Source organism: Python bivittatus, unplaced genomic scaffold (genome assembly GCF_059951505.1).
Source record: "Python bivittatus isolate LINGU-HERP-01145 unplaced genomic scaffold, Pbiv_v1 ctg000310_np1212, whole genome shotgun sequence".
In the NCBI taxonomy this organism is placed as follows: Eukaryota; Metazoa; Chordata; class Lepidosauria; order Squamata; family Pythonidae; genus Python; species Python bivittatus.
In genome coordinates, this window is record NW_028277054.1 from 1,650,224 (window position 1) to 1,773,796 (window position 123,573).

Below are 123,573 nucleotides of genomic sequence, written 5' to 3' on the forward strand. Positions count from 1 at the left end.
TGGAAATACATCTGAGATGCCGCCGCAGCCATCAACAGCTTTGGTATTCCAGGTTGGACCTTGTTCAGCAGCTGCTGTTCTCTGCCAGCAGGAACACGGCATCGCAGAGGACAGGAAACGAAATAATAGAGGTGGTCTAGGAAGAGCAACATTTATTGCACTCAATCCTTATCTCACCTGTTGCAACCTCTTGCACTGAGTAAACCTCTGGCTGCAAGTGAGGAAGCAAGCGCAGTTTTCTCCCACCTTGACCCCTTAGCCCGTTTCCAGCTCCTCCGTCAAGAATGTACCTGGGTTGCAAAACCCCCCAATGGCAGCAAAGGTGCAGGGAAAGAGTTGGGAATCTCAAAAGCTTACACCTTTCAATAAAATGTGTTAGTCAGAGAAGGTGCTACCAGACTCCTCCTGATTCTTTGAGGCCAGGAGTTTGATTTTCATTAGCCTCTGTGTTTAAAGGCAGCCAACAGCTGGAATAAATCTCTGCCTCTTAAGATTGTTGATGGGGCAGGAACCCTTCTTTCAAAACATTAGCAATTCCATGAGAAAGTCACAGTGGCAAGATAAGATAATCAGATGAAATGGCCTTGCTGGATGTTTTCTGCTTTTGCAATTCTGCCTGTGACGTGGGTGGAAGAAGATTGCTAAAAATGGATGCTTAAGTTAAAAACCCTCCTCCCGCTCATGTTTGCTGTTCACCAGCAATTCAAAGACGCTTCTAAGGATTACAGTATAAATGACTATGCTCTGAGAAAAGGTTCTCAGCCTTGGCTACACAGGAGGTGATAATCCAACGCATCTCAAGAGCAACAGGTTGGAGAGGGTTACAGCAAGATAACCTCTGGCCAAGTGTTTTTCAAATTTGGTAACTTTAAGATGTGTGTACTTTAACTCCCAGAATTCCCCAGCCAGCCCAGAATTCTGGGAGTTAGTGTACACATCTTAAAAGTTGCCAAGTTTGAAAAACACTGCTCTAGCCCATGGCTTAGGAGGAAAGGGGTCCATTTATCTTAACAAAAGAAACAGAAGAGATGCACACTACAAACAACTATTTCTGTTTTAATTGAATTGCTACAGCTCCTTACCTAAGACATCAGGGAAATTCTAAGGTGTTGCATTTCAAATGAATTCTCATCTCACAGGGAGCATGGTCTGATTAACCAGGATGAGTGTTATTCATATAACATGCTAAACCAAAACCTGGCAAACTGCACACATCATAGCTCAAGATGACGTGTGCAGCCAGTGGCAGAGAAGTGTGCTATTCCTCTTTGATTTCCCTGTATCCCTGGGAAAGAAGATACAGATGCTTTTTAAAACAGCGTATTTGCAAACTGCATTAAAGGTGAATTCAAAAAGTAAAAACCCTGTTTCTTCAGAGTTTTAACAGATTCTGCTTCCAAGAAAGTAGAGGTCATCCAGCTGGCCATTTGAATTGCCGTAAGGTTTTCACCTCTGCTCTCCTGTGCCTGAGAATCTGAGAATGAGTACTTGTGGAAACTTGTACAGCTATTCCTATGGGAGGCATAAACGGCCATGAGGAAAGATCCTGTATGGAAGAGAAGCCACACCACGGTTTTTGCAGATTAGCACAGAGAGGGAAACAGGCAAAACCATTTCATAGAGGTACCAAGTACTTTTGCTCCGGCATGAAACAAAAATCCTGCCATGAGCTGAATCCACAAAGGCCCCAACTGGAAAACGAAACCCAAATGAACTGAAATCACTTCTGTGCGTGGTTTGCTGACCCCATTCAAACCCCAAACTCATCCAACATTTTAACACATCCCTGCAGGAATTTGGACTGAAATCAAACTGTATTTTAGCAACTTGTTTTAGTTATTCCTCCTTTTTTAAAGAAGCCCATTCACATTTGTAATATTTTTTTTGGCAAGTGTCTAATCCAGCATCTTCTGAGTGTGCTCATTTTTGACCCTGATTTTACAAAGCTGTTCTCTGGCCCTTTTCCAAAAGAAAAAAAAATTCACAGCATTAAATAAGAACCTTGCCAAGTTACAGGATAGTGGCACATTGTTTTTATTTTTATTGTTTTAAAACCAAGCAATTTCAGGATATGACTCATCCAATGGAAACTCCATGCCAAGCCTGACACCTAGCACTTATCAATTGCTGGTTGCTAGCAAGATAAAGTGAGGGAACAGCCCCAAACGGGTGTGGAATAAGCCCAAATGTGATAAAAGCCAATGGAGTTCAGGGGCTTTGGAGAAGGGAGGAGAACAGAATGAGGAACTCTGTTCTTTCATTCTTCAAAAAAGCGCATGTTCACAGTAGAGGCATAACCAGAGGCCCATGCTCCCATTCATTCAAGCTGTCCTTGCACCTATATTCCACATGCCCCCTTTCTCCCAACATGTGGAGGACACCCAGCCACCGGAGGCTGTGTTCCTCAGGACACCTGTCTGAGAAGACATCTCAGGGGACAGAGGAAAACTTCCTGCCCAGTTAATCATGAACCTAACTTCAAAGAATGTAGTTCAAAGGATCACAGAAGCAGGGTTATTCTCAAAAAGAGAGGGCTTTTCTTTCATTTTTTCCTGAGCCTTAGCCACAGCTTCTGCCTGCCTTATTGCCACTGACCAGGGAAAACAGTGCAGGTCCCTTCTTACACATTTCTAGGACAATCTTCCTGCACCTGGCATCGAGATTTACAGGCCATGCTGGCATGGAATTCCTGGAAGCGGTCCAACACCGTTGTAGGCTAACTGGTTGGGCAGGGCCGTCTTAGGAACAACCTGTCCAACTTTTTTCAGTGCCTAGCTTTCTCTTGTAAAACTTACTGCTGGTTCTTGTCTGAGCACCATGCCAATCTTCTTAAGTAATTTTGAAGAAAGGGAGAACTGAATTGGGGGGGGGGGTGTCACATTTTTCAGTCCTAGGACAATGACAGGACCTTCACTTTTGATCCTTCCTACTTTCTCCCTTATTCTAGGCCACTTTGTGAAAGTCAGCATGTCTGTTTGCCCTGTCAGGTGCCCGTTGCCAAAATGAACAGCAGTCTTTTTTTCTCTTCAGGTGATCCAGCACACACTTGTATTTTAAAAGACAATTGTCCTCTCTAGCGTTCGTCTTTTTCAAATGTAACAATCATAGCTGAGTGCAGAGGCAGTCTACCTTTGAATACCAGCTGCTGACGATAAAGAATACTGAGTTATGGTTATCACGGCCTAGGAATGAGTGTCATGGAAGCATCGGGCTGATTGCTCCTAGAAAGGAAATGCAGAACGGCCCTCTGGGCCGTACTCTGAATCCACTGATTGTTGCAAACATCTCCCCGAGTTCTGAAGAGATGCTGAGGGACCAGCAATAGATGGGTAACCCCCCAAGTGCAGCAAAGATTCATTCTCAATTCATATCAAAGGGAAGATTTTAGCTTTCAGAGACCTAAAGATCTCCCCCTTAGCAGCTGGGCCCATGGCAAAGGTTCCCTTATCTTCCCGTATTCATGCTCTTCAGTGCTGGGTTTGGGTATTCTGGATTTTCAATCACCCCTTCCCCAAACTTCAGCTCCAGGAAGCTCCGGTAATTGTTGGGCGCCAAAGCAATGAAGCCAGCAAACTCGATGGGGACCAAGGGCTTCAAGAAATGCTCGGGAAACTCAATGTCTTGCCGATGGTCCATCCATGTGTCCTTGGTCATCAAGCCATTCTTAGAGTAGAAGGGCCACAAGTCAACGTGCAAATGATTGTGTTCACTGTACTGTACCCGATAGAAGTCGCCCTCAATGGCCTTTTCCCAAACAAAGCCTTTCTCATCCACGATGGAACCAGACTCTGCGTTCCTGAGTAATTCACAATTGGGAATATCTTCCAGATAAATACCTAGGTCAACGTCATAATCCCATGGGATGATGTCCTGGTAACGGGCTGCCCCAAGAAGTGTCCCTCCTTCCAGCCAGTACCGTACCCCAGAAATTTCCAAGATGTTAATGACATATTTGGCTGTCTCCCTCAGTGCTTTAAGACAGCAAGGTGGAGTCCAGCGGTTCTGGTAGAGGTATTCAGGTGTGTCATCATGAATGGTGCCAAAACACCGCGGTGTCTCCTTGCTGCATCCAAACCACTGCTCCTTTCCTTCCTCCAGAATCACCTGCTTGATGCCAAAATCCCGGAAGAGCTGTAGTTGATTGGACTTGACAAGGTTATCAGCCTTCCACTGGTTATGGGAGGAGGTGAACAAAGGCTGGTGAAGCACTGAGAAGGAAATATCAAGGATGCGGACAGCCCATCCTCGCAGAGAAGTCTGGATGAAGAGGGAGGTCAGCAAGGGTTTGGCCAAGGGCATGGAAAGGTTGAACAGATTCTTGGTGCGGAGAAGGACAACGGCTTTCCCCTTCAAGGCAGTGCACAGCTTGGAGGAAGGAGGCGCCTCACTATACTCCGCTGTCCATTCCTTAAGGTTAACCTTGAGGTTAAGGCACCGGAAGGGCATCAGTGAATGCACTGGAGCGGCGACCATCTCAGCTTTCCCTTGGCTACGCTTGTACTCCTCCAGCATGTCCTCCAGTTGTGATATGGAATCCACTCTCACCCCGTCAGGTACCAGGGCCACATACTCCGTCCTCACGTAAGCCTCAGGCCTGAATACGTAGGCAGGCTGAGCTGGGGAAGGCTTGAGAATGACAACCTGAACATTGGGAGCCTTGGGGAGAATCAAGGGAGGGTATGGCAAGCTGTCTGCCACAACCAGTACAGGCAGCTCTGGTTTCTGTTTCAGGAAAGACTGAACCACGCTGGGGACGTAGTTCTCAAAATCTTCGAACTCTCGGATGAGGATCGTCACACCAGGGCGGAGGGGGCCGAGGTGCTGAGGGGAACTGGGTTGCGCATGGTCCCTGTGCCGCTGTAAGACATGCTGCTGCAGCCTTGAGATGTAATAGAGGATCAGCAGGTTAATGGCGATGGCGGCTGCTAACACGCCCTGACAGAAGGTGATGCGCATCTTGCAAGTTTAGGGTGGGTGTCGAGGGGCCCCAGCCTCTGGCCCACAAAGGGTCCTGCAGCTCCAGACTTGTCCATCCAACATTAGTTCCTCTGGTAGCCACGGAGAAGAAAAAGGCAAAAAAAAAAAGATAGAAAAGACCACGGTACTTAGATCTGTAGTCTACCTGGACCCTTTAAAGTCTTGTCCAAGTTAGACAAGAGGAAAGCACTCAGTCTGTTTTCATCAGAGAGCCAGCTTGGGGTAGCGGTGAAGGTGCTGGCCTAGGAACTGGGAGGTGGTGAGTTCTAGTCCCGCCTGAGGCACGAAAGCCGGCTGGGTGACTTTGGGCCAGTCGCTCTCTCAGCCCAAGCAACCTCACAGGGTTGTTGTTCTGGGGAAAATAGGAGGAAGGAGCATTAGGGATGTTTGCTCCTATCTAGCTACCTATCGTGGGATAAAAATCTAATCATCATCATCTCCCTCGTTGTGGAAAATACCCACAGATCGCCTTAAGCCCCTTTTGACCTGCTCCCAGGGAGGCCGCCCTCTGCGTGAGTCTCTGCCCTGCCCTGCCTGCAGCGACTCCTCCAGAGACACGGAGAGCCTCTGCCTTGACAGAAACGGCGCTCCTGATTTAAGGCCCCTCTGGAAACTCAGCTCCATTCTTGGGGAGACGTTCTTGAGGCTATATAAGTTTGATGAATAAATAAAAGGATGGAAGGGCCCTCTGCGTATGCTCAGAGACACACTTTCCGCTTCCTCGGCCTTCTGCAGGGCAAACCCGCACCCAGCAAAGCGCTGCTGGATCGGGGCAAACCCTTTGGCCCCGCCGGGCGAGGCAGCTGCTAACATCTGGGCCGGCGAGGCCTTTTCGTTGCTATGGTAACGCCTGCTCCTCCCAAGCCCCGCCCCTTCCGAGGCCGGCCAAGCGGCCTCCTATTTTATCGGGGGTCTCGGGGAGTCTCCCGGGGGCCACGTTCGCGTCCACGAGCGGCACTTACGAGACACCCAGAACCATAACGCCTCCAAAAGGTGGAGAAAGCCCGGCTTCTGGGGACGCGGGACCGCGCGCCGAGAGGCCCGGTGCGCGCCCCGCGTCGGCTTGGGCCGCCTTCCCATGACCCTCCGCGCGGCCCTACAGGTTCCGCCGGAGCGCCTCCTGGCGGCGCGACGGCGGCAGGGCGGCCTCGTTGCCCCGGAGACGGCGCTCGCTCCCGTCGCCATAGCAGCCGCTCGTCCCGCCCCTCCCTCCCTCCCTCCCTCCCGCCCGCCTGGGGCCGATTTCCGGCGCGGCTCCCTTTTGGGCAGGAAGTGCGCCCCGCCGGCGCGCGCCCGCCCGCCCGCCCGTCCTCCCGCCCCCAGCCGCGCGCCCGGGATCCTGCGCTCCCGCCTCCCGCGCCGGCCGGCCGGGCTCCCTCCGTCCCTCCGCCCGCCCCTCCGCGGCGGGCCCGCGATGTGGCAGCAGCCGCCCCCGCCGCCGCCCCCGCCGCCGCTGCTGTCGCCCATGGAGGCCGAGCGGGCGCCGGCGGCGCGGGCCCCGCCGCCGCCCCAGGCGCTGGCCGCGGGGGGAGACCAGCCGCCGCCGAGCGGGGCCGCGACGACGCCGGGCGGCGGCGGCGAGCTGAGCCTGCCGGGCATCCTGCACTTCATCCAGCACGAGTGGGCGCGCTTCGAGGCCGAGAAGAGCCGCTGGGAGGCCGAGCGGGCCGAGCTGCAGGTGCGGAGCGCTTACCGGGGCGGGGGGCGAGCGGGCCGCGGCGCTCCTTCCTGCCGCCATCTTGCGGGAAATGGTGGCCGACGGGACTGGCGGGGGGGCGCCGGTAGGAGGGCGCCCCATCCCGTAATCAGGCGCGGCGGGCTTCCAGCCGCCCCCTCCCCCGCCGCCCTCGGGGAGCCCCCGTCCCCAGCCTGGGCGGCGCGTCCCGAGGGCGCCCCTCTGCCGCGGTCGTGCTCGGGGCTGCTGGGAGTTGTAGTTCCCCCCAGCGGGGGGCCGCGCTTGGACGCCTCCCCTTCGAAGCTGGAGGGCTGCCGCCCCCCAGACGGCCGCGCGGGGGCGTCCAAGAGCCGTCGGTTCCGCCTCCCTGGGCTTCCAGGGGCCCTCAAGCCCAGCCGCCCTCAGCCTGCTCTGGCTCCCCAGCTGTGCTGGGGTGGCCATTCCTGAACCCCCCTCCTGGGCCTGGAAACCCGGTGCACGTCGACTCGACTGGGGGGCCTGTGAGTCCGGGATGCGGAGAGGCAGCCGCTGGGCAGCGGTGATACAGTTAACCCACCAGCGAAGAAGTTTAAGATTGCGGCTTGGATCCCGCTTATCCCCGCGAACAAGAAGCGGCTAAGGGTTTTTCAAATTAAGTTTGTTTAGGACTAGTGCAGTGTTTCTCAGCCTTGGAAACTTTAAGATGTGTGGACTTCAACGCCCAGAGTTCCCCAGCCAGCACAGCTGGCTGGGGGATTCTGGGAGTTGAAGTCCACACATCTTAAAGTTCCCAAGCTTGAGAAACACTGGGCTGGAGTAATAATGATCTCAAACCAATAGATGCCGCGCAGGTCCGCATCTGGCTCAGCTTCCTTGATCTCAAAAGATCTAAGCAAGATCAGGTTTGGTGAATGTTGGTGTACAGGAAAGGCCAGAACAGACTAGGAAGTCAAACAACATCCCAGAAAAAGGCAGTTTGCAAATAGCTTCTGTGCTGTTGCCAAAAAAAAAAATACACACACACACACACACACACACACAGACATGCTGATGTAGGACTTGGACACGGGTCGACCCCTGGTTGTCTGATTTCTAGCACATAAAGAGAGGAAGGGGCGGGGAATGTTCATATCTGTGAAGGGTAACTTTATTTGAAGCTGCATGGGGCAGATGAGTGGTGTGCTCGGTCCCGCTTTTGGAGGCTGTCGTTCGCCCGCTCTCAAAGAATTGGTCTATCATGTCTGTCAAAGAGTAAGAAATTAATTGTGATTTGAGTCCTGTGGTCTGGTACTGGAGGTACAATGAAATATCCCATCTTTAGGCCCCCAGCCGGTGACAGAGTGGGGTATGTAGGTAAACCTCATGGCCACCTACTCAGTAGCAAATCAAGGTGGTATTAAAAGAAAGGAGCATCTGTGAGAGATGGGGAGAAAGCTTACACCTGTCACTCCAAGGCGGTTGGGAAGCAACTATCTCCTGCTGCCATAGTGATGGTGGAGAATATAGAAGGCGTGCAGTGCTTCTATATCTCAGAGCATGTACAAATATAGGAGTAGATGTGATTGAAGTCTTGAGATCCGTGCGCACTTGAGAGCAAGGAAGGATCGCTCTTGAGAAATTGTTCTCCCCAGTCGGACCCCTGGGGTCAAGGACTCAGTCATCCTAGGTCCTTTCAAGGGGCTGACTATGTCTCAGTTGGCAGTGTGAACCCAGCCATTGGGGTTTGTGAAGATGGGATCTACAGTGTTTTTTTCCTGGCGCCCTTCCTTGCCCAGCAAGTTTTACAAGTCTTTGAAACAATAAAAAACCTTGCGCGCTCTGTATATCAGAGCTGGAAGTAGGGTGTGTCCATGCACGGTCAACAGTGATTGAAGCCACTCTGAGGACCAAATAGTATCATTGAAATGAAACCATAATCGCCTTTTCAAACCATCCTAGTTCTAGGAAATAACTTATTTATTTATTTATTTATTTATTTATTTATATTTCAAATTTAGATACCGCCCATCTCACAAAAAAGTGACTCTGGGCAGTTCACAATAAAACAGCAATAAATATTAAAATGCAATAAAACAATATAAAATACAGTAAAAATAGAATAAAACCAAACACATACACAAGTAATAGCTTGTATGTGTACTATGGTAGTGAACTACCTGTCCTCCATTTCTGATGCTCTTCGTCCTGTAGAGAACTTTATTCTCTAGTTCTGGGAAGCTTGATGACACTTTTAATTACATCCTCAGTGCAGTCTGTAAACATTAACTCACTAAGCCTGTTCGCATTGTCAGTGTGAGGTTGAGCCTGGATACTCTTGTTGTGTTAAGTGTAGATTTGCCCCGAGGTGCCAAGGTTACTCTAGGAAGCAAGCCTCTGGCCTGGTATCAATGAAATGCCATAGCTCGACTCCTCAAAAGCCCCCTCCCCTTTGCACGATGCTCTTCCTGTTCCTTGGGATGTTTTCAGATATAGAACCTGCTTGTTTGTTTGTTTGTTTGTTTGTTTGTTCATTCGTTCATTCATTCATTCATTCATTCATTCATTCATTCATTCATATGGGCACTACCTTGCCATGCGACTCTGGGTGGCTAACAACCAGCTAACACTTCAACAATATACCAAAAACAGTTAGAATATATTGCAGCAAAGGCGGGTCATATATTCATAACTAATAAACCACGTAGTCAACTCATCACATAAACTACTTAAAAGAGGCTCACCTAACCTGCTGGCCAAGTGTCTGGGGGAAGAGACAGGTGTTCAGTGCTTTATAAAATCAAGGTCAGGGCCATCCAGATCTCTGGGTGGGTGGGGGAATGCTGTTCCACAGGACAAGCACAGTGACAGAAGGTGTGCCTCCTAGATCCCACCAGATGACATTCTAATAGAAGGAAGCCAGAGCATGTCAGCCCAGTCAGATCCTGTGGGATGAACAAAAACAATTGGAGATGGGCAGTCTTGCAAATAGCCTTGCCCTATGCCATGAAGGGCTTTATAGGTGAATTGCACATGGAAACCACTGGAAGCCACTACAGCTCACAAAGACTGGTGTTACAAGGGCATATTGAGGTGCACCCATCATTACCTGTGCTGCAGCTATAATTTCCAGATGGTCTTCAAGGGCAGTCCCATGGAGAGCGCAGTGCAGTTATCCAAATGAGAGGTGACCCGTGTGTGAGTGACTGTGATCAGGGCCTCTTGATCTAAGAATGGGCACAGTGGACAAAATGGATTTGTGCAAAGGTCACAGTTACCACCTGCTCTCTGAGCAGTGGTGAGAGTCTAGGAGGACCCCTCAAGTTATGTGCTGCTTTTGTCTGAAGAAGTGCCACCCCATCCAGAACTAATGTTGAAAGTTCCCCAGATTTGGGTGGCCTTAAAACCCCTTAATCTTGTTAGGGTTCTACCCTAAACCTGTTCCTCCCCCCCCCCCCGCCAGACTACCACAATCTCCAGACCCTGAGAAAAAACTTTGACTGCATCCCTTGGTCAGCCCAGGGTAGAAAGATATAACAGGGTGTCATCGGTATACTGGTCATACTGAAAACTGCAGGCAGATGACCTTCCCCAGGAGCTTCATATAGATGTCACATAGGAGTGGGAAGAGTTGAGCCCTGTGGAATCCCCCAGAACAGGAGCTTGGGCTGGACCTCCTCCCTCCAACACTGGAAGAAGAACTGCCACAATGCTGGCCCCTCACTTCCAACCCCCTCAGCTGGGCCACAGGGATACCATGATCAGTGGTATTCAAAGCTGCTGAGAGATTAAGGAGGGCCGGGATGAATTGTACCGCCTCCATCCTGAGCCCCCCAGAGATTGTCCCCAGGTGCGGTCGATGCTGTCTCAATGCTATAGTCCAGCCTGAAACCCAACTGGAAGGGGTCTAAATAGTCTGCTTCTTCAAGGGCCTCTGAAGCTGCAGCCTGACCATTTTCTGAACAACCTTCCCCAAAAAGGAAAGATCTGAGGCAGGTTGGAAGCTATCCAATGCTTCCCGTTACTCGTATTTGCAAACACAGCTTTCCCTATCAAACTTTAAAGGGGGAACTGGCAGCAGGGGCAAGACCTCAAATGGTTTGCAATTGGTTGTTCTCAGTCTTACCCATCTGGTTACTCAAGGGAGGAAGGTATGGATTTTTACCATCGCTTACTAACTGCTATTGAAAATGTAGACCAGCTTGTGCCTCGGTGGGTCTCTCATCAACACACAGCTTTGCTCTCTGAATGCCACTGAGGTTTTTCTTTGCACTTTCCTGCCTCTTGGTCTTATTTTCCAATCCCCGCTGCAGCTCTCAAGGCCTGATGTAGGTTTTTCTTCTCATCCAGGTCACCATTCTTTCTGTTTCAAGTCATATTGATGTTCAGGGTCTTGTAACATCTGGACAGTTAAGCTAATGAGAGGAAGGAACGCATAAGCGGGAGAGGCGGGCTAATTCCATGATCGGAAGTGTTTCTCTTGTACTTCATTGACATGGGTTCATGCTCATAACGCCCACTTCTGGCACGATGTGGGATGTTTGTCCAGGTGGTCAGAATTGCACATCCTTAACGTTTGGTTCCTCCCCTTTTAGGCACAAGTGGCCTTTCTGCAGGGGGAAAGGAAGGGTCAGGAGAACCTGAAGGCAGACCTTGTGCGGAGAATAAAGATGCTCGAGTATGCTTTGAAGCAAGAAAGGTGAGCCACCTTGTGGTCATCATGTCCCCTCCACAGCGTCCAAGTGGAGATTCAGAGGCGGGACATAGATACACCTTAGTTTATTAAGTCGGAAGTCAAAGCCCAGATTTTGGAAGGGGAGAGAATGCTGTGGGGAGTTCTCTCTTTTCTGAACGCTGTCAGAGTACGACATCCGCCGTTTGGTTTGAAGGCACTCCTTACTTTAAAGGGCCTGGCAAGAATTTACTGCTGAACTTACGTCCCACAACCTTTCCTAAGGTTTCCTTGTTAATTCCAGGTCAAAGTACCACAAGTTGAAATTTGGCACTGAACTGAACCAGGGAGAAAAGAAACCGGAGTCATCTGAACCAGGTAGAGGGGTAGGGCTCACTGCTGCACCTCTGCCAGGAAGATTCTGGTTCCAGGGCTGCTGTTGGAACGGCCCCAGGAGTCAAGGGACTCGCTGACGGGAATCTTCTTTCTTTTACATTTAGTATCTAACGGGCCAGCAGAACCCATTTCGCTGGAAAGCAGTCCATTTATGTGGAAAGAAGGGCGCCAACTCCTCCGCCAGTGAGTAGAGGTGCTTTCAAGGGTGAGGCTCTCCAAGGGAGGGGAAGTGCTTCTTGAGCTGTCGGCCCCTTTGATTCTTGAGCTGTCGGCCCCTTTGGCAAGCTGCTTTCTGGACGGTTTTGACTAGAGGTGTCCCAGATGCTTCCAAGATGGAATGTGCCAAGTTGAAACCGTCTGGTCCAAGTTTGACACAGCTGTTCCATCCTTGCTGGAAGCGCCCCAGTCCTGTCCTGGATGTCTTCTGAGTTTGCAAGAGCCCCCGCCAAGCAAAACTGGGCTGTTTCAAGCTTGGAACACCTCCGGCCTAGTTGGAAGAGCATAAGAATGCTTCCAGTCAAAGCAGAAGAGCGCTTTTCAGACTTGAAACAGGACGCTGGGGAAGGTTTTGCCCAGCATGAGTTTTGACCTTGGGGCTGCCTGTTGCCAACCTGCACGTTAGGCTAAAGGAGGCCTTTCCCTTGGAACTGGTGGTCTCTCCAGGTATTTGGAAGAGGTGGGCTACACGGACACCATCCTCGACATGCGTTCCAAGCGAGTCCGCTCTCTGCTGGGCCGCTGCTCCGTGGAGCTGAATGGTGCTGCTGAAGCCGGTGGCTTGGGGCCTGGGCCTGCTGTGGGGGCCACCGGTCTGAACGGAGGGGAATCCCTTCTCGTCAAGCAGATAGAGGAGCAGATCAAAAGGTGAGCGGCTGTGAGGATGGGCTTGGTGCGTAGGTCTGTGTTCCAGAGGAAGACCTCGCCGTGACGTTCGGTTTATGTCTGCCCATCTATTGTTTCTGTTGTTAGATTCCCTGGAACAATGAAATTGGGTGCCTCCCTAGTGCCGTCTCTCCTGGTACTTCTTGTTTGATGTTCAATAGGTTGCCCCAGTAAATGCCCACGTGAGACATAAGGTTTCACTTCAGAGTGGCAACAATAGAGTCTGGAAAGATGCAGCTTGCTGGGGATGGTCTTGAGCGCCTGGGTGTCTGCGGCACACCCCAAAAATGACATCATGGTGTAAATGCTATGAGGTATTTGCATCCTGATCTCTAATGCCATTGTATAAGGTGAGGCATTTCCAAAACAATGTCATAATGCATGGTTGTTATTCCTGCCCGCCCCCCACCCCAGCAGTCGATGCCCAGACCTGAGCTTGGTAAATATGGAGTCGAGCCAAGCTTTCTGATTGCTTTGATTTTTTATGTAGAAAAAGGGAAAAGAGAAAAAAGGAAAGCCAGTCCCCGCTTGTGTGAGATACTGTGGAGGTCCAGAACATCATGACCCATCCGCTAAAGGACAGTTGTAGACCAAGTTGGGTCAGGTTTGCACAGAAGATGTCAGACAAGGGAGCCCAGGATGGGGAGAAGGATGTATTTCTGGCCTCTTGGCTGTTCAGGCTCCCATCCACAAATGACACCTCGCCTGCTGCTTCTGTTCATTTGTGTTTTCCTCTCTCCTTTCTGCTTGGCCTGGGGCCTTCTTAGTGTCCTCTCTTCTTTCTGACAGGAACGCGGGGAAGGAAGCGAAGGACCGGATCAGTAGCACCGTAATGGAGAAGATCCCCTTTCTGAGGGGTTGCGAGGAAGACGATAGTGACGAGGAGGAGGATCTGCAAAGTCTGCCCCTGGAAACGCAGCGGCAGCACAAGAAGCAGCGAGTAAAGGTACCCCTTCCCTCCTCGAGGCGTTGATGTTGCTTGGAGCAGAGAGGGGCTCGAAGGAAGGCAGGAGGCTGCGCTCTTGAGGGGGGCCTGGTCTCCGGTGAGGATCAGAGCCTAATGATTTAGCACGGAAATTGGATTTCAGCTACTATCGCGATAGGATCTCAAAAGCCAAACACCACACCTTGAGCATGGAATATGCTACTCTGAACGGGTGTTTTGAGCGCAAAGCGAGCTCTCAGGCATTTTGGAAGCATTCCGAGAACGTGACCGTTTTGCCCATCCCTAGTCTGGGTTATAAATCAGGGTTTTCCGCTGAAATCATTGGATATCATTCACGGTGGATGGTATTGTTTGTGTCCTTTGCCATGTTTTTTGATCCTTTAATTTACTCCCTTTTGTTTTTAAGTCAAGAAATCAAAATGCGAGCCCGCTGCAGTTGTCCGGTAGCCCTCATTCACCGAAGAAGCGTAGCTTCCCAACAGAATTGTCTATCCTGAGCATTAGAGGTCTCGTTGGGGGTATTTTTCCCTTGTGTTCAATTCTGGGGACAAAGAGACCTGAATATTTTACAGCCTCTTTGTCTCAGTCATGCTCCAATACTGCAGGACAGGAAAACTGTTTTTCTGTTGCCAAGTTAGTGGAATCCTCTAAAAATTAGGCCTAACCAAGCTCTGCTGGCCATGACCTTCTTGGCAGCTCACCAACAAGCCTCTGATGCCTGAAGTGGAGGATGAAGATGACGATGAAGACTCTGAGGATGCGCTGAGCGAGTTTGACTTCTTGGGCTCTGGGGAGAATGGGGATGGTGCTGGAGACACCCGGCATGCCGGAGACGGTAATGAACTCGGTACGTTCTCTGGGGAGTTGACGGATTTCTCCTCCCTCCTTATCAGTGAAGGGTATCAGGAAGTGGAAATGTCAGAAGACAGTTACATCAGTGGGGAGGCTGCATCAGATACCTCTTGAACTCCAGCAGCAGCTTTGTCCTCTTAGCTGCTGTGGGTCAGAAGACTGCTCCTTGCTTAGGAACAGGAGAAGCCTCCTGTCATTGTCAGCCCAAAATCCAGTGAAGGAGCCAACCAGTGCTCTCTGGGAAGGGCAGAAGCAAGACACAGATGCAGTTGTACCCTTCAAACATGTCCTGGGCAACTGGCATCAAGAGGCCTCCTGCCTCCGCTGTTGTCCATGGTGACCAGTGACCTCTGACAACTTTGTGCTCCATGAATTTCAAAACAGTGCCTGTAACAACCGATTAGCAACTGCTGAGGCTGACTCAGTCTTCCCTTTTCTTTCTTTCAGGGACCCGCAGGGTGAAGCTGCAAGGTATGCTGGCTGATCTCCGAGACGTTGACGGGCTTCCTCCCAAGCCGTCCATACCATCAGCCATGTCTACCCAGCCCAGATCCCATGAAGGTGATGACTTGGTTAGACCTCTAAACTTTATGACCTCCAATTTACCTTTCTTGTGGTTCTGTCCAAAGCATCCTTCTTTCTTCACTCGGCCACGTTCCAACTGTTTCATCTTCTTTCCCCAAATCAGGGTCCCTGGGCTTCTCCTCGGATGTGTTTATAATGGACACCATCGGAGGGGGAGAGGTCAGCTTGGGTGATCTCGCAGACCTGACTGTCACCAATGACAATGAGCTAAGCTGCGATGTGAGTAGCCTTGGAGATGCCACCTGTGGGTCTTGCCAGTCTGTGGTCTCTTCTCCTGCCTTCTCAAGTCCCTCTGGCTCATCTAACTGCAGCCATACTATGCTGCTATGTAAAGGGAAGTGTCTGCAGAGCAGGAGGCAGATTCCACAGCCATCCCTGGATGATTGGTCCTTCTCTCCTCCTCCTCTCCCCACCCTCTTTTTCCAGCTCTCAGACAGCAAAGACGCTTTTAAAAAGACATGGAACCCGAAGTTCACCCTGCGGAGTCACTATGATGGTATCCGAGCCCTGGTGTTCCACCACAGGGAGTCAGCTCTGGTCACTGCCTCGGAGGACGGCACCCTGAAGCTGTGGAACCTTCAGAAGACGGTTGCTGCCAAAAAGTGAGCCCCAAGGGAACCTTCCCTCTTCACCGGGAGCAGGGCCAGGGGCCCATCCATGGAGGCAGCATGACTTCTGCTCAAGAATTTCTATGGTTGAAATGCAGTGATGGCCCAGCACCAGCTGATTAGACCACTCTCGGCCTTTCTACAGGACCGGAGCAAGTCCTGTCGGTCATCATCTCTTGAGGGCACCAGGTTGGGGAAGGAAGGGTTAACGGAGCCCTTAATCCACCTGTGATCTGCTGTGACCAGCAGTTGCTCTCCTGGGTACCCAAGCTAGAGTCTTTCTGCAACCCTGCTTGGCGAGACAAGCAGTGGGCACTGTTTGATTCAACTCTCTGTTGAAGTTAAGCTGCTGCAGACTAGATGATGATCTAGGATTAGGATACGCCTGGGGAAACTCAGCAGGATGATCAAGGAAAAAGAGCCAAAGTCGAGGTGACCCCTCTGATTTTTTTGCTCTTCCCTCTTCTTTCCTGGTTACAGGAATGCCGCACTGGATGTGGAGCCCGTCTATGCGTTCAGAGGACACAGGTGCGCAGATGCGCTTGCTGCAAGCGGTTTCCCTGGCTGACCACTGGCCTGAACGAACTGACCCGAGATATTTTTCTGCCTGAGGCAAAGCCACGAAGGCACCCATCTCCTGCCTCCAGGAATGTGGTTTAGTTGCTTGGTGCCCATGGCAGAAAACGCCGTCGGCTCCTCACCCTTCCCCTTGCAGGAAAGTACAATGATAAAACATAATGTGGCAATTTACTTCTGACCCCCGCCCCCCCAGCAGCTGCCCCCCTCTGCTGCTGTGCCCTGCCTAACAATGGACAGCCCTGAGAACCTCAGAAGCAATCCACAAGGTGGGAAAGCATTTTCCCCAAACGGTCAAAATCCAAGTCCTCGATCTCGAGCAGCTGCTAAACTTCCTTTAGCCCCATTGGGCCAGAACACCCGGGCGATCAGAGCCCTAAGTGCAGTATTCCCCCTCTCTGGGGAGGGAGCCCGGCTGGGGGGAAGGCTGTTTCTTCAGAAGCCTCCCCTGGCCTGGTGTCCTCCAGATGTGCCACAACTCCCAGAATGCCCACCTCTGGCAAAGGCGGACTGACAGCCTGGTTCACCACCTGGAACTTTTTCTGTGCTGCTGCTTTGCTGAAGAAGCTCAGCAGGGGATTTGGAGGCATGTTCCAAAGAACTTTGTCAGATGAAGAGGGCCAGCCGGCTCTTGGGCATCCTTGTTGACCCGCTTAAGCTGAGACCCAATCTTGGATGCCCCACCCAGCACTCAACATACAGAGGCAGTCTGATAGACTGACGAAACCATCTTTCCAAGGATTCCCAAGATTCCTCATATCGGTTTGGAAAGGCCCTGCTATTTTAACGTACAGCTCCTCCTCGCTTCTTCTAGTCCTTCTCACGCCCTTGTCATGTTCCCTGCTAGGGGCCCGGTGCTCTCTGTGGCCATGGGTTGCAACAGCGAATACTGCTACAGCGGTGGATCAGACATGAGAATCCGCTGTTGGAAGATCCCTGATCTCAGCATGGATCCTTATGACGGCTATGGTAGGAAACACCCCTAATTCAGCAGCATCCTCTCTCCCTGCTTGCAAAATTTAATTCAGAAATGAAGGCTGGATGGAGAGTCAGGTTTACTGTTTGGAGTCAGAAACCGACTTGCCTTGTAAGCTTAGAACTGGAGACAAAGTTGTATGGAGAAAGGGAGATGCAGGGTTTGCTGTATCGTTCCCTCCACAAACTTGTTGAGCGGGAGGAATGATTTATCACCAACAGCATGGATTAAAAGTTACGGTGGTACCATGGTTGCGTACTCAAACTGTCCCTCATCCTGATCCAGAAGCTCACTTCCAGGGAGAAGGCTTTTCATCTTCCCCAGCTGGCTTTTTTACCATTCGGATAAGTGGCGCTTTTCCGTTTTCTTGAATGGCTGGTTCAGCAGTTTTCTTAGTCTAACCTGGGAATATATGTATTTGGGCGGGAATCTGTAAATATGATTCATTTATTACCAAGACTTTGGTGCTAGTTCACCCTAACCCAATCTAAGCAGCTTGCAGGCACAGACTTCTTTCCCTGAGTTCTAAATTCGGTGTTCCAGACCACAGCGCCTCTTGCTCTGAGCTGTCCCCCCGCTTGCTGTGTGCAGTCTGACCCAAGCAAAGGGTGCAGATGTTGTCTGTCTTTGTGGTGCAGATCCAAGTGTGCTCAACAGCGTCCTGGATGGCCACATGGATGCTGTCTGGAGCCTCGCGTTCAGTTTCTCAAGAAATCGCTTGGCTTCCTGCTCAGCGGATGGCACTGTGAGGATATGGGATCCAAGCAGCAGTTCCTGCCTTAGCACCTACAACACAGACAGCGGTGAGCTGGGGGCGGGTTCCTGCAGAAGGGGGCACGGGACTGCTCAGGCACGACAAGGGTGGGACGCAAACTCCACCCTTTACTTCCTTGTATACGAGGCGCGTCCCGAGGGCAGAGCTTGCATCATGACCTCGTAACACCCGTTTCAGCTTCATGGGGGTTAAGAGCACCTACGGAGCTGGGCCTTGGTTTGGTCCGCTGCTCTTGGGAAGAAAGCCAGGCCCTGTCTGCTCGTGTCCTGTGCGAATTTGAGGTTTCCCTACAGCACAGACTCTGGCTCCCTGAGTTCCTAAATAGGAATGGCAGGTGACAGAGCATTTTAAGAGAAGTTGTATAAGATGCCGCTGAGACTTGTAGGGAACAGATGTAGAAGGTGGCCTCCAGGAACACAAGGGGGCCTCCTCTTCGTCTGAATGTGACTTTCAGCTGCTCCACACTGTTTGTGGCGTGTCTGGGGTTGACCTCCACCCTTGTCCCTGTCGTCCTCCTCTGCAGAAAATGGAGTCCCTACCTCCGTCGCCTTCTCCAGTACCGATCCCACATGTGTTGTGGCAGCCTTCCAGACAGGCAGGGCGGTTCTCTACGACATGGAGGCTGCCTGCCCCATCCTGACCCTCGAGTCTAGACCTGCCAGTGGTGAGCTGGGGGGCCGGGGCTGTCGGCTGCTTCCTTGAATGGAAAGGGAGAGAATTGCTTCCCAAGGGAACGGCTCTTTGGAGTTTTTGTGGGTTTCCGCCTGTGAATGTTAGTTTGGCAGATCGCATTTTAAAATTGCATGAGTGCAATGAATAGTTCTAAAACTCATTTGTTTGCGGTTTAGCTTGGGGGAAGGGTTGTCCTGATAGGTGGCTAGGTGAAACAGGAGAATGCCTTTGGAAGATGGTGCTTGCCACCTTGAGTTCCTGCAAATGCTTTCTTTACACAGTTGCCAAGCTCTGTGCAGTTAAGGGGTCACCTTTGTGGTCAAGCTGAAGTTCAGTATGATAATTCCAGTGAACACTTTACATAAATTTAGGGCAGTGATGGTGAACCTTTTGGGCTCGGCATGTCAAAAATTTGGAAAATGCCTAACTTGATTCTGCTGGCGTGTCACGCCCCCTCCCCCCAAACAAAAGAGAGACAATTTTTTACATATTGATTTATTTTTAAAAAATGCAGCCCAATCATGTGGAGTTATGTATTATATAAAGAAATGTCAAATAATATCAAAAATGAAATATGAGTAAAACAAACTCAGTTTCTTTGGTAACTCAAACAGGGAGAAGAGTTGTGGTCGGGGGTTGGTGAATGCTGGCGTGTCACCCGAAGTGTCGTGGCGTGTCACCTTTGACATGCGTGTCAGGGTCGCCATCACTGATCTAGGGAAATGCGTGGGCACCTTTTCTCCTTCCAGCCCACTGAATACAGATTCTAGCCGGTTTGTGACGGCAGGGTTGATGTCCTCGCCCGCCCTTATCCATCGAGTTGGCAGGCTTCTGGCTCAGGCAAACCCCTCTCGGCCTGGACTTAACCCCTCACTTCCCTCTGGACAGGAGCCAGTCAGATCAACCAAGTTGTGAGCCATCCGACCCAGTCTATCACGATCACAGCACACGATGACCGAGGGATCCGCTTCCTAGACAATAGGACAGGTAGGGCGGCCCGGTGGCCTCGGCTTCCTTCGTTACAACGGGGACAGCCCCTTGTTCTGGGGGTGGAAAGAAGCTGGCAGGATCTGGTCTAGCTCTGAACTCATTTCCTCTCCCTCCCTCGCCGTCTCTGCCCAGGAAAAGCTGTGCACTCCATGGTGGCCCATCTGGATGCGGTTACCTGCCTCGCTGTGGATCCCAATGGAGTCTTCCTTATGTCGGGAAGTAGGTACCTTGTCCTTTGTCTCCTGGGCGTAACCTTGAGCAAAGCTTCCCACGTGCCGTTCAGCGCAAGGAAACAGGAAGGGTGAAGCTGTAGTGCGCGAGGCTCCTCAGAAACTCAGCTTCTGTTTGAGGTCTTCCCTAGCCTTGGATTCAGGCGCTGACAGCCCCTGGCTAAGTTCCGCCCTTGGGAAGATGCCATTTGGCCCTAAAAAAGCCCAGCCTGGCCTCTACTTTTTGCCAGAGCAGCTGTGCCAGGAGAGCGGGAAGTCCCTGGCAGCCCAGGAGGGTCGCGCGCGTGTGTGCGCGTGTGTGTGGTCGTGGGTGCCTCCCAGCTCTGCTTCTCCCACAGGCCACGACTGTTCTCTGCGGCTGTGGAACCTGGGTAACAAGACGTGCACACAGGAGATCACAGCCCACCGCAAAAAGCATGAGGAAGCCATCCACGACGTGGCCTTCCACCCCAGCAAGGCCCTGATCGCAAGTGCGGGGGCCGATGCCCTTGCCAAGGTCTTCATATGAAGGGAAGGCGGAACCTGCAGGTAAGCGGTGCTTGTGGGGTGGGGGGACAGGAACGGCTGGGCGGCCTCCCCAGTCTCCTGGCGGCCTCACGGGCCTCTCTTCTTCTCCCAGGCTCCTTGTTCTTCCGCTTCGTTCTTTCTCTGGCCCCGCCAGTGGTGCTAACAGCGCGTCCCTTGCCCGCCAGGCCCCCCCCCACCATCTCACCTGAGCTCAGGAGTGATGCCTGCTGGACTGCAGGGCAATGAGGGCCTGGCAGCTCCTTCCTTCAGCTTGGAGCTCACCTTCACCAGCACCAAACTATTTTCCACTCATTTCAAGGCCGTGTGGTTTTTATTTCCCATCTCAGGGAGCGGAAAATGCCCCCGTTGCGTTGGAGGGGGAGGGAATCACGGACTGAGCTGTGGCTCTAGCTTTAGACCCCCGAGCATCTGCCTCTTGCCATCTTGGGAAAGGGGCTTGGAAGTCTCTCCGCTCCCCGCCCCCCGGCACTGTTGACCAAGGACGTTTTTTTCAAACATTTTGGGCCAGAGGGGCCGGTTTTAAGCCACGCCGACTCTTCTTGCTGCGTTCAAAGGAAGATGGACAAGATGCAGCAGGGTGCCCCTTCGTTGTCTTCAGCTTCAGGCCGTTCTCTTGTCCTGCCACTGGCACCCACGGCGTGGGCTAAGGGGCTCGTGGTTGAAGATCTGGGGGAAATCGAGTGCCAACGTTTGCTCCTTCTGAGCCACCAAGTTGTCCCTGCTCTGCCTCTGCTCCAGCTTTCCACCTCTTCAGCCCTTCTGATTTGCACCAGGGATACTCTGGGCATTCCTCGCTCAGCAGCAACACTATTTGGAAGAGGAGATGGATGTCATTCTCCTCCACCCCCCACCTCCTTTCACTGCCAGGTATCCTGGAAGAGGCAGGATATCCAAATAGGCCTCTCCTCCGCTTTTGCCCTCATTCTGAAGGGGCCAAGGTAAGGGAGGGGCAGGGGAGGCCAAGGGGTAAAGAAGTGCCCATAAGGAAACAAAGAAGAGGGGCAGGGTTGACCAGCAAGCCAGCCGTGCTTGTCTGCAGGCTAGATATGGGATGTCCCGGCCCCTCCTTGCTGGTGGTGATGGTTTTGTGGCAGGAGAAATGGGTTTGCGAATGTGGACAGGGGTTGAGGGGATGGTGAAAAGTCTGGGGGAGGAATGTTGTGAAGCCCACCCTGCAGGGTTCCTCCTTGGTGACCTTGAGAGGTAGGACAGTGAATGGAAGTCATCCCCGTTGTGAAAACAGCTGGATCTCCTTGTCCTGAGCCAATAGGAATTTGTTCCTGCTTCCGGGTGGGTGGGTGGACTGTGTTTGCAGCAGCATCCAGATGTGACCTCTGTGGACAGCTCGAAGCAAGCAGTCAGCTCTTGGAGAATCGGCTGTATTTTTTCCTTTGCCTCTTTTTTAAAGCCACCAACCTGCAGCAGCCGGTCCAGTTGCTCAGCCTGTGTGGGAGGAGTCCTTTTCAGCAATAAAGCCCCCCTCCCTCTTCGATTCTTGCTTCCCCTGTCCTCTGGCCAGAACCAAACTGCATTTGTCACGTGGGGCTAGTTTTGGGGTTTGTTTTTGAGTGCCAAGGAAACTGGCAGGCCTGGTGACTGTTAAAAGCAAAAGATGCGCCGGCCCCCCATGGGCCGCATTATTGGAGAGGGGGCATTGTTTGGGGTGCTGGTACATATGGCATGAGGCGACCTTCCCCAACCTGGTGCTGTCAGGAGGGGCCACAGGTTGGAGATGGCCCCCCCCGGCTCTGAATACGTCATTTTGGCAGCCAATTTTAATCAAAGGTTGGGAAAGAAAAGAGGGCACGTTCTGGGACCAAGAATGGGGAAGGGGATCAAGTGTTTAAAGTCAGGATCTGTTTGGTAGGGGGAGCCATTTCTTTCGACCCTCATGTCTTATTGGAGGGCCTGCAGCTGTGTATATGTGTATATATATATATTTTTTAAAGCCCTGTTGTAACTCACCCTGCAGCTGGCAAGCCTGATCAAAAACACTATAAAAAAAAACTGGCTGGGTTTGGCCTCGTGTTGCACACGTTAGAGAAACGTGCCCTAGTCAAGTGAGCTGGAGATTAACCCCCCTGCCCTCCGAACGGATCTGGCCTGCTGCTCCCTCTTAAGCAGGACGTGGAGCCACCTCTGCCCAATTTGGGGGCACCGACAGAGTTGCGAGAAGTCATGCTCGCTGCTCTGGGGGTCCCCACCGAGTCCCCTCTGGGCCAGGCCATCCACCACCTGGGGGGCTGTTGTAAATTCTTAGCAAAGCGGTGGCAGGGATGGGAAGCCTCAGCGGCAGGCTGTCCCCCCCCCCCCCCCGGTGCCTCCCATCTTCCGCAGTGCTCCTGGGCTTCTCCATTGCCCTGAATTGGCCAAGCTGAAGTTGGGATGGGCAGGTACCAGCCTCTGCCAGCCGCTCTGTTCCTGGCCAGGGAAGCCTTTGGAACGAGATGCAGGCAGCTCTGCGAAGGGCTGGCACGTGTCTATGCGAGGTGAGCAGCGGAGCGGGTGGCTGTTTCAGGAGTATTTGCAGGGAGGGTCCAAAACATCAAGATGGCGGGCACAGCTATGAGATCGAAGTCCTGCCCCTTTTTTATGCACATCCCGGAGCTTCGATTTTGTGGCTCTGACCTCCCTCTTGACTTTATAGACCACCCCTCCCTACAGACACCCCTGGGCTGTTTGCAACCCCCCCCCCCCCGGATAGGGGTAATTTTTAAAAAACGGATTGGATTTCACTTTTTAAACCTTTGCTTATCTCCTTCTGTTGGTGGGGGGAGCCCTGGGGTACAATCCTTCTCCCTTCCCTTTTTTTGTATATTCTGTACAGTCAAAGAAAATCAGATTTGAAAAACGAAACCCAAGAAACACTCCGAAGGGCTGATCCTGAAATAACCACGATCTCGTTATCACTGTGTGATAGTTTCTACGCACCACGGTCTTTTTTAAAAGAAAACCAGCCAAGTTGAACTAAAGCCTGGGGGTGGGACGGGGAGGATGGCTGATTTTAAAGGGAAGAAGCAGCAACCCTGATTCTTAAAGATGCGCTCTCTGAGTTTCATGTGCACCCCAAATAGGGCTCTCCTGTCCCCCAAGACCAACCACTAGCTACTCTCCCCCCCCCCACTTTCTCCGATTAATCTCTTTTCCTTCTCCGTGTGGTTCATTTATCCAGACAGAGCGCGCCTGCCTTTTTAAAATGCCAGTTAGCTTTCTCCTGTATTTATTTGAATTCTTGTCTTTTTAATTTGGGGGCTTGTTTAATCATAAGACTGAACTGTATGCGGGACAAAAAAAAAAACACCTGCCTCGGTAATAATAATATTAATAATAAAAGTAATAAATTAAAAAAAACTCCTTTGGAATAAGAGTGGGAGTGAACTCCTTTTTCTTGTCTTCTGCTCCTGGCCAGACTGGCCCATTCAGAGGAAAGCAAAGCTCTCATGGTAGAAACATTTGGGGCCCCTTGAGCGCAGGCTCACCCGTGTGCAAGTGCTGTTTCAAGTGCTTTTCTTTTGTCATTTTGAAAAGCCTCCCCAAGCGAAGCCCACCTCCGGCCACCGAGGGTGGTCCTTTGGAGCTGCGCTGGGGCCAGGCTGCCTTTCCCTCCCGGGGGTGGAGGCAGGCACTCAGCCCTGGCGCTACTCTTTCCATTCACTTCTCTTCCTTTAAAAGGAAGGTGCTGATGGGGGGGGGGGCCTTTCAGGATACAGGGTGCGGGGAAAGTCCCTGGGTGGGTGCTGCAATCAGCGTTCTCATTCCTGTGACGTTTGGGCCGGTTTTAGGCTGAGAGTTTCATGCATTTCATGCTTTAAAATAGTGCAGAAGTGGGGGGAGGTATGTGGGGGGGTTGCATTGAGGAACTACTGAGGCACAGCCCTCGTTTGATCTTCCCTTCCAGCCCTGACTGCATTTGTAAGGAGCATCTGGTCTCCCTACTTTGTCCTACGCCGAGCTGGCCGGGAACGGCTTGGTCTCGTGGAATGAAATTGTCCTCTGAGGCCAGGCAGGGCAAACAGGTAAAAAGGGGGCTCTGCCAGGATCAGCCCAAGTGAAGAAGGCTGCCCTTCGCGCCTTCAGTCCCTTTGGTGGTGCCGTGGCACGGCCAGCAGTCTTAAACTAGGAGGAAGGCACCCAGGGACGATCTTTTTAAGAAGCTCCCGTGCTTTTCTTTGTTCTGTATCAGCCCTGAAAGCTTGGAATTCAAAAGCCCTCTGACCATCCAGTTCCCTAAATTAAGGTGCTGGCCCTTCTGGTCAAGGCAACCGTGTCTTGGGCAAGGCAGAGCTAGAAGAAGTAGAATGACCCAGTGGCCTGCCTGCACACGCCTGGCCATAAATATTGCAGCCACCGCATATCTTGTGGCTTCCCACTAGATAACAGGAACCAAAGTGTCTGAATTGCCTGCCAAAGTGTCCTTATCACCCTGTGGCCTGTTTCCTCTCGTGCTGGAGATAGCAGCCCTCTTTTTTAAAAAAAGAAAGAAAACCTGCCCTCCTTGGGGCAAGGACTTCCCGCGGGAGTCTCTTTTTGGTTCTCAGCTCCTCCCCTTGAAGTTCAGGCCCTGGAAGGCAGGAGTGGGGCCCACAGGGCATTCCCACAAGCCAGCTTGGGTTGCTGTTGTGACTCTGGCATGCCACCACCACCACCTGCTGCCCCACCTGCCCTGGGCACGGTTCTCTGGGGCTTTGGCTTTATTAAATGAAGTGTCCGCTGCCTCCGAGACACAGCGCCTGGTTCAGGAAGGCTTCCCGGCTGGTGCATCCAGAGTGGTACCCGCAGGGTGGCATCTCAAGGGCAGCGCAAGGTGAAAGCTTGCCAGACCTGCTCCAGTGCCTGAGGGAGCCAGGCAGGTGGCTGCACAGGAAAGAGCCCTTCAGATGTCTTTGGGCAGGTGGAACCGGCAAGCCCACTTTCCTTCTCTTGCTTTACGCTCTGCTTCCCACCCTGGTTAAAGCAGCAGAAGTATCAGCGCCCTGCTTGCCAGTCCAAGGAGGCCTTACAACCAGCCAAGGTGCCAGGAATTGTGGCAGAAATATCTTGGGTGGGGGGGTTGGGATGTGGCCTGTAGAGCTGCTGGTTGGAGGGGAGCATGGCCGAGTGTGCTTAACCACAGTTGCCTTGCGAGGGAGGTGATGAAGCGGTCTGTAGCTTTGCACACTACAGTCATGTCGTTTGGTCAGAGCCCAAGAAGCTCCAAATGCTTCAGCGTTTCTTTTTCAAACAATGCGTCAAACTAACAGTCAGCTTGGCGATCCCTGGCTGTTCCTTCCAAAATTCTCCGCTGCCCCTTCTGCCAGCCCAGCATCTATGGCTGCTTGACAAGCGAGAGCAAGGAGGGAGCACAGACCAGCTCAGGCCGATGAGATGAGGTCAGGGCTAGTCATTCTGTCGCTGTCAGGAAAAGACAGATTTCTGAGAATGCACAGAGCGTAGTTCAGACACGGGTAGAAATCTAGTTAGTCAATGCAGCTTTGTTTCATTTTATCAATGGCTTTTTCTCTTTGTTTCAAAAAGCCATTGGTGAAGGAGATGCCAAGAAACTTCACGCCCAGGGCTGGCATGCAGGCAAGGCCCCATTCCAGTCTCTGGGAACCGTGAATCGGCAGCCTCTCCAACAGGATGTTTCTGCAAAGCAGACAGGAAGACGCGGCCAAGGTGCCCCTCCTTAGCTTCCAGCAACAGCCCTTGGATATCTGACGGCTCCTGCCCCTGGGACGTTTTCGCGTGGAGTGACGGCACGCAAAGAGGTCATACCCAAAGCTAAGGAACAGGAGGGAGCTTTGCATACAGACGCGGTCCTAATGCTCCCATTTGCATCTCTAAAAATGAGAGGGGGGAAATTCTATCTGGAAGCATCACGTGTTGCATAGACTGGCAATTCAGAGCTGCTTTTCCTGGTATTAAAAAGGTCCCGGCCCTCGCTTGGGAGGACCAGCCCACCTGAGAAGACCCCTTTGCTGTCCTTTGCAGACCTCTTCCTATCCTCAATCTGCCCACCGTCTGCCCAAAAACGTCAAGGTGGCGGTTACGACGGGGCAATTGAAGCTTGGTTTACGTGCATTGCAGCTTTGATCATGCCAGCGTGACCACCATCTTGACTTTTTTTTTCCTTTTTTTTTTGCCCAGACCCTTATTAGACATACACCGCAGGATTTGAACAACACAAATCCGTAAAGGCCGTAGCCTAGGCTACGTTCTCACAACCTGCTGATTGATTTTTTTTGGGAAGTCCCCCTTATTTGTTAAGTGTGTTGTGTAAACACAGCAGTGTGGGTGTAGAACAGCTGGAAGACGCATCTTAGTAAATGGACCGGAAAATTACAAGCTGGGTACCAGGAGGAATCCAGGAAAAAAAAAAAGTTTGAACTTCACAACAGATTTCGCCAATATAACATGTCTTCAACAGCAATATGTCTAGACCAGTGTTTCTCCCCAGGCTGGCTGGGGAATTCTGGGAGTTGAAGTCCACACAGCTTAAAGTTGCCAAGTTTGAGAAACACTGGTCTACAATATCACTGCATTTGTGACGTTTGTAGGCTTAGCTGACGAGTTGAAGGAGCGGTCAAAAGTTCAGTGTTCGTAATGACTATGCAGTATGAGAAAGAAAGTGTCTTCTGCCTTGAATCTGCTCACAGTAAAAGCATCCCCGAGTTTTGGCCAAAAAACGGGATTCTTTCTCAACACCAGCAAGCCTTTTTTAGCAGGAGGTGCAACAAACCGGAAATTAAAAAAAAAAAAGGAATATTCAGCTTTGGGAATGGCTTCCAAGCCCTCTAAAACATTTAGGCATTCTTCTGGCTGCATGCGAAAGAGCCTTCTGCAACATGGTACCCTCCAGATGTGCATAAACAACATTTAGGATACAATTACTGCCCCCACCATAGATCTTGCAGGAGGAGAGCCGTGTCAGCCTACGGTAGCCGAAATTGAGAAGGGGTCGGGTAGCCCCTTGTCCGACTCACACATTTTATTAAAAGGCTGCAGCTCCTGAATGCCACCAGACTCCAACATTTGGTTTGCAGCCTCAGCAACTAGATACCCACTGGGGTTGTAAGCCTTGGTCCCATGTCAGGCCCAGATGGGACTTTTCCAAGGGAGAGAGCAGATATGGATCAGGCTGCTCGATAAAGCAGAAAAAGTGCTGGGGAAAAAATGGTTTGGATCTCTCCCACCATGAAAAAGCTGATCAGCTCACTTCTTCCTGTCCTCGGGGGAAACTCTACCGCAACAGTAAGGCAAGCTAGAGGGGAACTTGATCTCAGCTTATGAAAGGCGGTGGGAGAACAGGCATTCTTCTGGGTAGCTAGAAAGCTGCCAGGCTGTGAGGACAGAGAGGCACTGAAGCGTGCCAACTGTCTTCAAAAGGGCCTATCCTGCAGCCGTGAGCTCAACACACGGATTCTTACTCATTTATTAGTCGGTTGGATTTTGATCTTGCCTCTTGTACAGGATTCTCTCCCCCGTTTTTCCCCACAGCCACCCTCTGAAGTAGACTGGGCTGGGTGCAGGAGAGTGAGCATCCCCCGGGGGCTTCGGAGAGTGAGGCAGGACTGGAACTCGGGTCTCCCTGTTCCTAGCAGGCCAACACCTGAATTCCCACGCCTCTTCCCTTTCAGCCCGATGACTCGAGGGCTCCATTCCAGTAAGAGAGGAAGAGCAACTTCCTATTACACCCTCCTTTTGCTCCTCACTTGCAGGATCTTCTAGTCAGAAAAGCTCCAAGCCCTTGGGGGAGTTCTTGGCAAGACATTCCAAGCCTCTAAACCAGTGTTTCTCAACCTTGGCAATTTTCAGACCTGTGGACGTCAACTCCCAGAATTCCCCAGCCAGCCTGAGGAATGGCTGGGGAATTCTGGCTGGGGAATTCTGGGAGTTGAAGTCCACAGGTCTGAAAGTTGCCAAGGTTGAGAAACACTGCTCTGAACAAAAGCCAGGATCTTCCTTCCTGCATTGGTACAGATGTGTGGGGACTACAAATCCTATAGTCCTTTGCTAACAGGGCCAGGCTGAGAGTGGCCAGGGGAAATGTGGTCCAATACATCCGGATGGGACCACAGGGGAAGAAGGGAAGGGAAGGGAAGGGAAAGGTTTTCTCCCAATGGGCCACTCTCTGCCTTTCTCGGTCGCTCCCCTGCCAAGTGGGGTGTTAGGGCACCGTTTGACCAGCTTGCAGGGAACGGGTGGGCGCTGCTCTCTCGGGACGGGGTCCCTTCCCGTGGGTGGCCCAGAGCACCCCCCACTTTAAAAAGGGGGGAAACACAAGCCCAAGGGCTGTCCGGCTATTTGGACCTTTTCGACCACCCGCATCCCTCGCCACCCCTGGCGGAGAAATACCCCAAGCAGGAACGTGTCAAGCCGCTCCCGAGGCGGTGCATTCTGGGCCCTGAACCCGGCGATCCGATTTGTGGGTGCAGCGCGCTCGGAGGCGCGGGGCCGGCGCCTGACGTGGGCAGCGAAAAGAGGAAACGGCGAGGGTGCCCAGGGGGGCGAAAGACCTGGGCAGGCGGCTGCAAGTCCCCAGCACGCGCCTTCCCCGACGGCGCCGGCCTCCCCCCGGGAAGCGGGCGGCGCAGCTCCACTCTGCACGCGCTCGCAGGCGCCAGCTCGGCGCCCGTGGCCCCGGCGAGGGCCGGCGCGGGGCCCCGCCTCGCCTTCCAGCCCCGGCCGGTGGAGGCGCCGGGAGACTCGCTCCGCCGCCGCCGGCGAACCCCGCTTCCTCCCTGGCGGCGCGCGGCTCGTTCCGGCTCCACTCCGGAGTAGCGGGGCGGGTCGTCGTGACTTCATCCCCGCCGCTCGCCATTGGCTCCGCGGCTTGTCACTCCGCGCACTTCCTCCTCGGGGAAGGAGGCGGGGGCGGGGGGAGAAAAGTTTGTCCGGCGGGGCGAGCGCCGCTGCGCTCTCGGAGACGCGTCCCGGGCGCTCGCGGCGGCGCCGGTGGCATTCGCGCAGCTCCGGCCGCCTCTGGGCGAGGTCCTGCCGGCGAGGACGGCGGCGCGGGCGCTCAGCCCCCGGCCCGCGATGGCCTCCCCGCCCGCCGCCGCCGCCGCGCCGGCCTCCCCCGCGGGGGCGCCCGAGCCGGGGTCGCCGGGCGCTCCGCCCGCAGCGCCGGCCGCCTGCGCCGGCGTCTCCTTCCACATCCAGATCGGGCTGACCCGCGAGTTCGTCCTGCTGCCCGCCTCCTGCGACCTCGCCCACGTCAAGCAACTGGCCTGCTCCATCGTGGATCAGAAGGTGGGCGCCGCGCGGGGCACAGGCGGGCAGGGCAGGGCAGGGCAGGGCAGGGCAGGGCGGCGCCGCGCTCCGGCCGAGCCCTGACCGGCGGGCGCGCCTCCCGCCCCGCGAGGGGCTCCGGGGGAGCGGGCACGCTGCGCTCCGAGGCCGCTCCGCGCCCGAGCGCGGCAGCTCCGCGCCCTTGGCCGGCCGGAGCGCCAGCGGGAAAGGTGGCCGCGGGGCGGCGCGGGGGGCGGCAGGCAGTGTCCCGGACCCCGCGGCCACTCGGGTCTCTCCGGCGCGTGGCGAGGAGGGGGAGTCGGCGGAGCTGCGCGGCCGGGAGAAAGCGCCGCGCTGCCGCCACGCGCCCCCGCTTCGGCTCTGCTGCCGGGGAAGCCGGAGCGGCGGGCGGCTCTTCGGGGCAGCGGCCTCGGGGCCCCTCGGCGCTGCGCTTCCTCGGCCGCGGGCCGGGCTCTTGGCGTGGCATCACAGCCGCGGCTTCCTGCAGCTGGCAGTTCCTGGGCAAGGTGGGCAGGGCGCTGCAGGCTGGGGATCCGTCCGGGCAGCCCCGGGATCGGCGGTTTCCAGGCTCGGCCTCCTGCCCTTTGCCCCCTAGGCGGCTGGGTGTGCCCGGAGCCCGGTGTGTGCGCGCGTGAGGCGTCGCTGCAGCGACCTGGCAGGCAAGGCGGCCTCGTGGACTTGCACACGCAGCCTGGGGCGCTTCCTGGGGTGGTGATCGGAAGGCAAACCGGTTCTGAATCCCTGCCAGCTGAGCCCACCTCCCGGAGGGGCTAGGCAGGGCGGGGGGGGGGAGCGCCGTCGGGGCGCCCTGGGCCAGTGGTTTGGCCGGAGGGCAGGATGGAAAGGCACAGGTCGCCAGAAGGAGGGGGGAAATTAGGAGAGAGAGCAGCGGTGTGGGGAAAAGAAGCTGGGTTGCAGCTGTGCAAGTGGAAGGTTCCTGATTCCCAACTTCCCCAACACCAGCCCTCTGCAACTACCCTCAGAAACGGTGGAGCTTCAGGTCCGTCTGTCTGCAAAAGGAAAGGGGCCGGGGCTTCGGGTTGCCATGCTGGATATCTGGGTGAAGGTCCCCCGTTGACAAGAGAGCAGGGTTGATTTCACAGAGAGGAGCCCAAGCAACGTCCGGACCCCAATTCAGCTGCAGTTTGGAACCATAGTTTATATCAGTGTTTTTCGATCTTGGCAACTTTAAGGTGTGTGGATTTCGGCTCAAGTTGCCAAGTTTGAAACACACTAGTTTATAGGATGGAAGCGTATAAACAGTTGGCACCTTCTGGGTGGCGCTGAGGAAATAGTAACAGACTTCAGGAAACCTCAGAAGGTCTTTAGAAAAAAAAATCTGGGGCAGGGAAACCCCCTAAATGGAAACAGAGGGAAAGAATGAAGAGGTGAGACGCTGGCTGAGAAAGACAGACACATTCATGCTGCCACATTGTGTTGCAGAGCCTGCTGGTAGAGCTCGCGGTGCGCTCTGAATGATGCATTTTGCAGAAGCTATTTTCGATCCAGTCCATGTTGTTATTCCATAGGGCAGGTAGAAGGCAGGGCAGAAGCTCCCCTAATTTGTACCGACACCGCAGCAGGGTGATGGGGCCAAGAGATGTGCCTGGAGTCGCTGGCTGCAAAGCTCCCTAACCTTGTCTCCTCCCCTCCTCTCCCCGCACAACTGATCTTGGGCCTCGGTAGTGCCTGTCGACACACATCAGGCCTTTTATGTGACGGCAAAGGAGCGGAAACGGCAGCTGGGCCCTGACCGCCTCGCTGCTCGGCAGGAAAGGGAAACGGTCCCCTGTTTTGAAGGGTGATAATCTTTGGGACTTCTCCAGGATGGAAGCCGCCCTCCTCCGCATCCGCTGCTGTGGTCAGAAGAAAACTTGGATGCCTCCCGTTCGAGGAGAGGGGTGTTAAGTCTCGGGGGGGCACAGGGGGACTATTAAGAGCAACACCCTGGGCCCTTGATCAACCTTGCGCCTTGGCTCCCCCCCCCAGCAGTCACTTCTCTCCTCTCTGTCTGAAACGAGTCATTTGCGCTTTGACGTGGTCTGAACGAACAGCGCTGAGTGGGGATCCTGTGTTAGACAGACCACCTTTCGAGGGGAATGCTCTTCCTCCCCTTGGCTACGCTAACACAGCTGGCTTCTTTCTTGTTTGACTCCAAAGTCATTTTCCCATAAAAGAGTGAGCAATTTACCGTTGGAGAGTAAGGGACGGTTAAAAGTCTTTTAGAATAAAACCCTGTAAGCTTTCCTGTGTCTTGAAGCCCATAAAACAGGTGAGAAGCCATAGGCAAGCCATAAGCGTGGGGAAAAAGCCACAGGAACATCACGTGTCCCCTTGCGGTCAACTCAAATGCAGGACATAACAGCCCAAACCTTAGCATGCCATAGAAGGCACCATGGACCGATTTAGCCAAGAAGTGGCCGGGCGAGCATCTGTTTTCAATCGGGGCTGAAAGCTTATGAACCTCAGTGCCTAGTGTGGCTGAACAGGAGACAGGAAATCCGCCAAGATAGAAAGGCCTTCTCCTGACTTAGTGGGCGAGCAGATTCCTTGGAAAGGGGGTGCCTTCTCTGGTACCGCTCACTAAATGTGTAGGTAAGGTGTGATTAAATCTGGCATGGCATGAGTAAAATGTAGGTTTTATCTTTTGGAATTTCCTCCTTTGGAAGATGGATCCAGCCTCCTCCTTTGGGATAGTCTGTTGAGCGGGCGAATCTGCTTTATTTCACTGTGCTTTGACCCCTCTTTAATTTGAGACGAGCCTGCAATTTGGGGCTGAGTTGATTCATTCGATAAAAGGCCCTTTTCTCTGCTCGCTTGCTTGCCTTTGGATCGAGGTGGGTTACCAAGGTGCAAATCGCTGCCTGTCAGAAAGAGCGAGGGGAACCCCGGGAGGTTCAGTGCTTGGGCCCCGTGCTTTACTTGGAAGAAGCTCTTTGGAATTAAATAAGACTTACTCTCCTGTAAGCTCATATGGGGCAACCACCTTCCTTGCACCGTGTGGTTCTCAAGGGACTGCTTCTTCTAAGATCAAAAGCAGCCATTTGCAACGGTTGGCTCCCCTCTTAATAGGTGCCTCCCTGCTTAAAAATGGATTGCTTATCAGGTCAGGGCCTGGGGCTTCTCCCCCCACACTTCCCCAAGAGCCCGGTGGTAGCTTGAGGGGATATTCCGCCCCAAAGAGCTTGCAGTTGGCACGTCTTATGGCGACGAACTGTGCAAGGCTTCTGTGTTGTGCGGTGATGAAGGCAGCGCGGCTAGAAGGATGTGGTGCAGTTTTTACTGGAGGGGGGAGGAGATCGAAAGAGGTGGGAATGGGCTTCTTTTTCGGCCGGTCCGTCCTGTCCAGCAAAGGAAGGGAGAGGTTGGAAATCGGCTGGAACGAGCCAGCCGGCAGCGGGGTCTCTTTGCAGTTAAAAATAACAGCTTAAATTTGCATAGCGGTTGGTTGTAACCGGGCCCTCGAATGGCTGACTCTCCTCCCTTGCCCCTACCTGGGTGCAACACGTCTGCTTCCTGTGAAGCACGCTACATCAGCGTGCCTTGCAAAGCGGGCGCCTTCCCTTCCCCGAACCGCCCAGAGTCTGCGTCCCTGCCTGGGCTGAGCCAAACGGCTCCCCCACAAGGTTGCCTGCCTGCATTTCTGAAAAGCCTGGTGTGCAAATGGGCCCCCGGACAGTGGGGAGAAGGGCTCCTCCAGCTGCCTTTTGGTTTCTGAGAACTTCATCGCCCGTTGCCTGGAGCGAAGGGCTCCCTGCCCCTGGAGTTTGGAGCCTGACATTGTATTCTTTCTTTCCGAGGCTGCTCTGGCCCCGGGTGACTTTGGGAAAGGAGGGAAGCCGCGTTTCAAATAACACCCCACCCAAACGGCCGATACTGCTTTTTCTGCTTGCATTTTCCCAAGAGCAAGCCTGCTCTTAAAATAAAATAAAGCAGCCTCTTAAATGTCAGTAGCTTTCAGGATGCATTAAAGTTAATTGGACCTCACCAAAGTGCATCAAACAGCATGGGATGGAATAATGTTTTATCCAGCTGCCGGCAGAGCTTTCTAATCCAAATATTTTTGTGACCACGTGAAATAAAACACAAGTGGCCCCAGTGGGACTTCCAGAAGTGTCAGAGGAACAGGCTGAGCTGGAGTGTTATAAATACAGGAAGGTATCCTTATTATCAAGGCAGACCACTGGTCCTTCCTGCTAAGTATTGATTACTTTGATGGACATCAACTTCTAGGATTTCAGAAGGTCCCCAGAACCATTACAACTGTGTTCTTCAATTCAGGGTTCTCCAGGTGTCCCCCAAATTCTAGGTTGGGGCTCCCAGCAGGAATCTACAAGTTGTCCTTGTTTAGCGACTGCCTTGTTTAGCGACTGTTCACAGCTATGACAGTGATGAAAAAGTAACTTTGTGACCAGTCCTCGCATTTATGACCTTTGCAGGTCTGTAAAGCAAAGGAAAGCTGAAGTGAGATCATAAGCACAGTCACGATTTTGCTTAGCGACCACTTTGCTTAACAACAGAGTTGCCGGTCCCAATTATGGTTGCTAAACGAGGACAACCTGTGCAGCCAGAGGGCATGGGTTCGGTCCCCACAAATCTTGAGCCATTCTCCCTGCAATGCACCTCTCTTTGCCCGGTACCCAGATTTTAGTTTTTGCAGGGTTTTTCTCAACATTGCTTTTCCGATCCATGCTGGTCTCTTTCTTTTGCAGTTTCCCGAGTGCGGATTTTACGGCCTCTACGACAAGATCCTCCTCTTCAAACATGACCCCTCCTCAGCCAACATCCTGCAACTGGTCCGAGCCGCCTGCGACATTCAGGAGGGCGACCTGGTGGAGGTGGTACTCTCGGGTAAAGTGCCTCAGTTAGGGAAGGCCGTGCGGAAAATCCAGCCGACCCCAACAGTTGAGTTCGCGCAGAGTGAAAAAAAAAAAACCCTTCCCGAGATTAAAACTAACTTAAGTTTAGCAATTGGGTAAAGGTGGCTGCAGCTAAACCTGGTTAGTTTTAATTAGGGGTAGGGTTTTTTTTAACGTCTTAGCAGGCTGTGTGGATCCAGCCCCTGCTGTTAGTTTGTGGATCGGAGCATTTGCACCAGAGTAGCTTAATTCAAGCACCGGGTTAAATATATAGCGTGCGTCTAGCTGGAGCATCTCCTTTAGATTGATTGAATCCTGTTTCCATGGCCTCAGCAGAAAAGGATCTTGCCCTTCCCAGCTTTCTGATTCTGTTGACATCAGTTACCGGGGATGAGCCTGATGTTTTTTGCTTGCAAAAGGTGCCGCTTCTGCTGTTTAATCCAAGAGGAAGATTGGTTGGGGTTGTGGGGTGGCCAGAAGAGGCTGCCTTTCTGTCAGTCCAGTCCCTCCTTTGATTATCCAGCTCTCTGGTCATCTTGGTGTGATCATAGAACTGGAGAGGCCCTCAGCGGTCATCCAGCCTAACCCCCAGCTCACTAAAGCGTTTTGGACAGATGTCTCTCCAGCCTCCGTTGGAAGAGCTCCAGCGAAGGGAGCTCTCCATTTCACGAGGCAGCCAGTTCCTCTGGCTTACGGCTCTTAGTCTCGGGAAATTCCTCCTAAAATCTACCCTGAGCCTCCTTCCCTGCGGTTTCATTCTCTTTGTCCTGGTCCTGCCCTCTGGAGCAACAGAAGACAAGTCCACTCTCTCTTCTGGGCCGCGGACCTTCAGCTATCTGAAGGGAACTGCTTTATCTCTTCTCCTGCAGGCTAAACACACTCAAGGGGCTTAGCCTGAGAGTCAGAGATCAGCGAATTAAGTCGCTTGCAAACATCGCCAAAAGATTTTGCCTCTTACCGAAATGAAAACAGGAATAAAGGGGCTGGATGTGAAGGGCAGAAAAGAACCAGGTAGCTGGTTTGCAGGAGCGAGTGGAAGAGGGGAGGACCCTGGTTACGATACCAGCCTTCGGTGGTCGCCCAGTAAAAAGTTCAACCTGCAGAACTCACAGCTGCAAATGGGGCTTTGTCCTGCCAGAGATCAAGGCTCTAGTCCCCTGGATCTAGCCCAGGGAATTTTAAATTAAAATTACTGTATATGCTCGCGGATAACCCCATCTGTGGATAAGCTGACCCTTGAATTTTTAACCAAAATACCATGAAAAATGTACCACCCGTGGATGAGCCAACCTGCATTTTTCATGTTATTTTGGTTAAAAATTTGAGAGTCAGCTTATCTGCAGATGGGCTTATCTGCGAGTATATACGGGAAATACAAGTATGACTCATGGATAAGCCCATCCAAGGATAAGCCAAACCCAATTCTTGGCTTATCCACAAGTATATGCAGTACACAATTTTTGCTCAGAAGCAGAGGTTTCTTCAGAAAGTCCAACGTGAGCTGTACATGAGAAGGAGAACATGCAGACCTTATAGATCAGCCCCAGGTATCCAGGTGGCTGGTCAAATTGATCCAGGAAGACCTCTTGGATTGGGGGGGGGGGTCATTCCCAGCATAGTACCCTGAAGGGATTGTGGGCAGAGACGAGAACATGGCAGAAGGCCATGTCAGCGTATCAGGAGCCCCCAGGATGGGCAGGATGTAATGTATGAATTCTCAAACTGGCATCGCTAGATTCTTTGGACCTCCCCCCCGCCCCAGTTTCTCAGTCTCTCTCTTTTTGCAGCCTCAGCTACTTTTGAGGACTTCCAGATCCGCCCTCACGCTCTCAACGTGCATTCATACCGCGCGCCGGCTTTCTGCGACCACTGCGGGGAGATGCTCTTTGGTCTGGTCCGCCAAGGGCTCAAATGTGACGGTAAGAACCCCACCACTAACCCCCCCCCCCAGATGCTTGTGAACCTGCCATTGCAGTTTCCAGTGCTTGGCTTATAAGAAGCCCTAGATTTGCACTCAGGGACCAGGTTGTAGAACGGGGTTTATTTGGGGAAGGTGTGAAGCCAAAGCCGCTGTAGAGTAGAGGGCCTGCTAGAGAATTTTTTTTCCCTTCTACGCTGTCTCCTGGGTCCTCGCCAGAAACAAAACATAGCAGTAAGAACAAGCATTGTGACTGTTCCTCATGCAGGTCTTCCCTTTTATTTTCCCTTTTATTTTCCGTGTGAAAAAATGTGTCTTTTCATGGTCTTAGACATCTGAACGTGCCCAGAGTCTGGGCATCAGTAAGGGAGGCCCAAGAGATTTTCCTGAAATGGAGCATTGAACTACCCGGCAGAGCTGTTGTCAAAGCCCTCTCAGCCCGCAGAGTGAACAGTTTGGGAATATAATTTAACTGGCGGGGCATTCAAAATGATGATTAGAAGGATACTTTAATTACTCTTGCCTTTTCTAATCTCCTGGCCCCATGGCATCTTCTGCCCCCCCCCAGGGTGTGGCCTGAACTATCACAAGCGCTGCGCCTTCAGCATTCCCAATAATTGCAGCAGCGCTCGGAAACGTCGCCTCTCGTCCACCTCGCTGGCCAACTCCCAGCCGCTGCGCCTGTCGACCACGGACTCCTTGCCCTGCGTCCCGGATGAACTCGTGAGTGAGCCCTCTCTCTGCCCGCTGGGCAGGGGACAGCTTTGGTTGGACTCTGCTGGTTAGTCCTGACCCTGAGGACTAGAAACCTGATGCACCTGGGTTGGAGCATGAATTGTCCTTCACCATCCGAAAACAGTGTGTTACTATTACGATTCAGAAATCTTTAAAAAAACTCAGTGGCACTCCGAGCCACAGGCCAATGCTAAGTCCCCCCCCCCCCCCCAAAGCTAGGCTCCTGACCCATTTGCGAGACTAGAAAATGTATTTTGCTTAGTAGAGGTTTCCCTTAACATATCTTGTTACGATGTCAGCCCAACATGGTGGATCAGACTGAGACAGCAATGTCAGATAGGTCAGGATGACTTCTATTGTAGCATCTAGAGCAGGGATCCCCAAACTCTTCAGCCCATCAACCCCTTCATGAAATTTTGGATTGTTCATCGACCTCTAAACATTTATTATATGAAAATAATTTAATAAATACCACTTTAATAGTGCTATGGATCATCATCAGTATCATCATCATCGAGACAACTCAAGGCTGACCATCCAATCTTGGGTCACACTGTCTCACCTCTAGCCACCTTCAGGACTAGAGACTGGCATGGAGCTCTACAGAGTCCCCAAAAGTTTAATTGATCCCAGTCGGCCTTCCGTTGTTTATCAACCACCTATTGATAGACATTTATCGACTCCTTGGATAGTCCCATCGGCCCTTGGGGGTCAATACTGACCACTTTAGGGAACCCTGATTTAGAGTAACAGAATCTTGCCAGTCTGAATGTGCTTCCCCCTCCCTCCCTTTATCTTTGTGTGAATGAAGGAGGGACTTGTCTGAGACGTTTTCTCATGTTATTTTCTTGGCTGGGCTCAAGCCCCGCTTATCTACTGCTGGCTTGGTAGTGGCCCTTCCTCCTTCCTTCCTTCCTTCAAGGCCATTCTCTATGTCTTCTACCTGTACTGATCGCATTCTCCTCTCTTACGCCTTGTCCCCTGCCCAGAGCCGGAGTTCCACAGAGATCTTTCCACGCCGCCTGACTTCCTCCACATACATCGGCCGCCCCATTGAGCTGGACAAGCTCTTCCTCTCCAAGGTGAAAGTGCCCCACACTTTCCTCATCCACTCTTATACCCGCCCCACCGTCTGCCAGTACTGCAAGAAACTCCTGAAAGGGCTCTTCCGCCAGGGCCTTCAGTGCAAAGGTGAGTGGGGCAGCGGGCTCACAGCTCGATTCTGTAATGTGGGGTGAACGGGGAACTCCCTGCTACCAGATGTTTGCAGCCTTACAGCTGCAGGGCGATGCTGACCATTGCACAGGTGGAACCTGTTCTGTTCCTCGTCTCCCCCTGCTGGCGGCTGATGGCATTGCAGCCTTCGGGTCATTCCTTTTCACGGACGGGATGGGGACAGACGGCAGATGAGCGGCCTTACTGTGGTCACTGAAAAATTGCTTCCTCTCTCTCCTCCTCCCCAAACTCCTTCCAGATTGCAAATTCAACTGCCACAAGCGTTGTGCAACTCGCGTGCCCAATGACTGTCTCGGAGAGACGTCGTTTAATGGTGGCGGTGAGTGCAAAAGCCGTCTCTTGTTGCAGGCGGGGGAAGAGGGAAGAGACTCTTGCTGTGAGGGGAATGTTGTTCTGGGCAGGGCGGGGGCCCTGGATGCTGGACCGGTGTCAAGGAAGGCCGAGCTGATCTTGAGAGAGGGAAGGGGCCAGTCAGCCACCCCCCCCGCCCAAGGTCAACTCTTCAGCACCAATGAAACTCAAGGTACTCAAATTCTCTCTTTGGCATTTTATTTCCAAACCCTGACTCCAGCCCCAGAACTTACTTCCTTCTGCACCTTCTCCTGCCGGATCCTAGATATTTCTAAAGGCCACGTGAAGATCAGCGGAGGCTTTGGACAGACAGAACAGGGCAAGGTTTAGACCGGCGGTGCCCAAACCGTTTTAGTCCAAGGGCCGTGCTCAGCTTTTAAAGACCACGTTGGAGGCTGCCCCACAACCACTGAGGAAGGGCAAGGCAAAGCCAAAGAAATTGAACTACGTTTAGTGTGATCACCCCCTGCCCATTTCATGCCTTTTGCCTATTAAACGTTCCATGCAATTTCTAGAAGGACCTTAACAGACTGAATCAGGGTTTGGGGGAGCCACGGATTGTTCACCTGAGTTCAAGGGGCTGTCAGGGTAATGATGGATCCTGGCTTGCTTCCAATGGAAAGGCAAGTTGCCCCCACTGACACTGGCAGGGCATGCCACTGTATATAAGCAGAGAGCAAACCCCACTCCATTCTAGCACTGAAGATGTGACCTAGCTGGGTAACGAAACGTTTGCGAGAAAACAACCGAGCTCAGAGAACCCCAAGGACTCCACAGTTGCCCCGTTTCTTCTTCTGCATGATCATTTAAAAAGTGGCAGGAATGCAGTGCCTCTACCCAGCAGGTCCGATCAAGATTTGAGGAGCCCTCAAATTTTATTGCAATCCCAGGCGTCCACAGGTGGAGGCGCAAAAAGATCAAGATGTCCAGGACTGTGTGGTTGGGCCCCCCTTGCCTTTTTGACCCTACCCATTGGGGAGGGACCCCGGATTGCAGTGCATGGACTAGGTCTCCCATGGAGACATGGAGGCATGGTTTGGGCCCTTTGATTCCTCTCCTCTTCCTCCCCCAGATACGCCATCGGAAGAATCCAGTGATCTCAGCGAAGCTGATAAGAACTCGCTCATGGATGAGTCCGACGATTCTGGGATCATCCCGGGGTCCCATTCGGAGAGCGAGCTGTGCATGGGCGAGGATGCGGACAGCATCCACAAGTCTCAAGGGTGAGGAGGAAACAGGGTTGTTGAGAGGAAAGTGGTAATTCATGGAGGCCACCCAGAGTTCCTCAGAAGAGAAGCAGGAGGGAGATAGTAGATAGACAGAGATTGATCAATCTATATTGGGCCTATCAAAAGTCAGGCATCATAGGCCGATCAAATTACTTTTTTCAGAGAAAACGATACTGTACTTAAGAATGTTCAAAAGTCACGTATCAAATGAGTAAGGAAGTGTTTAGAAGGAAATGGCAGCCAACTGAGTATTTAATGTAATTTGTATAATAAGTTGTCTCTGGGGCCTGACTTTTGGTACACGGTACGTGTGTGTGCATATGTATTTGCAGAAGAGGAGTAAATATCGCCAATCCTCCTCTTCTCCCAGTTTCATCGCTGCTGATAATGCTGATTTTCGAGGGCTTCCGGTGGACCCCTCCCTTTCTTTTGACTCTTCTCTCCCCCCCCCCGCCTGTTTTCTCACAGGGCGGGTTTTCACTATTCCACCTTTTTGCCCTGAGCCAACTCAGTTGAGCTGTGCCCCCTCTTCCTCTATCTCCCCAGTTCCATGGGGTACATCCCCCTGATGCGGGTGGTGCAGTCGGTCCGGCAGACGACCCGCAAGTCGAGCACGGCCCTGAAGGAAGGCTGGGTGGTGCATTTCAGCAGCAAGGACACCTTGGTGAGCGAGAGGAGGGGGCCGTGAGGCTCAGAACGAGGCCAGAAGAGCGTGGCACAGAGGGAGCCCCTGGATTTTTCTTAGTGCTTCTTCCAAAATCCTCCTGCGGACAGCCCCCCTCTTTGCTCCTTCCGCACACTACTTCGGCAAGGGGTTCGGAGCAGGATGTCACCAGCAGTCGGTCTCTTTGCTGGGCAGACCGCCCCGATGCCTAGAGCCATCTGCAGTCCATAGATAGCGTGCCTGTGTTAGCGTGCCTGTGTGGCTGGATGTGTTGAGAACTCTGCGGGTGAAAGCTGGTTAAGAAGAAGCGGAGGAGGTGGGGTGAGGGTTAGGGTAATCTGTCTGGCCCCGATGCCATCCCTCGGAACAGGCAGCGTCGAGCGTCCAGACGTGCAAAGGTGCAGACTGGCGTTTGATTGTCCTTTGGGTGTCTGTAAGGGAGAAACAAGCACCGGTTGCAAGTTCTCCTTTTGAGGAAGTGCACGTTCCAGCGGTTAAACTCAAAACCATCTCCACGCCCTGCAAGATAGTCTTGGCGTCCTACATTAACAGATTGGGGTGCAGTTGAAGCTGACGGTTGGGGGTGGCCAGGAAATGGGGGGCTTGCATTGCAGAGAAACTTCTCCCTCCCTCCCCCCACACGGTGATCCTCCAACCCTTTGCTTTTTCCCCCTTCTGCAGCGGAAACGTCATTACTGGAGGCTGGACAGCAAATGCCTCACCCTCTTCCAGAACAACAGTAGTAACCGCTACTACAAGGTGAGCCTGTGTTTTGGGGGTCTCCAGGACAGGGGAGCTGGACCACCTGGGCCTGGCAGCCTTCTGGAAGCTGATTTTTTTTCTTTTTACTCGCCCCCCCCCTCCAACTCTGATAGGAGATCCCATTGTCGGAGATCTTAGCAGTGGAGCCAGCTCAGGACTTTTCCCTCGTGCCATCCGGCGCGAACCCTCACTGCTTTGAAATTATTACGGCCAACACCACCTACTACGTGGGCGAGAACGGCGCCCTCAGCAACCCCCAGCACGGCGGAGACAGCCTGGAGCACGCCAAGGCTTGGGAGACGGCCCTCCGCCAAGCCCTCATGCCGGTCGTCCTCCAAGGGGCTCCAGCTGCCCAGGGACAGGCCTCCCACAGTAAGTGTGGCATGCACAGACATGTGCACGGATAAGGTTCGTACAGGTAGTCCTCACGACCGCAATTGGGACTGGCAATTCTGTCGCTGAGCAATGTGGTCATAAAGTGAAACATCATGTGGCTGCACCGACTTATGATGTTGGTTCTGGCTGCAGTCGTTAAGTGCGATGTCACATGACTGCAATTTGCGACCTTCCCTGCCGGCTTCCCCATTGACTTCGCTTGTGGGAAGTCAGCAGGGAAGGTCGAAAATGATGATCACGTGACCGTGGGACACTGCAACTGTCGTAAATGTGTGCCGGTTGCCAAGCACCCAAATCGTGATCACGTGACCGTGGGGATGCTGTGACGGCCACAACTTCAAGGATCGGTCGCAAGTCTCCTTTTTCAGCACTGTCGTAACTTCAGTTGCTGAACAAGTGGTTGGTAAGCAAGGACTTAGTTTTCTTGCCGAGAAATCAGTCCCATTGAATCAAGGTTTCCCTTCTGAGCATGCTCCTTGCGCAACATTGAAAGGGCATTACGTTGCCTTCTCTCATTGGTTTGGGGGTCTTTTGAGCTATATCATAGCCCCCTCGGTCCGTTCTGGGTAAAGTTGCTTCCAGGGGCCCAGTTCCTGCTGAGCTACTGGGAAGAGGGAGTCAAGAGATGGAGGAGGGTTAAACCCTGTTGTCTTGTCTGCCTTACCTAGGGCAAGCGTCTTTGCGGATCTCCGTGTCCAACAGCCAAATTCAGGAGAACGTGGTGAGTGTCCCCCACGCTGGCGTTCCTCTTCCTCTGAATCTCATTCCTCAATCTGGGGCATCTCGTCACCCAGCGAAGGTGCCCTCCCTCAATATGTGACTTCTTTGTCCGATTGCAGGATATCGCCACAGTCTACCAGATATTCCCAGACGAGGTCCTGGGCTCAGGGCAGTTTGGTGTGGTCTACGGAGGTAATCAAAGTGCCAGCCTTATTCCCTTTTCCAGGTTTTGCCATGCAACAGTTGGTGTCAAAAAGTCAAGATGGCAGCTGCCGTGCATGTCAAAAAGAGAAGGGCTTTGTTCTTGCAGTCAAGGCCATCTTGACTTTTTTGACCCCACCCCCACTCCCCCAGAAGCCCCTGGTGTAAAGACTGCCTCTATTTGTGATGATATAATGACCTTTCTGGTTGCTAACATCGTGGAGAACAGACTGGGCGAATTTCGGTTACATTTGCCGTAGGTTGACCCCCCATCACTCAACTCTTGCAAGTCAAAAAAGAATGAAACGCTGCCATAAGCTATCAGGGTTCCTCATCTGTAAAACTGGGCTGCTTTCCAGTTATCCTTGGAGTAGCTGTCCTGACCAGGGTTAGAAAGTTGTATGGAAAAGAAAAATTGGTTGTTAATGACTCTTGAGCGAGGTTTCTCAACCTCAAGATGTGTGGACTTCAGCTCAACCTGATTGATGCAGGTCATTCCAGGGCAGGAAGGAGATTGGCTCAGTTTCCCCGAAGCAGCCTTCCGAGCACTCCCATCACCAGATCTTATCTCTTTGGCACCAGATTCCACTTGTGGCCCTTAAAATATAATCCGAGAACAGGGTGCAAACCTTTCATCTGCTGATCTCCCAGGTGGTTAACTCAAGAGGATGGCGGGTGGACTTCTCTTCATTACACAACCCTATGCCATGCCGTTCTTGATATTTTCTGATGCACCCCAAAGCTTGCAGGAACAACCCTGGAGTTGGTCTCTGGATCTCAGAAAGGGCAGATCATGGTCCTCAGCTCTTGCTGCGATCCATGTTTGGTTGTCTCTGGTCATTGACTGTGCCGAGAGTTGTAGCTCAACAACTGAAGGAGGGCCACAAACAGGGCTCCCCCCTTTCCCTGTATAGAGGAAATATTCTCCCTTTCCAGAAAACTGATTTTCCCTTTGCCTCAGTCAAAAGCTTAGCTACCCTTAGAAACAGGATTTGATGTGCCTGTTCAGCGCAACTGTGGGAAATAGATGTCTTGAAGGCATCTGCCTTCTCTTTTTGCCCCAGGGAGTCACGCCCTGTAAGAGGAAGGGTCCTCTTGGGGGAGACTCAGGGCTGGCCTGGAGGTGGGTTGGAACCAAGCTTACTCCATAGCTTCTTGCTAAGAGCTGGCTCTCCCTTGTCCTGGCAGGGAAACACCGCAAGACGGGCCGGGATGTGGCGGTGAAAGTCATTGACAAGCTCCGCTTCCCCACGAAGCAGGAGAGCCAGTTGCGCAACGAGGTCGCCATCTTGCAGGTGAGTGGACTCCATCTATCTCGGGGCACCACTGTCAATGGATTCCTACTTCCGTCGTATTTTCATTAAGCATTGCCAGAGTCATTGAACAATATAGATAAATACATTATAATTAGACTAATGTTTAGTTTTTCAACCAGAATCTGTGATGGAATGGACTTATGAAGCCCATGCTCAGGGAGATAAGCGTGTTCTTAGCCCCCAGCAAGAGCGTGGGAAGTTCAAGAAGATGAGGCACCTCCCTAAGGAATTCATGGTGTTGTGTCTGGCTGGCTTCGGAACTTGGGTTCAGTCTGGTGAGATTGATGTCAGGTTCGGCCCAACTCCACGAGTTGTCGAACTCCACGAGACAATGCAAATACAGTTCTGTTGCATTTATTAGCTTCCACCTCAAGACAGGATCTCACCAGACTGAACCTAAGTTCCCAAGCCAGCCAGCCACAACACCGTGAATTCCTTAGGGAGGTGCCAGCCTCATCTTCTTGAACTTCCCACGCTCCTGTTGGGGGCTAAGAACATGCTTATCTCCCTGAGCATGGCCTTCATAAGTCCATTCCATCACAGAATCACAACTTATGTATTCTTCTTTATAGACGACATCATGGTGTTTTCTCTAGATATAATGTTAATAGTAATTGCAGTGTTTCCCATGGATGTTAGCGTCATAATGGTTCTGTACTTCAGGCTGGCAATTTTATTCTTCTTCTAAATAATCACGTAATGGCCTTATTCAAATTGCATGAATGTCTTTCTATATTAATGTCTATGCCCCAAATTCTTAAACTTATAATTTCAATTGTATTGCTATAGGACAGTGTTTCTCAACCTCAAGATGTGTGGACTTCAACTCCCAGAATTCCCCCAGCCAGCATGCTGGCTGGGGGAATTCTGGTTGTTGAAGTCCACACACCTTAACATGGTTGAGGTTGAGAAACACTGCTGGTCAGTGGCCAAAATAAAATGACCGGCTGGCTCTCTTGCACCACCCAGCCTGCCAAAATTCTCTGGGCAGGGGTGGGGTGGGGTGGGGAGCCCACCTTCCTCAAATTAAGCCTCCCCTCTTTCGTTTGGGCCCCGTCCTAGAGTTTGAGGCACCCTGGGATCGTGAATCTGGAGTGCATGTTTGAGACCCCGGAGAAAGTCTTTGTCGTCATGGAGAAGCTTCATGGGGATATGTTGGAGATGATCCTGTCTTCGGAGAAGGGGAGGCTCCCGGAGAGACTGACCAAGTTCCTGATCACCCAGGTAGACACGCTTCTCCAACCTGCCTTCTCTTCCTGCCCCCCAAACTCTGAAGGGTGCAGTGCAGGGATCCGTCACTAGGGGGCTCCAGAGCCCTAATTAAAAATATCCCTTCTCTCGATCTGGGGAAAGGCTGCTTAAAACAGAGCAGAAATCCTCTTTGGGGCTCTCTGGAAGGAAGATGTGATCAGCTGGGGACCTGTCGAGTCGGTTCCAGGGTCAGAATGACTCTAGCAGCCTCAGAGGATAGACCCTGGAGGGACAGCCCTTTCTCAGTCCCTTTTCTACATTATCAACCCATAAAAATGGATTCCGGTCCTTTGCGTCTGATCATATTATCCCCTTCCGTGCAATTGTGGTATGCCAGGATCCCCCTCCTCCCCCCTCCTTTTATCTTCCCAGCAGCCCTGTAAGGTAGGCTGCATGGTAGCGACTGGCCTTAAGTAAATCCAGAGCAAGGATTTGAACTGTAGTTTCTTGGACCCCATTCCCATTTCACTGAAGTACTGGAAAATGCACCCTTTCCTAAGAAGTAAAGCTGGCTCCAAGGCGTTTTCCCACCCCGGTAGTTTCATGAAATTGTTTTGTTCCTTTAATCTCCTTTTGCTCCTGTGTCAATGTTCTGGCCACGGGGTTCCTCTGCAAAAACTAGAGGTTTCTCTCCCCTCAGGTCCTGGTCGCCCTCCGACATCTGCATTTCAAGAACATTGTCCACTGCGACCTGAAGCCCGAAAACGTTCTCCTGGCTTCAGCTGAGCCATTTCCACAGGTAAGAGTTTCTTGACTGGAACCCCTCCCGCACCCCCCTGCACACATGTTGGAGGAGGGAGCGTCCCCAGTTACAGGCTAGCTTCGCTTTCAGACAAAAATGCGAAGGGCGCTGGTGGGGCAGGAAACATCAACATGCATTGTCTCCCTCCTACGAATTAATTTAAGGGCCAGCAATTATGCCAGGGAGTGCAGGAATGAATGAAATTCACCCGTACAGCCAAAGAGCGCGGTCTTCTTGAGAGATACAGTCATGTGGCAGGTGAACGTCGTGCTGAGATCCTGCCCTTGATTCTTTTTTAAATAACCGTGTTTTTCTTTCACACGTGTTCTTGGGCTGGCCCTTGGCTGAGGAGAAAAAGGTGGGTTTGTCTTGGGAACGGAAAGGAGTCTAGGAGAGAAAGGAAGGGGTGGGGAAGCGGTCTTTGGTGTCATATTCTGAATTTCGGTGTGGCAAGATGCTAAGGCTCCCCCCGTCTCCACTTCACAGGTGAAGCTGTGTGACTTTGGTTTTGCCCGCATCATTGGTGAGAAATCCTTCCGACGTTCCGTGGTGGGCACCCCGGCCTACCTAGCCCCTGAAGTGCTGCTCAACCAGGGTTACAACCGCTCTCTTGACATGTGGTCAGTGGGCGTCATTATGTACGTCAGCCTGAGTGGCACTTTTCCTTTCAACGAGGATGAGGACATCAGCGATCAGATCCAGAATGCCGACTTCATGTACCCGCATAATCCTTGGCGTCAGATTTCGGTCGGAGGTAACTGTCACTGGAAATGTGTGATGGCTTGAAAGGATCAGAGCAGTGTTTTTCAACCTTGGCAAGTTTAAGACGTGTGGACTTCAACTCCCAGAATTCCCCAGCCAGCCATGCTGGCTGGGGAATTCTGGGAGTTGAAGTCCACACGTCTTAAACTTGCCAAGGTTGAAAACATTGAATCAAAGAATGGAACCCCTCCCCACCAGTGATCTTTGGATTTCTCGTTTTTGGAGGGGGGCAGATTTTGACTCACAGGCTGAACTTCTAGCATGAATTGAGCAAAGGAGCCTTGTTTGTCCATATTCTATTTACATCTAATGACTTGGGTCTGGTTTTTTGGATTATTTGAGGATGCGTTCAGCTGAAAAGCAGTTGGAGTCGTCTTTCATCCCAAAGGCACAGCCCTGGTTTTAAGGCTTTGTTCTCCTTCCTCCTCCTAGCCATCGATCTGATCAACAACCTGCTCCAGGTGAAGATGAGGAAACGTTACAGTGTGGATAAATCACTCAGCCACAGTTGGCTACAGGTATGTTGAAGAGGTTGCCAGGTGGGGACAGTGCTGTGTTGAATCCCTCCTGGCACAAACGGGTCGCCCTAGGTCCGTCTTCCCCAACCCCTTGTCCTCTGTACATGTTGGACTGTAAAGTTCCTTAGTCCCCAGCCAGCATGGGGGCTATTTTGCAAGCCCACATAATAGAATTTCTGTAAAAAAACCATTATCACCCAGAGACAAAATTGTGCAGTTCCTTGGATGTAAGCCCGCCTCTTCCTTCGAGGGCACAACACAAGGAGAAACACAGTGACTGAAAACTGAAAAACCTTAACGTTGCACAACCAAAAATGTCTGATACACTGGACCCCCAAAGAACAATGTGCAGAGTATTCCACCAAGAATGTCTTATTTTTGGTGGAAGACTTTGCACATTGTCCTTTGGGGGTCCAGCGTAGAATGACCGTTGTGTGCTTCAGGTATTGAAATGGTAGCTTTCAGTGAAATCAGGTCGGCCTAGATGAGGTGGGAACAGGGCTGCAAAGGAGAAGGGGAGTCATGAGTCTTGTGACTCATATTCGCTATCCTTTCGTAACCTTACCAGCGCGCTCAGCATCAGTTCTACACTCAGAAGAGACTTGGAATTGCGGAATCTCTTGACTCAGCAAATACAGCCAAGCTAGAACTTTGGGAAATGTACATTGGAAGGGAATTGCAATGAGTATAAAGACGTGGACTCCTGCCGTCCCTGGTCACTGACTGTGTTGGTCGAGGGCGGGGGATACAGGCTGCCTCCTAGCCTGTCGTCAGGCTAGTCGGGGGAATGGTGGGTTAGGGTTTGAGGCGCTTAGAAGGCCGCTGGAGCTCGTGCTGGCCCCTGAGGCGGGCGGTAAAGGCGGCAAACCTGCTTTCTGGCTTCCCTCTCACTTTGGCCACCTGTTTAGGATTACCAGATGTGGCTGGACCTACGGGAGCTGGAGAGCAGGATGGGCGAGCGCTACATAACCCATGAGAGCGACGATGCCCGGTGGGAGCGTTTTGCTGCCGAGCACGGCCTGCAGTATCCGGAGCATCTGCGAGTTCGCCGGCTGCAGGAGGAGGACGAGGAGGCCGGAGAGCAAGAACAGGAAATGGAGATGCAGGGCTTGGCCGAGAGGGTCAGCGTACTCTGAAGGCCTGCTGTGGGGTGTGCAGAACGAGGGACGGAGAAGCTGGAAGACTCTTCCGAAGCGGACCTTGGCTGGCGCAAGCCCCGGCCTCCACCGGAGCTTGCGCCGGTCACCTCCCCAATAAGCTTCGCGTTTCCGGGGGTTGGAAAACAAGAGCCGTGGAGTCCAGAAGCCGGACCTGCCAAACATGGCGGGACGACCTTTGCTGGCCAGAGGGCACGTTTAGTAAGAGCCACAGTGGGCAGGGTAATAACGCAGAGTGGATGGAGCCAGGGCTGCCTTTGTTGCCCCCAGGTTTTTTTGGTTTTTTTGCAGGGGGAGGGACTTTCTTTGCATTTTAGGTTCCATGAGCCCGTCCTGAGCCTTATGCTGCGTTATTCCTGGGTTTCCAGCCACAAAGTCACAACTACCAATTTCCCAATGCGCCCACGGGCTTGGGGGCTACAGATTGTCCCCCACCCTCCCCAGGGATGCAGAAGCAGCTTTGGGGAGATGTGGAGATCGAGGGAGGGCGATGAATCAGGGCTGCTCCACGGTGGAAGCTGAACCCAGAAGATGGAGGGTGCTTCTTGTCCTCTTAAGCGAAGGCTCTTAGCTGGGGCAGTTTGTCCCTTCTGCCACCTTTGGGGCAGGGGGCTAGTAGATCAGGGTGGGAGTGGATCTGTTTGGTCTCCAAACGGTCGGTGGACAGGGAGGGGTGCTGGTTAAGCAGCAAAGAACTCGCCCAGGCAGTCTTCAAGTAGGACACGAACTTTGGGGGCAGAAACCGAATTGACACCCTTCCAAAAGTCTTTGCTTCTTTCCCTACCCTCTTTTGCCTTCCAACAGCCCATTGACTCCACGTCGGTTTCAAAAGTTTACCGTTTGAAACAGGCCAGAGCCACACAAGACTGGCTCCTTGTGAGAGAAACAAAGGCGCCTTCTCTTCCAGCGCGGAGTGGGCCAGCGTCTTAGCATCCAAACCGCGTGTGCTGGCCAAAATCCATTCCCTAGAAGGGAGATGGGAAAAACCAGCGGGAGAAGGTGGGTGGTTCTCCCCCCAACTTAAAAAACAAAACAAAACTTCTCCTGGAAAGATTCAAACACCATGTTACGCTTCAGGTGAAGGTTTGATGGGAGGGGAAGAAATTCCCCATCTGATGCCTTCCGAATTGTTGGGCGAGAAGTCTGTGTGCCTCTAGCCAGCCTGATGGGAGTGGTAGTCTCGCACAGCTGGAAGAGCTGTAGACGTTGGCCTGTGAAGGAGGAATCTACGTGTTTGATGCCGTTTGCAGTCTCAGCCCCGAGGACTGAGATGGGAACTTCATCATTTCCAGGAAGATCTCAGCCTCCCCAGTACTGGCATCATTAAACTAACTGGCTGTCTTTCCTCCTCGCTATTAAACCGGGCCAAAGTCTCACTGCTGAATCTTGCTGATTCCCCCTGGCACTTAACTGGGTTCAACACACCACACTACGTCTCTCTTTTGTTCATTATAGTTTGTGGAATAAACCCCAATCGGTTGGTCTCCCACAAGGCGAAATACTCCATTCTGGCTCTGCGCCGTCTCTGAACGTGGCCGGTGTCTGCCGTCTCCGTGCGGCCACTGACCGGGCGGGGAGGGGCCTCGGCAGCGGTTGGGCTTCAGAGGCAGCTTCACCACTGACCATTGTTTATATCCTGAAATGTCTGTTTTTTGTTTTTTAAATAAGCAGACCTCAACTTTATGCTGTATATAAAAATACATCTAAATCCTAGCTTGAAAAAGGCGTCTTTGGATCGTGTGTCGATTTGGCTGAAGTAGTCGGGAGGTGCTTCAAAACCTGTATTTCTCTCTCTCTCGGGCAGCTCTCTCTGGCCTGGGGAGAATGCCCTGGTAAATGCCCACCTGGTTCTTGCTCACCAGCGGGCTGTCATCCTGCTTTCCAGTCTCTGCTCCCAGGCACCTTCTGCCACCTTTTTAATGTCACCTTTATTATTTTTATAAGTAACTCAAGGCAGCGAACGTACCTCATACTCCTTCCTCCTCCTATTTTCCCCAACACAGCAACCCTGTGAGGTGGGTTGGGCTGAGAGAGAGCGACTGGCCCAAACTCACCCAGCAGGCTTCCGTGCCCGAGGCGGAACTAGAACTCACCGCCTCCTGCTTTCCAGCCTGGAGCTTTAACCACTAGGCCAACCTGGCTCAGAGGCTTCTCAGCAGCGGTGGTCTCTGCTGCTTGGCCGGGTCATTTGGCCTGTGTGTCATTTGTGGAACACGGGCGTCTTAATGCCGTGTCGCGTGGGGGGAGCCGTGCAAAGAAGCAGGAGGATTTAGGATGAGCTGAGGATGGTTGACTTGAAAGGGAGAGATGAATGCCAAGATGGGCAGGTTTATGGAGACCAGAAGGAAGCGGTGGACGTGGTGGTGGCAGAAGATGAGCTGTCCCCGTGGGGCAATGGAGTGTTTTGAGGAAGTGCGCCGTACCGAAAAGTTGTTTAACAATTTGGGCAGCTAATATGCTGGATCCAAGCAAGCAGTGGTGGGACTAGAAGAGTTAGGAGAAAATTGTAGGAATAGAGGCAGGAGACGTCTCTTAGCTCAGTGTTTCTCAAGCTGGGCAACTTGAAGATGTGGGGACTTCAGCTCCCAGAATTCCCCAGCCAGCATGGCTGGCTGGGGAATTCTGAGAGCTGAAGTCCCCACATCTTCAAGTTGCCCAGCTTGAGAAACACTGCCTTAAGTGACTAAGATAAAAGAATTAGGTTGGCCTCCAGAAACTTAAATCATACACTAGATTAAAATAACCACAACTCTAGACATCCCCCTCCCGCCCCCCAAAAAGCCCTTGTTTTCAGAGACTGGCAGAACTGAGGTAGTTCATAGATTTTCCAGCTGTGCGGGGGCCAGAGCCTCCATCCCAGACCCCGGTCCTCCTGCTTAGGAACCAGACAGCACATGAAACGATCTGGCCCTGGAGATTTTCTGTGGTTGCTCTTCCGCAAAGGCCTGCTGGAATGCCTCCATACTTGGTGATGAGGTTACTTTGAAGGAGAGAACGGCAGGAGGACTTTCCACCCTGGCTGTGGCTATAGCAACAATGGAATACAGACAATAACATTTGCATGGATTTCCCCCCCCCCCAAATCACTTTTTCCAGAACATCCTCTGCCGCACGTGCCTGAACGTGCTTGAAAAACCTGGACGCCTGCAACGGAGTCAGCAGCGTTGGGCTTTAAGAAGGCAGGACAGCGCATTCCTTACGCTCGGAGAGGGATGCTCGGATCTGCGAAGGACCCAACCGCCAGCAGGCTCCATGCGTCACCGCCACTTCCCACTGATGTGGGTTCCAGATGTGGAGACCGAAACGCACTTTGCGCTGGCTCGGGCACTGCCGAGAGCTAGAGAGGTGACGGCAGCCGCTTAAAAACTGGATGTTGGACCTGCTAGCCTGGTATCTGTCTTGGGGGAAAGGCGTTGCTGGGGTTTTATTCTGGATTTGCTGCCGGGGAGGTGGGTGCCCCTGGGTTGGGTAGCCAAGCTGCCTGAGGTCAACTTTTGGGGGAGGCTCTCGGAAGGGCGTCTGGCACTGGGTCGGATGGACCCACCGTGCGAGGCTCCTTGGCACGTGAGTGGCCCAAGATGGTGATGCGAAGAGAGCATGATTCTTTTCACTACAGCTCGCCAGAAGCCTCAGAGGGACTTGTTCCTCCTATATCCTTCTTTTCCTCCCCACCAAGGCCAACGTTGCTATTTCTCACTGTCCTTAGCCAAGACTGCCAGCATCCTCCCCCCCCTGCCATTGCCATGGCTACCCGCTTCTCCATCACCATGGCTACCTCCTCACACTATTATTATCACAACCATTTATAAACCACTGTTGCTACCCATCCTTGTCACTGTCACTGCTGCCAGCCCCTTTCTCCTGGCGGTGAGAACATCGCTGTTCCCTGGTAGCCGTGCCAGCCTCCCCTCCTCAGGCAGCTCGTGTTACTTTCTCTCGCATAAGAATAACCCAAACGCCAGTCCCGCTCGCCCCGTGGCTCCTCTCTAGTGGACGAGGTCTCCTTGATCTGGCAGAACGGAGTCCCTTCGCCAGCCACGGGTTCCCAAGGTGCGGCAGACACCGCCTTCCATCCCCACAGCAAACGCCAATGCTGTCTGGGATGATGGGAGTTGTAATCCAAAACGCCAGAAGGCATTGGGAGGGGAGGCAACTCTAGCCAGTTCAGTGTCTTCTGCCGCCCCCCCCCCCCCAAATGCCCAGAACTGTTCAAAGGGCTGCTGACCAAGACGCTCCCCAAAGTTTCCCAGAAAGCACCAGTCTGGGGGCTTCAGCCAGGGTGACATGCCACCTGCAGGGGGCGAGCCTTTCCTTCTGGAGAAGTGAGCCCGGGGTCTGCCTGCCCATCCTCCAAACAGCCTTGAGGGGGGACCCCAGAGCTGTAGGGTTGCCAAACCATCATTTTTAGCCTGAGAGGACGCATTTGAGGTTCAAATGCTTGGGCCTGGCCCCCCTGCTTTTTGGAGCTGAGGCTCCGGGGTGCTGCGTCACCGAGTCAGCCAGCCTTCCCCAACCTGGTGCCCTCCGGGGGTCTCTCCACTGATAACTAGCACAGAGAAGGGGGTGAACTTGCTCCGGCCTACCCAGCGGTGGTCGTCTGAACCTGCAGAGGAACATTTTCCAGGACTGCTGGCGCCTAACAGGAGCCTCGCCTAGGGATCAGGTCAGCTCTGCAATCCATTATTTCAGGATCCCTTTCCAGCAGGGCCGCAGCTGAGCTGATCCCTTGTACCGAGGCGGTTGTGGCCCCTTCAAGACCAGCGGGTGCGTTCCCCGAAAGCTTTTGTGGATCGCAGGAACAATTTCCCGCCCAGACCTTCCAGCCCCCCACGTTTAGGGAAAAGCGAGAGGATCCCCTGGAAGCTGCCTTTGGCGGGTGGGGGGGCGGTCCGCTTGAAAAAAGTCACTCTCGGCACGCTTTTGGACAAAAGAAATTAGAGGAGCACGTTGGGAGGGAAGGCGGGGCGCCGTCTTGGGGCGGGGGGTCCTCGAGGCTTCATTCATTCAGAAAACAAAAAGTCGGCCCCAGACGGGCGGCCAGAGACGGCTTCACTTCGGTGGGCGGGGCTAGATTTTTATCAATGAGAAAGCGGAGGGGTTGGGCTGGCAGGGGGCGGAGACATGCAAATGAGCTGGCAAATGATATTCCTGGGGTCCGGGCGCTTGAAATCCGGGGGGGCCTCAGGAACGGGGAGGGCGGAGGGCTCCCGGCCACGGATGACCCCAAGGAGCGAGCGAAGCCGTTTTTCCAACGCAGCTGCCTTATAAGTGATTCAACGTCCAGGATGTCGGTGACTCCAATCCAGGGCGCGGCCAGCCAGGTAAATCGAGCCCAGCGGACCAATAGAGGAATCGCAGGGCGTGGCTTCCAGATGAGGTAGTGAGGGGAACCAATGGCTTGAATCAACGGCTCGGTTATGCAAATCAAGGACTTGCATTCGGAGAGGGGCGTTTTATGCAGATGAGGCCCAGCAGGTGAGTCAGTAGCTCGGCTCCGCGGTGGGAGTATGTAGATCCATTCCCCGCTGCCCAATAGCTTGCGGCGAGGGCGGGTCCAAGCGGGTGAAGTTATCGCGGGAGAGCCAATGGCTGGATTTCAGGGCGAAGCCATGCAAATTTAGACCCCAGGTAAGCCAATGCAAGATCCCCACCGCGAAGGGGCTTTGTAAATAAAGGGGAGCCGGGCGAACCAATGGCTTCGTTCGATTATGCGAAAGAGACGTGCGGCGAGGGCCCAATTGTTTGAATGGGAGGAGTGGCCCGGAGCCGCGGAGGGCCAATGAGCGGCCGAGTACCCAAATCAGTTTCGGGCGGGCGAGCCAATGAGCGGGGCCATGCAAATGAGGCGGTGACAGCGCCGGAGCTGCAGCAGCCGGAGCGCAGCGGCGCTCGAGGTCTTGCGCCGCTGCGCTTCCTCGGCGCCGGAGTTGCAGCAGGCGCCGCCCGCGGAGGGCTGGCTGGCGGCCGGGCGGCAGGATGATCCGCGCGTTCTCCTTCCCCGCCAGCCCGGAGCGGGGCCGCCTGCGCGCCTGGCTGGAGGGCACCCTGGCCGGCTTGTGCGAGCTGCACTTGCTGCGGGAGCGCCAGGAGCGCCGCGTCCGGCAGGCGTTGCGCATCGCCGCGGAGTCGTCCGGCAAGCAGGGGACCGGCGAGGCTGGCGGCGGCGGCGGGGAGCCTGCCCCGGAGGAGCAGCTGGTAAGCCACGAGCGGAGCAAGCCGCCTTAGAGGCTCCGCTGCCGGCTTGGTCGCCCCGCGCTCCCTCGGCACGGAGCGCAGGCGACCGAGTCGGCGGAGGGGCGCGCCGGATTGGGACCGCCGGGGGGAGGCGGGGGCGGCCGGGAAGGCGAGGCGAGCGGGCAGCCGCAGCCCGCCCCCTCCGGGGACAGGACTTTGGGATGCCGCGGGGGTCCTCGGCGCGCGCCGCCCCGGGAGGCGGCTCTCCCGCGGGGAAGGGGCGTCGGAAGAGCCCGCGCTCCCGGCAGGCCCGCTCCGTCCCCCCGTCGGCGGCGGCGGGTGCCTGAACCGGCCGAGGGGGGGGGCGAAGGATCCCGGGTCGCCTGCGCCCCAAGCCTTCCCTGGGGCCGCCGCGCGGGGTCCTTTCTCTGCAATCGGATTAATGGGTCTGGGGGATGGCAAGGATGGAGCAGGAGCATGCGCGCGTCCGCGGGATGGGGATGGAGAGCGGCGCCTCCCCCGCCCCGCCCCTGAGGGTTTTGCCGAAGAGGGCAGCCGCGCTCCGTCGCCTTCCTTCTGGGTGGGTCTGGGCTCCGCTGGAACACATCGGAGAAGCCCGGCTCGCCCCCCGGCTCGCCCCCCGGCTCGCCCGCCCGGCTGGGTCTTCTGTCTGCACCGCGGGCGAGCCAGCCGGGGCCGCCGATCCATCCGCCGCCGGCTGCATTTCATCCAACTCCGGGAGCGCGACGCTGCTTTGCTCCGAGGGGGCGTTTCTCGGCGGGCCCGGCCGGCGGGGCGCGACTGGAGCGCCTGTGGAACCCGAGCCCGGGGGGCCTTGGGTCCCCCTCCTACCCCAGGCAGGCTCCTCCCAGATCTCTAGGACTACACCTCCCATCCTTCCCAGTCGAGCTTACCTGGGGTGAAGGGGCCGACCGCGCTCTGACGCCGAGAGGAGTCCCCACGGGACGGGGAAGACGGAAGCAGCCCGTGGCTGGAGAAGCGTTTGCGGCCCCGAGCTCCCCTTTTCGTGCCCAATGAAGGTTCCTAAAGAGGGAAGCGATCCCCCGCCCCCCGCCCCCCCCCCGTCACATGCGAACGGAGGAGGAATCGAGGCGCCTCCGAATTAAAACGGCAGCCAGCGAGGCTCGACCGCTGCGCTAGGAGACGAAGGAGTTTGCATTCGGTGGCCCGTTTGGCATTTTTTGGTTTGTTTGTTTGTTGCTCTTCAGAAAGGGAAAACGTCCCAAGCAGATCCGTTTCCTGAAATATGGGGCGGCAGGGATCCCTGGAAGTTCTCTCTCTGGTTCAGAGGAGGATCCTGTAGATCAGTGTTTCTCAACCTTGGCAACTTTAAGCTATGTGGACTTCAACTCCCAGAATTCCCCAGCCAGCCAAGCTGGCTGGGGAATTCTGGGAGTTGAAGTCCACATAGCTAAGGTTGAGAAACACTGCTGTAGATTCTTTTCTTTCCCTCTGCATCATCTCAGAGCAGATTCCTCCCTCTTCAGCCCCCTTTCATGGTTTCCTGTTGGGGGAGTCCGGATGGTCTTGTGTGGTTACCGGAGAGCAGGCACCGTGGACAGCCCGCTTTAGGGGACCCTCCAGCCCCCAGACTGGCCTTGCTCCCCTGCCCGTGTAAAGAAGACGGCCATGCAGGATTGAGAGACTGGCAACCTGGTGGCTCTGAGGTTGAACACAAATGACCGATTTATCTGTTGGGTTGGAACAGAGTCAGGCATTTACTGGTTTTAAATCAAAGGGTTTAGCTCTTTTTGCCTCTCTCCCTTCATTTTTCTTTTTCTTTTTTAAAAGGAGTCAGAAAATGAACGTCTGATTTAATTAAAATTGTTGGGGCTTAAACAAAATTGCTGTTAAATGCTCAACATGTGCTCTGGTAGGGAAAAATTGATACAGTAATCTTGTTTACATTTTGGGGGGATGGATTTGGTATATATGCATGCCACAAAATAATAGCTTTTCCTGGTGGTCTCCTATCCAAGCAAGGATCTCCGCAGGATATGGTCAAGAGAGTCAGGATGGTGCAACTGTAGCTTCACTTGGTTTTTGTGTGCCTCTTAAAAATGGGCAGAATTTTGATCACACAATCATGGCTGCCATCGTGATGTTTTTGAGCATATCCTGCGGACCCCCCGCATCCGTGTACTAACCAGACCTGATCCTGCTCACTGTCCAAGCCCAAAAATACATTTATCCCGACTTACGATGCACAGAGATCAGTTGTATCAGTAGTTAAGTACATGGGCATTGCCTAAACACACTCGTAAATACTTCGGCATTCCTCTCCTGACTATATTTAAATCAGTGTTTCTCAACCTCAGCAACTTTAAGATGAGTGGACTTCAATTCCCAGAATTCTGGGAGTTGAAGTCCATTCATTTTAAGGTTGCTGAGGTTGAGAAACACTGATTTAAAGGAAGAGAGTCTGAGTTGCTTTCTCCGCCCCGCCCCCCCATATAAGGCCCTGCTAGACTACAGCAGATGTGGATGACTGTGGATAAAGAAGAGATGTTTCTAGAACGGTCCTTTTTCATTTGGGGCAGAAATAAGGCAACAATTTAGAACGATGACAGCTCGCCTGAGTAGATGTTCGTGTCTCAACGCCGGTGACCCTGACCGGCCAGGTAAAGAAAGCGCCTCGCCTCTAACTGCTCTAGGACTAAACTGATCCCATATCCTGAAATGCACTGCCGGATTCCTTTAGCTTCTGCAAAGTAGAGACAATACTTTAAAACAGAGTGTTGACCCCACTTTCTTTTGAGGCATTGCAACAACAGTAGCACCTCCAGGCCAGGTTTTCCATCCATCTCGCCTAGGGGCCCTCTTTTCATCCCATATCTTGGGTGCTCCCCGTGACACTAATTATGATCCTGTGTAGCCTTTGGCGGTGTGTGTCGTGCTGGCTGGGGAATTCTGGGAGTTGAAGTCCACCCATCTTCAAGTTGCTGAAGTTGAGAAACACTGTCCTAGAGGAACCCTGAAAAGACCTAGGAACGTTTAGACCTAGGACATGATAGCTGCCTTCATATACCTGAAGGGCCGTCACATTGTAGAGGGTTTGGACTTCTTCTCGCTTGCTCCAGAGGGCAAGACTAGAACGAAGGGGATGAAACTTAAGGATGTGGGTGCAGCTGAGATATTAGGAAGAACAGATTTTCAAGGGGAGGCTGGATAGTCATCTAGAGGGGCGGTGTAGGGAATCCTGCAGGGTGCAGGGGTTGGGCTGGATGACCCCTTAGATCCTTCCCAACTCTTCCTCTACAAACGACTCTTCTGTGAGTCGTTTGTCAACGTACCGTGGCCAGCCAGGCTCCCTTTGTGCGGCTGGCACGCAGCGGCAGTCGCGGCCAGATGGAAACTCGGCCACTGTTGGGTTAACAGGTGACACGGCCTGTAACACACAGATGGTGGCTTGTGGAGAGAGATTGCAGTATTTCGCTAGAAGTTCTATGTCCGTGCACAATGAGAGCCTATATTCTCTGCCTGCTGAATAGTGTTAAGCACAAGGACCGTTTGCTGTTGTTCCTGGTAGATAATTCCTTCTTTGAGAGAGCCGAAAAACCATGCTGCTCCTCCTTTGACTAGCTCCTGGGCTGAACTGGCTCCCTCCCGTCCTTGCTACCCATGTGCCCCTGGTTGGGGTCTGAAGAGCCGTGCTGGAGGTAGACAGGGAGATGTCTGGAATTGGCGCGGTTCTGGAATAAACCAGAGCCAAGCACCCCTGAGTGGGCTGAATGCATGAGATGTCTCTTGATTTTCCAGCAAAACGCCTGGTGCTTTGAGATCTGTTGGATTACAATCCCTGTCACGCCACAGCTGAAGGGGATAGGAATTGTAGTCTACTATACCTGCAGGGCATCCTCCTGGGAATAGGTGGCCTAAGGGCATCACGCCAAGCGCCTTGTGAATAGCAGATTAACTAGAGTCACCTCCACAGATCTCTGAGCTTGGCTGTTCAATACGGTCTGCTAAACCTCTTTGCCCAACCGATGAAACTCAAGTGTTTCAGGGAGGGGAAGGGTCTCCTCCCACCTCTTGGACTATTCTGTTTGCCTGAGTTGAAAGGGATCGAAGTAGCCAGCCGCAGCCCATGTGGAATCGTCTCATGTCCTGTCCCTGGAGAATGACTCGGTTGAAACCAGCCCGCCCAGAGAGACAGCAGGCACACTCCTGATGGAGTGTTTGATTAAACTGCCAGGTCTTTGCCTACCAAGAATATCCTCTAGAACAGGGTTGCTCAACCTTGGCAACTTTAAGACGGGTGGACTTCAACTCGCAGAATTCCCCAGCCAGCCTTGCTGGCTGGGGAATTCTGGGAGTTGAAGTCCACCCGTCTTAAAGTTGCCAAGGTTGAGCAACCCTGTTCTGGCTGGGGAATTCTGGGAGTTGAAGTCCACCCGTCTTAAAGTTGCCAAGGTTGAGCAACCCTGTTCTGGCTGGGGAATTCTGGGAGTTGAAGTCCACCCGTCTTAAAGTTGCCAAGGTTGAGCAACCCTGTTCTGGCTGGGGAATTCTGGGAGCTGAAGTCCACCCATCTTAAAGTTGCCAAGGTTGAGCAACCCTGTTCTAGAACTACCTAAAATTGCTAGAGTTGGGGGAGAGGGGTGGTCAGAGATGGGTTAAGGAATTGCTCTCTCCCCTCCCCTCCATCAGGCCTCCCCCCTTCCCAAGCATTTTAGCTTTAATGCCAAGGGCTGCCTTGCTGAGTCAAGACCACAGGACAGGGACAGGCATCTTGGTCTGGCTGGTCCTGCTTTGAAAATTAGCAGCTGCGGGGGGGGGGGGGGGCAGAGATCTGTGTTTACCTTCCCGAATCTGAAGCCCTTCCCCAGCCCCCCATGACGCAATGGCTGTTGCCAGGTTTTGCTAAAGCAAAGCTGGTCTTAATTCATCACACCGTGGTTTTATTTTTATTTTTTTGCCCGGCTGCTTGGGAGAGGCAGACTGGCACGTCCACCCCGGTAGCCAACTTCTGAGACCTTGGACTACAACTCCTATCTTCCCCAGCCAACACAGCAACAGTGATGGGTCTTAGAGGGCAACCTTTTAAAGCCCTTTATAGCCAGAGGAGGAGCCCAGGACCGAGAGCTGAAGCTTGCTGAATAAATTCGGCCGTTATCTGCGCGGCTTTCCTTCGTTTCTTTCAACACGCTTGGTTTAGAAGTCTGTGAGAATGGCCCCCGCTCACGGGGGGGGGGCAGGCCAGCCAGGCACCAGGAAGGCCGTGTCAACACCATAAAGCAGGAGGCGCTTTGCTCGGATGATGAGGGGGAAGCGGGATAAGATGGGAAGCTCTGGAGAAGGTTGGGGTAAGGTCAACACCGAAAGTATGGCAGGTATGTTGCACGGGGGGCCGAAAGAGCAGTTGGTGGGGAGGGGGACCGGGGACAGGCAAACAGGCACGAAGGGACCGGGAGGGAAGGGCCGTTGGGCAATCGAGGGCAGGGCGTGTAGTGGGAGCGAAGGTCGAAGTACCACCTAGAAACCTTGGATTAGATGTGCTCCGTTTAGGGTCCCCAGAAAAGCTGCAGCTGGAAGGAGACCAGAGCTTTGGCCCCGGGGTGTGGAGGTTGCTGAAGCTTGCGTCAGTGTTGCGGGGGGTCAAAAACATCAAGATGGTGACCATAATGCATCTGAAAAAAAGGCAGGGCTTCAATCGTGTGGCCCTAGCTGCCATCTTGACGTTTTTGACCCTCCATCCCGCAGACACCCCGGCCTCCCTTCCCTTTACGTCGGGGCACTGGTTGCACTCGAAGAACAACTGAGCACGGGGCTGCATTAAACCATGGTTTGCATAAGCATGGCTTCCTAAATGAACCACAGCTCACACCAAACACAAAGCTACATGCCCTAGCTGGCAAACCTCAGGTCTGGTTCATGCCACAACCTCAAACTATAATGTTATCTGGTCAGCTGTGGCTTAGCCTGTTGTGTGAACATCGCCTCTGTTTAAGTGGATTAAATACCTCCTTTTTCTTCCCCTGTTGGATCTCTTGCCTGTTTCTCAACTGTAGGCCCTTTGGGGAAAGGGTTTTATTCTGTTTAAAGAATCCCATTCATGGGAGGCGAGGTGCACATCGAACCCTAACAAAGGAAGGCCGTGGTATTAAACTAGTATCGGTTCTGTTTAATGGCAGGAGCCCTGAAGTTGGACCATTCAGAAGATCACTCAGGGTAACTGAATTTCCCCTCGTCACCCGTTCAACGCTTTGCTAGATTCACTGGCCAAACGCTCAAGAAAAGGTTTTACGCGTCAGGGGTCCAAGAGTTGTGGTCCAAGGCTCTGGTGGGAGACGATAGGAGAGGAGTGGGAGTAAGAATTCTTGGGGAAGGGGGTGGGAATCGGCTCCCCCAAGCCTCTTTTCCAAACCACCGTGTAGCCTGTTTGCTCAGCTTGGATGATTTGATTGCAGAGGGATAGTTGCTCTCTCACCGTGTCCCCTCCTGTCTGGAGCCTTATCTTGGAATTTATGATGGTTGGGGAGGAAGAGGGATGGGCCGCTCTTCCCAAACGTCTGACTCACGGAGCTTTATCCCCACACCAGCCCATCGGAACCGGGAGGCTTGCACTCCCTTGCATTTTGCCCCCCGGCCCCACCTTCCAGCCTGAAATAGGAAGGGGGTTCTTGGAAAAGGCTGCAGAGGTGCTCGCTCCAGTTTGGGGTGTGGCTGCAAAGGGGACGTGGTGGGATCCGTTCAGCCTGCTTGCAAAGCAAAACTACTCAGGGAGGTTCCCAGAACGGGAGACCGAATTACGTCACTGCAAGCGGTGGATATGAGATCTCTCTCTTTCTCTGTCTCTCTCTCTCTTTTAAAATGGTCTCTCATGCTGAGCAAAATAAAACAAAATCCCTGCAGCCGGAGCGACTGAAGATCCAGGGAAAGGATTTCAAGCAGTCTTCCTGCGGCACTAGCTTTCTACCTGCGGGGAGTTACGTGGGGCATTACAAAGAAAGGTGGTTATCTTTTACTGAAACTGTGATATAAAGGATTTCATACAACTATATTTGCATGAAAAACCCATGTGTGCGTGCGCACATTACAGGTGTGTGTGTGTGCATTACTATAACTATGTAGCAATTGCATTATTTTTTTTCTCTTTCTTGTTTGCTTGGGCTGGTTTGGCATTTTTTTTCTCTTATTTTTTTCTCTCTGTTCCGTTTTATTAACTAAATAAGGCAGAAAAACTCCACCGCCCGCTTTCTACTTGCAGGCAGTTGTGTTGTGTTTTGCTTAACACAGCGAAGCCTTCAGCGATGACATCCCAGCTATGAAGCGCGGCAGTTGGCCCCACGCGCCAGGGCCCGGCGGGTCCTCCTGCCGCCCAGCTAGAGAGGCCGAGTGAGCCTCGGGCACGCTCTCCTCCCTTCTCCACTTCGAGGAGAATCTGTCGCGGCTCTGCATTGTCTCTTTCCGCCCGTATTTACAGATGGTGCGGTGATTCAAATCTTCTGGGATGGCATTATGAAAGTTCAGACCTCTCTCTCTCGTTCTCGCAGCCACCCACCCTCCCTCCTGTCTCTCTCTCGCAGCATAAACTTATGCGGGTGGAAACGTTTTGAAGTTCAGCTGTGAATGCGTACACATAAATTGTTTGAATTTGGACGCTAGAGATGGGAATTCCAGCCAGAAGATATTTGCAGTTCAAACTTCCACTCTTAAAAGTTCTCCGTGGATCACTTTTCATTTCTAGGAAACGGGCAACGAAAAAGGGATGCTGTACCTGACTGGAAGGGAGAAACGGTTATTTCAGGTTCCTAAATTATAGCTTGGAAGACTAGCCGGTGATCCCAACTTGGAAGTTTCGCGAGAATGGCCACCCAAACTTACGTATTTTTACCCAGAAACAAATTCCAATGGGTTTGGTGCCCCACTGAGATAACTGAACACAGGATAACCATTTGCAACCCTTCCTCTAAGTGTGCAAAGCTCCTCTGTGTCTATACCCCAGGAAGCCACGTTTGCCTGATATTTAATATTTTTTCCTGCCTTGTCCTGAAGGCCTGTTTTAGCTATGAAACTCAGAAGCCTGTAGGGCAGGGATACATTCTCCCAAAGATAAAGGTCTGAAGCTTTTAGCAATTTGTATCATGCGCTCCACTCAGCCCAGTTGGACACTGAAGATATTGTGACTGGTCCAAAGTCAGCCAGTGACCTCCATGGTGGAGTGGGGACTTGGACCTGGAGCAGGAAGATCCTAGTTCAACACCTTAATCCAGTGTTTCTCAGCCTTGGCAGCTTCAAGATGTGTGGACTTCAACTCCCAGAATTCCCCAGCCAGCCCTGCTGGCTGAGGAATTCTGGGAGTTGAAGTCCACACATCTTGAAGCTGCCAAGGCTGAGAAACACTGCCTTAACCACTACATTACACCCATCCTCTCTTGTACTTTCTTCTTTGTTTCCATCATATTTTGAGATGTTTTAAAAATATGTTTTCAGGTCTGCTTTTTACCAATTGTTGGGTGACTCTCCTACGTTTGGCCGGGATTTTCGCTGGCTTCTATCGCAAGTTGTCCTGTAGTCACTAAAAGCGAGGGGGAGCACATACTGAAAAGTGTCTTGGATTCGTCCTTGGCACTGTCAGCTGGATCTCCGGAACTGGGAGAGAATTTTGCCAGTAATAACAGAACACTGTTGCTGGTCAGGGCAGCTGGCCTAGGATCAAGCCTTATCCTTGGAGATCTTTCTAAGGGAGGAGGTCCTAATGGTCATTCCTGGTATGTTTCATAATCCCCAGCCAATTGCTAGTTGGCTGATGGGAACTGTAGTCCCCAGGAGGGCCCCCAGACAGGGAATGTTGTGTGGTCGGCTTGCAGAAGTGACGTTTCTAAGATCCGTTCCTTTAGCCGACAGGCGTGTTGTTAGTGCAAGAAGGCAAAGGGAACAACATTATTCCCAAAGATGGTTTTCATGGTATTAGCTGTCTTCCTGAATCTGATCTTTGACGCTTCCAGGAGGGAGACAGATGACAAGGAACAAAAGAAGAAAATGCAAATTTCCTCCATAATTAAGAACAAAATCCAAAAGAGGAGGTGGGAAGCTTTGTAGAAACCGCTTCAGTGTTTAAGCCAGGGGTGGGGTGGGTTTTCTAAATATAATCAGGGCAAAGAAGATAACACCAGGTTGACATGGATCATCAGCGAACAATGGAGACTCTTCCATGGGTGTTTCAAGGGAATTTATGGCATGGTAAAATGAGATTGGCCCAGGCCAGCCTTCCCCAACCTGATGCCCCTCAGATGTGCTGGACTTCAATTCCCATCCCTCCCAGGAAGCCTAATCAAAGGGTGATGGGAGTGGGAGTCCAGCCCATTAGGAGTGGGCCTGGTTCAGAAGGAGGTGCCTGGTGCTTCCAGGATACGGTTAGATGTTTAGAAATCCTCACCGGTGAGGACCATCTATGGTTTGGATTCCAAAACATTTGACAGGGATCAAGGAAATGGTTCGGCCCCAGGGAATCTTGTGGGGCCGTAATAAGGAGTAGGATAGCGTTTTTTCCATGCCGAGAAAACAGAAAGGTTCTAAGGTGCAGGAGAAAAGGGGATTTTGCCTGTAGAAGAGTCCTGCCCTATCTCCAATCTGGGAGGAACGCTGGGGTTGAACCAGCCTACTTTGCAGGCAGCTGATTGGGGAATAGAGTATTATCTATTTGACTTTCTCCAGAAGCTTAAGGGTGCTTTGATCTCCACAATGATCTTGTGAGATAGGTTAGGCGGGGGGGGGGGGGGGGGGGGAATTGCCCTAAATCACCCAATCAGCATCCATCTTTGAGAGTAAATTGCACCCAAGATCTCCCAGGTGCTTGCTCAACACCCTAACCTCAGCTGACTTGCCCTTTTTCCAGCTGCTGGCACTATCATGCAATCTTGCATGAGAGCTTGGGAGGATATTCCCCTTTTGTAGAAAAGGCAGACTCTCCCAAGGTTTGAGTGGGCAAGTAAGGACATGGAAACTTCATGAGATTTGATAGCATGGCTGGCTGGGGAATTCTGGGAGTTGAAGTCCATGTGTCTTAAAGTTGCCAAGATTGAGAAACACTGCTGCATAGGAGCTTAAAGGCCAAAATGATTGTTAAGGAAGAAAGCTTTTGTGGATCCAGTTTGCTTCCTTGGATATAAGGTGCAGTTTTCCAACAGCCTTAGGGCTGGTGATTAAACTTGGCGTCTTTTGCATGCAAAGCTGGGGCGCTCTGTTGCAAAAGGCAGAGCTGACCTACTCAGAAATGACAAGCAGGACGCGGTGAAGAGATAGGTGTGTAAACGGGCTGATGGTAAAGCCAGCCAGCTTGCCAGTCATAGCTATATTTATTTATTTACAGAGCTTATGAGCTACTCCAGTCCAACCAGTGTCTAACTGGCGTCCGGTTTCTCTACTCTGTAATCTGTTATATGGCAGAAACAGTGTTTTCAGTTTTCTTAGTTGGGTTTTTTTCACCTTGGGGATGCTGGCATTGAATTCTTTTGGACTTATTTGCTCCCTAGTAGTATATCTAACCACTGAATATTTTGAGTGGGGACTGACTGATGCGTCGCAACTCAAGGCCTTCTGAAGCATTCACAGTGTCCAAAAGTCAAGGGGGTGCGATGCAATCAAACACCCACCCCTTGTTTACACCCGTCACATGCATGATGTACATAAAAAGGGTCTGGGTGTTGAATCCACTGTCACAGTTGCCATCTTGACTTTTTTGACCCCCCCAGGCATCCATCTGAATGCATTAAGCACCTTATCTCCATGCTTGCAACAGGCTGATATTTTTAATTAGTGGTCATTAAACCTACTCTCTAATAAAATAAAACCACAGAAGCAGCTTGGCTTTGAAATCGGAGCAGCTGTTGCCAAACAGAGCCTGTGTCCTCACTTGAGGTCCTGCAGGTGTGTTGGATTACAGCTTCGCTGTGGCTGTGCTGGCTGATAATGATGGGAGTTGTAGTGAAGCACAGCTGGAAGGCACGAACACAGCTTAGCAAGCATTCTTTGTTCAGGGCTTGCTTTGATATTTCTCAGCGGAATATTTTAAGTTGTGTGTTTCCAGGCTCGGCTTCTGCAGTCTGCTGGCCATCAGAGACATGCCTTCCGATGAAAGAAAAAGCTGTAAAACCTTGTTTTTGGGTTTTTTTTTAAAGGTGGCCATCTTTCAGCTCAGGCAACCAGAACTGTTTGAGCAAGACAGCTGAGAAGGCCTTGTAGACTCCCTCCGTGACTCCTTGCCACCGAGAGAGATGAGAGAAATGGTCGTTCTGCTGACCAGGATACCAATAGCCTCTTTTGTTAGGAAGAGCACAGAGGCAAAAACTACCATTGTGGTGGGAACTGTGCAGACAGCCAAATCCATAAGCCTCCTGCCTTTGCTCCTTCCACTACAGAGCCTCAGGGCAAAACTTAAGGATCCTCCCAACAAGGAAAAATAACCCATTTAATTTAAAGAAATCACACTTAATCATGCCCCCACCGCCCACCACATGTAACCTCTGTTCCTGCAGAGGGCAAGCGACTGTGACAGCCTTGGATTTCAAAAAATAGTGATTCAAACTAGGATAAAATCTGTGAAGATAAGCAAGTGAGAAGAAAAAAGGTTTGTCTTTGGGGCAGAGCTTGGTGGTGGGATGGTGAAGGATTAGTTGGTTCCCTGGTCAAGCACATCCTTTTTATTCTGCAGGATTTTGCAGGGAGAAGGAAGGGGAGTTTCTGTGAATTTGCAGATCTGGGCTGCCTTCAGAACATCTTACATCCCGTTCTCAAATTTTGCTCTGCCACAACCCCTTAAAATGATAAATGCCTTGGTGTGACCTGCTCACAAACAAAACGAAGGACTTCATTGGGTTGTGGGTTGAATAAGAACAAAATATACCACTTATTTTTAATCACCCACATTTCATCTACATATCAAATAAACGGTGGCAGAACATTGCAACTTCTCATCCATTCAGCTGGAAATAAACAGTAGAGCAATCAGATTTAAAGCCGTATTTTTAATGGGAACCGTGAGCTTGCTTTCTTTTGCGTCATTCCTGAAATCTGGGTTTTAGTTCTGGGACACTCATTCCCATGCCTTGTTCCTTTCTTGTTCACTGACTTTGGATCTGTATTTCCTCTTTCTAGCAGTAACTGTGAGAGAGGCTGACTTTGCTGTCAGCTTGTCCAGGCAAAGTGGGGACAGACCCTGGTTACAATCTTGTTTGTTGTGTGCAAGCCCCCTCAGTGATGATCTTCCCCAAATCTCCCCAGGAGTTCATGATCCACAATTTGAGATAGTTTGCCTTAAACCGCTCAGCATAGCTTTAAAATAAATGTATAGCTTTTTCCTTGGGATTTTTATTTTTCCCCCTAAAAACAAACACATATGGAGCACCCACGAGGTAAAAGAAATGAACGTTGTAAGATGCTACTCAGCCAGCAGCAAAATGTTCCCATTCTACTTATAGGAACATCTGCCGTCTGTAAAGAGGAGGCGGCGGCTCTGGGCCTTAGGGAGAAAATACTGTAAAGTTGGGTTTCTATTTCCACCTTTACTTTCTATTTTCTTGCAAGGAAACAGTACCGCATTCTTGCAATAATTGTTGAAAGTCTCTCTTGTAATAGCTTCCTGATGTTATTCTACCTTTCCCCTTTAAAAAACAAACAAAAAAATCTGGTTATTCTTACTTCATTGGTTTTATGAAAGGGCTTTTCTAAGTAATTATGCCTTAGCTGCCGTTCCAAGTACTATGGTTTCATCACAGTTTTACTGTGGGAGATGCCCAGGGAAAGATGGGCATTAGAAGAAAAGCCAGCCACGCTCTTGTGAAAGGCTTGCAAAGATGATGAAACTGACAAGCTGGGGTTGTGAAATTGACTAGCAGGAGGTGGAAGCACCCAGAATAGGCTGGACAGAAAAGGAGCTTTTTCCTTGAAAAGGACACATCTACTGTGGAGTCCTTGGGCTTCTCTGAGCCTGGTTCTTTTCTTGCAAACGTTTCATTACCCAGCCAGGTAACATCTTCAATGGGATGAAGTACTGAAGTACAGTGGTACCTCTACTTACGAACGCCCCTACTTACGAAATTTTTGAGATACAACCAGCTCCGGCCCCAAAAATTTACCTCGATGTGCGAACTCCGCCTCGAGGTACGGCCATTTTTCCACCCTGATGCGCGGTGCGCGGGCGTTTTTCTGCCCTGATGCGCGGTGCGCGGGCGTTTTTCTGCCCTGACACGCGGTGCGCGGGCGTTTTGCCGCCCTGGCGCGCGGGCGCTTTCCGCCCCTGATGTGCAGCGCACGGGCGTTTTGCTGCCCCACCACGCGGCGCGTGGATGCTTTTCCACCCCTGACGCACGGTGCGCGGGCGTTTTGGCGCCCCGCTGCGCAGCGCGCAGGCGCTTTTCCACCCCGACGTGTGGTCCGCGGACGCCAGAACGGATTAACGGTAATTACATTGAACCTTATGGGAAAATTTGCTTCGGGGTGTGACCAGATTCGGAGGGCGGAACGGATTAACCGTATTTACATTGAACCTTATGGGAAAATTTACCTCGACTTGCGACCAACTCGACTTGCGATCAGAGTCACGGAACGGATTAAGTTCGTAAGTAGAGGTACCACTGTACTTCAATGGGATGGGAAGTACTGAAGATGTTACCTAGCTGGGTAATGAAACGTTTGCAAGAAAAGAACCAAGCTCAGAGAAACCCAAGGACTCCACAGTTCAACCCTGAGCTACGCATATTCACCTCAATTAGAAACATCTACTGTATAGCAAATAAGCAGGAACAAAGGGCTGCAAACCTATTTATGTTTGCAGACAGAAAACTGGGTTATAAACAAGCCGGAGAGCCACGGCACAGCAGTATTTCTCCGGCAGTTGCAAAACGCTTTTGTGCTTCCACGATAAGCATGGAGGATAATGCAGTGTTCTATCTAAGCCACAGTTGTGTCCGGAGATATCCCTGGCTCCACAGGACCGCACACGTGGAGGAGGCTCCAGGACAGATCCTGCTTGTACGGTAGTGAGAAAAGTGGATCCATCAGGTCCGTTAAAAAACTCAGCCAAACCTGAAGTGCCTGTCGCTCAGAGGAAATGTAGAGAAATACAGAAGTGAGACACAGAGTCTGTAATGCAGTGTTTCTCAACCTAGGCGGCTTTAAGCTGTGTGGACTTCAACTCCCAGAATTCCCCAGCCAGCAAGGCTGGCTGGGGAATTCTGGGAGTTGAAGTCCACACAGCTTAAAGCCGCCAAGGTTGAGAAACATTGCTGTCATGAGTCAATTGAATGCAATCTATCCATGTCATAGTTGACTTGAGACCCCTCTTTTGTGCACACCCTTGCCAACACCATCATGACTTTGTATGCAATTTGGGCCCCCAAGCTTACAGCAGCGGGGTGGATCTTAGCATGAACAGCTGTATCTTCATGCCATAAAGAGATCTGAGTCTAGCCTCAGCTGCTGCCTAAGAAGAGCTCTCAGAGCGCAGTGAAACTGTCCTAGGAGGGGGAGAAGAGAGAGACAGAGAGGGTGGGAGACAGGGACACATCTCCGAATCTGACTTGCAGAAGGAACAAAGTCACTCCAGTTTGTTAAAAGTTTTGAAGGTATCCAGCCTCTCCCTTTCAGGGACGTCTGCCAGGTCCAGAGAAATGCATCTAGGATAAACTCAACTGCACCAGGTGAAAAGTAAGCTAGATGTAAATGTTGACAGGTGAGGCTGTTCCTTCTTGGGCAGGGGGAAGCCCTTTTACAAGCAGGAAATGCAAAACCTGTAATCCCCATGCACGTGGCAACTTTACAGGGCCGTACTCCTTTATCTATCCTGACATGCACATCTCAATGTCCTCCCATTCAGACCAGGGAGCCGGACGTTGCAACTGGCCCCCCACGTTTTCATCATGGGTGGGGCAAGGCGGTCCTGAGCCCGCATGCATCCTTAAGTGTTTGGTATGAAATGAGCAATAAATATTGCCTCTATAAAGATACAGGGACAGACAAATCCTACGGATTACAATGAATAGATAGTCAAAAGGGGGCCCTCTAGAGCAGTGTTGTCCAAACTTGGCCACTTTAAGATGAGTGGACTTCAACTCCCCATGGCTGGCTGGGGAATTCTGGGAGTTGAAGTCCACTCATCTTAAAGTGGCCAAGTTTGGACAACACTGCTCTAGAGCATGCAGTGTGAGTTATTATATGACACGCACCCACATAAACATTTCCCTTACAAAATCTGGCCCAGCATTGGCTTCTCTGGGCCTCATCTGCATGGATTTGATGTTTGTGAATACCGGCATATCTTAGCCAAGAGCTTGGGTGGAGTGTCAGGAGGTTCTGTGCCCGATTAGGAATGGATGGCCAAGATCTGCACGGTAGCAAGGCAAGAAATGTCAGAAGAAAGTACAATTCACATGACTAGAAGTCCATTTGCTAGGTGGGACAAAAGCAAGCAGCTACTGATAAGACGGGCCCTTGAGATGTTTTCTTCTCTTTTACCTCATTTGGGCAAATTGGAAGCAAAACTCCTGCTGTGAGCAACAGCTGATAGGGAGGAGACCGCAGAGCAGAGCAGAGCAGACGTGGATGCACAAGCAGGGCTTCAGGAATCTGCCCAACCCGTCACCACAGACTGGATTAAGGATGCTCCAAATTCTTCCCCAGCCTGTCTCCTTCTTTATGTACCTTCTGTGAATCTCCCTGATTCCCCCTCCGATCAGACCACAGGCAGAAAGGTCTTTTCTAAGCCTGGCGATGCAGGTCTCAGCTCCAAAACAGCTGGACTTGGGGTAACCTGTAACTCTGTGAAAAGGAGCCCCAGAAAACATGCAGCTGTTCGTGTAGTCGGGGTGAGAAAAGGCCACACAGGTTGCGTTCTCCACCTGGCCAATGATCTCCTCAAGGTTATTCCTCCCTCGCTGGGGGCAACAAGTGTGGACTTGCATTTGCCTATCTTTGGCCGGGATCACTTTAGATCCCGGCCAAACCAACCCGCTCCCTCTCCAAAAGAGCACCGCAGATACACGCCATAAACACGTGGGATGTGTACAAGGGGAGCAATCTTAAATATATCTGGCCAGTATAATATAATGTAGATGTGTTATCTCTCCTCCTTTCTCCCTCGGCCTGTGTCTGGTGGACTGTTCCTTCCACCGACTCCCACAAAGGTTGGTGTCACTTCCCTCAAATCTTTGCAGTCTCCCATTAGATTGGCTTGATGGGAGGCCTGGAAGTCTGTGGTCTCTAACAGACACTACTTTGTTACTGCATGCACATTGACGCACCTCTACAGGCATGCACACACACACACACTTTATTTTGGTAGAGTGAGAATTTCGAGTTTTCCAGACTGGACTTTGAGTGATGTTTCCAAATGAGTTTCTTTTGTCCCTGGCGCAACCCTCTGTCTGAAGGTCAAAGGCTGCACCATGGCTTGCTCTGTTTCCTTCCTTTCCCGGTCACTCTCTCTCTCTTTCACACACACACACACACGCACACACACGCTCTTCTGGAGCCTGGAATTCCAAGTTCCATCTGGCTGCAATACTAATCTGTGTGTGGACCTCTGACCTCGTCTACGCCCAGGGGTCCTGCCCATTGACTCGACCTCTGGTTGTCAGGGAAAGATGTCGCATCAAGGAGAAGGCACACTGCTCTCCAGAAGGTCTAGTTGCTTCTAGAGGTGCGATCTCCCCACTTGGGCCTACCAAGAGATTTGTGTATGTCTGAGTAGAGAGCAAGAGTAATGGAAAAGTGAGTGCTTAGGGGTCCACCTGCCTTCCAGATCACAGGGCTAAGCGACTGTGCTGTTTTCCCTGTCCTTTGGGGGCTGCAGCAAGGGGAACCCCACTGAGTATCTGCTGGGGTTTGCCCTGCCCCCTTGTGCCCATCCTGTGCTCAACCCCGTTCCCTACATACAAGCGGGCTGCACCCAGGAACCGGGTGCTCAGCCATAGGAGGTTGGAAGGGAAACCACCTTCAGGAGACCGACGGGGCAGGAATACCCGGTTCTCCGAGAGGCCAACCGATGTTCCTTCTGCTTTGTAGGATGCTCTTCCTGGCTTGATGTGGGAAATGGAGCAGCAGCTGGGCTTACTGCGACTGTACCCCGAGAAGACGTGTGGGGAGGCAGTCGAGACCGACAGCTGGCCTAGTTCAGGTATGGGGAGGAGAAAGCGCGGCCCTCTGCTGTCACAAGCAGAGGCCTGATCCAACGGTCAAGGTTTCTTTCCCTCCTGCTTCTTCCCTCCCCGCGTGGCAGGTGGGATCAGGGGGCATCTGGCCTTCTTTGCTTGGCGGGAAAGGGGGCCGCGGGAGGCCAGTAATCCTCGGTGCCAATTCCTCGCCAGGTTTCCACGAGGGTCCGCAGTCGGCAGTGGCCTCTGATTCACCCGCTTCTGGATTTGAAGATTCCTCTTCCAGCTTCCCGTCCGCATCCGGGTCCTACTCCCGGATCAGCCATCCGGAATCCCGCCCTGGCTATTCCAACGAGCGCCCCAAATCCGTAGGTAGGTAAGAGGAAGAGGGGGTGTGGATCGGCACCTGGCTGGTCCTGGGGGCGGGAAGGTAGGCCGATGCCCCGAGAGAGCCCCAGCGTTCACGTCTTGGGGGCCCGGCTCCCCACCTGCCCAGCTGTGTCCCTCTCTTTCGCCTCCCGCAGGTGACGTGGCCAACAGCAGCAAGGAGAGGGCCCACCGGAGCACGATGCCTCGCTCCTTCTCGGCCCCCTACGCCACTTCCCAAGACCGCCCCGCTGAGCCACTGCCCGCCTGCTTCCCCCCAGACCCCTTCCTCTACCCTAGCCCCCTGCACGCGGTGGCCCTACAGAGCCCCTTCTTCCAGAGCCCCCTGTACGAGGACCCTGCCTTCTCCTCGGCCGCTTCCCAGGCCTTGTCCTACCCAGCAGACCCCGACGGCAGCCTGGAGGCCTACGGCAACGAGTTCCAGCTCTACTCGGAGGCGGCCTCGCAGGGCCAGCGGGTGGAGAGCTACATTTCTCGCCTCCTCCGCCGCCGCAGCCAGCTGGTGAGGGGCAGCAAGCCCCGGACCAGCCTCAGCTCAGAGCCGCCCACCAAGGGCGGCGTGGTCCGGCAGAGCAGCCTCTGCAAGAGACCCACCGAGCTGCTCACCCTGCAAGCGGACCGCAGACCCCCCCCGGCCATGGAGAGGGGCAGCAGCGCCCCTTCGCCCTGCAGCCACGAGGCGGGCGCCGCCGCCGCCGCCCCCACCCGCGTCTGGTCCTCCTGGGATGCTGCGGCCGAGAGGACTTTGACCACCAAGGCGGCGGCGGCTGAGGACTTCCACCCGCCTCCTTCCAGTCTCCGGAAGCCCCCCAAGCTGCAGGCCTTGGCCCAGGCGAGGCCCCCCTCCGTAGACCCCTACGACACGGCCTACCCCTCGTCCCCTCTGCTGGACAGGGAGGAGGGCGCCTCCCGGGGAAACGGCCAGGGGCCGCTCCCCTACGAATCGGAGGAGGGGGGCTGCCTGATGGTCAAAGCACAGTACATCCCCGCTCAGCAGCCCCCCTGGGCCCAGCAGGCGCACCGGGCGGGCAGGAAGAAGCCCCCGCCCCTGACCAAAGGCCGCTCGGTGGAACTGTCGCCCGAGCGGGTCCCTCTGCTGGTGCGGGAACGGCCGCGGGTTTCGGCCCCCGCCAAGAAGTGCCGCTTTACGGACGAGGGGGGCGAGGGGGCCGGCAGGAAGGGGGCCGGGAGGAAGAGCTCCCCCAAATCCAAGAAGGCCGCCAGGTCTCAGTCGGAAAACAGCCTCCTGAACAAGTCCAGGGTGAAATACGGGACCACCGAGCGAGAGGAGCCGGCGCAGAAGCCGTCCCGGCAGCGTCGGTCCCACGGGAACCCGGCCGGCGGCTACCGCAAGTGGCGCTCGACGGCGGAGATCTCGCAGGAGGAGCTGGCCCCCGGGAGCGCCCTGGAGCCGCCGCGGGGCCAGCAGGGGCTAGGCCCTGCGGGGTGCGGCTACCCGGGCAGCGATTCCGAGTGCTCGGGCGAGCCGGCCCGGCGGGCCCCCGTCTGTCACCTGGAGGAGGGCCTGGTCGGCGGAGACAGCGAGTCCAGCCTGAGCGACGGAGACTCGCCGCCGCCATACAGCAGCGGTGCCTCCAGCGACACGGACGAGAGCGGCGGCCTCGTGTGGCCCCAGCAGCTCTCCCCGCAGCTGGTGTCGGCCTCCGGGCCCGGGAAGGCTACCGGCGGGCAGCCCAAAGTCTTCGTCAAAATCAAGGCCTCTCACGCCCTGAAGAAGAAAATCATGCGCTTCCGCTCCGGCTCCCTCAAGGTCATGACGACGGTGTGAGGGAGCGCCGTGGCCCCCGCCACATCCCGCTGGCTCCCCACCCTTTCTGGGGGCCCGAAGGTTCCCCTCAAACGTGTCTCATCTTCCCTTTCGGCTGCTGGCCTCCGGTTAGGTTCCCATCCAGGCTCAACTTCACTTCTGGGCTGGAAGTAAAAACACTGTGGAAAAAACGACGCTGCCCGGGATGAAATTGAGATTTGGTACCGTCCTCCTCTTCCCCAGCTGCACGGAAACTGCTGAGACTGCGTCTTTCTGGCTCCCTTCTTGCTAACTCCATCCATTCTAAAAGGAGAGGTATTTATTATGGGTTCCTTTTCTTTTCTTTCTTTTTCTTTCTCTGTTTTTCTTTCTCTTTTTCTTTTCTTTTCTTTTCTTTTCTTTTCTTTCTTTCTTTCTTTCTTTCTTTCTTTCTTTCCTTCTTTCTTTCTTTCTTTTTTTTCTTTCTCTCCCCTCCCTCCCTCCCTCCCTCCCTCCCTCCCTCCCTCCTTCCTTCCTTCCTTCCTTCCTTCCTTCCTTCCTTCCTTCCTTCCTTCCTTTCTCTCTCTCTCTCTCTCTCTCTCTCTCCTTTTTTTTTTTTTTTAAACAGACTTCTCAGAGTCCAAGTTTTGTTTTAAAACTCTGGAAATTGAATCCACCCTGCCGGTCTTGTATACCGATATTTCTTCTCAGTGCGTAAATAAAAACCCATGGTTTTGTTTGTGTGTGTTTTAGTTGAAAAATTACTTGACTAAGCCTTTGGACCAGCAACGTGGGTCCCAAAAGGATCACTTCAAAAACCAGGATTCAGAGGCCACAACTTTAAGGAAAACCTGCAGCCAGAATATCCTTCCTACCAATGCGCCCTCCCTGAAAGTGCACCATGCTTCCTCTCTGGGTTGACCTGGCAACTGTTTGGACTAGAAGGGGGCATGCTGGACCCCTAAGGCTTCTAGGGATTGATCCCCACTTCAAGCTGGAGAGACATGAACTTCCTGTTTTAGCACATAAACCACAGCAGTCCAAATCTTAGTGCTGCCCATTACTTAGTGCAGCCCATTGCTAAAGTTTACGCGCTCTAGCAAAGAGCCGAGAACTAAAGTTGAGAACTTCGCAAGGCTTAAACTCGTAGCTTGTTGATCTACCTAGGATCTTAGCAGGATCGCCAGTGTTCTCTAGATTTTATCCGTTCAGCCAGAGGATTTTCTAGCTGGGGACTTTGAAGGAGTCTGAAAGAGAGAGCGAAGCTTACGATGGTCACGCTTAACCCCGTTGCATCTTCGGTCAAAACCATTTTGCAGGGTTTTTTATGTCTCCCCAGCTGGTGAGATGCGTTTAAGGGAAAGCAACAGTCAGCCTGGCAGTTTGAACTTTTCTAAACACGGGTTGCTTCGTCTGTCTCTGAACTGCACCGCTTTTGACGTAGCCACAGCTTTTGTGACTTTGCACCAACGTGCAGCAGAGGGAGACGCAACTGTCCTTCAAGCAAATACCGATGAAGGCCTGGGTCTGTTTACCCAACGGCCACTCGAGGAGGATGAAAGGCGAACGCTACCTTAGTAAAAGGGGTGGGGTGGCTTCCAACGGGTTGCTTCTCACGTCATGCCTCAACGGAGTGTGGTCACTCAGTGGTGAAGGACAGAGACCCCTCTGACCTTGGGCTCCTGGGCTAGGCTCCATTTCCCCAGGTCCTTCTCTTCCCACTCCCCCGGTTTGCACCGATGCTCAGCTGCAAGCCCTGGAACGTGGCACAAACCGATCGCTCACCAGCAAGCCGCTCCAGGGCTCGGCTCAGCTTTCCATCCGGCTATCTGGGGTCCATCTCTCTCCCCCACAACCCCCATTCCCCACGCTCAGACTCCCTTCTGCTCTCGGCTCCAGCAGCCTGCCCGGCACAGAGGCCCTTATGAGAACCAGATGCTTGCCACACAGCCAGGAAAGACAGCAGCGCTTTCCAAATTCCTTCCCCAGGAACGCGGGGCACTTCCCCCATCCCCCTCCTCCCTTCCCAGTTCAGGGGAAGCCGGGATGGGAGGCCTCTTTCCTCTCCTCCTGCAAGCAATCCCAGTTCAGCTGCAGTGATTATGAGGGTGGACTTGGGTGGGTTGTCTCCACCTCCACCTCCTCCTCCTCCTCCCTTTCCTGCTCTTCTCCTTCTCCTTCCCTTCTCTTCCTCCTCTTCCTCTTCCTCCTTCTCCTTCTCTTTCTCCTTCTCCCTTTGCTGCTCTTCTTTTCCTTCTTCTCCTTCTCCTTCTCCTCCTCCTCCTCCTCCTTCTCCCTTTGCTGCTGTTCTCCTTCTCCCTTTGCTTCCCTCCTTCTCCTCCTTCTCCTTCTCCCTCTCCTCCTTCTCCTTCTCCCTTTGCTTCCCTCCTCCTCCTCTTCTCCTCCTTCTCCTTTCCTTCTCTTCCTCTTCCTCCTTCTCCTTCTCCTTCTCCCTTTGCTGCTCTTCTTTTCCTTCTTCTCCTTCTCCTTCCCCTTCTCCTCCTCCTCCTCCCTTTGTTTCTCTCCTCCTCCTTCTCCTTCTCCTTCTCCCTCTCCTCCTTCTCCTTCTCCCTTTGCTTCCCTCCTCCTCCTCTTCTCCTCCTTCTCCTTTCCTTCTCTTCCTCCTCTTCCTCTTCCTCCTTCTCCTTCTCCTTCTTCTCCCTTTGCTGCTCTTCTTCTCCTTCTCCTTCTCCTTCTCCTTCTCCTTCTCCTCCTCCTCCTCCCTTTGTTTCTCTCCTCCTCCTCTCCTCCTTCTCTTTCTCCCTTTGCTCCTCCTCCTCCTCCTCCTCCTCCTCCTCCTCCTCCTCCTCCTCCTCCTCCTCCTCCGCCAGACTTCCCTTTCCCAATCAGGACTGGAGAAAGCAAGTGTCTGGCAAAGGTTGCTAGTTTTGGACCCTGCATTCCAAAGGTGATCTGGCTCCAAAAGAGACCTTCTTGTATGCTGTATATTTAAGGGTATTGCTTTTGAAATACTGCCTCTTCTGGTCAAAGTCCAAAGCTGTTGAACTGGTGAAGTCTGCATAAGGGCTACCAGTTCTGGGGTTCAAGAATCCAGATGACCATCTGACGGCAGGAAAGAGATACGGAAAACTCTTTCATTCTTTAATTAATTAAATCAAATTACTTTAATTCTCTTTAATTTCCTTCAAACCATGGTCTGACAGCTATAAACACACTAGGATCAGCAGCCTTTCCCCAACCTGGTGTCTTCCAGCTTGACTGGACTTCAGTTCCCAGAATCCCCCAGCCAATCTAGCTGGGAGAATTCTGGGAATTGAAGTCTAATATTCTGGACAGCATCAGGTTGGGGAAAGGCTGCCTTAGATTCCAACGTTCTCTACCAGACCCCTTCTGATAGGATGGGGAAAGTGGTTTGATGATTTTTTTTTAATCTTTGCCAGATGTGAGATCTACCATTGTGGCCTAGGTGGACATCTTTCTGAATGTGATGATTCCTCCACCCCATATATAGGAAGCTCTGGGAAGGGCCGTGTTAGACCACATCAGTGTTTCTCAACCTTGGCCACTTTAAGATGGGTGGACTTCAATTCCCAGAATTCCCTGGCCAGCATGGAATTCTGGGAGTTGAAGTCCACCCATCTTAAAGTGGCCAAGGTTGAGAAACACTGCACTACATGCGCAAATCCACAGCATTTCAAATCGAAAAGATGCAGGGAACCATTGATGGGAATCGTTTTCTTCATCTGAACTGCCCAAGAGCATATAACGTAGCATCCTGAATCCCTGTTCGACTCCGATCAACGTTCACCCGTGCCCAGACCCAGCGACCCATCTGCTCCGTTGTGTCTCTGCGTGGACCTGAGGACGGGGCGCCTCAGCATCACATTACCCCAGGGGAAGCCAAGGAGAAGACACGAAAGCCTTATCAGTATAACTCAGGCAGGGATGCAACAGTGAACCTCTTCTCGGGAGCTGCAGTCTGCCTTCTGGAGTTAGCCAGGATTCAACTGACCCGTCTGGCTTGACCCGTGGGTCTGAGGTGGCCCAAGCCGAGGTGGGGGAGGGCTTCTTTTATGAAGCGAGCGCGCATCGGACACAGACCATCGGAAACATAGACCATCAGGTTGTGGCAACAGAAACCTGAGCTTCAGGGAACAAGAGGGGAGGAAAGCTTTTATGCAGTTGTTTTTCCTCTACATTGTGGCTGACTTGAACATGGCATGTGGACAGGGCCTCTCCTAATGTTTTCCAGATGGGAGGGAATGGACCCCCCCCTTCCTCTTTTCTTTCTCTATGGCTTGAGGCTGCTTCTCCCAAACCAGCAATTGCTTAATATTAGGAGCCTTTGGAAAGGCGGGCGGGGTGGGGCGCATGCGTGAGGCCACTCGCATATAACATGCCCCCCCCAAACCTAAGTCATAAAAGGCTCTCTCCTTCACAAAAGCAGAGCTGTTAAAGTTTTACAAGGGTTCTGCATGTCTCCATCTACAGGACTCGGCAGTATCAACTTCCTTTCACCCTCCTGAACACGGGTTTTGGAAAGGTTTGCGACTCGCGCTGCCTGTTGTGGGTAGAAGAAAGCAGCCGAGTGGATGTGTCCTATTTAGCTCGACAGAGCAGGAAGGGTTTTTTCTTTAAGGGTTTGCATATATTGTTGCTAATTGCAGGTATTTTTCATGCCTTGCTCACGTAGCGTGCCCCCAATTCCCAAAGGGCCTCGAGAGCTGGCATCAGTCGATCCTTCCGGCCGAGAGGGTGGGCTCCTCTAAAAGCAACCTTTTTGCCACCCGATGCCCACCAGGCGCTAGCTGGGAATCCTATGCTGTGCAGGATTTCCACACGTCGGGTAGTCCCTGTGCTTAGGCCACAAGGGAGAACCCCGTGAGATCAGCCTTTCACCTTCTGATTCTTCGGGGCGCAAACCTCCTGCTGCAAACTCTTTGGAGACACCCAGAGGAAGAGCGGTTTGATGCTGGAACCGGCATCCCAGGGAGGGGAAGAACAGCCCCCTTTCAGAGGGAGACCCGACATCCCCCCAGCTTGGGAACCCTGGAAGTTGGAGTCCTGTCCTGAGCAGAGGGTTGGGTGTGACCCCCTCCACGGCACCTTCCCGTTCGCAGACTCCAGCTTTCCCAAGGGAAGGCAGGGCCGGGCTGAAACCAAGCTAAGTTAGCCCTCCTCACAGGATAAGCGGGCTAATAAATTCCAGCATTAACTGCCCTTCCAGGAACCTGGAGAAAAGTCGATGCCACTTTGGGTCTCTCAGGTCCAGAGAAGCCCTTCCGTAGCCGCATCTGTGGCCTATCAGGAACCCCTGCGCAAGCTGAGCATCATAAGGCTGGAAGGGATCTGGAAGGTCACCCAGTCTAACCCCTGCCCAGGGCGGGAAACTTCCTACTGCCCCAACAAAGGGCTCTCCAAATTTTTCTTGAAAGCATCCAACGATGGAGTGCCCACAACTACAGGGCCAAATAACCTCATGGACCAGCACCCACGGGTCCCATTTGCATTGGCCCCATGCGGGGGCACCGCCAGAAGTCGAAAAAATCAAGATGGCCACAACTGTGCAGTTAAAGCCTCGCCGCCTTTTTTACGTGTGTCACGTGCATAATGCATATAAAAACGGGGTGGGGCTTTGGTCCTCCAGGCACGGCCACTATCCTGACTTTTTTGGCGCTCTCTGCAGACCCTCCCGGCCGTGCAGGAAAAGCGCAGATCTGTTGCAGTTGCAGAATTCCAAGAGAGCGGCGGGTAGGATTCGCCTGGCGTGCATGCGCCCAGGCGGCAGTCCTACAAAGCAGTGAACTTGGTTACTGTGCTGACCCATTTCTGGATTTGCAGAATGACTCTGAAGCACAAGCGCACCGCTTGCGCAGCCCACGAAGCCGCCAGCCCCTCTAATCCCACTCAAACTCGCCAGGCTTCGCGTGTCATGCAAATCACAGCCTCAAGGTCAAAGCAACCTGAGTAAACGCCCTGGGCGAACAGAGCCATGGGGCAGGAGATGACTGGTCCCCCGCCCGCCTGAAGATGCTTGTCTTCCTCACCCACCGCTCAGAAGGATGCAGGTGCTTGTGGCAGTGTTGCTATGGCAACGGCACCAACCAGCTCCATCCTGGAAGCAGGAGGGAAGAGATGGGGGTCTTGAGATGCTGAAGAGTCAGCTCACGAGGAGCGGAAGAGCAAAGGCTGTGGAAGGGGATGGGGAGAGATGGTGGGGGGTTCAGTTCTCTCCCCTGCCTAGACTCCCCCGGCAAGCCTGCGGTCTTCCTGCGACCTTGACTTTTTAGGGGCTGAAGAAGCCAATCCCCCCCCCATAAGAGCAGTTGTGAGAAAAGCTGAGATAATCACGCACGTGATGTGTGGGGCTGGCCGAAGGATGCCCCCCCCCAGAGGGATCGGGACCCTTTCTCTAGCAGGGAGGACTTCTCCAGACTGGCGCTCTGGAGGGCGAGGCGTTCTGGGCACTGCCAGCATGCTCAGACCGAAGTGGCTGGTGAAGATGCGACCGATGGGTGGCTTTGGACGGCCCACCCTGGGGAGAAGCAACGTCTGGAAGGCAAGCGGGGAGGAGAAGGGGAACCCTCTGAACCTCTGCAGAGGGCCTTTCTCCTGGGTGAAACCAAGATTGTTTTCTATGGCTCTGAGGGCAAAATCACTCTCTCTCTCTAATCCGTCTCTCTAATCCATCTAACATCTATCATCTATCATCCTCTCTCTCTCCTCTCTCTCTGTCTATGGTGTGGCTTTTCTTCATAGGAATAGAAATACACACACACATACATACATACATAATGTACTGGAAAGCTACCAGCATCTCTTTTGAAAAAAGTCATTGGGCTTGCTCAGTGTGAGGACCTCAGAAGCCAGCACCACCGGCTGTGGATAAATCTTGACTAACTCTGCATTCCTCTTTTTCTGAAAAAGAAGGTGAACATTTGCCCGCTTGCCAGCTCTAAAACCACGGGATACCCAGGCTGAGAAGGATTTAGGTCTCTCTTCCCTTTTTAGGGCTCCCTCAGCGGCCCGCTCTCCAGGTAGACTGCCCTCAACCATTGGTTCTCTTCTTCTCCCGCTTTAAAGGGCCGGCGTTCCCCTCTCCTTTGTGCCTGCCGACCCCGATGCCCTCCTTCCCCCGTCCCAACGGCACTCAGCGCTCGGCTCGCGTTCCAGCCCATCGCTCCTGCTGTCTGGAAAAACTCTGATCTCTTCCAGACATTGCCCCAGGAATTTCCTCCCCGCCCCACCCCACCCCACCCCACCCCACCCCCCCGGGTTAATTTTAGCCCCCTGCAGCACCCTTATCGCAGCTGGCGAAATTAGAGTCAGGAGGTGACCTCCTCGTGAGTGTGCACGCGTGTGCGCGCATGCCTGAACAGAATGCAGACGCATGACATCAGGTCAAAAAAACTACGATCCCATCTGGCTTCAATCAGATGCCCCGATGCAGAGCAGGGTCCCTCCGAGTGCAGGAGCGAGGCAGCACCCTGCTTGCACAAAGGTTGTGCACCGTCCCAAAACGACACCCCACCCCCAGCCCCCTGGTGCGAGGCGGGGAGACCACGGAGCATCGGTCAAGATACAGGAAGCCTCTGGAAGAGACAGCAATAGGTCTAGCACAGGGATAAAGGTCTCGTATCTATTCGGGGAGTCTGCAGAATGGATTTGGGAATTTGCAGGAGGGCCCAGTCCAAGGTAACCTGGGATAATCCCAGGAATCCAGTAAGGAGGCTCGTACCCTGGGGGAGACGTTGCGCATTTCCCTTGCAGTCAAATCTAGCACTCCCCAAGATGCTATAAAGCAGTATTTTTCAACCTCGACAACTTTAAGATGGGTGGATTTCAACTCAGTTGAAGTCCACGCATCTTCAAGTTCAACAGCATGCTGGCTGGGGAATTCTGGGAGTTGAAGTCCACACATCTTAAAGTTGCTGAGGTTGAGAAACACTGCAGTAAAGCTCCTTTCCTAAACCTGTTCAAGGGAAGTCTTATTGACTCTGGGGTTCCAGATCCTCCTAACCTCCCATCATAAATTCATGTCAGCCATGACAAGCAAGCCACCCTCACCCCATAGGAGGCCTTCTGTAAGATGCCAGTGACACGGCCTAAAAATTCTGCCTGTGCAGCTTTGTCTCCAGATGTCAGCAATGTGTGCTCTGCACCATAAGTGTCCTACTTTGAGGACCGCACCCATCCTTTGCATTATTTCTATGTACAGACTGGGAGGACTGCAGGCGCCATGACTAGATCGTTGGTCCAGGGTGGGGAAGGGTGCCAAGTGATGTCATGGGCCTTGTGACATCATTATGCAAATCACTTCCATCATTTGGGCAATGATGTCATGATGCACGGGACATCGTCTTCACACTAAGCACCCCGGAGTGTAAGGCGCGTCCAGCGTGCCAGATATTGAATTTGGGGCCTGAGCTATACCAACGCTCCACATTTTGCGCCGAGCAGTTAAAATCTTGCATGGATACAGATGGTTTGGCAGCTGGCACAGGATATTGTTTGAGAAAGTCAGACGGTGTGAAAAGATGAGTCACATTTGTGTCCTTACAAGGAGTTTAAGGCAGCACGCATAGGGTTTTGTGGGGGGTTGTGAAGCTGCACAACAACCTTGTGAGGTAGGATAGGTTATACCAGGAAAAGCCTCAAAGACAGAAAATGTCACAATGCAGCAAAACATCTGAGTTAAGCCCAGCAAATACCGGTGAGGGCGCACAAGCTCTCCCAGCAGGACCTGTGGGCTTAAGTGCATTCCGATATATTATTTATTTATTAAAAAGCTCTAGCATCAATAAGCTCTAACGTATTCTTAGATCTGGAGTTCTCCAGCGGATACTCTGTCCAAATTCACACCAGCCTTGGTTGAGACAGGATTAAATCGTTATGATTCAGTGGGCCACGGAGGCCCAGTCCTTCACCAGGAGACGTGAATCAGACAGGCCACAACTTTTTTGCTTAGCCATAACATATTATGCGAAGCCAGACATTCCATTTTGCTCACTCGGGTCTAGCAAATTGCCTGACCCCCAGGTTTGGGAGCAGAAAGCAATTGAAGAGGCTGGAAGGAATTTCCAAGAACATTTTGACTGTCCAGACAGGCCTTCCAGGGAGCCATTTCCGTGCCTGCTCTGCCCCCGTGTGGCTGCGGCCAGCACTGCGCCCAAGGATGCCCCCAAATGAACCTGAAGTCCAACATCGCTCAGAGTTTTGCCAAATTCTCCAGAATTTCAGCCTGAACAACCTTGTCTTCCTGCGATAGCTCAAGCTACCTTTCACACGCTGCTTTTTGTCCGGTGAAATAAATGCATTACGTAGAGAAAGACCATCTCTTGTGGCTGGTTACACTAAGGCAGTGTTGTCCAAACTTGGCCACTTTAAGATGAGTGGACTTCAACTCCCAGAATTCCCCAGCCAGCCATGCTGGCTGGGGAATTCTGGGAGTTGAAGTCCACTCATCTTAAAGTGGCCAAGTTTGGACAACACTGCACTAAGGCGACCTTCGTTCTAACTTGGGCAGGATCCCCTGGCAATTTGGCTAGTTTAGGCTTCCCGGCATCAGTCAAATCCAGAAAGTGAGCCGGGGCCATCGACAGGTATGTCACGTGCAAAAAACTAGCAGGGTTTGAATCATGGGGTGGTACTTGCCATATTGACCTTTCTGACCTTTCTCGTAGACACCCCTGAAATGAGTGGCTAGTAGTCAGAATGAATGTATAATGTGAATCTACCCAAACAGTTTTCTGCGGGTGGAAGTCCCTTCCCTTCCTGTTCTTTTCTCGCTTGCCGTTCCACCTCGTCCTTCAGGGTTACCTTCCCTTTTTCTGATCACACATCCCCGCGAACCAAGTAGGAAGAGGCTGGACAGCTGTCCTGATTAACTGCCTGGCGGAACCACCCTTTGGCCATAACTTCCATGCCCTTAACAGCGTTTCTGAGAAAGCCTTCACCCTCCAATAACCTTTTCCCGGTCTTCACGCTTTCCCTTTATGACAGTCCTGCAAGCCAAGCCGTAAAATAGTCCTCTTTTATTGGGCTCGATCAGAATGAGGCCTAAAGGGATGGCAGTGTCACCCGAGTTGCAGAATTCCTGGATGCTTTCTCCTGGAACAGAAATAACGCCAGCTGAGGGTTGGCTAAATTGTTTGGAAATTACAGGCAAGGGGGTGCAATGTATCCGAAGCCTGGGCAGATCAAACTAGGCTGATCCATCTTGATGTCTCTCTAGGTAGGACCCCAGATGCTCCCTCAAACCAGACATTCAACCTTAGATCCTCTCTGGCCCATCCTCCCCTCTGCTTATGAAGCTGCTTCTCCCGGGGGGCGGGGGGGCATGAGAAGCAGGTCCCTTTCTTCCCCTCCTTGTCTGCAAAGCCCCAGCGGGAAGCTTCCTCCAGCTGCTCCTTCCATCCAGAGACCGGGGACAGCCATTCCCTGAAGCTGCAACAGGTAGGCACCGTGCTTTATTGTCGCGTTCTCTTTGTCCTTCTTTGAACCCAGAGCCGTTTGATTTGGAGAGGGGGAGATGGGGGGAGGACAGTTTCTCACTTGGGCAGGGTGGGTTGGGCAGGGAGCTGACGTTGGCTAACTCAGATTCTTGGAGAAGCGACGAAGGGAGCAGGCAGAGGCACCAACGCTGGATCCTTCTAGGCCAGCATTTTGGTTGGGCGGGGAGGGGATGTGGGCAACCCGCATGCAAAGCGCAGAGCTCCGGGTTTTCATCGCTTCTTTGGACCCGGGTAGCTGGTTCTGAGAGAGACGTGGCGGGGGTCAAAAAGCCAGAGGTGTCTGCTAGCGCCTTTTCTGACTAACAGATTTTATTAAAAGGCACCACAGCTGGTGCCTTTGAATGAAATGGGTTTGTCATAAACATTGCCACCAGAGTCCTCCTGATTTTGGGCCGCCGTAGACCAACCGGGCTCTCCTGCCTCGTTGTAAGATTTCCCCTGGAACGTTTCACTTGATCTGGGTCCTCATCAGTGAAAGGCTTCGAAGATCAGCAATTCCCCTTTCCCCCGCCTTACCTTATAGGAGAAAGTTGCACAGAGCTAGCACAGAGAGCCGTGAAGGAGCACCCAGAGGATCTGCAGCTTAGGAGGCAGCAAGATTTCATGTACTGCACAAAATACTACATTGGCAGTACTTCAGCATCCCACAGGATATGTGGACTTCATAGCTGTAAAGTACCAGATCCTTTCCCACTGTAATTACACATGAATTTAACCTAAACTTTTGAAACAGGCAGGTTTTGTTTATCTTTTGGGGAAAGCAAAGTTGAACCTTTAACTCCTCCAGAGGTTTTGACCTTGGAGAAAAACGGTTCTGGGCTTCCATTATATTTTTGTTTCCCCATGTACCCAGGAGAAAAAAAGTTAGGATAAATGCACCGATTTGGATCACTGCCGTTTTTTTTTTTAGCCCTTTGAGTCGTAATAGTCAAATGGCTCCTGTTTGTTGCAACCACCCTAGCCACCCTAATGCTCGTTTCTCCGATCTTGAGGTCTGCCTCTGATTCCTTTCTTTGTGCAATTCATACAATGTGGACCTCCAGGGACAACCTGCGTCTCTCTTCCTCCTTCTGATATTTACCTGTTCAGAGCAGAGATGAGGGAGCATCTTCTCCCTTGGCATCAGCTGGATCGGGCCCCAGCTGGCTGGGCAGGGCAGCAGAAAATCTGGCTTTTCTACAAGGAGGGTGAGAAAAAGCAGCAAGGGCCCTCTGCGTATGCTCAGAGACTTCAGCTCTTCCTTTCTTGGCTGCTGGCATGGGAAACCTGGCATTGCAACCTGGCTTTGCTCCCCTCCCCGCCACCCTCCAATGCAGGCCTGTAAACTCCAAATTCATTTATTTCCAGAGTCTCAGCAAGGGAGTGAAACAACGGAACAAATTGCTGGACGTATTCTTGAATCCAAATTTGGTGTTTCCTTCTGGAAACCAGGAATGGGGGAAACCAGAATGGCTTGAGCCGCTCTGCAAGTTTCAAAATGACTCTACATATTCTCAGAGGCACTGCTGCCCCCTGGGGCAAAAATTGACTTTTATATTAAAGGTAGCCTCTAGGAGGGGGCGGGGGCTGCTTCCAAAGCCCCTTGCCACCCGGGCACATTTTGTGCAACATCCCCCTCCCCGCCAGATCCCCGGCTGGGTCATAAGCTTTTATCCCCTGCGCACGTGATCGCCTTTTCCCATCGCCCTCCCGGGAGGGCTGTGCAATTAGCCGGTGGCTTTGAACCTCGAGGACCAGAGCCAGGAGCAGAAGGGGGTGGAAGGAGGGACCTAATTAGCGGCATTTGCCCCCTGCCAATTGTTGCTTCTCCTGGCGGGTGGCCGGTGGCCTTTTCTGTCGGAAAGGAGGGCAGGCTTTGGTCCCCCACCGTCCCCCAGCCGCTCCATCTCTGCCGCCCCACCCTTTGGCCCCAGCGCGTTCCTGGGGGACGCCTCATTTTCCCTTTCGCTCCGGGAGGGGGAAAGAGAAGTCGCTCGACACGCGAAGCGAGCGTGGGCTAATCGCCCCCCCGCGCGGAAAAAAGGCCCCAGCCGTTCATCCGCTGCACATCTGGCAGAGAGCGAGCTTCTGCGCTCTGTTGCCAGGGCTGGCTGAGGAGGATGGGGGGGCGGACCGGTGCATCTGGGGAGCCCCAGGTTGGAAACCTGGTGCAGAAGTGGGTCTCGGGGGAAGGGCTGGGCTCGCTCGCCCCCATCCTCCCGGACGGCCCACTCATTTCAGCGAGCAGAACTCATCAGCTCCCTTATGTAACTTGGCGGGTTTCTCTGTCTTCGTAGCTAACGTTTATTTGTCCCTCAAAGCCACTGCCTTGAAACTTTTCAGCAGAACTGCCCTGTTCAGGGCTCCTCTATCTGCCTCGAAGTTGCCAAGGGAGGGGGACAAGAAGGGGATCCTGTCGTCACGTATGGGTGGTGGGCTTCTGGAAGGCTTTGTGGCAACTGCTCCCAACCTGGCTGTCTCCAAAAATGTTGCATTGTACTCCCCACACCCCGCCTTTGTGGCTGGGGATTATGGGGTTTGTGTTCATCCCATCTGGGGTATGCCAAGTTGGGGAAGGCTGGTCATAGAGCGGGACAGTTAGAAACCGTATGGACCGTGCAATTTTTCTGTGCCAGGCAGTGTGTGTTTGTGGGCAAGTGCATTTTGAAAGGCGAGGGCTGCTTTTATGCAAAATGCAAAAATGCATCTTCTCATCTGGCAGAGGACGCTGCGCTTCCCAGCTAGTGCTGCTGCTGAACACACAACCTGCCCGCCTCCGTGCCAGCCTGCTGGGCGAAGGTCTGCCTCTCCGGGTAAAGCAACATGTCTAATAACATGGCCAAGATCGCAGAGGCTCGCAAGACGGTGGAGCAGCTGAAATTGGAAGTCAACATCGATCGTATGAAGGTAAGGTCACTTGCAGAAGGCATGGAGTGGGCCCCAAACGTCTTACGCCCACCAAACAGATGCCCAGGGCCGCTCCTTAAGTACTGGGGTGCAGTAGTCTAGCTTCGGTGTGCCACAGGCGCACGGTCCTGACTGCCAGGGGCTTTCACGCTCTCTCCCTCGCTCTCTGTGGCAGGTGTCCAAGGCGGCAGCCGATCTCCTGGCGTACTGCGAAGCACATGCCAAGGAGGATCCTCTGGTCACTCCGGTGACCTCTTCCGAGAACCCTTTCCGGGAGAAACGGCTGTTCTGTATCGTGCTGTGAGCCAAGGCGGTGGACGGAGGACCCAGCCAGGTGGCCCCCCCACTTCTCTTGACGCTTTCTTTGATAAGACTCCCCCTCCCCAACCTGGTTCGGCCGAGAAAAAATATTGGGATTTAATAGGGAGCGACGGGGATGTGCATATACCATATTCTTCTTCCACTATCTTTGATATGATACTTATATATCAATGCCGGAAGCTTCAGCTCCCGAGTTAGGTCTTATTCCTCTTCTAACCTCCCCGTTTCTAATGTTCAGTCCTTTCTGATTTCAGGACTGCCTCTTTCGTGCTGAACATGCAGCGCTGTATAACAAGGGGAACAGCCTGGCTTTAACTGACACAATGCAAGCCACCAGTCCTCATCGTTACTGAGATCCAGTTGCTCGGAAGAGAAACCGCAAATAATTCCACGCGAATTCTCCTTGAGCTGGTTTATTCTAATAAATGTTTAGTCATTTCTTCCCCCCTTCCCTCTTCTGTTTTTCATCCAAACATCTACGCGTCTACGCAGTAACCCATTAAACATCCACAAGAAACAAATGGCTTCCGAATCACTTATTCAACTTTTCTTTGGGAATTGACTGAAAAGCCTTCTATTATCATAAAGCCATTACTATCAACTCCAGAGATCTGGACACGAAAGTTACCGGAAAGATGGCTTTCAGAGCCAAACCCCATTTGCAAATAACAACATTGGAAAAATACTGCAATCCAGCCGCCATCTGGAGAGGCCGCCGGTCGCTGTTGGCATACGAGGCACCCTTGTGCAGAATTCCACGTGGTGCCTCCCCAAACGCTCTTTTTAGCATTAATATATATATATATATATATATATATATATATATATATATATATAAAATATACAATAATTGCAATTATGCTGAGTCACTGGCATAGTGACCCCCCCACTGGTCTCGACAGTCAAGTGTGCATACACAAAGTGGCAATCTTGTGTTGCTGATATTACATTCCCTTCCCTCTCTCTTTTTTTACTTGCAACTCACAACCCCATCTTCCACGACCCTATTAGCTTACGATCCCTGCCACCAAATGCAATCAAGATCTATTAATCTGCCATTTTTCTAGATCAGTATTTCTCAACCTTGGCCACTTTAAGATATGTGGACTTCAACTCCCAGAATTCCCCAGCCAGCCATAGCTGGCTGGGGAATTCTGGGAGTTGAAGTCCACATATCTTAAAGTGGCCAAGGTTGAGAAATACTGTTCTAGATCAATCGGCCTGTAACTACCTAGTTAGTTCCAACCAAGCTCTGAACTTTTAAAGACCTTTGACCATATAATTTTCTTTCTCCAGACTGGCCTCCTATCCACCTCCCCCAGCAAGGGATGCATAAGATCTTTGGCTCCCCCCATTTCACCGGCAGCTTCGCGATTCTTCATTTTTAAAGTCAGAAGCAAGCATGGGAGATCAACCCTAATGCCAACCGCTTGCCTCCCCCCCCCGAACAGAAACCTTGCAAGTGTCCAGAAACGTCGCTTTTTCATTCCTGAAGGTCAAACCGCCCAGGAGCAGGTCAAGCCTTATTTGGGGCATCGGGTGCCAACTCTTCAAACGTTACTGGATGTCTTTCATTCCTTGGGAGGGGGTTTCCACTCTGCTTCTTGCGGGGGGGGGGGTGTTCCTCTGCTATTCCAGAAACAGAAAATAGACCAAGGTCTGTCTCACTCGTTTCTCTTGTCATATTCCTCGCAAATGCTCCAATTTTTCCAAGAGCGAAAGACCTCCCATGGCAATTTACCGGATGGCCCCCTTAGCCTGCATGGGAAGATGTCCAGGTTCCAATGGGGAAAATGAGATTACGCTGCCCCAGTTCAGCCAACAAAGGGCTTGGGGGCTCCCGGAGGACAGCGCTGGCAGGATTTCATCATGCAAGGAAAGTTGGTTTGTGTGCTTTCCAAATTTATACGGCCGCCCATCTTAGTCACCTAACCCTGGAGCGTTAGCAAAGCTCTTAGGTGAGATGGGCGGCTGTACAAATTGAATAAATAAAATACAATAATAAATCAAATCAAATCAATAGAAGCATGTGGGACAATGCCAGGAGCATTCCTCAGGCAGGGATGCGCCATGCGCTGGGGCCTCCTTCTCCGGAGTCCAGGCTGGCTGGCAATTCTGCGAGGGGAGGCCGATACCGGAGACCTGCTTAGATGGCTCCATGGCCGAGGGGGCCATTTTTATTCTCCCTCCACCTATGGTTCGCTTTTCTGATTTTTTTGGCATTTATTAATGTTCTTTTTTAATATAGATTTCTTCTGTTGCTTTTATCCGTCTTTTTATCTGATGGCTGTACGCCGCCCAGAGCTGCTCTGGCTACATAACTTTGCTTACTAAGTAGATAAATAAATACGCTCGGACCCCTTCCACTCGCAGCTCTGACCGCCCCCCTGTATTCCTCCCTCCCTCAGCGCCACGTTGATTTTCTCTTGCCCCAGCTGCCCTGATGCCCAGTGACTCAGCGCCCCCGGGGCTTGCGGCTCACGGGACTCGGGGGAAGTGGTTTCCCGCTGGCGAGAATCCCTCCTTACGCTGGGCTCCTGCCCATCCCTTGGCCGGGATGCCCTCCCTCCCCACCGCCCCCGCCCCAGAGGACTTGGGCATTTTGCATCAAGGCAGCCCCCTTTTTCCCCAGTGCTGCCCAGAGGCTATTGCACCACTGACGCTTTATTGGCGGGACCCAGCATGTCACATCAATCCCGGAACTGTGTTTTGTCAATCCTGGCTTATGGGATGGCATTGTGTGCAAACCCGAATGGGAAAGGCAGAGAGTCCCCCGGGCAGCACAACCCCCCCCCAAGTCAGAAAGCCTCTTCCCCTGGAGCTGCCAGCCACGCTGCTTCGGGCAACGGCTCCCGCGCGGGGCGCTCAGAGGCAGGCCGAGGACGCACCCATTGCGCAGCGTTATCTCTGAACTGGAAAACAGTCTCCTCTGCCCCCCCCGCCCCCCCCACCAAACCCCCACCTTCCTCGCAAGGCGGGGAATAGCCCTCCCCAGTCTCTCCCACGCTCTTCCGTCTGATTCACCTCGCCTCGCCTCGCATAATTTCTTGGCAAAGGGGGCCCCAGAAAACGTCTGAAACTCTCCATATGGCCCAAAATCTAGGGGGAAAGTTATTTTTACTGATTTTTCCACCAAGCACAGCGCAGGCTGAGTTGGGCAGCTGCAGCGGGGCTGGGGGGGCGGTCGGTGGCAAGACGAGCTGGGAGCAGCCATCGCGGAACGCGCCGATGTTCTGGGTTGTTGTTCTTTAGCCAGAAAAGGATTTCATAACCCAGCTGGCTCCTGGTCCTTAAGACGGCAAGTGAGCAAATTGACTTAAGAGACCGAGAGCCTTTCAACTCAGGCAGGTCAGTTCGGGGCAGAGGAAGAGGGTCCTGAGCACATGGGAAGGAGAAGAGACAGGAAGCATTGTGTGAATCATGTGCTGGTGGATGGGAGCGATCCACAGGGCGGGCGGAAGAGGGGCCTGCTCACGCTGCATTTACTCCCGGGGGGAGGACGAGACCCACACCCTGGGGCTCCGCACAATTCTGGCACAAGCAGCTGGAATGTGGCCAGCTCGCTTGGAAGGGTTGGAAATGTGGGTTTCAGTCACCTGCCGCCTCCAAGCATCTGGTGAAACCTCTTCCTGTCAGTTCAGTCCAAGCCCTTGAAACTGACCGGTTCAGTGCCTCTGGAATCGTTCCTCTTTGAGGTTATGGAAATAACTGAGGTCCTGCACTCGCCTTGGGATTTCCTTGAGAGCTGGAAAGCCATCCCGTTTGGTCCCTTTCATCTTTCTCTTTTGCTCTGCACGCGAGAAAGGACGACCCCGCAAACCCATGGCTGACTGGAGAGCAGAAACGAGTCACCCGGCCAAGGAAGGATTCTTGCAGGAGGCGACCTGCAGGAATGGAAGAGGCCCCCTTCTTCTTTGCAGTTTCTCACTGCAAAATTGCAAGGCAGAGAACCCTGGAACGGGCCAGGGGTGTCTGCAGGGGAGGGGTCAAGATAGCGGCCCCGACTGCGCACTCCTTTTCTATGAGTGCTGGGACTTCACTCAGGGCTTCAACTGCATGGCTGTGGCCCCCATCTTGACTTTTTTGACCCCTCCCCTGTGGACACCCCAGCCCCAGGCAACGGCACCAAATCAAGAGACCGACTCTGTTTTGCCTCAAAAGTGTAAAATGGCCTCTTGAAAAATCAGTTGTGCCCCTCCCCAGCCACACACCTGCCTGCCTCTGCAATAAGGACACCCCCAGGGCTGGGTTTCAGGTCTGGCATGGCTCCCCCATCCCTCTCTGAGCCAGAGACAAGCTGGCTCCTCCCTGCCAACTCCCAAAGCCTGCTGGGGTTTGTGGCCAACTTGGACGATTTGGCCTGATCCCAAAGATGTCTTAAAACAGGGACCCAGTGATACCTTTTCAGACTAACACTTTTATTAAAAGGCAAACGTTTTCCTCTAGTACTGTAATGGTATGTGGGAAAGACCCTGAGAAATAGGGTGAAGAGATGCTGCCGAGGGAACGGTTGGATAAGAGGGGGCACAGCCCGCAGCTGCATAATGGCTGGAGAAAGAGGTTCAGAAGGGATCCCCCTAGTTTCTCAGGCTGTAAAGGAGACGGCAGGAGAACTGTACTTTCAGACTTGCAAAATGCTGTTAACGCGGCTTTACAATAAAATAGAATTAGCTCATCTGGTTGTGTTTCCTGTCTGGTCCACCAGGGAAGGCTGACAAGTACATTTTGTGGGTTGGAAAAAGCGCTCCTGATTTTTGGCTACCCGAGACTATCACAGGTCTCCTCCTCCGCCCACCTCCTTTTGCGCTGCCTTTCTGACGGCAGACTTCAAACCTTGTTCTCTGCCCAGGCTGTCCCTGCCACTGCCTGCACTCCATCTTCGGGCCCTCCCCGCTGTCCCCCTCGCTGCCTCCAGCATCTCCCATCCGCACAATGTGTTGCACAGCCCCTGCCTTGCAACGCCTTCCGTGTAATGCCTGCCTCTGTGCGTTCAGAGCTCCTTTGCAATGAACCCACGCCCATGTGGACAATCACACCGTCGCAGGGCTACTCCTGAGGTTTTCCAAGTCTCCGGGGTGTCCACAGGGCGAGGATCAAAAAAGTCAAGATGGGGGCCATGATTATGCAGTCAAAGCCCCATCCTGTTTTACGTGCATCACGTACACCCCTGCAATCTCCTGAACACCTTCCTCTTCTTGCAAGATTAATGTATTTCATAGTTGCTGGTTAATATGGGCTGGGGAATCAGTAATTCAGTCAAGCCCTTGAGTTTCCCAAAGAGGCCCTCACCCAGTGGCAACGCAGCCCTCTTCCAGCATTTTTAAAGAGAGGAAAAATAACGAGAAGTAATCAATAGCTGATCTCTCCCGCCTACATTCTGGGGAAGGAAAAAGGGACAGTTTGTCATTCCAAGAGGTTATTCATGACTAAACTCTCATTCAAGATAAACAGGAATAAGTAGAAAAGAATTAGAAATTTCTTCTTTCTTTCCTAGAAGGGGCTGTTTAAGATACGAGAGAACTTAGAGCGTTCTGCTCGGTGCTCAGCACGGCTTGCGCAGCTGAATTTATTTGCGAGTTACAGACAGTGCTTGGTGGAGACAAGGACATTTCAGGATAACATGATCTCCTGTGAAAAGCCATTTCCAGCTAATTGTTTTAAAAAATATAAGCACCCTGATTTGGGAAAAGAGCGCTTCTATCAAAGTTCCTCTTGATCATCTCGAGATGACTGCACTATTAGCATAAGTGAATTATCGTCTGATTATCCGAGAAGACATTTGAATGCAGTTTTGAAAAGATAAGCTATCTAGCCCCAGCGATAGAGTTTATTTGGTTGGGTTGATCATTTGGGCATCACGGTTCTCTGTTTTGCAGTGACTTTGGGTTTTAAGCAAAAATGATGATACAGCCCTGGTGTCCTACAGTGAATTAGGCACCCGCCGGGCACCACGGCATTAGCCTCTAGACCAGAAACCTCACTGAACTGCTGTTTCAGCTGGACATAAAACAGGTTATCAAACTGGATTTCGAGTCCACAGCGGGAGATGGCCCGCATCTTAAGCACCGCGAGGAAGACAGAATGCAGGCCCCGTAATTCTTACACAATAAATGGTCGGCCTCCCCATATAAACCTGCTCTCGGGTTTCTAAATATATAAATGGAAAGTGCCATGCCAGCCCTGATGGGCACCCAGAGTGAACAAACATCCCCGTTTAAGAGTAGGCAAGGTCTGCCAAGACGTCTTCGCCGAGAGAGGACTCATTTATCACAAAGCAGCTGTAAGCTCTGCGAAGGAGCGGCGGATTGCAGGGGGCACGAGGACCGCATCTGGCCTCTCCTTACAGCCAAATAGGGCAGGGTTGCCACGTCTGGATCACAGAACTCCTGGCAACCAGAAGGGTTCACCTGGAGTTTTGCAGCCCAGCTATAGCAACCCAAAATCGGGGCCCTTTTAATTATTCCAGGGCACGAACTTCCTCGCCCCCAATGCACTGTTCCTCTGCTTTCCACTTCGGCTAAAGAAAGAGCCCACATTCTGCGCAGGTCTTGAGGCTTCATCCAGATTAAATCAATGTGCCTCTCCTGGCACACTTAGAGGGCACCGTTCTGCTCTCGTTAACCACGGGGGAAGCTCCAAAGCCGGATAAAAGGGCGCTCACGTTTTCACAAGGCTCTGCTTATGTGACTGCAAAGGCATTTTGTTACAGAAATACTACAGAAAGTGTAAATATATTCCTCATCTCTGTACCATCACATGCTTTGTTTCTTCACAAGGGGAAGAGGAGATGAAACGGAAACTGCCTTAAATAGCAGCCGTTGCCCCCTTATTCACACCACTCCTTCTGCGAAAATTTCCTTTCAGCCTCGCCAGATTTACTTCTTACATTCCCTGAGATTGACGCTTGGGCCTCTTCCTGGTCCAAGAAGGCTTAAGTGAGGCCTTGGAGAACCATCTTCCTACCTCGCAGGGCTGTTGAGAACGAACAATGAGTCGGTTTATTACTATTGAAGAGAAGGTTGGAAGTGGCTTATTTTTTCTTGTTCCTTTAACTCTTTTTCTTTCTCTGCTGTTTGCCCTTCCTTTTTATTTCTTTCTCTCTTTTCCTCCTACAGTATTTTTCTTTACATTTGTTTTTTACTTATGTAAAAACGCTTAATAAAAATCATACAAAAAGAGAAAGAGAACGGCCTGAGGAGAGGGCGTTGCCTTGCGAAGCTGGGGAAGTGAAACCAGCTGCTCGTGAATACTAAATGCTCCTTCGCAGCAGCGTTAAAACGTTTCCATCAGGTCTCCGTGCCTAGAAAGAGCCAGCCAATTCTGGGCAGGAAGGACAGAATTGGCACCCCCTCTCCTGCAACGCCAGGCACGGGGGCGGCTGGACCCGATCAGACCCAGCCGGGTCCAACTTCTTGAACTGGGATCGGAAAGAGGTCCCCAGAAGCCCATGCACAGAACAACATGCAACGGGCCTCCCCTAACTGTGGATACACTACTACTGTAGATGGAGGTTCCATGCAGCTTTCCCAAATAACAGTGACGGAGGTCCGTGAGAGGAGCCGTCCCTTTCTATCCCTCTTCCCCAACGTGGTGCCCTCCCAGGGGGTGGGACTCCAACTCCCAGCACGCTAAAAAGAAAATGGTGGGGCTTCCATTGCACAGCCATGGCACCCTCAGGACTTCTTGTGAGGGGAGGGAAGCGGGAGGGCCGAGATTATGGGCTGGCACACGTGGAGCTGCTTCCTCCGGTTGCCTTTGGGTGGCCAGAGCCCCGTCGCCCGCGATCCCTTGTTAGGAAAACCGTGAGGAGGGGGCGCTTAAAAGTCGGAGAAAGGCGAGCGCGAGACAAGCCAGCCACGAACGGAGGAGAATCGGCCACGACTTGAGTTCACCCTGGTTTGCGCAGGGTGGGAAGCTGTGGCCTGCGGATAAACCACGATGGCCAGACCCCGAGGCTGGAATGCCCAATACCCCGTGCCCCCAAACCCCCCAGCCCTGAGATGTGGAACCTCTGGCACCTTTCCTTGGAGAGCCTGGCGCTGCTGCTGCAACGTTTCAGAACGGCACCTCCAGGCTGTTCAACCGGTAGAGTTCTAAATCAAGGCCAGGTTTGCAAATTGCTAATAAAGCACCATCCGAAAGAAAGCGAAGTTGGGTTAGTGCTGGAGGCTCCGGATTGGGCCCCTGCGACCTCCTGCCCTCCCTCCTCTCCTCCAAGAGCCTTCCCGGGAGGATTGTTTTTTTCGGGGGGGAGTCCAATCCAACGCACGCGTCGGGCGCAGGTTGGGGAAGGCTGCGGGGGGCGTTTCCCTCCGCTTTCCCCGCGGGTCTTCCACGCCGCCGGCTTCGTTCCCCACGTTGCCCGGCAGGGGGCGCCAAGGGCTTCTCCCCCGCGTTGCACGGAGCCCGGTTCGGTTGCGCAAGCGCTCCTTACCAAGCCTTGGGCTGCGCTTTCCACTCACTGGGACAGGCAGACGTTCCACCAGTGCAGCTTCCTCCTTCCTTCCTTCCTTCCTTCCTTCCTTCCTTCCTTCCTTCCATTCCCACCCTCGCCGCTCGCCCCGTCCCCGCACAGGTCCATCCCTCTGCTCGGATGGCGGCTCTCCCCAAACCGTGCCCTCCGCTCCGCCCGGCAACCGGAGGCCCCCGCCTCACCTGACGGCCTTCAAGTCCTCCTCCCGAGCCTGCCCTCGCCGTTTCGCGGGTCCCCCGGCCAGCCCTGCGCGGCGACCCCTAAACCGGGAACTCGGGGGGCCAGGAGCGAGGGCGGCCGTGGGGCGCCTGGGGAGTTCCTCCTCCTCGGGGGCGCGGGGTGGGGGCCAGATTCGTGGAGGCGGCTCGAGTCCCTCCTCGGGGTAGCCTTCAGCGGCAGAAGAGCCAGAGTTGGGGCGGGGCGGGGCGAGGCGAGGCGGGGGGGGCTCGTCCGGGTGCCAGAGACAGCGGGCATGGTCCCCGCGCGAGCTGGGGCGGCGGGGTCGCCCCGCAACGCCGCGGGTCCGACGACCCTGCTGGAGCTCCTCGAAGAGCCCACGCGCCGCCTAGGCAGCCCCCACGCCGGCTCCGGGCGCGGGGCTCTCTCCTGCAGCCAAGCAGCCCCGCAACTCTCCGGCCGCCGCGCTCCTCGGCGCGCCCCGGGCTTCGCGGGGGCTGCGGGTCCACGCGGGCGCCCGCCGTCGCCTGCCTCGCTTCTGGCTCGGGGCCCGGGGCAGCTGGCGAAGAAGGGCGAGGCGGCCGGGCTGGGCGGTCGCGCCGGGCCGGGGCGAGGGGCTTCCCCTTCCTCCGGAGAGGGCGCGCGCGCGAGGGCCGGGCAGGGCAGGGAGCAGCCCGCACGCCCATTGGCGTGGCCCGCGGGGGGGCGGCCGCGGCTCCCCCCAGTCCCCGCCCGCTCGCTCCAGCTCAGCCCCGTCGGCTTCCCGCGGCAGCGCCGGACGGCTCAGATGCTGCGCGCAGCCCGGCCGGCGCGCCTCGCCTCGCCTCGCCTCGCCTCGCCCGCCCGCCCGCGTCCCGCTCCGCGCCAGGCAGGGAGAGCCCACCGGCAGCCCGGCAGCGCAGGAGGCGGCGGCGGCGGCGAGCCCCCCTCAAGGCCTGCCGCCCCCCGCCCGCCCCGGCTGCTGGAGGCGCAAGTGGGAACCTCCCAGAGGAACGGCAGCCGGATCCAACTTCTGCTTTCTCGCTCGGAGGGTTCAGGTATTCAGCGAGCCTCCATCCTTCTACTCCCCAGTGGGTGCTCCAAGCTGCTAGATCTCAGTGAGATTCTCTCCCTCCCCCGCTAGGATTCCGGCTGGGTGCTCTTGGCAGGCACCCTACTGGTTTCTTTCCCCGCGGTGAGAGCGGCCACTTTCTTTACCTTTACCCTGGGCAAAAGATCCCGAGGAGGCTCTCCTCTCCTCCAGCAGCAGCTGCTGAGTGCTAGACCTCCCTCCCCTCCCCAACCCTGAAGGGGGGCCCTCGGTGCCAATGTGCCCCAATCTGACCCCCGGCTCCCCAAAAAGTCTGCCCCGGGACTGCAGCAACATCACTTCCCTGCTGACAGACAGCAACCCGACCTTGAGTTCCTTCATGTTCGCCGCCGGGGTGGTGGGCAACGTGGCAGCCCTGGCCATCTTGGGGGTCCACCGGAAAGAGCAGCGCGCCAAGACCTCCTCCTTCTGCATCCTGGTGACCGGCCTGGCGGTCACCGACCTGGCGGGGACCTGCGTGGTGTCTCCCGTGGTCTTCGTGGCCTACTCCTGCAACTCCACCCTGGTGGGCATGGTGGGGGGCCAGGACTGGCTCTGCAACCTCTTTGCCTTCTCCATGATGTTCTTCAGCCTGGCTGCCATGTTTGTCCTCTGCGCCATGGCCGTGGAGCGGTGCCTGGCCATCAGCTACCCCTACTTCTACTCTCAGCATCACATCCGCAGGTGGGTCAAGCTCTCCCTGCCCGCCATCTACGTCTTCAGCGCCCTGTTCTGCGCCTTGCCCTTCCTGAAGGTGGGCAAATACAAGCAGTACTGCCCAGGGACCTGGTGTTTCGTCCAGATGGACAAGGAAATGGTCCTGGGCTATGGCGTCGCCTTCTCCTTGTCCTACGCCACCGTCATGGCCCTCCTGATCGCTGCCATCTTCCTCTGCAACGGCTTGGTCATCCTCAGCCTGTGCCAGATGTACCAGAAGCAGAAGCAGCGCCGGAGGGGCTCCATCAACGTGGGCCAGCGCCGCCGGAAGAGCTGGTTCAGCCGAGGGGAGGAAGAGGTGGACTACCTGATCTTGCTCGCCCTCATGACGGTCATCTTCGTCATCTGCTCATTGCCCCTCACGGTAAGTGGTGCACCCGGCGCGGTGGGCAGCCCTGGGAAGGCAGAGGGCCGGGGCCATGTGGAGGGCGGGCTGGGGGGCTGCATTCACGCCACTGCCTGTCGTTGAAGAGAGGTAAAATTCCTGAAGAGGTGAAGGTGGGGGGGTTCTTAAAAAACCCACACCTCCATGAATGAAAGAACCCGGGGGGTATTGGGAAAAGGGAAAGGGAATATTTCTGGCCCACATATTCAGAGGAGGAAGGGCAGCGAATGGTTCGGGCAACGGTGCCCGCTGTTTCCCCTTGCCGCAGGCAGCCATGCACAGCCACTCCGGGGCTGGTCCCACCCGACCGTCTCTCCTCGGCTGGATGCTGTTTTCCTCCCACACCTCCAGAAACCCTAAATGGTGACCGAAACTATGAGCGCCACCCCAACCAGAGCCACTTCAAAGGGGCTGGACGTCCACTCCCATCATTCCCAGCAGGGCAGGCTGGGAATCATAGGAATTGCAGAACGCAGCTGGAGGCACCAGGATGGAAGAGGTGTCATGAGATTGTGAGAAAGCTAGAAAGCAGCCTCTTTCTGTCCCCTCAACAACACATGCACAATTCCCAGAATTTTAAAATGGGACATGGAAGGACGACAGGCCGGTCGTAGACACGAAGGCAGCTGCTGGATTTCTAACTGATTTGCCTTCGTCCTGGTCCTTGGAGAACCCGACCCGCATTTTCTGACCTCTTCATCCGATGCGCAGCAGATGGTCCCCTGCAGGGGGGTCTAAAAAGTCAAGATGGCAGGCAGAATGGTAGGATCAGAGCTCTGTCTTTTTTAACGTGCGCTGCCTGTGAGAGGGCAGTCGCCATCCTGACTTTTTTTCCCCTACCCTGTGGGGACCATGGTCCTTAGAAAGAAGTTGGGTGGGTCCCGTTGAGGGTCAAGGGCTTTGTGTGAAGGCAGCCTCTCTGTGGCCCCTGAACGAGAACCCAATGGATGAAACTTTGATGGACTACAGCCCACTGTCTCAGACATATGTATGGTTTACGCGGGATGAGGGTTTAGTGCCCTGTTTCTCAGCCTTGGCAATTTGAAGATGGGAGGACTTCAACTCCCAGAATTCCCCAGCCAGCCAGCCACTGACCAAACAGTAAAACAAACCAAGTTAAGACAATTCAAATGACATTAACCCCTAAGAAATAGCTTGGAACTAACTAAAAATGGACTAAATTGTATTTCTCAACCGTGGCAACTTGAAGATGGGTGGACTTCAACTCCCAGAATTCCCCAGCCAGTATGCATGGACTTCAACTCCCAGAATGCTGGCTGGGGAATTCTGGGAGTTGAAGTCCACCCATCTTCAAGTTGCCAAGGTTGAGAAACACTAGTTTAGTGGGTGGCAGAACTCTTTTTTTAGGGAGGAAGAAGAGAAAGAGAAGGGGAGAAGGGTAAGCAGGGAGGTGAGAGAACACCTATAGATAATAACCATTTGCTGGCTCGTCAGATAATTCGCCGCAGCTTTGTTCAGAGTCACGATCTAAAACAACCCCATTTCTCCCTGCTACTTGCAGTGTTCTGTCCCTTCTACACCTCCATCAATACCCATCGTAAGCCGCAGCGACGTCAACACCCTATTATTCCCCGGCACTGAGAAACTGCGCCCTTCGGTCTTCTCTTTTCCGCAGGACGATCTTCCCTTCCCATCACTTTTTCCCCCTTTCCGTCTGAGCCCAACGCGCCTCCCGCACGTCCCCCAGCTGCCCCACGTTCACTGTTCCTTCCAGCGTCTCCCTCCGTTCCAGCAGCTCCCTTGCAAATAACCCAGTGCCAGTTTTGTTCCCCCACCCGCAACCTCCCCAACGCTGTGAAGAAATGCAAATAAACTTGTTTTCAGGACAACGGCCTGGCCAAAAAAGCTGGCAAGCGAGGCTTGGGGAATTCGCTTTGTTCTCAGCGATTTCTTACAGCTATACCCCCCCTTCCTTAATTATCCCGCTGCTCTTTTCGAAACGCAGCCCGTTGTGGGCTGAGGAATTAGGAGAGAACAGTCTTTCGTTTGCCTTCCCCAACCCAAAGCTCTCCAGAGGAGTTCCTCCACTTCCAAAGGAGAAGGAGACTCAGCAAGTGTAAGGTTATTTATTTATCCACCCCCCAAAAAATATTAGGTGGTGAAAACTTCTCAAGCTTTATTTCTGAATCATGGTGGGTGTTAACTGCGCTGGAACCGAGCCAGCTATAAATAAGAATTAACAAAATGTGAACATCCTAAGGATATACAAACCACATGAGCTTTCCTGAAGAACTTGGGCAAAATTCAGAATATTTTCTGTACCTAAACCTCGGCATACGGAAGGCCTGAAAGACTGAGAACCTGGCATTAACAGAGTGCCATTTTTCATTCACTGGGAGCCAAGATTGGACAATTCTGCATGTTCCCACATCCTAAATTTAAAATTCATGCCCCGCCCCTCACCTCTGGATTTCTGGCCCCACTTTAAGCCTTTAATAGCAAGTGATCCTAGTGAAGCTGAGCAGCTGGAACATTTCCCATCCCACATTGCCATAAAGGAGGGCACGCACTTATTCATTTATTTAAACTGCTTATTCTCAGCCAGAAAGGCCGCTCACATAAGCTATAGAAGAATGAAGAATGCAGATTGCCTTGTTCTCCCCTCCCCACCCTGAATCTCAGCCTTACAGACTTAAAAAAGGAGAGAGACATGGCATCAGAGGAAAAAGAGGTGGGGAGGGTAGAGGAACAAGGAGAGTTTTTAATGCTTTTACTGTTCTGATAATGCCTCCTGTGATGGAAATACCCATCTAGAGAAGCCCAGGTAATATAACAGCCTGTAAAGGAGATGGTTCTGCTCCCTGTGGGAACAACATTTCCCCCCATTGTGGAATATCTCCTCCACAAGGCCAGCTCAGGAGCTTTGGAGCAGACCCTCAACAGGACACGATGAGCACAACTAAGGGAGCTGGATGGAGGGTTGGGAGTTGCGCTTGCCCTCTGGAACATCTCCCTCCTGAGATTAGGATGGCCCCGACCTTGTTGGTCTTCATGAAGACCAGGTCATGTGTCCGGGCCTGGGGTCCCGAGTGTGTGCAGGGCCCCATTTCCTGGTTATGCTAACACCTATGGATTATAATACCTCTCGGCGGCCATTGCGTATTTAATTTTTCTTTTTGTAATTGGTCGAACTCATTTTATGAGGGTTCGCCACCCACAGTCCTTTGTTCGAGATGGGCGGCTATACAAATTAAATAAATAAACAAACAAACAAATAAATAAATAAATAAATAAATAAAATTTTATGGAAGACTTGGAAGGAAGGATGTTTTCACCACCACACTAGACCAGTGTTTCTCAACCTTGGCCGCTTTAAGATGTGAGGACATCAACTCCCAGAATTCCCCAGCCAGCTGTGCTGGCTGGGGAATTCTGGGAATTGATGTCCTCACATCTTAAAGCGGCCAAGGTTGAGAAACACTGCACTAGATTCTAATGGGCTCCAAGAAGGCTTCCCACGACCCATGGCTAGCTGTGGAATTCACTTCACGGGCAACTGCTTTCCAAAGCTGGTCCCCAGAGAGGGCATTCTCTGCCTTGATTTCTTGCAACAGGAGGGCCTCCCAACCCAACCAGCCCAGGGATGAGGGGCCTTGTAGTCCAGAACCCTCAGCTTAGGGGCCAAAGCTTAGGGGCGCCGATGCCTCCCCTCCTTCGGAATCATTCTAAAAGGGCAAATCTTGGCATCAGTCCGTGTGGCCTAGGGACTCCATCTACCCTTGGGTTGGCACTGCCTGGGCACCTAATTTCCCTTTTTAAAATTTTTAAAATTTATTTTTAGATTATTTATGAAATTGTAAAACAGAAACACTAGAAAACGAACAAGGACTAATTTTGAAGGAAGGAAGGAAGGGAGGAGGAGGAGGAGGAGGAGGAGGAGAAGAGAGAGAAAGGAAGGAAAGAAGGAGAGAAAGAAGGAGAAAAAGAAGGGAGGGAGGAAGAAAGAAGGGAGAGAAAGAGAGGAAGGGAGGGAGGGAGGAGAAGGAGGAGGAGAAGGAGAAGGAGAAGAGAGAGAAAGAGGAAGGAAAGAAGGAGAGAAAGAAGGAGAAAAAGAAGGGAGGGAGGGAGGGAGAAGGGAGGAAGGAAGGAAGGAGAGAGAGAGAGAGAGGAAGGAAGGGAGGGAGGGAGGGAGGAGAAGGAGAAGGAGGAGGAGGAGAAGGAGAAGAGAGAGAAAGAGGAAGGAAAGAAGGAGAGAAAGAAGGAGAGAAAGAAGGAGAAAAAGAAGGGAGGGAGGGAGAAGGGAGGGAGGAAGGAAGGAAGGAAGGAGAGAAGGAGAAGGAGAAGGAGAAGAGAGAGAAAGAGGAAGGAAAGGAGAGAAAGAAGGAGAAAAAGAAGGGAGGGAGGGAGGGAGGGAGGGGGAGGGAAGGAAGGAAGGAAGGAAGGAAGGAAGGAAGGAAGGAAGGAAGGAAGGAAGGAAGGAAGGAAGGAAGGAAGGAAGGAAGGAAGGAAGGAAGGAAGGAAGGAAGGAAGATTCGAACGAAAGAGCAATCAGGACCAAAAGTGCAGAAAACAAGAAAAAGCAAACAAAAAAAGAGACTTGACTTCCGACCCTCCTTACAACAGATATAAGTAGCAGGACGCATCAAACTCTTGTTCCAGCACACAACATACCTTTCATTACTTCTCTCAGCCCATATTATTTCTAACCATCCCATCCCTGCAACATCATTTTATTTTTTTCTGTTTCCCGCAAAAAGCCCCCAAAGGGTTTCCAGTTAACGTTAAAATTGCACAAGGTCTGGAAACATAATTTTCTACCGCCAGAAGAATGAGCCGTTTTAAGCAGAACTTGCCTGATTTCTCTTTCTCCCCCCCCACCCCCAACATCTGGGGCCCCCCAGTCACTTGTCTGGGGCGTGTTGCTAAGATGTCAGCTCTTTCCCCTGCCAAAAAATCCAGCAGGAATCAGTGAGCCTCGCAAGGCGGAAGTCCTTATCTTATCTCCCCCCCCTCCATCCGCAGAAGTTAGGTAAATACAGAGGCACGTAGCAGATGTTCAGGAGCAAGTAACTGGGTTTCCCTTTCCAGTTTTGGATAATGTTCAGTTGTTTGTCTTGATTAAAGGTATGGGTGCTTCTGGACAAAGATGGAAAAATTGTTCAGGAAAAAACCCAGGAAAATGAAAGACACCAGCCTTTCTCTTTTTTTCACATTTTTTCCCTCCCTCTCTCTTTTGAACCCTACATTTTCAATTCCACGCTTGCCAGTTTTCAGGGATATAACATTCACAGTGGAGTTATTTATTCATTTAGAGCAGTGTGTCTCAAACTTGGCAACTTTAAGGTGGGTGGACTCCAACTCCCAGAATTCCCCAGACAGCCATGCTGGCTGGGGAATTCTGGGAGTTGGAGTCCACCCACCTTAAAGTTGCCAAGTTTGAGACACACTGATTTAGAGAATGGATACAGCCACCCATCTTACATCCATAATCCTGGGCAGTTCACCACACTCTGCAAAGAATTTTTGTTGTTCGGTCGTTAAGTCGTGTCCGACTCTTCGTGACCCCACGAACCACATCGTGCCAGGCCTTCCTGTCCTTCACTGCCTCCCTGAGTTGGCTCAGTTTCATGCCCACTGCAAAGAATACATAATTCTAATTACAAAATAACGTTAAAACAACCATAATGCACCATAACAGACTCATAACACAACTACACCTTGATTAGACTCAACTAACATCTCCCCATTGGGGGTGGGGGGGTGGGCGGAGGACACATTTATTTAATAAATTAATAAATTAATTAATTAATAACATCCTGGCCCAGATAGCACGCAGAGACATGCTAGTTCTCCAATGGTTCCAAAAAGCAATGACAGGTTTTGTTCCCATTTCATATGGGAGATGGGAAGAGTCTGATTCTGACCAGAATCCCAGTTTCTTACCCCATTGAACTCTCTGTGTGCCAGGGCTTGGCATTGCAAGGAAACCATGCCTTTTGCAGATTTTGACTCAGACACCCAGATAGATGCCACTATATTCTCATCCAATCAAACTGTTTGAGACAGAAGGTTTCGGAAGCTGGTTGTTGGGATAGAAAGCCCAAGACGCTGTTTTATGAAATGAGGATAATGTTAATGATCTGGCTCTACTTGTTAAGAGCCATTTTCCTCTCATTTTTTCCCATTAAAATCAACATTCAGGATGGCTTGCAATCTCATCAACAGGATGGAAGAGCCAGAACAGAAAACATGTGCAAGAAAGTAGCAATTAAAGGGGGAAGTAGAAGGAACAGAACCATTTCATCTCCTCTTAATCAGGAAGCTAAACAATTGGGCAGTCTACAGTCTTGCCCAAAAGAAGCTTTTTTGCGCAATATGGCACGGTTGTCAAACGGAGATGCAAGAGGAACTTTTCATGCCAGGAAACTTAAGCATAGCGTTTGATAGCAGTGTTTATAGAAGGGGTCAAAAAAGTCAAGATGGCAGACTGGGGCTGCGGCGTGCAACATGCATACAACACATGTTAAAAAGAAGCAGGGCTTCGACTGCATCGTCCCAGCCCCCATCTTGACTGTTCTGACCCTCCCAAGGACACCCTTGGCATAACCCACCAAGGGGCCAACTAGTTCACTCAAAGAACACTCAACACAGGCACTTGGTTTTGAAATCTCCCCTTTGTTCCGTGATGGTTTTGGGGCATCTGCTGGGCCAAGCAGTTGTGGCTGGAGATCAAAGGGAATGTTCTTCTGGGTGCTGTGAAACTGGCTAGAAGGAACATGGAGATTGACTGAACAGGGTTTCTCAGGGGCTGGGCCCCTTTTGAAATTGACTAGAGAGGGATAAACAGTCAAGGGGAAGATGTGGTAAATCAGGTGCCCCCAGTCTTTGTTTCCCTTAAGGAAACCAAGGTGGGCAGGAGTTTGTTTAAAAGAGAACCTACATCAGATGCAGAGGAATGACGGAAGAGGGGGTGAACCCTGCACCTGGGCAGGTAGGAAACTGGACTGAAAGGAACATGGGACAAGCTGGGTCTGCGGCTACCTGCGGCCTTGCGCTTCTCCCAGTTAGAAAGTATGCCTCCACGTTCCCTTTGTGAAACCAAAGGGTATTGCATTATATTGATTAGGTGCTCTCCATGTCCCCCAATTAAACAATGCCATTTATTGGGACCTAGGAAATGCACCTTCTCTATTGCAGTGGAACGGGGATCTTCCCCGAGATCCTCAAGGTTCCCAACTGGATGCTGTTCTGCAAACTCTTGAAAACCTGGCGGTTTTCTCAGGCCTGGAGTTAGGGTGGGTGTTGAGCCCCCGTAGGCTGCTCTCCGTTGTTCTGTACGGTCTTCTCTTCTGGATGTCTGTCATCTGCTTCTTCATTTTATTCTTCCTGGCGTTTAAAGCATCAGCCACCCAGAGTCCCTGGCAGTCAGCAACCACGCTTTGGACAATGGCCCCCATCAAGATGCCCCAAACAGTGGACCAGGGCAGGGAATTTGATGCCTTCTTGCCGGGGGGGGGGAACGGGACTTCAGAGCCCTACTCTTTAGCCCAGATTCTGCGGGCTGGAACGGAGGGGAGGAGATGCCCAAATATCTGAAGGGCACCAGCTTGCTTCTGATACGGCCACAGGAAAAAGACCCCATTGTCGGTAAAACGTGGGGGGGGGGCTAAGAAAGGGGCCAATATTTAATGAGGTTAGATAGTATCAAATGCATAGTAAGATGTTAAATAGTATAAACAGTATAAAAGGGCCCAATAATAAACTGCACCTAAATTATGAGGAAATGCTTCTGATGACAGAAAATACACTCCACTCCTGGGCAGACCACAGCTTGCCCTGTTTTCACCACTATGTAAACAAGGTGGGTGTGGCAGCTTTTAAGGTTAATTTCTTCCTTTCTCTTTTGTGCTTCCACCTCCCCCTTTGCAACTTTCCCGGGAAATGCAGTAGGCCAAAACCCTGATTTTGATTTGCAATTTGCAAGCTTGACGAAGCAGAAAACAGGCAGGGGAAGCAGCAAATCGCCTTCTCAATGTAGGCTGATTGCCTCCTTCTTGGAAAATATGTTGGTGGGGGGGTCAAAAAAGGCAAGATGGCAGCCCTCACTGTGCAATTGAAGTCCTACCCCTTTTTTACATGCAACCCACAGGTTGTGGACAGAGGAGGGGACTATGGGAATCCACGCAAGGTGTTCTAAGTAGGAAGTGGAGTGCAGTGCAGGGTCGGGCGTCTGATAAAGAGGAATTAACTGTCCTGGCTTGAAGTGAGCCCAGCTTTGATCTTAACCCTGAATCTTCCCTTTCCCCTTGGTAACTCGGAGATATCAATCAGCTGCAGCTTGGAAGAAGAACAAAGAAAGTCTCGCAAAGCAAACAGGAGTTGCAGGAGGTATGATAGGTTTGCCCAAGGCCAACATTTGTAGGGCATTATATCAATGCCATGGAAATGTTAGTGCAGACGGAAACATGAAATGCACCTCCAGAAAAGTGATACGGTAGGGCTGGAAAGGACCAAGGAGAACGACTGGGTGGACAAGGCGATCGTGCCAGAAAAAAAGAAAAGTACCGTAGGACTTTTTAGCGTAAGAAAGCTTTGTTAGTGTGGCCACATCCTGTATCTGGGGAGTGCCTGTTTGGGGTAGATTAATTTATGCCCTTCATGCCTCCGATATTTCCCCTTCGTTCAGACTGGAGAAACACCTTTTTTTTTTAAGTTTAAAAAGTTTGTGTAATGGTACAGGTATTGCTTCACTTTCATAGCCCCTTTTAAAAGTTTATCACTGTCATTTTCACTGTATCTATTTGAAAAAATACTCTATCATCTATCATTCTATCTGAATGAATGATTGATTGATCAATCGATCAGGAGCCTGGTTTACTGGGTCAGAAAACCCCTCTCCCAGTCACGACCTACCTCTGCAGCTTTAGAACTGAAGTGCCCGAATTTGCCCCCCCTGCCATCCAATGCCAGGCAGTTCCAACCAGTTGTTCTGGAGTATCCGGCCCAAAACAGGATTGTGGAAGGCTTGTTTTACATTACTGTGGCAACAGAAGCCAGGCAGGTGTGATAAGTCAGCAGGAAAGGCTGTTTGGGGCAGGCTGTGCCAACAATTGCCGGGCGTCAAGAGTCATCAAAGGGGCAGCCGATAAGGGGGTGACAGACATACCTGCCGTGGGGAAAAGCTGCCTGCTTTAGATGCTGGCGCCAGTGGCTTCGCTCGCTAGGGCTTGGGGGAAGCCAAGGAAAGTTTGCTCCGAGTTATGGGATGGGAGCACCTCATGCTCCCCAAAGGAGGGTCCGGAATCTCCCGGGAGCCAGACTCCATTCCAGCCCTTCTTCTGTTCCATATCTCAGCTTTTTACGCCAGCCTGCAGGGTTCCCAGGGAGGTCCTGCGCGTGCAAAGCACCTATTTTCTTTGCCACCCTGCAATCACAACCGGCCTTATCACTTAATCTGCGGTTATGAAGCGGCAGAGCATCCAGGGCGCAATTGAAGCCTTCCCTCCTCCTCCTGTCGAACGGATTCGCGCCAGACTCGATCTTCGCCTATTTCTGTAGAGGAGCGGAGAGAAAGAACGGCTCAGAAAGTTGCTGCGCGATTCAAAGGCTGCTCTTGGGGACAAACCGAGGCTAACATTTTTTAGAAGCCAGGTTTCAGGGAGAGGTGTGCTCGGAAAAAAGGGTCAGCCAGTTTGGCGCGGCATGAAAATCTTAGGAAGAAATAAACCAGCTTTTGAATGCCAGATTGGTCCTTCTAAGACACTGTTTCCCAACGTTAGGAATTTTGTGATATGTGGACTTCAACTCCCAGAATTCCCCAGCCAGCCATGCTGGCTGGGGAATTCTGGGAGTTGAAGTCCACCCATCTTAGATTAAGAAACACTGGCCTAAGAGTTATTGTAGTGTTTTGAGGGAGGGCGGTCAAAAGAGTCAAGATGGCAGCCGTGATTGTGCACTTAAAAAGGAGGGGGCGGCCTTCAGTTGCATGGCAGCGACTGCCATCTTGACTTTTTTGACCCATTCCCCAAGGACACTGGAAAAAAAGAAACCCCAAACACTGCAGACATCTGAAAAAGGAAACAGGCAGCCGAAAAACAATTAAGGCAGGAAATAATGCTGCACAGATCAGGAAAAAACTCAGACTGGTCCCTGGAGAGCATCTCTGTGGTTATAGTGTGGGTGGGAAAATATCTCTCGCTTCTGCCTGTCTCTTGCTCCTAGCTGAGGAATATGGGCCAGGGGATCATGCCAACAGCCGGGGGGGGGGGATTTTTCTCTCCCCTTGGAGCCTGTCTCCTTCGGGGCGGGGGGAGCTGCAGGATGCATTTCACCCCCACCTCCCCTCTGAAAACCGTGCCTGCAGCTGCCCAGTGGCTGCCAAATTATCATTTTTATTGTTTTTATTTTTAGATTTTTTTTTTATCCCGCCTTTCTTATTTTTGTAAATAACCCAAGGCATTTTTATTCACTATTTTTATTGTGAGAGGAGGAGAACGTTATTGGACACCTGGGAGGGAGGGGATAAGCTTGGATTTCGCTTAGTGCCATTTTCATTCCACTTCCGTGGAATCGAGTTTCCTTGCGTCCCGCGCTGGCCCCTGGCCAGGATTCTCCTCCAGGACAAAATGCAGGCTTTGACTTAAAAAAAGCCCTGCTTTAGACTACCTTTCTTCAGTGGGGGCCTTCCAGAAGTGCAGGGACCCCGGCTCCCAAAATTCCCAGCCAGCATGTGCAAGGGCCAATGACTGCTAGTATCCTTCTTTGCTGGGAGGTTTCTGTGGCTCCTGAAGTCCCCGTGCGTCTGGGAAGGGGCGACTTGCCCCGAACATGAGCGGCTTTTGGAAAAGAGGCCAAACGGCCAGATCCCAGCCGCCACTTCTCTCCCTTGCGCGGAACTGTGAGCGCAAACATAGCCTCCGTTCGGTGTCCCTGGGTTTAAAGGTAAGCCCCAGTCTTTCTACATCCCTTCTGTGAAGTTTCTCCTCCTTCTCCATCGGCTTCATCACGTCTTATTCTTCTAGGGCGCATCTGTCTTCCTTACAACAGCCAAACACCAAAGCACCGATCATAAAACAGGGAATCGATCGTAAAAGGTTTTTTCCCCACCAAACGAGACTGCAATTTCTACAATTTGCTCCCCGCTTTGGAGAGAAACCATCAATCCAGGGGTGTCCTCAGGGTGTGGTCAAAAATGCAAGAGGTGGAATTGAAGCTCTGCCTGGTTTTTATGTGCGTTGCGTATGTGACACATGAAAAAACAGGTGGAGTTTTGGTTTCACCTGTCTTTGCCATCTTCACCTTTTTGACCATGCCTACAATCATCCCTGCCTTGGTCTTTACATTCCCCAAGATTAAAATAAAAATATTTTCAAAACCATGGGCCCACACAGGGGGAATCCCTTTTCTAAGGCCTGTCTTCTTCTGACCCACACATACAGCAGCCCCAAACAAGCAGCTTTTCCTCCAATGTACATCACTGTAGAAGTAAGCTGACTTAATCCATCTAAAGTTTAACAGACTAAGTGAACTTCTAACCCTGCAATGGAGGTTTCCCTAATAGCATTTCACCCTCATTTCCCGTCTCTGCAAGCAGCGAGAACTCCAAAGGGATATATATCTTTGGAATGAACTTGCAGAACTTTTTTGCCATTCTGTGGGATATTTATTTATTTATTTATTTTTATTAAATTTGTCCCCCGCCCATCTCCTCCCAATGGATATAATTTTCTTGACAGATCTCTGCTGTCCAAGAGCCTAGACCAGTGTTTCTCAACCCTGGCAGCTTGAAGATGGGTGGACTTCAAGCTGCCAAGGTTGAGAAACACTGACCTAGACTGAGGACCTCTTCAAGAAAGACCACTCCCTGCTAATGTTCATGGAGGGGTCTCCACCCTTGACTGCTTCTGATTCAGCTCAGCCTCATCTTGTCAGACTTTCTCAAAACGGCAGCCTCTCTCTTCCCAGAATATCTCCTTATATTCCTTGGGGGAAGCAGCACGAAGTAGGAGAGAAGTGCCTTGGAAGCCAAGGGCTGTCCAAAAGTGATGCACAATTCCCATCCTCTATTAGCTAGCACAACCGTTGGCTTGCTCTGGAAATCTAAGTGGGAAAGCAATCTTCAGTCATTTTTCAAGCGGTTCCCCCAGAGATTTTCTCCCTTGTAAGGCTCAGCTGCAACTCGAACTGGAGAAAAGATCTTCCCAGAACCAAGAAAGTATGCTGAGTTCCTTCCAAGGAGATTTCCAAAGATGCGGTTCCGTTTACAAAGTGAGGAACGGGTTCCACGATCCATTTTCAAATGGGGGAATCTAACACAACTGACTGGAGAGACTTTTTCCCACCCCAAGTCTGATTGCTATTTAATTGAACGGAGAATTTGGGTAGGTTAAAAAAACAAACCCGTTTTTTGAAAGCGAGGGGCTCGCTAAATAGTGCTTACAAAAAGGCATCGATAAAAATTCAGCTGCAGCTTTTGCCAAACAACCAAGCCTGCTTTTCTTTTCTCCGAGAACTGCAAATGCTTTTGAAAGTGTTTCATAAACTGACTTTTTGCATGAAACAGAAAAAAATGCACTTATGGTTTGTGGTGTTGACAATTAGAAAAAAACCAGATAATAGAAAAGAGGGAGCTTCTCGTAACCATAGAGTAAGAAACAAATTTGTAAACATACTTGTATTTGCTGCAAAGACCATCAAAAGCGGCTTCTTTCTATTTCTTATCTTTTTTTCCTGCACCTTTGTCTTTTTTTCTTTCTTTTCCTTTCTTTCCCTTTCTTTACTTTATATTAGTTTTTGTTAGTTTTTCCTTCTCTTTAAAACTTTTTAAAAAATTGATATAAAAGAAAGGGTTTTATAAGCTAGCATTCCGGAGGAGCAGCCTTTAATCCAACAGAGATTTTAATGTGAAACACATTTGGATTGATTCAGAATCACCAGAATTCAGAGGGATATATGATTCCTTATTATTGTAAGCAAGCATGTGGATCTCTTAATAAATGTAGGTCAGTTGGGAATCAACGTAAATATCACAAATTTTCTCCCCCTGAACCGAGAATTTGTCAGGGCACTGTGTAAATCCTTTAATTTTTTTCTTTCTTTCTTGGGTTCTGGGTCTCTTTACCTGATCAAAGTTCCTCAAACTGAGAGGCAAAGTAAAACTCACTGAAGTTTCTTGGGTAGAGATAAATCTTCCAAAAATAAATATTCCGTGGTTTTCTTAGGGCAGCCATTCAATTTTTAAAAGGAAGTTTTTTATTCTGACAGACACAAGCTAAAAATACAGATCAACATTTATAAATACAAGTTTGACGAGCTGTGCTTAAAAACCCATCTTTCTTGTAATTTTCCATGTCTATTACAAAGCCTCTCTTATTTTTTACATCCTGTGCCCAGACCAAATTTTCATTGTGCTTTGTCTTAAAGGGAATGAAAGTCTGGGAGGGATCCAGTAACTTTACCTTCCATTTACAATGTCTTACATTTTTTCACTCATCTTCCACCTTTTCCATCATGCATTAAAAAAAAATTCTCAAAGAGGGACGGTTGTTGCTGCAAATTATGGCTTTTTTATGGCCAGAAGTCAACCAAATCCTTTTGGTTGGAAGGGGATCCTAGTTGGAAATCCTGTTTGTCCTCCTTCCCTTCTTGATCAGTGTCCAACTTAGAGGACATCTTTGGAGCCCGTTTTCAGGGCATTCCTGCTCTGCTGCAGCTGGGAACCCTGAGCTTCACTTCTGCTGACTAATTATGATATTAGTTGTAATTACCTTCCAGTTACCTTAAGCTTCTTTGCAACAGAATGATGGCAGATCATTTCTGGTATTCTTAACAATCAGGCCAGGGGAAGGGCCTGGTGTAGGGGTGTCCTCCCATCACCTTTTCAGCCCTGTCCAATGATGGGAGCAGCGTATCTCAACCTTGGCTGCTTTAAGCTGTGTGGTCTTCAATTCCCAGAATTCCCCAGCCAGTTGTTAAGGTTGAGAAACACTGGATGGGAGGAATTGAAGCTGGGAGCCTTCCTTATACAACATCTGGTGCAGTCAGATTGCTTCCTGATGGGACAATTGAAAACCCTCTGCCACGCTTTCAAGGAATTGATGTGGTCTTGTTGCTTTTCATTTCTGTTCATCCCCTGGATCAACTGCATTTTAACCAAAGCACATTCTTGAGATGCTGAGGGAACATGGTAATCCAGAACAGGGTCGTAGGGAACAGACCAGATTTCCCTAACTCACCGCCTTCCAGATGCCTGGGCTTCCGTTCCCAGATTTCTCAGCAATGGCCAACCCAGTTGGGGAATTCTTGAAGTCCAAACATATGGATGGTGTCCAGGTTAGGGAAGCTGCAAAACGATGCAGGGTTTCTGAAAATATCCATGGATCCTGACACCCGGTTTGAACTTGCAACCTTTGACTTCTGGGTCAGAGTACAAGCCAGTTCTTGCCAGTGGATCTGCAGCCAGAGATAACAGCTGGGCTTGTGATGAACAGGAATCCATCTTCCTGGGTCACAAGTGTAAGTACAGCAGGAGACCTGTAATTGCTCTTACAAAAGTTTCCTGCAAATGAGGAAGTCTTTCCTCAGGTCCTAATTGCCTGTTGAGAAAAGAAGGGTCTTCTCTGTTTCAGTTCCCATTCCACTTTCTCAGGACTTTTGCAGCAACCAGAGTTACCGGTAGGTCAAAATTGCTCTCCACTTTCTTAAGAGAAACCTAAAGCCTGCTATTAATTTGGGGGAGGGGGAGAGCAGCTAGGACAAAAGTAGGAGAGAACCCAATGAATCCAGGGCTGCAATCTTAAGCAGCCGGAGAGCCTCTTGTGGCTGGAGATCCTCGGGTGCATTGTAAATAACTAGGAGCTGCATCTGTAGTGTTTTAACATTAATCTCAAACTGGGGAGTCATGTTCAAAACCCTGTTCAGCCAAGAAGCTGGAATTGGGTGGCCTTGGGTCAGTCTGACTCACCGCATAGGATTGCTGCAAAGATGAAATGAAAACATGAATGAACAATCAAATAAACCAGGGTGATTTTCAGAAGCAGCCTTACAGTTTGGGACCCCCAAATTCCAGGTAGCTGTTTGAGAGGTTTTGCGGCACAGAGGGCAGAATCCACCCCACTTATTTTTCATTGAATCAGCAGCTTAATCCATGGAAGCAAGAGCCTCTGACTTCGATTGCTCAGAATGTTGTTGTTCTGTGATTTGGGTGGGTAGTTTTTCAAATCTTAGAGCTATTTTGAGTGCTCTGGGAGTAAATAAGCAGACTATAGAGGAAGACAATAAATGCTTCAAAAGAGGATGTGGAAAGCTATTAGATCATTTGCTTGCCTTGGTATGGTGGAGTACCAGTGCTTTGTGGAAGCCACGGTCCCAACAGAATTGAAGACAACCCATCAAAGGAAGGCAAAACCGAGCCGTGTGGGGTAGTCATGGAGGTGTTGGACCAAACTCTAATCTACTCTCAGCCGCCAACGCTCCTTGGGGGACTTGCTCAGCCTAACAAGCAAATAAAATGAAATTATTTGCAAGGAAAGTGGAAAGATTCCATGTTTCTTGTGGATTTGGGACTGGGAGATGCTGACCCTTTGCTTCCCCCCCTTCTAGATCCGAGCCTATATTGGGGGCATCGATCCGGACCACAGGGAGGCGGACGACATGATTGCCTTCCGCCTGAGCGCGCTCAACCCCATCGTGGACCCCTGGCTCTTCATCATCTTCCGCCACGCCGTCTTCCGCAGCGTCCGCAGCTTCTTCTGCTGCCAGATCAGCTGGCCCTGCTGGTTTAGGCCACCGAAAGGGACGACCACGCTTGGAACTCAGGACAGCCTCCCGTGCCAAGCCCAGTCGGTCTGCTGAGAAGGCCGCTGCCCGGACTGTGGAACTCTGGCAGGGGCTCCTTGGCAGGGGGAAGGGGACAAGTGGGGAGGGCCTGGGGAGGTGTCTGGGAAGGACCCCCTCCGCCATCTCCAAGGGTCCAGGAATCAATGGGAGGAGAAGCATCATCTTCTTGGGAAGGCTGATGAATGGCTGAGAAATGCTTTGGGTACCTCTTTCTCCCAGGAGAAGGATAACACTTCTGGTGCAAGAAAGGGGAGACCGATTCTGCCTCCCAAGGGGGAAAATGAGAGGGAGGAGGGGAAGAGGCTGGGAGAAAGACAAGTGGGCAATGCTGGGGTGCAGTGTGGGGTTTGCCTTGTATTGTTTCAGATGCCACACCCTCCCGTGCCCGCATGCAGTGCCTGGCTAGTGAGGCTGGTCAAAGGTTGACTTACCTTTTGGGTAGCGCAGAGCATGCAGGATGCTGCTGGCCACAACGAAGAGTTCCTGAGAATCTGAAAAGGTCTTGAATAAATAAAGGAAGCACTGAAAATAAATATAAACCAATATATCTAACTTGAGCTTCTTCCTTAGATTTTTAAACCACTGCGATCTTCTGACTCTCGGCAGTTTGCAGAAGTGGGAACCTCTGCAATGCCACAACGTAAACTCAAATAGCGAAACGGCAAAAACCAGTGGATTAACTGTGCCACGGTGGCTCTGTTCTGGCTTCTAAGGAAGCTTAACTGCTCCCAAGGGAATTTCTGCGGCTCTTTTTTGCTTTTTTCTTTTGCCCAACGTCTTTTTCCAACTGAACAGGGGTTGCAGGTTTTTTGGAACTAGAATGACTTTCCCTGCTTAAAAAAAAAAATGGTTTGCTGGAGGCAGAAGATGCTTTGGGATGAAGAGTTTTTACAGTGGTTATTGCAGCCACTTGGAGTCCTAACCACTCATGGTTCTTCCTAGTGCCTTTTAAAATTATTTCTCATCACCAGAATGGAGGAAAAAGCAGACGAGTTCTGCTCTGTCTCACGACAAGCACCCACCAGTCAAAAATCAGGAGTCTGGTAGTGCCTTTTCCAGCTAACAAATTTTATTACAAGCCAGAAGCTTTTGCTGGAAAAGGCGTTACCAGATTCCTCCTGATTTCTGGCTACCCTAGACTAGCATGGCTCTCCTCCTGCCGTGCCAGTGATCAGGATGGGCAGTTGATCCCTTTTTCGTGCCTTCAGCGCTCCTCCAAGAAGGCTTCCACCAGCATTCCTCTGACTTCTGAGAGGTTACCTTTCCAGTCCTTAAGGGCGTAAAAAGGTACATCTGAAAATATAATTGTAAAAGCAGCAGAAGGACCCATCACATCTTCTTCTTACTTGGGCAGTTTCTCCTTCATAAGCCAGGGCTGAATTTACCCTTTTCCCTTCCCAGAAACAAGTGACCGGACCTTTTTCCCCATCTAAGCACCTGTAGATCATTCTCCCCGCCCCAACATCCTGGCCCTCTGCCCCAAACAAATTGCAAGCTGGTCATTAGAAGCTCTGGAAGGTTTAACTCGCAGAATAAATATTTTTCTCTCTGCTTTTTTGCCTTCTGTTCTTTCCATTTTACCCTCCCTTCAACCAAAGGATAATCCTCTGCTGACTAAATATTTGGAAATGAAAAGTCCTGGGCCTGATTAAAACATTCTTCTCCAGATGGATCTCCACCAACCCACCCATCCACCTACATGTGGAATCAAGCAGAAGACGTTAGACAGCCTGGGATGGAGGCGCATCCATCTAGGTCAAAAGAGAAAAGGAGAAAAAACTTATAAAACTTACAAAATAGCAAATACTGTATACAGGTAGTCCTCGACTTACAACCACAACTGGGACCAGAACTTCCATCCCTAAGTGATGTGGTTGTTAAGTGAGTCATGTCTGATTTTACAACCTTTTTTGCTGTGGTTGTTATGCAAATCACATGGTTGTTAAGCAAATCCGGCTTTCCCCATTGACTTTGCTTGTTGGAAGCCCTTGGGAGGGTCGCAAATGGCAATCACCGGACCCCAGGACTCTGCACCCATTGTAAATACATGCCAGGTACTGTGATTGCAGGGACGCTGTGATGGTCATAAGTGTGAGGATTGGTTGTAAGTCACTTTTCTCAGCACCATTGTAACTTCAAACAGTTGTTGAATGATCGTAAGTCAGGGACTACCTATATCATTAAAACACCATTAGAAACGTAACTTAAGATGCTCTGAAAGAACTCTCATGGCCACACCGCCACTCTCTACTTCCCCTCAAAGTATTCCTTTTCCACCCCAAATCCTTCCACTTCTGCCAATAACAAGCTCCATATCATTGATCAGTTGTGTGCAATGCTGGGCTTCGGATTGCCAGGAGGTTTTAGGAAACAGCTGTTCCTCTGTCGATTTCATGCTAGTAAACAGTTTGTTCTGGAGAAAGGCCCGGGAATGGAGGCGGTTGAAATGACTTCCCTGTCGTTGAAGACTCACATCTCTTTCCAGGCCAGTTCAACTCCTGATGATCTCATGGACATGTCTCAAGTAGCTTTCATGGCAACAATAGGAAAGTAGCTCGCCGTTCCTTTCTGGCAGTTTTTTTTTTTTTTATAACTCGCCTTTAGTCAACAGTCTGGGGTGTCCCAATAGTCCCCCATCCCAAGGCTAATTTAGTCCAACCCTGTCTAGCTTTCTAAAATCAGCTGGGTGGAGGCACACATTTGTACCCTGCAGCAACTCAAGCTGAGCTGGCTGTGAGCTTTGCTGAATCCGGCCCTGGGAATACAAGGGGAAATCCACTTTTTCAGCTGGATTAGTAGGCTGCGGGGAGGGGGGGGGCGGTACCTCTGATTCAGTCCTTGGGAGTCAAGCTTAAGAGAAGGTGGTGGGATCCTGTATGGTGGTGGCTAGGCCAGACAATTTTCTAGGCTTTACAGGGGTGGAAGGGTCCATCTTGCCTTTCTCCGTGATGTTTGCATTGTAATAGTATAGCTTTCCCCAGTCTGGTGCCCTCCAGATGCCCTGGGACTACAGTTCCCACAATCCCCTGCCAGCATGAGCCTGTGAATCAGCTCTCACCCTAGAGCAGTGTTTCTCAACCTTGGCAACTTTAAGACGTGTGGACTTCAACTCCCAGAATTCCCCAGCCAGCATGGCTGGCTGGGGAATTCTGGGAATTGAAGTCCACACGTCTTAAAGTTGCCAAGGTTGAGAAACACTGCCATAGAGGTAGGACTCAGCCGGCCAATTGTAAGTGTCAACAGGTCCTAGAGTGTGGATAAAACAGCAGGGAGAGTCAGGTGATTAAGTGTGTGTGTGTGTGTGTGTGTGTGTGTGCACGCGCGCACACGTACCCCTGCAGACCTGTTTTACATTAAAAGTATGGTCTAGAAGTAGGAAAGGCTCAGAGAGCCACGGGGGCCAATAACTAGCATTTCATAGCCGCTTAGGGCCAACGTTCATTGAGCGTTGCAAAAGAAAAGTGTCTGAACAATTCCTCTGAATTGTTCCCTCGGAGAACCATCAGCAGCCGTTCTGTTATCCAAGGAAGCCTTCGAGATGGACGTCAAGAGCCTCAACAAGCCAAGGGTTGGCTTGCCATGCTCTCAAGAATGTGAAAGCCTCTTGCTAGCCCAAACGTTCCTCCTCCCTTCAAGCTATGAGTTTCATTGCAACACCGATGGCAGGCTGGCCCTCCCAGGGAACATCTGTCTGCAGAAAAATGGGATGGCCTGCCTTTTATACTTGTTGTGTAGGCCAGTGACCCTGGGGAGAGGACACGTGGGCCTCTGCCCACGGACTGAGGTTGAGTCATGCCCCTTCTCAATCGCCTCGCAGTCTCTGAAGCCACCACCTTTCTGTGTGCTCGAGCGTCCTTGCTCTCAACAGCATGACCCTCTCCAGCCTCGTGATGGAGGAATCTCCTGGATGTCAACAGCACTTCCTCTTCTCCTGCTCCCCAGAGGGTTTGGGGCAGGACGCTGAGGGTTTGAGCAACTTGTGCGCTCACTTGCGACAGCCCCTGAACTTAAGTCATGGCCTGAAGGAAACTAGTGGGTGGGGGAACAGGAGCATTACCCAAGAGGGTGGGCAGACGCCATGGCAGCATTTCCATGCTGCTTGGCCCAGAAACACCCGGAGAGGGAGTCCCGCCGTGCAGTCCTTTCTTCCAGCAATCTTACGAAATCCACATCTTCACCCAGTGGAACTAGCAATACATACATTTTGAAGCAAGGAGATGTTGGATTAGGTGGCCAGGCAGGCAGCAACAGAGTTTTCCTTTGCTCTGGGCAGCGGATGAGAGAGGCTAAAACCTAAACGGAGTTCATTTACATTTCAGTTTAATTAAAATTATCCCCATTTCAGATGATGATTTTCCTTTTCCATCTTCCCATGTTACCTCACCATAAGTTCTACAGTGGGTGGGCGGTGCAAGGCCACACCAATCTTTCCGATGCGCATCTTTATCTAAAGGGCCCCTTCACGAAAACTCTTGCTTCCATGTTCCTGAGAAAGTTCAATGAAGAAACCTCTTGTCATGTGGCTTATCTCATTCTTCCTCTTTGCAAGACATCAGGCTTGCTCAACCACACCCCTCCCTGACGTGTTCAACAAACATGAATCCTCAGCTGCTCAGGATTATAGGCGTTGAGGTCCAGCACATCTAAAGGATTCCAGGATGGAGGAGGCCGAAATACACCTTCACCCAACTCCTTCATCGACGTTGGTCAGACGAAAAAAAAGACAGACCCTTAGAGTGACCGTTCTTGGCAGAGAATACATGCAAGCCACGTGGGTCCTACAGTATTTGGCATGACGTCCTGTCCAGAATTGCTCAACAGTGTGGAGGGATGTTGTTGACCCTTGGGCTCTCCCCCCATTGCTCCTTCATGTGGGAGTGAAGGCATTCTCTCACCCTATCAGAGTCAGGCAGACTTTTACAGGCAATAAATATGTTACTGCTTCATTTCTTTTGGAGGAACGCGCAACCCACAGGAGTGGCTATTGATGGAAGGGGAAATGATAGTGCTGTTTCTGAAATTCTGCTTTTCATGCACACGGATGTGTGTGTCTGCCTTTGCCACTCAGATATGTCAGGGTTAAAACTTGCCTTTGGTGGCCACAGCGGCACCCTAAGCGTAAGCCAACCAAGAGGGCCAAAATAGAATAGAAAGGACACCCCCCAAAGCCGACCAACTGGTGTTAGTCCCCCACGCCCAGGCAGCTAAGTGGGCAACGGCTCCCTACATTCACTTCTCTCCATTTTGTGGATTTGGGGAGGGGATGGGAGCAAAAGAGCACCTGGTCTGTCCCCTTCTAACTTTGCTGGTGCTTTCTCAAGGACAAGGCTTTAGCTCATGGATCCTCAAGATTGAGCCCTGTAAGTCTGGGGTGGCAAAAGAATCAGGAGTCTGGTGGCACCTTTTCCAGCTCACAAATTTTATTCAAAGGTAGAAACTTTCGTGAGCTACAGCTTCTGCCTTTGAATAAAATCTGTGAGCCGGAAAAGGTGCTACCAGAGTCCTGATTTGTTTTGCAGTGATTTGTGGATCTCCAACAAGCCAGGCAGCTTTCTATCCATCCCAGTTCTCCCCTTCTGAGAAGGCGGACTCTAACTCTTTGTCCCTCAAAGTAGAATTAGCATCTCGGATTTGCTGGATCTCATGAACCTAGATGACTTTGGGAGGGCCCAGAGCAATATCAGCAAAGTAGACAGCAAAACAGTTCGCCTTTAGAGGAGGTAGACCCTCCATCTCTAGAGGGTTGGACTAGATGACCTTTGAGGTCTCTTCTAGGATTTAATCCAGAGGAGAGACCCATCACAACATTCCAAGGCAGACAAGCTCCAATGACCAGCACCAAAATACCAGACGTGGAAGAAAAAACATGATCAATTTCTAGGGCTAACTCTGACCCAGCCACTGTTGGAAGCTGGAGGCTGAATTTGATGACATTTCTATGCTTTTAGGTTCTCCCTTCAGCATTTGCGGGGCATATTTAGACTAACCCTAATCCTGGAACTGAGTTTCTCCTCCCTGCTCTTCTTAAAGGAACACACATAAAGTGCCTTTGAGCCTTTCAGAAAATTGCTGCCTCATACCTATGTTGCGTTGATGGTACCCATCAGCGACCAACAGAAATTGGTATTTTCTGCAGAGAGGTCAGGCCTCCCCGTGGTTTTGTGCACGCAGATGAAGTTGCAAACGATGCCCAGGAAAGGCTCTTCTGTGGCCTCAAGGATGAGCCAAGGCACCATGACCTCCACTGGATGGCATCTCCTTAAAGGGAGGAGAGATGCCTATTGAGTTGAGGCACCTGGCAGAGCAGAAGAAAGGCCAAACAAGGCACCAGCCCAGCACCGCTGCATAAACAAGAGGGCCTGCATCTCCTCAATTTCATGGTGGAACGTCAATGCATCGAGGGCAGGACTTCGATTGCAGAGTCCCTTTACGTGCAGAGACTGAGGGGGAGCCGCTGACTGGGTCATCCCCCACCCTGCTGCCACCACCATCCCGTCAGTTTTGCAAAATCCATAAATCTGAAGGACAAGAATTTCTTCAAAGGACCTTAATTGGTAAGCCTTGAACTGCTGGGGAAGGGCTCTGAGTCATTTAAGAAACAGTTCCTTCCAGGGGTGTCTACAGGGTAGAGTCAAAAAAGTCAAGGTGGTGACCATGATGCTGTGATCAACATTCTGCCCGTTTTTTGATTGTACCGTCATGGTCTTGACTTTTGATTGACATCCCAACTCTTTCAGTCACCTAAGCACAGGTCCAGCTGACCTCCCATCAATCCAGATGCTTCTAATTTCATGAATACTGGGTATCTGCTTGAACTCTTACACCCCAAAAGAGAGCTAACTAGAGCCTAGGGTACAAAATTCAGAGGCATGTGATTTCTGGAACCTCTCCAAAATGTCTCCAGTTGAGTGTCATTCCTGGACATGCACACTCCTTTTTGCTTGGTGGCAACCCAGAAGTGGTTTGCCACTTGTCTTCTTCAATGTTTGCCCAAACCCCCAGTCTTGCTTCTAACAAGAGGATTTCCTAGCAAAGTAACCAGCTTGACCTACCTCAGCTTCTTGGAGATCAGCCAGGTCCAAATTAAAATTTGCAACAGAAGAGGCTGGAGAGAAACCATCATGGGCTTCAAATGAAATCAAATTTAGGTTTTGCCCTGGTTTGCATTCACCATTTTCATGGTGGCATCTAGCACTCTAAAGGCCAAGGGCAATCCTCTGGATCGAAATAAACGGTGCCCTGCATTATCTTCCCCCAACTGAGTCTTCATCCATAAAGCCAGAGACGAGCCTGCAAACCTGCTCCAGAGCTGGCAAGCTGTTCTGTTTAGCTCCTTCAGCATGCGATGCTTTCTTCCTCCTTTGCTCTGGCCTCACAACACCCTTGTGAGATAGGTGAGGCAGAAGGGCGATTTGAAACGGAGCTAGCCCAGCGCTACTGGAACCACCCTGCCACCCTGTTGCACCAGGTTTGGGAATCAGAACCAATTGGCACTTTCGGGTCTGTTCGCGTGGGCAATTCGAGAGTAGAGGGGCATTCAGGTTTTTCCCACCTCAGCAGAAGGGAGGCGGCAGTACTCGCAGAGTTGCTTCTGAAGGATGACCAGATGCATCCTTATCCACCGGGGCCTCCTCTAAAAAGAAGATATGGCGGGACATGGCTTGTCTTTCTTCAGCACTTTTTTTGGGGCAGGTCTTGCTTTGTGGGGCTTCTGGGTATATGGGCACACCCGGGCACAGAGAAATGGCATTGCCCGGCAGACAGATGGGGCAAATGTGTTTTGCCCGACTCCAAGAAAAGGACCGGAGCAGAATTTCACGTGCTCCCGCAGCACGGCTTGAATGACATGCCAACTTGAGGGGCACCATAGCCCTCTTCCTCCACTCCTGTGTGCGGGAAGCCTGGGTTCTGGTGCCAAGTTTTGGAAGGAGCTGCTGGGCTGACAGTAGACCAGGCTCCACCAAGGATGCGATTCCCAGCCAAGTGTCACACAACCCGTTGCAGGGGCTCACAGCTACTGAAGAACCAGCTTCAAAACAGTAACAGGACTTTTCCATGGAGGGGGACTCCCTCTGCCGTCTTCATCTGCCACTGCAGAGCCAACGAAACCTTTGCACATCCCCTTGCAAACGTCATAGGCTCCCAGCCCCAAAAACCACAGCCTCTCTCCAAGGGCTCAGGGAATTCCAGAAATGCCCAAGAAAATCTTAACAAACAAACAAACAAACACACAGCAAACCCTACATCAGTTTCATCTGCGGTCGGAGGACCGGGAGGAGCAGCTCTCTGATCTGTTCCAAGTCTTGGTGAAACTGTATAGCTGGAGCTTGCAAGCTTTCGGTCCCTTCAGAGAACCGAGAGGGCCACGTCTCAGCTTTTGGGGGGATCAAGGGCTGCATTGCAAAAACTGTTCTCTGCTTAGGATCTTCAACAAGAAATTAGAAGGGTTTTGCTTCTCCAGGCATCCTGACAGATTCTCAAGGGAAGAAGAGATCCTGGAATAGCTGTTGTCCGGCCAAGCAGATTGCAAGGCAGGGAGGGGAGAAAAATGACAGGCAGACTAAATAACCCCTTAAGTGCTTAATATTAAAACGGGGAACAAACCCAGATACACCTGCCTAAAATCTTCAGAATGTCTCAAGACACCACCTGTTTTATTACTCATTATTTCATTAGATCAAGACAGGAAAGATGTTTCTCTACCCATATCACTCTATTTTATTGTCACAACCACCTTGTGTCGTAGTTTGGGTAGAATGATCATTATTGGCCAGCCAGTGAATTTTCTGGCTGAGTGGGCTTCTGAATCATTCTGTTTCCCCAGTTCTACATTACTATTTTTAAGCGCTTTATCAACCTTCTCCTCCAGATACAGTGGATTACAATTCACAGGGTTGGTGATCAGTGCCAGTCAATACATCTGAAGGGGATCAGACTTGACAGGGCTTTCCATAGCGTGGAGCATCAGTTGTATTTGGGGGACTTAGAAGATCACAGCGTCTTCCAACCGGCAACTTCAAAGATTCAGGCGCTGTGTACACAAAACTGTGCTCAAGCACTGCCTATCTTGCTTGAGTCAAAAAGCAAGCAAGCCAAACTCCAACTCATAGCACAGGAAGATTTTGTGTGAAAGCTGGGCAACAGAACAGAGCCAGCAGCAGCACCCTCTGCACACTTCAGACTCCTGCAACACCAGGAACGCAGCCCCTGCAGGATTCCAGAATCCAGTAATTGGGATCTTTCAAGCAAAGGGCTCAAGAGACGAGGAAAAGGGCCATTTGAAAACCACACTCTATCAATTAAAAAAAAACAAAAGCAAAAACCAAAAAAGCTGCATTTATGGGATGCCTGTCCATCTTTAATTCAGCAGAGTTTTCCCAAGCAGTTCCATGCTGCTGTCAGGGTGGCGGGATGATCTCCAACCAAGCAGAGGGACGGGAAGTCTTCAGGATCCTTCCAGAGAGAACCGTGCAGAGTCCAGGCTCGCCTTCTAGTGGAGTTGGGGTG

General features: G+C 52.0%; 6 protein-coding genes across 10 annotated transcripts; 5 read left to right on the top strand and 1 right to left on the bottom strand.

Moving 5' to 3' along the window:
• Positions 1 to 912: 912 nt before the first annotated feature.
• Positions 913 to 6,829, bottom strand: FKRP (fukutin related protein). Of its 2 annotated transcripts, none has more exons than XM_088139770.1 (2): positions 6,671 to 6,829; positions 913 to 5,048 (listed from the first exon to the last, which is right to left on the bottom strand). In XM_088139770.1, exon 2 carries the CDS (start codon positions 4,954 to 4,956, stop codon positions 3,445 to 3,447), a length of 1,512 nt encoding a protein of 503 aa, XP_087995896.1. In that variant the 5' UTR covers positions 4,957 to 5,048; positions 6,671 to 6,829; the 3' UTR covers positions 913 to 3,444. The 2 variants fall into 2 exon arrangements, with proteins under 2 accessions (XP_087995896.1, XP_007432495.1); XM_007432433.3 differs by lacking the exon at positions 6,671 to 6,829 and adding an exon at positions 5,940 to 6,125 and having other exon boundaries at positions 914 to 5,048.
• On the top strand, positions 6,256 to 23,630 carry STRN4 (striatin 4). Of its 3 annotated transcripts, XR_015795955.1 has the most exons (19): positions 6,256 to 6,655; positions 11,203 to 11,306; positions 11,584 to 11,657; positions 11,780 to 11,858; positions 12,339 to 12,539; positions 13,347 to 13,503; positions 14,200 to 14,350; positions 14,803 to 14,916; positions 15,044 to 15,159; positions 15,367 to 15,542; positions 16,029 to 16,076; positions 16,972 to 17,093; positions 17,739 to 17,903; positions 18,399 to 18,539; positions 19,436 to 19,534; positions 19,670 to 19,756; positions 20,106 to 20,295; positions 20,387 to 21,233; positions 23,123 to 23,630. XR_015795955.1 is itself a non-coding variant. In XM_088139768.1 (18 exons), exons 1-17 carry the CDS (start codon positions 6,392 to 6,394, stop codon positions 20,273 to 20,275), a joined length of 2,268 nt encoding a protein of 755 aa, XP_087995894.1. In that variant the 5' UTR covers positions 6,256 to 6,391; the 3' UTR covers positions 20,276 to 20,295; positions 23,123 to 23,630. The 3 variants fall into 3 exon arrangements, 2 of the variants coding, with proteins under 2 accessions (XP_087995894.1, XP_087995893.1); XM_088139768.1 differs by lacking the exon at positions 20,387 to 21,233; XM_088139767.1 differs by lacking the exon at positions 23,123 to 23,630 and having other exon boundaries at positions 20,387 to 22,249.
• A 5,506-nt stretch (positions 23,631 to 29,136) lies between these two features.
• Positions 29,137 to 50,068, top strand: PRKD2 (protein kinase D2). Of its 2 annotated transcripts, XM_088139771.1 has the most exons (18): positions 29,137 to 29,526; positions 34,239 to 34,377; positions 36,173 to 36,304; positions 36,872 to 37,026; positions 38,028 to 38,229; positions 38,513 to 38,593; positions 39,698 to 39,848; positions 40,401 to 40,518; positions 41,200 to 41,277; positions 41,394 to 41,652; positions 42,345 to 42,397; positions 42,516 to 42,588; positions 43,786 to 43,892; positions 44,976 to 45,137; positions 45,805 to 45,903; positions 46,393 to 46,660; positions 47,101 to 47,186; positions 48,095 to 50,068. In XM_088139771.1, exons 1-18 carry the CDS (start codon positions 29,314 to 29,316, stop codon positions 48,320 to 48,322), a joined length of 2,604 nt encoding a protein of 867 aa, XP_087995897.1. In that variant the 5' UTR covers positions 29,137 to 29,313; the 3' UTR covers positions 48,323 to 50,068. The 2 variants fall into 2 exon arrangements, with proteins under 2 accessions (XP_087995897.1, XP_025025093.2); XM_025169325.2 differs by lacking the exon at positions 29,137 to 29,526 and having other exon boundaries at positions 34,358 to 34,430.
• A 4,164-nt stretch (positions 50,069 to 54,232) lies between these two features.
• DACT3 (dishevelled binding antagonist of beta catenin 3) lies at positions 54,233 to 74,741 on the top strand. Its single transcript, XM_088139772.1, has 4 exons — positions 54,233 to 54,538; positions 71,543 to 71,654; positions 71,845 to 72,003; positions 72,156 to 74,741. The coding sequence occupies exons 1-4, from the start codon at positions 54,320 to 54,322 to the stop codon at positions 73,805 to 73,807; spliced, it is 2,142 nt and encodes a 713-aa protein (XP_087995898.1). The 5' UTR covers positions 54,233 to 54,319; the 3' UTR covers positions 73,808 to 74,741.
• Positions 74,742 to 86,500: 11,759 nt separating this feature from the next.
• On the top strand, positions 86,501 to 87,907 carry GNG8 (G protein subunit gamma 8). The gene is made up of 3 exons (XM_007432437.4): positions 86,501 to 87,126; positions 87,302 to 87,460; positions 87,702 to 87,907. The coding sequence occupies exons 1-2, from the start codon at positions 87,043 to 87,045 to the stop codon at positions 87,428 to 87,430; spliced, it is 213 nt and encodes a 70-aa protein (XP_007432499.1). The 5' UTR covers positions 86,501 to 87,042; the 3' UTR covers positions 87,431 to 87,460; positions 87,702 to 87,907.
• A 9,099-nt stretch (positions 87,908 to 97,006) lies between these two features.
• PTGIR (prostaglandin I2 receptor) lies at positions 97,007 to 115,686 on the top strand. Its single transcript, XM_007432445.3, has 2 exons — positions 97,007 to 98,247; positions 113,830 to 115,686. Exons 1-2 carry the CDS (start codon positions 97,405 to 97,407, stop codon positions 114,079 to 114,081), a joined length of 1,095 nt encoding a protein of 364 aa, XP_007432507.1. The 5' UTR covers positions 97,007 to 97,404; the 3' UTR covers positions 114,082 to 115,686.
• Positions 115,687 to 123,573: the final 7,887 nt, after the last annotated feature.

Coding starts and splice junctions, on each gene's coding strand:
- PTGIR (XM_007432445.3), top strand. CDS start 97,405: ATGTGCCCCAATCTGACCCCCGGCTCCCCAAAAAGTCTGCCCCGGGAC. Junction 98,248..113,829: donor TCTGCTCATTGCCCCTCACG/GTAAGTGGTGCA, acceptor CCCCCCTTCTAG/ATCCGAGCCTATATTGGGGG.
- GNG8 (XM_007432437.4), top strand. CDS start 87,043: ATGTCTAATAACATGGCCAAGATCGCAGAGGCTCGCAAGACGGTGGAG. Junction 87,127..87,301: donor TCAACATCGATCGTATGAAG/GTAAGGTCACTT, acceptor TCTCTGTGGCAG/GTGTCCAAGGCGGCAGCCGA.
- FKRP (XM_088139770.1), bottom strand. CDS start 4,956: ATGCGCATCACCTTCTGTCAGGGCGTGTTAGCAGCCGCCATCGCCATT.
- PRKD2 (XM_088139771.1), top strand. CDS start 29,314: ATGGCCTCCCCGCCCGCCGCCGCCGCCGCGCCGGCCTCCCCCGCGGGG. Junction 37,027..38,027: donor CCTGCGTCCCGGATGAACTC/GTGAGTGAGCCC, acceptor TCCCCTGCCCAG/AGCCGGAGTTCCACAGAGAT. Junction 42,398..42,515: donor GCCAAATTCAGGAGAACGTG/GTGAGTGTCCCC, acceptor GTCCGATTGCAG/GATATCGCCACAGTCTACCA.
- STRN4 (XM_088139768.1), top strand. CDS start 6,392: ATGTGGCAGCAGCCGCCCCCGCCGCCGCCCCCGCCGCCGCTGCTGTCG. Junction 11,859..12,338: donor GGGCGCCAACTCCTCCGCCA/GTGAGTAGAGGT, acceptor TGGTCTCTCCAG/GTATTTGGAAGAGGTGGGCT. Junction 15,543..16,028: donor AAGACGGTTGCTGCCAAAAA/GTGAGCCCCAAG, acceptor TCCTGGTTACAG/GAATGCCGCACTGGATGTGG.
- DACT3 (XM_088139772.1), top strand. CDS start 54,320: ATGATCCGCGCGTTCTCCTTCCCCGCCAGCCCGGAGCGGGGCCGCCTG. Junction 54,539..71,542: donor CTGCCCCGGAGGAGCAGCTG/GTAAGCCACGAG, acceptor TCTGCTTTGTAG/GATGCTCTTCCTGGCTTGAT. Junction 71,655..71,844: donor CGACAGCTGGCCTAGTTCAG/GTATGGGGAGGA, acceptor ATTCCTCGCCAG/GTTTCCACGAGGGTCCGCAG.